General features: G+C 34.9%; 2 protein-coding genes and 1 pseudogene across 5 annotated transcripts; 1 reads left to right on the plus strand and 2 right to left on the minus strand.

The window, feature by feature from the left end:
- Positions 1–2,569: 2,569 nt before the first annotated feature.
- Positions 2,570–73,790, plus strand: SLCO1B3 (solute carrier organic anion transporter family member 1B3). Of its 4 annotated transcripts, XM_030322168.1 has the most exons (16): positions 2,570–2,630; positions 3,399–3,469; positions 7,772–7,902; positions 35,944–36,085; positions 39,591–39,723; positions 42,927–43,048; positions 44,391–44,537; positions 44,698–44,796; positions 45,064–45,306; positions 46,347–46,511; positions 48,104–48,299; positions 52,666–52,831; positions 54,926–55,110; positions 60,848–60,912; positions 63,993–64,110; positions 73,491–73,790. In XM_030322168.1, exons 3-16 carry the CDS (start codon positions 7,816–7,818, stop codon positions 73,696–73,698), a joined length of 2,076 nt encoding a protein of 691 aa, XP_030178028.1. In that variant the 5' UTR covers positions 2,570–2,630; positions 3,399–3,469; positions 7,772–7,815; the 3' UTR covers positions 73,699–73,790. The 4 variants fall into 4 exon arrangements, with proteins under 4 accessions (XP_030178028.1, XP_030178032.1, XP_030178029.1 ...); XM_030322172.1 differs by lacking the exon at positions 45,064–45,306; XM_030322169.1 differs by lacking the exon at positions 3,399–3,469 and having other exon boundaries at positions 2,578–2,630.
- On the minus strand, positions 36,786–39,500 carry LOC115518023 (annotated as a pseudogene).
- Positions 73,791–85,407: 11,617 nt separating the features above from the next.
- On the minus strand, positions 85,408–141,653 carry SLCO1A2 (solute carrier organic anion transporter family member 1A2). The gene is made up of 15 exons (XM_032593726.1): positions 141,469–141,653; positions 141,009–141,128; positions 135,965–136,106; positions 131,238–131,370; positions 127,607–127,713; positions 125,637–125,783; positions 122,574–122,672; positions 121,052–121,273; positions 118,502–118,666; positions 117,109–117,304; positions 107,235–107,400; positions 106,148–106,320; positions 100,236–100,300; positions 99,341–99,458; positions 85,408–86,098 (listed from the first exon to the last, which is right to left on the minus strand). Exons 2-15 carry the CDS (start codon positions 141,066–141,068, stop codon positions 85,879–85,881), a joined length of 2,013 nt encoding a protein of 670 aa, XP_032449617.1. The 5' UTR covers positions 141,069–141,128; positions 141,469–141,653; the 3' UTR covers positions 85,408–85,878.
- Between the last annotated feature and the right edge of the window lie 2,526 nt (positions 141,654–144,179).

A 144,179-nucleotide genomic window follows, 5' to 3' on the forward strand; every position in this document is an offset into this window, starting at 1 on the left:
GGAAGTGGGGTAGACAGGTGGCAGCATGTTTGCTTTGAGCTTGAAGCCTTTCTCTCAAAGCATGCCTGAGAACTCGAGCAATAAAAATTGCCAGAAGAAACTGCTAGGCACATGTCTTAGAGATGTTATTTTTACTAATTTGATGTGAATTAATTGCTGTAAATATTTATAATACACAAACATCATACAATGAATCCTATTAGAAAGTAGATATTGAACTATAATGTCAAGTACTGTGTTTACACACAGCGCTTTATACACATTATTTAATCCTTACTCCAAGTATTGTATTTTACAGATGAGGATATTGATGCTTAGAAATCTTAAATAACCTTAAGCTCATACTGCTAGCAAGTAGCAGAGACAAATTGGCATTGAAGTTTATCAGATTTCAAGGACTATGATATGCCATCAGAACTGTAATGATAATCTCTGAAACAAATATCACTAGAATATTTTTATAAAATTATACAATTCTCCTGACCCATGGATGTTAGCATTATATGGATCTTAAAGGAACTATTGTAACATCTTTCCTCTGACCACCTTACTTCTCTACAAGTTGCACAAGCACGGTCTAATTAGTGATTAAACAGTCCTATGGAAGGAAGAGCACGGAAGATGCTCTTTGACCTATGAAAACACTCCAGGATTTCACCAGAAGGCCTTAGTTTAGGGATTAGGATGGTTCTTAATTTGTACTATTTTACCTTCATTCCACCTTGGTAGAATGGAAATTTGAAGAGAAAATCAACTACCGTAGAAGCCCCTAAACTTATTTCCACTCTGAGTAATAGGGAAGTCCATAATGTCCTGAAAGTATTCTCTAGGTCTGCTCTAGTGGTTCTCAAAATCTAGAGATACATAAATATTAAATGAAGTGCTTATTTAAAAAAAAAAAAAACTTTCATAAATGGAATCAAAATTTCCTGTGGGGAGATTGTTGGGTGGAGGGGTGGGCCTGGACTACTATAGCTTCTGACTCAGCAGAGGGCTATCTGGAAAACCAGATCTTAATTTTCTTTGTCCCAGTTCTACATTTCTCAGTTCCCCTTACTTGGAAAATTGGGGATCTCCCAACTCTTCTATCCCTCCACAATCTCTGGTTCCTCCTGTGATTCCAATGCTTCTAAAAATAAACATGGACAGAGCTAATGTATCAAATAACTGAGATACAGAATTTAAATACATATTGCTGCAGCTATTCCAGTAATTGTCTTATAGAAGTGATTAAGGGGTAATGTTTTCATATACGCAGTCTCACATTGCTATATATGCATGTGTGTGTGTGCACGTATACATACAAGCATATATATACATATATACGTATATATACACATATATATACATATATACACATATATACATATATATATACACATATATATGGTGTTCTCTAAGTAATAGCTATATATATATATGTGTGTGTGTGTGTGTGTGTGTGTATGCAGTATTCATTGACCCTGTATTAGAACTGTACCAAAGTATCAAGCAAAAAAGTATGTTTTATCTTAAATGCTAAAGGAACCAGTAGACACATTTAAAAAACTGCCTTGAATTCTTTTCTAGTTCTAAATATCTTAGACAATCTATGTTTGTATTTTTAAAGAAAAACTATTATGCAACCAACTCAAGCAAATATAAGTTATTCTCAGAAATGAAGTTTAATAATTAAACTTTTACATCAAAATAATTTATAAATTCTGAGAAATTAATGTAATGTAGTGTAAAATCTGACATTTTTTTTTCCTTTTCTGTAACACAAGTGCCTAGGTTAAGCTCTGATTGCCAAAGCATCCATTTCAAAGAGGCAGACACGTCAAAGAGGGCTATCTCAAATAAACAGCTGCCAGACACAGAACAGATAAAGAGCCATCCCCCATCCTCCACCTTTGAGGCATCTTTGTTTTAGAGATCTTGGTTGATTTCAAAAACTGACCATTTGGGGTCACTTTTCTTTTACTTTTCCTGAGCTTTACATTTTCACTCTTATGTTTTAAATTCACCAATAAGAGTGATTTGGTAAAACCCTAGGCCTCAACCTTCACCCCCAATAAAAGCAGAATCCCAGGCATTGCACTCTCTCTCTCTCTACCTATGACCTTGATGTTTGCCTCCACGTGTGCTGTGTAAATCCCAGATCCTATAAGAAATAAACCTGTAGTTTTTCAAAGTTCCCTGATGCTTATTGCTGAGGAGCATCTTGAATAAAAGCAGAACCCCAGGCTTTGCGCTCTCTCCCTCTACCTATGACCTTGCTGTTTGCTCCCATGTGTGTTGTGTAAATCCCCAGTCCTATAAGAAATAAACCTGTATTTTTCCAAAGTTCCCTGATGGTTTATTGCTGAGAGGCATCTTGAAATCATAATAAAAACCACCCGAATGGGTCCAACCACAACATTGGTAATTAATAGACTGAGATGACAAAATATATAACTTTTAAAATGTAGAAGTCTGGAGCAGGCTCTTAGAATAATTAATTTTCTTCTGTTTACTTAGGACAATGACCTAATAATATGGTTAATGATCACTGAACTGATAAAAAAAAAGCCAACTCACTATTTAAAGAGAGATTTTAACAACAGATAAAGGGATGGACTCCTTGCTACTGGTGTAGGATCTAAGTCCAGGTAAGAACCTTTGAGAACCTCTAATTTCAGTGTTTCTTCTATGGGAGAAACTGCCACAGATTACAAGGGAAAAAATGTTTCGATGAACATGATAAATATTACATGTTTTATGCTTTGTCTTCAGCACACTTATATTTCAGCCTATAAAATTTATTAAATATGACTTCTGGAGATAGATGAGCCTCAGGTTTCTATGCTCTGAAAGTTAAAATGTAGAAAATAAGACATTCATAATTTAAAAATAAATTTTGAAACCCTGTTACCATTACTTTCTAGATAAGTGAAACTTCAAGTTAAAAAAAACGGATCTCTGTTTACCTTCTCAAAATATACTACAAGGCATTTATTTTCACTGACTATATGGAACAATTAGATGTATTCCCTACTTTTTTTTATCCCATATTAACTGGATAATATAGGGTGGAGAGTTAGTTGGCAAACATAAAAAAAATGGGACATGTCTCAAAGTCACTTACCCACCTCTACGTTCCTGTTTCAACTCATTTGACTCAAGGTGAGGACAAAGAAAGAAGTTTTCTAGATAATTTTGTCTCTGATCAAATGAGAAAAAAATTTTTCCCAGCATGGTTCCTGGCATAAACTAAGAATTCAATAAATATTAGTTCCCTTCTCCAATTCAGGAAGGTGGCTACTCTTAATAGACCATTGTGACTGCAAAAGTGAGGTAGAAAATGAAGAAAATCCTTCCTAAAAGGTCTAAAAAGTTAATAAATTTGTTTTCTCTTTTTTTCCTCCTCGGTTCCATAGGTATACAGTAGAGACTGGGTCACCTGGCTTGCACTGCTTTTTTATGATCTAACAGTAAAAGCTTGACACAGGTAAGGAGAGGCTAATGAGATTCTGCCCTCCACTCCAGCCCAATCAAAATGAGGCAGAACTGGGCTGTTCTGTTGAAGAAAGAATGGCAGTGCTGTGTCTGAATGCCTGTGGTTCTGTCTTAGAAACATATTGTGTCCCCAAAGTGTATTTAAATGTCAGTTGTTTGGGGCCCTGAGGGGGGAAAAAAAAAAGTGTCCAGAGAAAAGTAAGTTAAATTCTCCAATCAGGTTTAAAATGCCATGATGAAGTAAAAAGTGTGGTGGTAAGAGTCAAACCTAAATTGATACTCCAACTCCGTTATTACTTTGAGGTTACCTATTACAATTCAGTCTTTCTCAGACATGAGGGGGGGAAGTCCTACATTTCCCACTTTTTTGCTATTTTTTCTTGGTATCTAGGAGAGAGGTATGGAATTGTAATCTATCTGAGAAAGTTGTAGAAATAACAGGGAAAAGTAATGACTGTGTTACAAGTTATAAGCAGCAGTGTGAGAAAGGTTTTTTTCAATTGGGAGTAACTGGGAAAATGTCTAACAAGAGTGATTTGGGGCAGAATTACAATGAAAAGATGAGGAAGAACATTACAGGTTAAGAAGAAACATAGGGCAGAGCGTTCTAGGGACACTTGGTTCCATATGGCTGTAGGTGCTAATGGATGTGTTGGGAAATGAGACTAAAAACAAGGGCTGGGTTTAGTTTGTAAAGAATCTCAAATAGGAAGTGTGAATTTTATTCTGTATGATACAGGGGACCTCTGAAAGACTCTGAAGACGGATATGATAGAAATAAAATAAGAAATCATAATTTAATCAAATGCAATAAACAGGGCTAGACTGCAATAAAGAATACTTGTTCACAGGGCTCCTGGGTGACTCAGTTGGTTAAGTGTCCAGCACTTGATTTTGGCTCAGGTCAGGATCTCAGGGTCATTGGGGAGCCTGCCTGAGATTCTCTCTGCCTCTCTTCCCCTCCCCTGCTCACTCGCTCTCTCTAAAAAAAAAATTAAAGAACAAGAAAAAAGAAAAAAGAAAAAGAATACTTGTTCAGTAGCCAAAAAACAAAGCACAACAAACAGAACTAAAGCTATAGGGTGTATATACACCTCATAAATCATTCAAAGAGATTTTCAGGAATAGATTTAAGTGGAAAAAATGACTTCCTAACCATTTAAATTCTGGGGAAAGATACAGAAAAAGGTATTCATGAAAAATATAACAGGAAATTTGTCAAAGGGCTGGTTATGACTTTGGGGTCCCTAACTACTGATTTCTTCCTCATTCTTCTCCACTTAGTAACTGAAAAGGTATAGGCATGTTTGGAGCACATGCAAAAAAAGTGGAATAACTAGGATTTACTTAGATGTACATAGACGTGGGTTTTTGCATTGATGCATATGTTTACATACACATGATAATATCTTCAGATATTTATCACTTCTACAGTTATACATTATCTATTAAATTGGCATTATATATATTCATTGTCTTTATAAGGACTCAATAAGTCCTGATTGAATAAATTAATAAAATACATAGTTGATCCTCATTATTCATGGATTCAGCATTTGTGAACTTGCCTTCTCACTAAAATTTATTTGTAACCCCAAAATCAATACTAATGTTCTTTATGATCATCCATAAACTTGTCCAGAGTGGCAAAAAATCTGAGTTATCCAAAACACACGGTCCCAGCTGAGGTCAGACAAATGTGGCTCTGCCTTCTTTTTTTAGCTCTCATGTTCTAAACAAGTGTTCTTTTCACAGTTTATTTAGAGCCATAATTTTTCACTTTTGTGCATTTTTTTTGATGATTTTGCTGTTTAAACAGCTCCCAAGTATAGTGCTGAAGTGTGGGCCAGTGTTCCTAAGTGCAAGAAGGACGTGATGCACATGATGGAAAGAGTATATGAGTTACATAGGCATCCCTCAGGCATGAGCAAGACAGTGCTATTGGCCACAAACTTAAAATTAATGGATCAACAATATACATTAAATAAGATATCTTTAAACAGAAGCACACATGAAACAAGGTTATAAATTGATTGGTTGATGAAAATGATGTGGCCAGAGATACACGGACATCTAACCCTCTATTAGGAACAATGTTCAGGTCTTGCTGTTTGCATCAACTTTATAGAATACAAGTATGGCAAATAATAAGAATCAACTGCACATATGACATATTTTAAATATATTGTATAATTATAGCCCTATTAATTATCATATATCTATGCTTATGTGTGTTTCTATATATAAATATCTTAGATACATAAGTATGTATTATGCAGATATATATAAACAAGAATACATTTTCTAAACCTCAGCGAAGAACTCACTGTTCCATAAAAAAGAGCAAATCTAAGGAAGTTGACTCATTTTACTAGTCTTTAAAGTAGAGGCTTAATAAAATAAGTCAATCAGAGAAAGATACATACCATATGATTTTACTTATATGGAGAATTTAAGAAACAAAGCAAATGAGGGGCGCCTGGGTGGCGCAGTCGGTTAAGCGTCCGACTTCAGCCAGGTCACGATCTCGCGGTCCGTGTGTTCGAGCCCCGCGTCAGGCTCTGGGCTGATGGCTCGGAGCCTGGAGCCTGTTTCCGATTCTGTGTCTCCCTCTCTCTCTGCCCCTCCCCCGTTCATGCTCTGTCTCTCTCTGTCCCAAAAATAAATAAACGTTGAAAAAAAAAATTTAAAAAAAAAAAAAAGAAACAAAGCAAATGAGCAAAGAGAGAGAGAGAGAGAAACCCAGAAACAGATTTTTTAACTATAGAGAACAAACTGATGGTTACCAGAGGGGAGATGGGCGGGGGGAAAATGGGTTAAATAGGTGATGGGGATTAAGAAGTATACTTATGATGAGCAATGGGTGTTGTATGGAATTATTAAATCACTATGTATTACACCTGAAACTAATTATTACACTGTGCTGACTGGAATTTAAATAAAAACTCAAAAAATTGAAATTAAAATAGAGGTTTAACAATTTACAAAATTATAATTTATCTTGCATTTTGACCTCAAAATTCATAAGAATTTATCTTACACATAAATAAAATGACATATTAAAAAAATTTTCTAGGGGCGCCTGGGTGGCTCAGTCGGTTAAGCGTCTGACTTCAGCTCAGGTCATGATCTCGCGGTCTGTGAGTTCGAGCCCCGCGAGGGGCTCTGTGCTGACAGCTCAGAGCCTGGAGCCTGTTTCAGATTCTGTGTGTGTGTCTCTCTCTCTGACCCTCCCCCGTTCATGCTCTATCTCTCACTGTCTCACAAATTAATCAACGTTAAAATTAAAAAAAAAAAATTCTAGTATGAAATATTTAGACACTGAATGTTTATCAACATGTAACTAGATATATTATGGACAATAGGATAACTACAACCATAAAGAAACTGAAAAAAGTCATTTATTAATATAAAGTAGCATAAAAAGGTAGATTAACGGTATGCCACCATCTGTGTTAAAAAAGGAAGCTATTATGTATTTAATTAAAAATGCAGATCACATTTCTGGATAATATTCACTGAGAACTGGTTAAATTAGTCCTCAGAATAAGAGACTGGATGTTGGGTAGACAAGGGCTACAGAAAGATTCTTTAATATACGTCTTTTTGATGTTTCGTACTTTCAAATACATATATTTTACATACATGCAACTGTATACATTTTATCTTCAAAAGTAAATGAACAAAATAAAAATAAAGTAGGGTTGTGATAGTGGTAAGGTCAAGCATGGCCAGAGTCTCTCTGAGAGGTACTCTTTAACAAGTCCAAACTCGACCTGCATTTCATACCTGGTTCCTGAGGTATTTCTTCCATGAAACATTCTTAGGTCACTCTAATTACAATTCCTTACATTATTTTTCTGTCTACCCATTTTGACTGTCTACTATGTACAAGGCACGGTTTGACCCTTTGTAAAACTATAAAGATGAATTAAATATATATTTGCCTACCTAAAATTTTATAATGGAGATATGTGAAACATTTAAATTTTTCTTTCAGTACTTTAAATTTTTGATCTCATCTAGTGTATGATCTATACTATTCATTTGTTGTTTCAAATTATTTTCAGAAATTTATCTTCCCAATCAAATTATAATCCCTGGAAATTAGGACTCTGTGTGTGCATGTGTTTCCCCCTTCCTTTGGTGTCTAGCATTTGCCTAGTGCTCTGGACATTGAAGACCCCGAATGAGTATTAGTGGGTTTATCTATTGATTAATGTCAGCCTTACAGCATATTTCTGAATTATATATTGTCGAAGTGAAATAAATTATCCTTTTTCTCCCTGAATAGGTGGTCGTTTCAAACCAAGCATCAACTACAATTGAAAACACTCAATGATGGACCCAAATCAACATTTGGAAAAGACAGCAGAGACAACACCTTCAGAGAAAAGGGAAACTAGATGCTGCAATGGATTCAGGGTAGAAAGAATTTCATGTTTCCAAATTAAAACAAGTGAAGGGGGAATTTTTTTAAAAAAACCACAGCCAGTTTTTAAAAAGAATATTTCATTTCAAATTAGCATTTTTAATGAAAGCATACACTAAAATATTAATAGAATGATCTATATCATGATTTAAATGAGTCTTTAAATCTGAAAAAAGGAATTTCTTAGTGATACTACCACTGGCTAAGAGTTTGTTAATGTTAAAAATTTAGAAGTCTTTTGATTTAGAAATCTTCTCTTTGGTACTTGATGGACCAAAAGATATTTATAGATGTCATTAAAATAAGTCACTATATAATGAATAATATATAAATATATTCTTAGAATTGACTTATAAGCAATGGATTATTTAGTCTTGTGAATCACTTTGCGGTCTTGACCTAATAATTTTTTTTTCTTTTAGAGAAAGGCATTTTTCATTCTAATAATTTAAATAACAGAGTATGGTGGAAAAAAGATTTGTAGTAATAATCGAAAGACGTCCAAACACCTAGTTACTAACTACTAACTTAGGACAGCCATTTAATTTTTTCACATGCAAGTTACTGAAAATAATAATCTTGTGTTTTGATTTTGTCTTAAAACTATGAGACATTAAACGGTAGACTGTATTGGGATTTTCATAGAATAAAGTACTCCCTGAGCACAGTGTTGAAGAAACAAAGATTGAGGAAAATTGAGAAGTTTGCCTAAATTCATCTAGCTTGTAAATCAAAAACCTTTAAACCCACGTCAAAGCCTTTAAACTCCTGTAGAGAAGTTTTGAAGAAATAAAAAAAAATATAATAATAATCATGGCTGCCTTTTATCAATATTTTGAATTTTTTTTTGTTTTTTGTTTTTTTGTTTTTTTTTTTACTCACAGATGTAGTCTTAATTGCTGAATAAGGACTACAGAAGTCAGACTCAATTGCAATAATGTTATGTAAGGCCCCTTTTAACTTTGTCCAGAGAACATGTTTTGTTTGTTTTCAGATATTACTGATAAAGTCTGTTCTGATGAAATATTTGAACAGCAGTCACAGGTAAAAGGTAGTGGTAAATGTAAGTCTAAGGGTAATATGGTGTGCTGGGCTGTTTCTGCTTCTTTTTATTTATTTTTATTTTTATTTTTTAATATGAAATTTATTGTCAAATTGGTTTCCATACACCATCAGTGCTCATCCCAACAGGTGCCCTCCTCAATACCCATCACCCACCCTACTCTCCCTCCCACCCCCCATCAACACTCAGTTTATTCTCAGTATTTAAGAGTGTCTTATGGTTTGGCTCCCCCTTCTCTAACCTTTTTTTTGTTTGTTTTTCCCCTCCCCGATGATCTTCTGTTAAGTTTCTCAGTATCCACATAAGAGTGAAGGCATATGGTATCTGTCTTTCTTTGTATGTCTTATGTCACTGAGCATAACACTCTCCAGTTCCATCCACGTTGCTACAAAAGGCCATATTTCATTCTTTCTCATTGCCACATAGTACTCCATTGTGTATATAACCACAATTTCTTTATCCATTCATCAGTTGATGGACATTTAGGCTCTTTCTGTAATTTGGCTATTGTTGAAAGTGCTGCCATAAACATTGGGGTACAAGTGCCCCTATGCATCAGCACTCCTGTATCCCTTGGGTAAATTCCTAGCACTGCTATTGCTGGGTCATAGGGTAGATCTATTTTTAATTTTTTGAGGAACCTCCACACTGTTTTCCAGGGCGGCTGCACCAGTTTGCATTCCCACAAACAGTGCAAGAGAGTTCCCATTTCTCCACATCCTCTCCACCATCTACAGTCTCCAGATTTGTTCATTTTAGCCACTCTGACTGGTGTGAAGTGGTATCTGAGTGTGGTTTTGATTTGTATTTCCCTGATGAGAAGCTATGTTGAGCACCTTTTCATGTGCCTGTTGGCCATCTGGATGTCTTTTTTAGAGAAGTGTCTATTCATGTTTTCTGCCCATTTCTTCACTAGATTATTTGTTTTTTGGGTGTGGAGTTTGGTGAGCTCTTTATAGATTTTGGATACTAGCCCTTTGTCCGATATGTCATTTGCAAAATCTTTTCCCATTCCATTGGTTGCCTTTTAGTTTTGTTGATTATTTCCTTTGCAATGCAGAAGCTTTTTATCTTGATGAGGTCCCAATAGTTCATTTTTGCTTTTAATTCCCTTGCCTTTGGGAATGTGTCAAGTAAGAAATTGCTGCGGCTGAGGTCAGAGAGGTTTTTTTCCTGCTTTCTCCTCTAGGGTTTTGATGGTTTCCTGTCACATTCAGGTCTTTTATCCATTTTGAGTTTATTTTTGTGAATGGTGTAAGAAAGTGGTCTAGTTTCATTCTTCCGCATGTTGCTGTCCAGTTCTCCCAGCACCATTTGTTAAAGTATGTTGAAAACTATAGAAAGCTTATGAAGGAAATTGAAGAAGATATAAAGAAATGGAAAAACATTCTATGCTCATGGATTGGAAGAATAAATATTGTTAAAATGTCAATACTACCCAAAGCTATCTATACATGCAATGCAATCCCAATCAATATTGCACCAGCATTCTTCTCGAAGCTAGAACAAGCAATCCTAAAATTTGTATGGAACCACAAAAGACCCCAAATAGCCAAAGTAATTTTGAAGAAGAAGACCAAAGCAGGAGGCATCACAATCCCAGACTTTAGCCTCTTCTACAAAGCTGTAATCATCAAGAGAGCATGGTATTGGCACAAAAACAGACACATAGACCAATGGAATAGAATAGAGACTTCAGAATTAGACCCAGAAAAGTATGGCCAACTAATCTTTGACAAAGCAGGAAAGAATATCCAATGGAAAAAAAAAAAAAAACAACAATCTCTCTGCTTCTTTTTAACATTAAGGGGTACAGTAATTTCATTTGCATATGCATAGTAAAGTGACAACAATCTGGCTGAAACAATTAAAATTGCTAGAACAGTCCCTTGGAGCATATTTGGAGAGGAGCTAGAAGTTAGAAAGTTTGTGTGTATAATGTATATTAATTGCAGTCTAATAATCTAGACCAGAGAGCAATAATAACAATAGAAGTTAACATTTATTGAGCACATATTATATGCCAGACCCTGTTCTAGTGTTATATTTCTTTTAGTAGGTTTATTCCTTACCAAAATTCCATCAGCCAGATGCTATTATCTCTCTTTTACAGATGAAAAAACTTAGATACAGAGAGGGCAAATGAATACTTCTCAGTCCCAAAGCTGGTAAGTGGTGGAGCCACGGTCTGAACTTAGGCAGTCTGATTCCAAATCCCATGCTCCCAATTCTATTCCACATTTCTGAAGTAACTATAGCTTTCCATAATATTAGACCCCTTACGATGTTCTGGTAGGTAGGGATTTATAAGTAGTCTATTTAATCATCTTCCTCATTTTATATTTTCAAATATTCACCTTCAGACCAACTATTTTCAGTATCAGGCAACCATAGGATTCTTACACTTGTTTATGTGCATGGGCACACACATTTACACATGTTATTATTGGCATGTATATACAAACTCAGAGATGTATAAAAGTGCAAATAGATAATAGGTTTTTAAAAATAAAAACAACATAATTTGATTCTTTCATCCCTCTTTTCCTCAATTTTTGGACTAAACCAACCACATCATGTATATTTTCATCATATATATATACATATATATATATGTATATATTCTTCATCTTTACACTTGATATTTCTGTGTTTCAGATTTCTAATACTTTTATGTTACAATAAAATTTCAAGACAAGAAATAGTAATGCATCATCATCAAAACCCATATATAATAGGACAAAAGTAAAGGTCCCACCTCTTTGCCTTCATTCCTACTCACCCTCCAAAAATAACCAGAGTAACCATCCCTTATGTAATCATCAGTGGTATTCATATCCTGTGTTTCCACTTTTCACATTAGCCTTTAGCCTTATTAGCCTTTTTGCTATTTATCAAAAATGCTGAGCAAACTTCTGACTTGGAGAAGTTTGCACTTGTTTTCCCATCTGAACGTTCTATTTCCAGATACCTTGCTCCTTCATTTTATTCACATTTCTATTTAAACATTACCTCATCCTTGACCACCCTGTATAAAATACCCTTAGTTATTCATAACACTTTGATAAGATTTATTTTTTTCAAAGCATTATCACCACCTGACACTGACACACAAACACACATATGTATATGTGTGTGTGCATACATATGTCCTTAATGGCTCAAAAAAATAAATGTGTTAGAGTTCTCTCATAATCTTAAAGTCCTGACGTTCAGAAGTCTGAAATGAGTCACAATGTACTAAAATCAAGGTGTTAGCAAGGCTGTGTTCGTTTCTGGAGTCTCTAGGGGGAAAAGCCACTTCCTTGCCTTTTCCAACTTCTAGAGGCTGCCCAAAGTTTGTGGCTAGGCTCTCTTTCATATGGAAAGCTCATGGTCAGTCAAGTAATTCTCACACTGCATCACATGAACACTGACTGTTAGGCCTCTCTCTTCCACATTTAAAAGACCCTTGTGATCCCATTGGGTTAACCAGGATAATTTAGGATAATCTCTTTAAGGTCATCTGATTAACAAGTTTAATTACATTTGCAACCTTAATACCTCCTTTCCATGTTACATAATATATTCATAGATAGGCAGAATAACAGCCCTCAAAGAAAGATGTCTAGGTCCTAATCTCCAAAACTTGTGAAAAAAAATATATAGTTTGTGTATGTACTTATTTATTTATATTTATATATGTGTGTGTGTGTGTATATATATATATGCACTGTTTGTATATTATATATGTTTAATATACTTATATATTTAATATATTTATATATTTAGCTTTGGTACATTGTATGTTTCTAGTAATTTATTCATATCCTTTAAGTTACCCAGTTTGTTGGTGTATATCTTTTCATATTAGTTTCTAATGATCCTTTTTATTTCTATGGCATCAATTATAATGTATTTTTTTATCATTTCTGATTTTATTTATTTGAGTGTGCTTTTTTTTCTTAATCTAAGGGTTTGTCAATTTTTTACTCTTTTAAAATAACCAACTTACTGATTTTTCCTATTGTTTTCTTATGTTATTTATTATTTCTGTTCTACCTTTTGTTATTTCCATCCTTCTGCTAACTTTGGTCTTAGTTTGTTCTTTTTCTAGCTCATTGATATGTGAAGTTAGATGGTTTATTTGAGGTCTTTCCTCCTCCTTTTAACTTGGGTGCTTATCACTATGAACATCTCTCAATACTACTTTTGCTGCATTCCATAATTTTTGGTACACTGTGTTTTCGTTTTTGTTTGTTTTGAGGTATTTTCAATTTTTTGTTTGAATTCTTCTTTGACCCATTTTTATTTGAGAACGTGTTGTTTAATTTCACATATTTGTGAATTTTCCAATTTTCTTTCTGCTGTTGATTTCTAGCTTTATTCTATTGTGGGGGGAAAAGATACTCTATATGTTTTCAATCTTTAATTTGTTAAGGATTTTTATGACCTAACATGTGATATATCTTGGAAAAAGATATGTGTACACTTAACACAAATGTATATTTTGTTGTTGTTAGGTAGAATGTCCTATATATGTTGTTCAGGTTCATTTGGTTTATAGAATCATTCAAGTTCTCTATTTCTTTACTGATCTTCTATCCAGATGTTCTATCCATTATGTAAAATGAGGTATTAAAGGCTCCTACTATTACTGTATTGCCATATATTTTCCTGCTGTATTGTATATATTTCTGTTCTATGTTTGCTTTATATATTTAGGCATTCTGATGTTGGAGATATCTATATCTATATCTATATCTATATCTATATCTATATCTATATCTATATCTATATCATCTATATCATCTATATCTATCTATATCTATAGATATAGGTGTATATTATATATAATAATATATATATAAATACATATATATATATATATATATATATATATATATATATAATAGTTATATCTTCCTGGTCATTTGACACCTTTATCATTATATAATGTTTTTTTGTGCTTCTTGTGACATTTTTATTTAAATTCTATTTTGCCTGACATCAGTGCAACCATTCCTGTTTTCCTTTGGTTACCAATTGCGTGAAATCGCTTCTTCCATCACTTCACTTTCAGCCTATATGTGTCCTTAAATCTAAAGTGAGTTTCTTGTAAACAGGGCAGAGTGGAGTCTTGTTTCTCTTTTTTATACATTCATCCACTTTATGTCTTTTGTTTGGGGAGTTTAATCCATTTACATTTAAAGTAATTATTGATAGAAATGATTTACTATTGCTAAAGTTTTGTTTTCTGTTAGTCTTATACAAGTATACGTCAGAGATATTTAGGCTTTGGTTCCAGACCACCCCAATAAAGCAACAATCACAGTAAAGGGAGCCAAGTGATTTTTTTGGTTTCTTAGTGCACACAAGTTAGGTTTATACTACAATGTAGTTTAAGTGTGCAATAGCGTTATGTCAAAAAAACACAACAATAATGTACATATCTTAACTAAAAAAATACTTTATTGCTAAAAAATGTTAACCAGAAATTTATAATCTTTTTGCTTGTGGAGGGTCTTGCCCCAAAGTTCATGGCTGTTGAAAGATCAGGGTGGTAGTTACTAAAGGTTGGGACAGCTATGGCAATTCCTTTTTTAAAAATGCTCATTTATTTATTTTGGGAGAGAGAGAAAGTGACTGAGAGAGAATGAGCAGGGGGAGGGGCAGGGAAAGAGGGGTGGTGGGGAGAGAGAATCCCAACCAGGCTCTGTGCTGACAGCCCCAGTAGGGTTCGAACTCACGAACTGTGGGATCATGACCTGAGCTGAAATCAAGAGTCAGATGCTTAACTGAGTGAGCCACCCAGGTGCCCCATGCTGTGGCAACTTCTTAAAATAAGACACAGCAAAGTTTGCTACATTGATTGACTCTTCCTTTTGCAATTTCTCTGTAGCATGAAATGTTTGATAGCATTTCACCGACAGTAGAACTTCTTTCAGAATCGGAGTTAATCCTCTCAAACCCTGTTCCTGCTTTATCAGCTAAGTTGATGTAATATTCTAAATTGTTCATTGTCATTTCAACAATCTTCATAGCATCTTCACCAGGAGTAGATTCCATCTAAAGAAACTAACTTTCTTTGTTTATCCACAAGAAGCAACTCCTCTTCCATTAAAGTTTGATCAGGAGATTACAACAATTCAGTCAAACCTTCAGGCTCCACTTCCAAGTCCAGTTCTCTTGCTATTTCTACTACATCTGCAATTACTTTCTCCTGAAGTCTTAAACCCTCAAAGTCATCCAAGATGGTTGAAATCAACTTTATCTATACTCCTGTTAATATTGATATTTTGACTCCTTCCCATGAATCGTGAGTATTTCTAATGGCATCAGAATGGTGAATCCTTTCCAGAGGTTTTCAATTAACTTTGCCTAGATCCATCAAAAAAATGACTATCTATGGCAGCTCTAGCCTTATGAAATGTATTTGGTAAATAGTAAGACTTGAAAGTAGAAATTACTCCTTGATCCATGGGCTGCAGAATGGATACTGTGTTAACAGGCTTGAAACAACGTTACAATAATAATATCAAAGGTCACTGATCACAGATCACCTTATTAAATATAGTAATAATGAAAAAAAGTTTGAAATATTGCAAGAATTATCCAAATGTGACACAGAAACATGAAGTGAGAAAATGCTGATGGAAAAATGATGCTAATAAACTTGCTTGCCACAAACCTTCCATTTGTAAAATGCACAACATCTGCAAAGCACAATGAAGTGAAAGCTCAATATAATGAGGTATGCCTATAGTTCTTTTATCTGTTTTTTTCAGTCTTGTCTTTCCTTGTGTTTTGTTATTTTTTAAAATTGATATGCTTTGATTCCTCTCTCTCTCTCTTTTTTAAAAGTTCATTTGTTTTGAGAGCATGCATAAGTGGGGGAGGGTCAAAGAGAAAGGGAAAGAGGGAGAATCTTCCACACTAGCAGTGCAGAACCCAACATGGGTCTCAAACCCAAGAACTGTGAGATCGTGACCTGAGCTGAAATCGGGAGTAGGACACTTAATCGACTGAGCCACCCAGGTGCCCCTCTCTTTTTCTTTTGTGTAAATTCTATAGGAATTGTGTGTGTGTGTGTGTGTGTGTGTGTGGTTAAATTGGTGTTTACATAAAATATCTATAGTTATACCATTATGTTAAACTGATAACAACTTATGTTTAATAGCACACAAAAACTCAACATTTTAACTCCCTCACCTACTTTATGCTATTGTTGTCACATTTTGCATCTATTTATATTGTGTACCTTTTAAATATTTTAGTTACAGTTATTTAAAAATATTTTTGTCTCTTAACTTCTATATTAGAATTACCAGTGAATTTATTCACCACTATTATAGTAATAATTATAGTAATACGGTGTTCTGTATTTGTTAATGTACATACCTTACAGTTTCATATTTTCTTATGCTATCCTGTTGCTGCTTCGCATAATTTAGTTTCAACTAAAAGAATTCTCTTGAGCATTTCTAGTAAGGGAGGTCTAGTCTTGATAAACTCCTTCAGTTTTTGTCTGGGAAAGTCTTTATCTCTCCTGCACTTTTGAAGGAGAGTTTTGCCAGGTATAGTATTCTTAGTTGGCAGGTTTTTTTTTTTCTTTCTGCACTTTAAGCATTTTGTCCCATTCCCGCTGGCCTTCAAGGTCCTCATAAAATCTGATATTCATCTTTTTGGGGTTCCCTTGTATGTAACAAGTTGCTTTTCTCTTGATTCTTTAAAAATTCTCTCTTTATTTTTGACTTTTGACAACTCGATTATCATGTGTCTTGGTGTGAATTTCTTTGAAATTAACTTATTTGTGTTTTTTGGCCTTCCTAAATCTGGATGTTGTGTCCTTCCCCAGTTTGGGAAGTTTTTTATTATTTCTTTGAATAAGCTTTCTGGTCTTTTTTCTCTCTCTTCTCCTTCTGAGACTTTCATACATATATGTATATTGTTCTGCTAGATGGTGCCCTCTAAGTCTCTTAAGCTTTCTTTGCTCCTTTTCATTCTTTTCTATTTTTATTATTCGGACTGAATTGCTTCCAAAGACCTATCTTCAAGTTTGCTGATCCTTTCTTCTGCTTGATCTAGTCTTATACTGAATCCTTGTCATGAATATTTTAGTTTGGTTAGTGTATTCTTCAGCTTTATGATTTCTGTTTGACATTTTATTATAGTTTCTATCTCCAGAATGTTGAAATTCTCACTTTGCTCATACATTGTTTTCTTGACCTCAGTGAGCATCTTCATGAGTCATTTGCATTCACTGTCAGTGAATGATCAAACTCTATTTCATTTTGGTCAGTTTCTGGAGATTTATCTTGCTCCTTTGTTTGGAACATTTTTGCTGGATTCTTCATTTTCATTGATTCTCTGGTTGACTGTATATTAGACAAAGCAGTCATATCTCCTAGTCTTCACATACTGGCTTCACAAAGAGAAGACCCCCACTAATAAGCTCAGCCAGTTTCTGGGGTCCTCTACCAATTTTACCTTTGAGAAGCTGAGAACTGGGGATTTGTTCTTACATGCTTACACTGTGCTGAGCAGGGAAGAGGATCTATTGTGTCTACCAGTCCTTACTGCTGTCTCTGTTCTCCCCCACAGTGGCTAGACTATTCTGGATCTATCAGAGCTCTAAGACTGGTAACACAGAAGCCAGTCCTCTAGAAAAAAAAAAACCCTTGGAAAAAAATGGAATGCTGAATGTTTAAGTCAACTTTCTTTCTCCCCTGGGAGAGGCTCGGGGCTAGGGATCTCATCCTGATCATATGGTGCTATGTCAGTGCAGGGACTCTGGTGAGAGGGTATCCTAAATTTCCCAAGCAGCTTCTGTGAATCTGGTTTCACATTCTCCATGTGTGCAGAAGCTGTTCAACTTGTTTCTGGATTTCTCACAAAGGGAATTTTTCTGTGAAAATCTACTTCACTATCTTGCTGATGTACCCCCTTATTGATTTTTGTTTATATGTTTGGGAGCTATGAAGTACATTATTTTTTAACTGTTTCTCCTTCTCACTCCTCCTTCTCCTTCTCCTCCTCCTCCTCCTTCTCCTCCTCCTCCTCATTCTTTCTTCTATTTAGAGAGAGCATAAGCAAGGGAGAGGGGCAGAAAGAGAGAGAGAGAGAGGATCTTAAGCAGGTATTATGCTCAGCGTGGAGCCCAACAGGGGGCTTGATCCCATGACCTTGGGATCATGACCTGAGCTCAAACCAAGAGTCAGATGCTCAACTGACTGAGCCAGCCAGGCACCCCTTAACTGTTTTACCTTCTAAGTAGATATATACCTATATTAATATGTAGAAACCTCCTCTATCCCTGATAATGTTTCTTTAAGTCTACTTTGGCTAATATTATTATGGCTAAGAGAGTTTTTATTTAGTAACTGTGCCTTCTCTCTCTTTACTATGATCAGAATTTCCTCATGATTTAGGGGCATCTTTTATAAAAAGGGTACAGTTGGATATTGTTTTTAAAAAGCAAAACTAAAATATTTGTGTCCATTTACATGTATTGTATATGTTGATATATTTGGAATGTTTATATTAGCTTATACCAATTTATCCTAATTTATATGCTCCTTTTAATGTTTTCTTATACTTTTTAATTGATATATTATCTTTTTCCATAACAATGCAAACCCAAAGGCATGTTCCCTATCCTTTGATGTGTCTCCTTATCCTCTATCATACTGATATTCTTTGGATCTTAAATATAAAATTTTAATTTTTAGATATCATAACTATTTTTCCTCCTTTCCTATTTTTGGTCTTATTTTTCTAAATACAATAACAAAATTTACCATGTAAATTTATCCACCTTATTTTACAAATTCATGCATCATCTCCTGGTTCTGGTTCTCCTTTTATTTAAGGAAATCTTCCCAAATTTTTTTTCTTTTTTCTTTTTTATAATGTTTATTTTTGAAAGAGAGACAGAGTGAATGGGGGAGAGAGAGAGACATAGAATCTGAAGCTGGCTTCAAGCTCTGAGCTGCCAGCACAGAACCTGATGTGGGGCTCAAACTCATGAACTCTGAGATCATGACCTGAGTTGAAGTTGATGCTTAACTAACCAAGCCACCCAGGCACCTCTTTCCATACTGTTTCCAATGTGGGTCTGTATGTGCCAAAATTTTTGAAAACTTATATGCTTAAGAACATATATCTTTATAGTTGATTGGCCATTTGGACAAATGTAAAATTCTAGGTTCAGGGTTCTTTTATTTCAATACTTAAAAAAATATTATTCTTTGCATCTGTTTTGTGGTTTTGGGTTTTTTTTATTTGTTTATTTGTTTTTATACCCACTCTTGCTATTTAAAAGCGATGTGCTATCTCTCCTGGAAGACCTCAAATTTTTCTTTACTGTTAATATTCTTAAATTTCAATCCACTGTGCCTAGTTTTCTCATATACATGCATGGGTTCTTCCTTATCACCCTTTTTGGATATTCTGTTGTCCCTTTCAACCTAAGTTTTTCATCTTTGCTGAATATTGGTAAAGTTAAATTGTTTCTTTAAATATTCCTCCTCTCCTCTGTATACCTTTTCCCTTTTAAGGCATTTATTATTTAGTTAAGTTCTTTATGAATGAGATCCTCAATTTGGTTTTCCAAATCATCCTTATTTTTATCTCAAATATTATTTTAAAGTATTATACTTTCCATATATCATCTTTTCCACTTATTCTTTTTGTTATTTTATTTTGCCTTCATTTTGCTAATATTTTTCCTCATCCATTTTGTGTATTTATTATGCTTGCTTTAAACTCCTTTGACGTATCTTCTAAAAACATCTACTACTTATGTCTACATCCCAGGCATTTTTTTTTTCTTTTCTTACTTTTGAAGAGCTTTATCTTCCTTACATTCTCACTATTTTGTCCTAAGGTCATATGTCTCTGGTTTTGATGGTTACCCTTTTTAAATTATTTTTTTCTTTTAATTTTATAATGTTCATGTATTCATTTTGAGAGAGAGAGAGACAGCATGAGCAGGGGAGGGGCAGAGAGAAGGGGGGTGGCAAAGAGAGAGGGAGAGAGAGCATATCAAGCAGGCTCCTTGCTGTCAGCACAGAGTCCAATATGGGGCTTGATCTTACAAACAGCGAGATGATGACCTGAGCCAAAATCAAGAGTCGATTGCTTAACCAAATGAGCCACCCAAGGGTCCTGGTGACTACCTCTTTTTGATAATGCAACAGCAGGGAGACTAAACAACAGACCCTTGCTGATGTCAACCCCAACAGCTCAAGAAGAAGGAAGGGAGATAAACCTTAGGGTGAAGAACAGTAGTCACTAGTAAACACATGTCACTTTACTTTTCCAAATTCCTCTGACAATGCTCTTTCAGTCTTCTAAGGAGAAACAGGTCTAGGAATTTTGAGGGAGATATCCACGGAAGAAATTACCTGAGATTAGTCAGGCTTACCTCCTTTGCTTAGCTCCTCTGTTGGTCAGGACTTTTGAGAGACCCTGATTTTACTGTGGGGGGCACTTACTACTGAGGTATGGTCAATAATTACCATTCCCTGCATTGAGGTGGAAGACATTGACTTCCAAGGCTGCCCTGGGTCATACAACTATATTGAATGCAGCCAAAAAAAAATGTAATCCCTGTGTATTATATAATAGGTTGAGTAATTGCTGAGCAGGGAAACTAAGATCAAGACCGAGTCCAAAGTACAAAAGTGAAGTTGAAGATAAACTTGCGAAGATTTCAGAGCAGAGGCCTTTAGTTGCTAGGAGGTTTCTCTTAATTCCTTTTATTTATTTTTTTTTTAATTTTTTTTAACGTTTATTAATTTTTGAGACAGAGAGAGACAGAGCATGAACCGGGAGGGTCAGAGAGAGGGAGACACAGAATCGGAAACAGGCTCCAGGCTCTGAGCTGTCAGCACAGAGCCCGACGCGGGGCTCGAACTCATGGACCGCGAGATCATGACCTGAGCCGAAGTCGGCCGCTCAACCGACTGAGCCACCCAGGCGCCCCCTCTTAATTCCTTTTATTTTATTTTATTTTTTTTAATTTTTTTTTCAACGTTTATTTATTTTTGGGACAGAGAGAGACAGAGCATGAACGGGGGAAGGGCAGAGAGAGAGGGAGACACAGAATCGGAAACAGGCTCCAGGCTCTGAGCCATCAGCCCAGAGCCTGACGCGGGGCTCGAACTCACGGACCGCGAGATCGTGACCTGGCTGAAGTTGGACGCTTAACCGACTGCGCCACCCAGGCGCCCCTCTTAATTCCTTTTAAAGGAAAGTGCCAGTAAATGATTAAGGAATTATGTCAAAGTCTGCCATTTTGAAACTCTAGTACATATTAAAACATTATACTTAAATGATTATATTAAAGACATAATTTATGACACTTTTTTTGAAGTTCACCTTTTAATAAAGCATTTTAAAATTTGTAAGCAATTAAAGGTAATCACATAATCAATGCCAAGATAGCACAAAAAGCTAGGGATTATGACAGTGAATACATAAAACTGACTGAAATGAATTGAGGAAGAAAGATGGAAATGCACGGAAATAAAAATGACAATCTGTAAGGCACCTGGGTGGCTCAGCTGGTTAAGCATCTGATTCTTGATTTCAGCTCAGGTTATGATCTCATGGTTTCTAGGATTGAGCCCCAAGTTAGGCTCTGCACTGACAGCACAGAGCCAGCTTGGAATTCTCTCTCTCCCTTTTGCTCTGCCTTTCTCTCACTTACATGCTTTCTCTCTCTCAAAATAAATAAATGAACTTAAAAAATATTTTAGGGGCACCTGAGTAGCTCAGTCAGTTAAGTGGCTGACTCTTGATTTTGGCTCAGGTCATCTACTCATGGTTTGTGAGATTGAGCCCCACACTGGGCTCTGAGATGACAGCACGGAACCTGCTTGCTATTCTCTCTCTCCCCCTTTCTCTGCCTCTTCCCCACTCATATGCTCTCCCTCCCTCTCTCCCTCTCCCTCTCTCCCTCAAATAAATAAATAAATTTAAAAAGTTTTTTAATGACAAACTGTAAAAACTGCAAGTGGAATTAACTGTAAGATGTTTATTTAGCCAAAGTGACTGATAATGAGAATATAGTTGCTCACAACTAGTTAGTAATAGAAAAAAAGGAAATTTCAAAAAATTAAAAAGTCTCAGTATATTAAAATTATATAAAGCAATATTAAATAAAAGAAATGTAGATTTAAAAAGACAAAGACCAGGGCACCTGGGTGGCTCTCAGTTGGTTAAGCATCCAACTTCGGCTCAGGTCATGATCTCATGGTCTGTGAGTTCGAGCCCCACATCGGGCTCTGTGCTGACAGCTCAGAGCATGGAGCCAGCTTCAGATTCTGTGTCTCCCTCTCTCTCTGACCCTCCCTCATTCATGCTCTGTCTCTCTCTGTCTCAAAAATAAATAAACATGAAAAAAAATAAAAAAAAAATAAAAATAAGACACAGACCTTTTTTTTTTTTAAAGCATAAGGTTGATACTTAATACTGCTTAAATCTTTAGGTATGGGATGCACTGCCCAATTTATGCATCAGACTAGTGCTTTATAATTTTTCAGTCTATAATATACATCTTTCTAACTCAGTTATAGTATATCTTATAGAGCTTGTAGGCAGGGTCTTGGCAGTCAACACTATTCCTATTCTTCTCCCACTGCCAAGAACAATTAATATAAACAGAGAGTGTGAATGGAGCAAAGTTTCAGAAACAGGTCTTATATTCATAAATAGAGAAAAAGGATAAATCAATAAAGGGCTTCCAAATTTCATATATGTTTGGTGTACTGACAAACGTTCACAAACACTTCCATGAATTCAGGAACATAATTTCCTTTCAAACTGAGAGTACTTCTATGAAATAAGTTAAAAGTTATATTATTCTTGTATGTATGAGGCAACTGAAGTTCAGTGTAACATTTCCATCTTTGTTAAGTTATTAAGTGGGAAAAGGGGCATCTGGATCTAGACTTTGTCATTGCAAAGTAGATTTTGTTTTCTTGCATCACATGCACACCAAGTCCATGGATAGTTTTCTTCTTTTGCCAACCAGAAAACAATGCAAAGAGAAAGAGGTATAAGGAAAAAGAAGAGGGAAAATATGAGATATAGAATCCAGATATGAAATAAAATGAGGTGAAGAGAGAAAGAATATATCTGAAGCCTAATTTTTCTGAAACACATCAGTATATTGTCCTCGAATCCTAATTGGAAATAGTGTATTAAATTTATAATATTTACATTCAATTCTAAATTAAATTAAAACTTATGGAAGTTGAGAGCTAACAACAAAGACATCCACAAAGCATCCTAACTAGAAATTCTTTTGCACAGCATGAAGATGAGAGAAAAATAAATTTATTTCACTAAAGCAAATAGCATAATAATTTTACATTATAAATATTTTTGAATTAAGATTAATTTAAAAGCTGTATACCTTGACCTTAAAAGGCAGGAAAAACATTAGATGTAGTTTTCAAGAGATAACTAAAAACAAAAAAAATCAAATAATAATTTGTAGATTTCAACCATGAAAATTTTGGTTTTCAGTAAAACATGCTAAGAGTGCCTTATATCACCATATTAACATGGAAAATAAACAAGTTTTGAAACATAAGAAATCTAAGAATAAAAATGAAAACATTGGGGCGCCTGGGTGGCTCAGTCGGTTGAGTGTCCGACTTCGGCTCAGGTCATGATCTCATGGTTCACAGGTTCCAGCCCCGCGTCGGGCTCTGTGCTGACAGCTTGGAGCCTGCTTCCGATTCTGTGGTCCCTCTCTCTCTGACCCTCCCCCCATTCATGCTCTGTCTCTCTCTGTCTCAAAAATAAATAAACGTTAAAAAAAATTAAAAAAAAAATAAAAATGAAAACATTGAAGGATTAAATTTCAACAAAGATTTAATGAGTGTATACAATCACCCTATTTTCCAATTTTCCACCCCTCCCCCCACCATCCCACCACCTACCTTCTCTGGATCTCTTTATAAGAATCTCCCCCTAACTTTTAGGTGACTGTGGTTAAACTAAACTCTTCTTTCTTATTCTTCAGATTAAAAGGACTATAGGTTTTCTAAAAGAGTTTTAGCTTTGAAGGTACTGTGACCTTACCTCAAAGCCATAAGAATGAGAAACTAACCTTAACCATTTTCTTCTAAGTATCATCTCCCATCCAGAGTCTGACTGCTTTTGTTTGCCCTCCCCTGTGTTCCTCCAGGTGATTTTGTTTTCCCCTTTGACTTTATAATTGTTATTTGTTGGAGGATTAGTTTAGTGGGAATTTACTGAGGTCTTTTAGAAATGGAAATGGTTATACATATTTAAAAATCACCCTGGCTGCAGTGTGAAAAGAATAACAATGAGGAATGAGAAATACTGCTTAGAAAAGGTGGTAATCTGGGTGAAAGATGATGGTCATTTAAGTAGAAATATAAAGTGAAGTATGTTGAAAAGAGATATTTATAAGGTTACGTTTTTAGCTTTGGAATATTGATTGGAGGTAATCAATAAGAGAGTAGCTCTGGCCTGGGCAGCAGGTTGAATGTGGTGATCCAGGAAAAGGAGGTGAAAAATGAGGAAGAAGACAGTGAGATCTGTGCATAACAATGAAGAGCCTGAATGGAGTTCAAATGTAGGCACTTTGGAAAAGCAATCTGAAATTCAGCAAAAGCAATCTTGGCTCAAGATATAGATTTGGTAATCATCAGCATCTAGGTGGTAATAAAAACAATGGCAATTGTGGAGCTTTCCTAGAAAGAGTATGTGGAGTTAAAAAAAAAAAAAAAAAGAGAGCCTGAAACAAAACCCTGAAAAAACAAATTGAAAAGTGAGAATAATATAGCCTGCTAAGGATACTTGAGAAGTGATGCAAAAAATAAGATTTGATTTATGCAAATGTAAACAACTCTCACTTTGTATTGGAAAGGAAAGGAATATTTTTAAAAAGGGTATGAGATTTTTTAATGGAATTGATGAAGTTTTGGGGTGATGTTGGGTGGGGTGGTCTGGAGCCCAGAGACAAGAAAGAATTCTTGAAGACATCTTTGGTGCAAAAAGGTCATTTTATTAAAACATGGGAAAAGGCCCTGTGGGCAAGAAGAGCTGTGCTGGGGTAGTGACAGGTAACTCATTATATACCCTCAGTTTGGGAGGGGGTTAGGGGTAAAGTAAGTCTCTAAGATATTTTGGAAGCAAGGTTTCCAGGACCTTGAGGGGCTAGGTGTTGCTAGGAAAATGCCATTTATTACCTTTTAATAAAACATCAATCATGAGACCCTTCAGATGTATATCAGGGGGTCGTAAGTTTGGAGTATGATTGCCAGCACATACCTTGGGACAGTAGAGATACAGGAAGTAGACTTACAAGATACTCAAGGTTGAGATAATGTTAAACTAAGATTCTCTTTTGCCCCTACCAAAGTGTCATCCTTGAAGCAGCTGAGATCCTAGAGGGAGGTCATTCTGAGGGTTTCAAGGACTTGTCATTGGGTTATAGGCAGTAAGGGAATTTAATTTTTTCATTTTTCTTAGTTTTCCACATTACTGTGGCAAGCACTTAAACCCCTTTCCCTTGTTTTTGGGTAGCCAGAAGTGTCCGAGGAATATCACACACATTCCACCTGGGGGAGAGTGGTAATGTTAGGCTATGTTTTGCCCTCAGCTTGCCGCAGCGTCCCTCATCAGAATAAACTTGAAAATGGATTATATAGCTATTCTCTAGTAAATCTGCAAAGGACCTCCAGACAAAACTCTCTCTTGAGCCCCAAACCTGCCAGATGTGTCTGCTTGATGTATGTTTATTTTTAGGAATCTCAAACTTGATTTGTGACTTCATTGTTTTTAACCCCAAAACCTCTCTTTTTCTCATCCCAAATAGCAATAATAGTTATTTGCTCATAACTATTGCTCATAGCATACAGTTATCCAAACTAGAAACCTAGAAAACAAGATCAGAAAACTCATTTTCTATTATTCGCACATCTTATTGAGTCTCCTCTTAAACTCCAAAGTGTCTGTGATTTTTTGTTTCCTTCTTTCCAACTCATCTTTATTTTCTGAAATCAGCTTTCAAATAAATTTGTCATAAGTCCATCTTCCACAGGGATATCAGAATTGGCCCTCTAAAATTTGATCTCCTTATGTTACATCTAAAAATACAATTTCATCCCCCAGTGTCTGCGTATTTCTAGTGTTCCACCTAACAGATATTCTTTTTGTTTTTCAAATGATCTGTGTTCTTCCACTGCTCAGATTTTTCATGTGTTTCCTTTTTTGTTTTAAATGTGTTTCTTCTTCAATTTCTAAGTTACTATTATCTCTTTTAAAAAAATTAATGTTCGTTTATTTTTGAGAAAGAGAGAGAGCATGAGCAGGGGAGGGGCAGAAAGAGAGGGAGACACAGAATCTGAAGCAGACTCCAGACTCTGAGCTGTCAGCACAGAGCTCAATGCGGGGCTTATACCCATAAACTGAGAGATCATCACCTGAGCTGAAGTCCTACATTTAACTGACTGAACGACCCAGGCACCCCAGTTTCTATTATCTCTTAAAGACTTAGTTCACATGTCACCACACCTATAGAAACTTTAACCATTATAGACAGAATTAATCATCTTTTCTATGTATTCATAACATTATAAGTTTATAGTACTCATTACATTATTATGCTGGAATTATTTATTGTTTTTGTCCCAGGAAATTACTAGTTCATTTGGGACATTGATTTCATCTAGTTTTTTCTGCCCTTCTTACTCTGCACCTGTCTCAACTCCAAGATGTAGCAGAGTAATTGCTGTATTGGAGTTGTTCAATAAATGCTGAGTAAATGAATTGAGGTTCAGATGAGTTAGCAGAGTTAATCTTGGCTGTACTTGTAACCAATTGGAAACTTGGAACTGTCTTCACGCTTCAGTTCCAGAACTCTTGCCAAAAAGCTAAAGGACTGACTTGCCATGATTGCAGGTAAATATCAACTTGATCTCTTATCTGCATGCCAGTTGTCTCTTTCTATCTGTGATACTTTAAACTCTATTTGATAATTGTGAACATTTATATCTCTATTTTGAAATCTTTCAATCTTAAATTCTCTACCAAATGGCACAGGTGTTTACATGTTTTTCACTCAAGATTTCAGCTTTCTTATTCCTTTTGATTTTTTTTTTTTAAGTTCTAAGAAAATCATCGTGTCATTCTTTCTCTGAACCTCAGTTCTGTGTTAGGAATAGGGTTAAAAATGCCCATCTTATAGGGTTATAGATTAAAAGAAAACCCAATTTGGGGCAACTGGGTGGCTCAGTCAGTTAAATGTCCAATTTTGGCTCAGGTCATCATCTCACCATTCATGAGTTCAAGCCCTGTATCAAGCTCTGTGCAAACAGCTCAAAGCCTGGAGCCTGCTTCGGATTTTGTGTCTCCCTGTCTCTCTGCCCCTCCCCTGCTTATGCTCTCTCACTCGCTCTCTCACTCTGTCAAAAATAAATAAACATTAAAAAAATTTTTAAAGCTCATTTATAAATCTATCTATATTAATTCATTTCATATCCTTCTAAAATCCCAGCTCGTTGGAGAGATTCTATGATGGCTATATATTTCCATCTATTACCTTTTTCTTATTTGTAAAAGGAATTTAGAATTATACTGTGAGATTTTTACTTTTTTAGGTACCTCTCTTATCTTGAGCTAATTTTCCTTTTAAGATTGGATACATGGACTATACAAAAGTTTTCTCTGAACTTTTAGAAATTCCTTCTTCTACAGGACAGAGTTTGTATTTAGTTATACTTACATATGCTTTAATGATATGTTCCATTACTTTTCTGAAATTTTCTTCTTTGATTTCACAAATGAGAGCTTGATGGTCAGCATTTAAATGAGAGTTCACTTTTGTATTTCTTAAATAGTCAATAAATCATATTGTCAATATGCTCATTATTGATTCTGCAATGCCTATAATAGTGCATGGCATAAAACTGTATTTAGCTAAATGATCATAAATCCTGTTTTGGTCTAAATGAACTTAAACCTAAAAACTGGTTGATGATAGTTCGTAATGGTAATAAAAACACACTTGTGAGTGCTTTCTGTGTGGCTAGCACTTTCTGCAAGTCAAAAATTTTATGTATGTTTTTTCAATTAATCCTCATTGTTTATTATAATAAACATGTTGTAATAATTGCCATCTAAGAACTGAGGAAACCAAGAAATGAGAGGTTTCACTACATGTTGACTGTGTACCAGATTTATAATCTGAATTGGAGGAATAATAATTTTTTCAACAATCCAAAAACATTTATTGAGTATTTGCTCATTATGTGTCAGGCATCTGAGTTTGATGGAGAGCCTGATGACATTTTTTCTATTTATTCATTAGAAGAGAGCTCTAACTTGAAGCCTTCCAGTTCTTCACAGCAGGCTAAGAATAATAAGGCAGAAGCCACCTCTTCCTCCCTCCAATTTTAATAAATAGTCTAAAAGGTATTAAAAGCAACTCATAACTGTGTTAGAAAACAAGAGATATATTCTGTAAATCAGAAACCATGAGGGTTTTCTGAAAGATAATTAGTAAAAAGAATTAGAAAAAAATCCTAGTCTAAGACTTGTGCAGGAGAAGAAAACTGAAAAGCATGGAAGTGGCTCCAAGGGTGCTTCAAGCCACAACACACTGGTGAGAGGTCCCAGGGAAAACTGACAGGTGGTTAGTTAGGGTATCCCACTCAATACATTAAAACATACATCTTTCCTTGTTTAACATGCCTCTCTTCATCATCAACAGACCCCCACTTAGTAGGTTGCACATTTTAACTTTGGGTAATACGGACCTTTTAACAATATCACATCTTCCAGTCTGCTAGCACAGATGTCCCATTTATTTGATCTTTGATTTCTTTAGCAATGTTTTGTAGTTGTCAGTGCACAAGGCTTTCACCATCTTTGTTGAAGTGTATTCTTAAATATTTTATTACTTTGATGCTATCATAAATGGTATTCTTTTCTCAATTTTCTCTTCAGATTGATTATTTTCAGTGTATAGAAACACACCTGATTTTTGAGTGTTAATTTTTTATCCTGTATCTTTGTTGTACTTGCTTATTAGTGCTAATAGTTTTTTGTGTGTAGAATCTTTATAGATTCTTACATATAAGATCATGTCATCTGTGAGCAAATAGTAGTAACAGTATAAATTACATAAATTATAAATAAGTAGGAAGTATAATTATAAATAAATAATATAGTAAAAATATGATTTTACTTCTTCTCCAGTTTATATGCCTTTAATTTTTTTTTCTTGTCTGATTGGTCTGGCTAGACTTTCCAGTATGGCATTGAATAGTAGTGGCTAGAGTTGGCATTGTTGCCTTGTACCTAATCTCAGAGGAAAAGTTTTCAATATTTCCCCATTGAGTCTGTTAGATATGGGCTTTTTATATACAGCCTTCATTCTGTTGAGTTAGTTTGCTTCTATTCCTAGTTTGTTGAGTGCTTTTATCATAAGAGTGTTGAATTTTGTAAAATGCTTTTTCTGTATCTATTGAGATGATTGTGGTTTTATTCTTCATTTTGTTAATGTGATGTATTACATTGATTGATTTTCATATGTTGAGTCAGACTTGCATTCTAATTGTAAATTCCACTTGTTTATGATGTATGATCCTCTTAATGTGCTGTTGGACACTGTTTACTAGTATTTTGTTGAGAATTTTTATATCAATATTCTTCAGGGATATTGGTCTGTAGTTTTCTTTCCTTGTGATGTCTTTGTCTGACATTGATATCAGGTAATGTGGCCTCATTTAATGAATTTGTGCCCTCTTCAATTCTTTGGAAGAATCTGAGAAGGATTACCATTAATTCTTTAAATGTTTGGTAGAATTCTCCAGTGAAACTGTCCTGGGCTTTCTATGTTGGGAGGTTTTTAATTACAGCTTCAGTCTCATCACTAGATATAGGTCTGTTAAAGATTTTTTTTATTTCTTCATTATTCAATCCTGGTAACTTGTTTCTCTAATAATTTATCCATTTCTTCTAGGCTACTGAATTTGTTGGCATATAACTGTTCATAGCAGTGTCTTATAATTTATTTTATTCCTGTGATACTATTTGTAATGTCTTCTCTTTAATTTCTAATTTTAGTTATTTGAGCCTCCTCTTTTTTTTTTCAGTTAATCTAAGAGTTTGTCAATTTTGGTGATTTCTTCAGAATCCAACTCGTAGTTCCATTGATTTTTTTTCTATTGTTTTTCTATTCCTTTTTTCATTTATCTTTCCTCTAATCCTGATTATTTACTTATTTTTGATAACTTTGGGCTTACTTCTTTTTCTAGACCGTTGAGGTATAAGTATAGGTTGTTGATTTGAGATCTTTCTGTTTTTTTAATGTTATCTTTTATCACTATATACTTATATTTTAGCAGTGCTTTTACTACATCCCATATGTTTTGGTATGTTGTGTTTTCATTTTCATTTGTCTCCAGTTTTTTTCTAAATTCTCTAGTGATTTCTTCTTTGATCTGTTGGTGATGTTGTTTAATTTCTACATATTTATGGATTTTCCTGGTTTCCTTCTGCTATTATTTTTTAATGTCACTCCATGCAGTCAGTGAGAATACATTGTATGATTTCAATTTTATTAAATTTGTTAAGACTGCTTCATTACCTAACATATGGTCTGTCTTGAAAAATGTTTCATGTACACTTGAGGAGAATGTATATTCTGACAGATGGAGTGTTCTATAAATGTCTGGGTGCAATTGAGTCTAATTGGCTTATGGTGTTGTTCACGTCTTCTGTTTCCCTGTTGGTTTTTGTCTGGTTGTACTATTGAAAGTGGGGTATTGAATCTCTTATTCTTAATATGTTTCTGTTTCTTCTATGAGTTCTGTCAGTGTTTATGTATTTGAGTGCCCTACTGTTAGACACATATTTATAATTGTTATATCTTCCTGATGATTGACCCTTTTCTCATTATATTGTCCTTCTTTGTCTCTTGCAATACTTTTTGGCTTAAAGACTATTTTGTCTGCTAAAAGTATGGTCATCCCTGTTTTCTTTAGGTTTTGTTTGCATAAAATATTGTTTCTCACCTGTGGGGGTAACTATAACCAAAAAATCATAGACTGGGTGGCTTAAATAATAATAACTTATTTCTCCTAGTTTTGGAGGTTGGGAAATCCGAGACTGAGGTATTAGCAGATTAGGTTACTGGAGATGGCTTTTTCCTGATTCACAGATGGCTGTTTTCTCATTGTGTCTTCATATCATGGAAAAAGGGCATGAGAGTCCCCCTGGGGTCTCTTTTTTAAGGACAGTAATCCTATTCATGGGGGCTCTGTCCTTATGACATAATAACCTCCCAAAGGCCACACTTCTTTATACCATCACTTTGGAGATTAGATTTTCAATATGAATTTTCAAGGGACAGAAACATCCAGGTTATTACAGACCCTTTCATTTTTAGCCTTTTGGTATCCTGGATTGAAAGTGAATCTCTTATAGACAGTATATGGTTGAATCTTATTTTTTAAATAAATTCAGACAATCTATGTCTTTTAATTGATGCACTTAATCAAGTTACATTTAAAGTAATTGTGGATAGAAAAGAACTATTGCCATTTTGTCAATTGTTTTTCTTCCTTTCTTAAATTTTTTGTTCTCATTTCCTCTTTTGCTGATTTTCTTTCTTTCTCTTTCTTTCTTTCTTTCTTTCTTTCTTTCTTTCTTTCTTTCTTTGTAATGGCATGTTTTGATTCTCTTCTCATTTCCCTTTATGTATATTCTATAGACATGTTCTTTGTGCGTACCATTGCAACTACATAAAACAAGTTAAAGTTATAACCATCTATTTTATTTTTTTAAATTCTTTTTTACATTTACTTATTTTTGAGAGACAGTGAGGCAGAGCATGAACAGAGGAAGGACAGAGAGGGAAGAAGACACAGAATCTGAAGCAGGCTCCAGGCTCTGAGCAATCATTCAGGACAGAGCCCAATGTGGGCTCGAGCCATGAGATCGTGACCTGAGCCAAAGTCGGACACTTAACCAACTGAGCCACCCAGGCACCCCATTTTTAATTTTTTTTTAATGTTTATTCATTTTCGAGAGACAGAGACAGAGCATGAATGGGGCAGGGGCAGGGAGAGAGGGAGACAGAATCCAAAGCAGGCTCCAGGCTCTGAACTATCAGCACAGAGCCTGATGCAGGGCTCAAACTTGCAGATGGCAAGATCATGACCTGAGCTGAAGTTGGTCGCTTAACCGACTGAGTCACCCAGTTCTCTATTTTAAACTGAGAACAACTGAACTTCAACTGTATATGAAAATTATACTTTTATGTATTTGCCTCCATCCCACTTTTTTGTTAATGACACAATTATCCTTTTTATATTGCATGTCCATTAACATAAATTTACATTGACTCTTTATGCTTTTAAAAATCTAAATTAGATTTATAAGTGATTTACTCACCTACATTATAATAATACAGGAATTTATATTTCCTTTATTAGGGAATTTTTCATTTGATATCGTTTTGTGTTGCTATTCATCACCCATTCACTTCAACTTGTAGAACCTTCAGTGTTTCTTGTAGGGCAGATCCAGTGTGATGAATTCCCTCAGCTTTGACTTATCTGGGTAAGTCTTGATTTCTCCTTGCTCTTAAGGGACAATTTCACCAGATATAGTATTCTTGGTTGGCAGTCTTTTACTTTCAATATTTTGAATATTATATTCCTTTCTAGCCTGAAAGGTTGTTTTGCTGAAAAATCTGACAATAATCTAATGGAAATTGCCTTGTGTGTGATGAGTTACTTTTCTCCTATTGCTTTCAAGATTTTCTTTTTGTCTGTGAGTTTTGACAATTTGATTGTGATGTGTCTTGGTGTAGGTCTCATTATATTTTATCCTAGATGAACTTCTTTAAATTCCTAAAATTTCTTCACTCAGATTAGGAAAATTTGGGTCCATTGTCGTCAAATAATTTTTCTGCCTCTTTCTCTTTCTTCTTCTGGCATTCTCATAATGCATATACTGTTCTGCTTCATGATGGTGTACCATAGGTCTTTTATATTCTTCATTTTTATTAATTTTTTCCCCCTTGGGTCAGTCTTTGAATTTGTTGATTCTTTTCTGTTTAATTTTGAATCTCTCTAGTGAAGTTTCCATTCAGGCAATATCTTCTTCAGTTCCAGAACTTCTCTTAGGTTCTTCTTCCTAGTTTCTATTTCTTCATTAATAATTTCACTTTGTTTACGCATTGTTTTTCTGATTTCATTTAGAGGTATATTTATTCTGTATTTTAATCCATTGAATATCCCTTTGATGGTAAATTTGAATTCATTTTCTGGCAATTCATATATCTCCATTTCTTTAGGGACAATTTCTGGAGATTTAATTTCTTCTTTTAAATGTGTTGTGGTCCCCTGTTTCTTTATATGTCTTATTATTTCTTGTTGGAATTTTGGCATTTGAAGAATCAGCCAATTCTCTGTGGTTTTGTACAGGGATAAGTTTCACTACTTAGCCAGACTAGAGATTCTCTAGACCTCTCAACTTTTTTCTGGGTGTGTTTCCTCCCTGGGCTATTTGAAGAAGTTTGCTGGTGCCTACTTAGAAGTTCTTCCTGGTGTCTGAGATACTGCAGCCTCCCTGTGTTAGTAAACTACAGTACTGGTTCTCCACCTAGTGTCTATCCATGGTACTACATGATTCTGGTGCATGGTTTATTGTCTTTGTTCCCAGAGCCTCAAATCTGGCCATCTACTCTTGTCAGTACTTGGATACAAACTGGTCCCTCATGCAGCCCCCTTACAAGTCAGAACATTGGATATAAGTTCTACTGCTTTAAGTCCCCATAGAGAATATAGGAGTTGGGGGTTTTGTCCCATTTGGCAAGAAAGTTGACAGTGTCAGATTTTCCTACTGGGCTTGCATGGTTGGCTTCACACTCTCTAGGATGCAAAAATGTTTTAAGTGGTTTCTGGATTTCTCATAGAGGTATTTGTTCAGTTGTTGTTGTTAAATCTATGTATCCATGGGTGAAGGTGGGTTGGGGGCTCCTATTCTGTCATCTTGCTGACATCATTCCCATCTACATTTCTTAATTTCTGATGTCAGTAACATGATTATTTTTGGGAAATGATTAGAACCTGAAAATTTTAATTTCTCTTTTATAATGTAAAGACAGTAAATAATTCTACAAGAATTCCTAATTGGTGTTCCTTGAAGAAAATATTCATACAATTTTTTTCTAATCCTGCTGGACAAATTTAATATCTTTGTCCTGTGAGTCTTGTTGTTCCCTTCACCAATTTAGTAAAATTGATTTTGATATCATTCCACCCTTTGTGGTTCACTCTTGGATGACTTCCTATCTTATATAAGAACACTTAATTATTTCTAATAAGTGGTAACATTTACAACTTTTCTCAAGTCTTTTCAACTTCATCAAAATTCCATATGCAGAATGAAAGTACACACATCTTTCCAGCCATGGAACGGCTGTATTGGGCCTTTTATCTCTTTTTCCAAGCATGACCTCATGCAAGACACTTACTAGGTTATAGTTAGACAAAAGATCAACACAGTTTCATTGAGCAAAACCCTCAAGGATGTGAGGGAGTGAGTGATAGGGACATAACTATGGGGAAGAGTTTTCCTTGTAGGAATAAAAGCAAGAACAAATAACCTGAGGCAAAATAATAAGCCTGGGGTGCTCAAGGTACAAGAAGAAGACTAGTGTGGATGGAGAGGAATGAGTAAGAAGTAGAGTAACAGAAGATGAGATCAGAAGAGTAAGAGGGAATACTTGTGGGGAACAGATAGTTGGGGTGGGGAGGACAGATCATTTAGGGTCTTGTAGGTCATCGGAAAAACTAGATATTACTAAGAGTGAGATGGGAAAACAGGGAGTAATGGCATGATCCAATTTTTATTTTGAAAGAATTTTTGTAGTTACTGTGTTGAGAGGGAGGATGAGAGCAGAAGCAGAAAGATCTAATAGGCTGAGCATGATGGTGGCTACCCGCAGTGGTGTAGAAGGCAATGAGAAAGACCTGTCTGGATCAGCTTGGGTTACTATAAAGAATATACCACAGACAAGGTGGCTTAAACAACAGAAATTATTTCTCATAGTTCTGGGGGCTGAAAGTCTTAAGATCTGGATACCAGCATTGTTGGGTTCTGGTGGGAACACTCTTCCTCATTTTCAGATAGTACCTTCTTGTGTCCTCACAGAGCAGAAAGAGAAAGTAAGCTCTTATAAGGACACTAATCCTATCATGAGGGCTCTATCTTTATGACTTAATTCCCAAAGAACCCATCTCCAAATATTATCACATTAGGGTTTAGGATTTTAGCATATGAATTTGGTGGTGACACAAACATCCAGTCAATAACAAAATAATATTTTAATGCTAGATTTAAAAGGAATTTGCTTATGGGTAAATCAACAAATTTTGTTAAAATTAATTTGAAAATAAAACACTTATAATCACTAGAGTTAAAGTATTTTTTAGAACATTGAATACTTTGTTGTTTTCATTTTAATTTGTTCTCCAATAATAGTGATGATTTATAAATTAAAAAAAAGTTCCATTTCTAGCTGAATTCCTGGAAGTGCCACGTTTGAGAATGTCTAGCCACTTCCCTCTCAGTTAGTCTATACTGTTCATGAAGGAATAAAGAATAGCTTATCACCATGGCCATCTCAGACATCATCTAGAAATCTTTAATAATATTAAATAAAAAATAACAGCCTTGACTGTCCTGCTCTAATTACCTGATGTTGTAACCAAATTAGAAAATGATGCTTTATCAATGTAGCGATGGTAATGTTAAAGGACTAGGTAATGTTAAAGTACCAATTGGTATAGAGGAAAGGTGGGTATGCTTTTTATGATAAAAATAATGTTTTTAAGTAAATAAGATAAGCCATTTTTAATTCTATGCATATATAAGCATTATAGTCTTTTTATTAATCATTTTAACTTTTCTTTCTGCTTTTTCATAGATGTTCTTAGTAGCCCTGTCACTCAGCTTTATGTGTAAGGCACTGGGTGGAGTTGTTATGAAAAGTTCCATCACTCAGATAGAAAAGAGATTTGACATATCATCTTCTGTTTCTGGCTTAATTGATGGAGGCTTTGAAATGGGTAATTTTTATTTCTATTTTTATTATTACTTAGTAACCAGATTTGTTGAGGTAAAACTGTTCATAAAAGCTCTACACCATTGATTCTTAGGAGTAAATTCTATCCCCCACCCCAGGGGCAATTTGATGATATCTGATGTCACTTTTGGCTGTCATAACTGGGGGGAGGGAGATTGTTATAGACATCTAGTAGTAGAGGGTAAGAGTGCCACTAAAAATCCTACAATGCACAGGACAATCCCCACAAAAAAAGAATTAATCTAACTTAGAATGTCAATAATGTAGAGGTTGAGAAATGCTGATTTATACAAACTCATTGCTTGCAGCTAATACTTTTTAGGGCTGTACTTTTCCTCTATCAAGGTGCCCTAGTGAAAAAAATTTTTTTTTTAAATTTGGAGAGAGGATTATGATTCTGATGATTTAAGGAAGGAGGAACAGCTTTGGAGCAACCTCTATTCTACTGTTTGGGTATAAAATTTGGGGTGAAAGGTTTTTTTTATAGAACATTGAATGTAGTGCTTTGTTTTCTTTAATTCAGATATCTCTAATAACAGGTTTTATATTATTACTGGACAATATTTTCTCTTACTTAATGAATTCATAGCTTATTACCTTTGCCTTCCCCCCCTTCAGAATTTTTTTCATTTTAAATAATATCCAAGCTTATTGAACAAATATTAAAAAGTATTATAAAATGTTTAACTTTCATCAGCTTCAAGGTTTATGTTGCTCTCGAATTTTGCATGTAATTGAATCTGCTAACACCCACTGAATTAATTCCATTCTGGATTTTAAGGCATTAGTTTACTTTTGCAAATTTTTCTTTGCTTCTCCTAACATGTCCTGTGTTTCTTCTTGAGGATGACTGGTGAAAATATCACCAATTTGATAAGATATGATTAAGTGGTCATCACCTTGTAAGCGTGATGTCCTCACAACAACTTGTAAATTTTACAGTTGTATCTTTTTCACGTCTTCTTTCTTCCTTCAGCTCTGTGGTTCTACTTGCATTCTGTGCATGTTTGCTCATCTTTTCATTGGTCTTCAAAAGTAACATTGACATCTTCTGCATCCCCCTTCTTCGTGGTGGCCACCGTTTTGGTCCCTTTTTAGACTTCTTAATGATTTGAGGGGACTCAAAAATTATGTATGCTGTATTAATTACAAATATTTTCTGTATGTTTGCTGTTTATCTTTTAATTTAATTTAAAGTGTATTTAGCTATTGAATATTTTAAAAAATAATTGTATAAAGAAAGACCCATCTATATTTTTATTATGAATTCCGCTTTTTCATGATTAAGAGGTTATCGACACCTTGCATCCTTCACTCTTCACCTCTGAGATTTAATGAAATCATCTAGAATTTTAGTTTTGGATTATTATTAACTTTAAATTGTAATTTTCTGTGTGTCTCTTTTTATTGAGGAATGGATTCTTAATATTTTTGTTAAACTTTGTAGCTATTTGACAGCAATTATGTGGGCATGGTTTTAGGTTTTCCTGGTTTCTTTGCTTACCACTGTTACTTGAATCTTATGACTTCAAATCTCATCTTTAGTTTTTCTGGAGTAGATCTTTAAGTTGTTATATTTTCCCAGAAATAATTGAACACATAACATATTTCCCAAGCTCTTGCTTGTTGGAAAATATATTTACCATTGTATTCAAGTAATAATTTGAGTATGGAATTAAAATTTCAAAATCTTTTCCTTGGTACATTTAAAATATTTACCTACTGCCTTTTAACACCCAATATTACATATAAGACATCATTATAAATATCATTGTCATGCACTGATGAGTACCTCCTCTTTATCTCTGAATTTCAGAAATTTTACTAACATATATCAGGGCTGTTGTTTTTTTTTTTATATTACTTCTGGAGAAATGTATCTGAGGGGTTAACTTTGAAGGTTTCCCTTTAACTCAGGGAATTTATTTTCTATTTTTAGATGTGTATCTTTCTATTATTTATTTTCTTCTGGAACATATATAAGACAAATATTAAATTTCCTCACAGTTTGGTTCCTTTAACTTTTTCTGTCTAAAATTATCTTTGTTTGGAACACCTGGGTGGCTCATTTGGTTAAGCGACCGACTTTAGCATAGGTCATGATATTGCGGTTCATAGGTTGGAGTCCCCATGTCAGGGTCTGCGTTGAGAGCTCAGAGCCTGGAGCCTGCTTTGGTTTCTGTCTCTCTCTCTGTTCATCCCCCACTTGCTCGCGCTTTCTCTCTCTCTCTCTTTCAAAAATAAATAAGCATTAAAATTCTACTTTCATTGACTTTATTTTCCATCAATCTCTGATACTGTCTTCTATCTTATTAGCTCCCAATATGTACATTTCTCTATACTATTTAAAATTTTTTTAATGTTTATTTTTTTGAGGGGGGAGGGGCAGAGAGAGAGAGAGAATCTGAAGCAGGCTCTAGGCTCTGAGCTGTCAGCACAGAGCCCGACTTGGGGCTCAGACTCACTAGCCGTGAGATCATTACCTGAGCTGAAGTTGGACACTTAACCAATGTAGTTACCCAGACATCCCTTACTATTTTTGATTTACAAAAATTCTTATTATTCTCTATTTTTAGTCTGCCAGTTCTTATTTTATGGATGCACCATACCATAGTACCTCTAGAGATACTAACTGGATTTTTTCAGTTCCTCCTCTTTTTAGTTTCCTTATTTAACTGTTTCTCCATAAGTTACTTTATCTACCAGTTCATTTTGGCACTTTTATTGAATTTTTTTCCCTATCAACTGCTTTAGTAATTCTTGATTTGTGTCTATTTGCTGTTATACATGTAGCTCCAGATGGATTAGGTTGGTCATGACTTCCTCTACTTGGAATACTCTTCTTCCCCTTTTTTAATCTAAATAATTTATACTAGACATTAAATCTCAAATGGCCTCTCCTCCAGGAAACTTTCTTGTAACCCCTACTTAATTTAATCTCTTCTTTTCTGTGATCTAATACCACCTCTGTTCATCTATTTATTTTTATCACTGGTATATATGTTCCTGGAGGACAAATACTATCGTTTATTCCTTTTTTTTTTTTAATTTCTAGCTCTTAACACTATGGCAGGTACTTAATAGGAATTTAAAAAATGATAGGAGTGAATCAATAAATCCCTGAATGAACACCTTTCTCTCAGGTCAGGAAGATTTTCTGCATTTTTTTTCCAGCCAAAAACAATTCAAACCAATCTAAATTCTTCAGTAAAATTTTATGTCACTAATATTACCTGGTCATTCAAGTGCTTTCTTTCCTATCTAAAACTCATTCTTCTTATTATTAATAACATATAATTTTACAGTGAGTGATTTAATGTAAGTAGGTTTCACCTTCTCAATTGAATTACATGACCTTTGGGGGAAGGTACTATGTCTTATGCTTTACTTGTATTCATTCTGGGGCTTTCCATTCTACTGGACACACAATTGGACTGTCAATGTTTGCTATGATTAATCATGTCAAAATAATTTTATTCTCTTTCTAGGAAATTTGTTTGTGATTGTATTTGTGAGTTACTTTGGAGCCAAACTACACAGACCAAAGATAATTGGAATTGGTTGCTTCATTATGGGAACTGGAAGTATTTTGACTGCTTTACCACATTTTTTTATGGGCTAGTAAGTGTTAAACAGTTCTGTCCTTAATTATCACTTAACTATAAATTAATGGTAGAATTTCTTCTTTTTTCCTTTTAAACAAGCAGTCATCTTTTAAGAGGAATACCCAGTAAGTATGTGTAGAAATGAAGTATATTTTGTATAAGTAACTTACTGCTTTATCAGCCATGGCTTTCATTGACTTTCAGATATGAATAGCACTAAAGAAGGTATACATTTTCATAGGAAGTAAATGAACTTTTTATGGCCTTTTGATATGACATACACTGCATGTATTTGCTTACAAGTTTTTTTTTTAATGCTCAATAAGAGTTTATCACCTAACCCACTACCATATCCATTGAGAGTATTCTTCTTAAGGTCATTGTATCATGATTAGAGTCAAATACTAATGACAGCAAACCTAAAATAGTGATGGCTTAAATAAGATAGAAACTTATTTTCCACATAAAAAAATTAATGTAGCCAGACTAGGCATAATAGATTCATGCTTCTTTTTTATCATATTTCTCTGCCTTTTTAAAAAAAATGTTTATTTATTTTGAGAGAGGGAGAAAGACAGCATGAGTGGGTAGGGGCAGAGAGAGAGGGAAAGAGAGAATCCAAAGCAGAGTCCGTGCTGTCAGCATAGAGCCTGATGCAGGACTTGATCTCATGAACCATGAGATCTGACCTGAGCCAAAATCAAGAGTCAGACACTTAACCAACTGAGGCACCCAGGTGCCCCAATATTTCTCTGCCTTGCATGGCGTTAACCTCATGCTCCAAACTGGCAACGTTGTTCCAGGCAACAAGATAAAAGAAGGGAAGAAGAACCAGAAGAAACAGTGCATGCTGGCTGGGGCTTAAGAAATATTTTCAGAACTATAACACTTCTCCTAACTTCACATCGGGCAGAACTTTGTTACATTTCACATCCCGATATAAAGACATTGGAAAAAGTACCCTTTATTCCAGGCTACCATGCTCCTAGCTAAAAATCCCACCTACTATTACAATGGAAAGAGAGAAGAATAGATATTGAGAGTTAATGAACAATTTCTGCTAAAGATATTACTTATTCATTGTCAACACAAACAGTCATGTCTTTTGGCATACTAATTCCTTTCCCCACCTTTATTTGACTGTCATAAGAATTTTCTTCTTCCTGGTACTGCTGCTTCTTATTTTCATTATATTTCTGTTTCTTGATTTATTTTCTATATATGTGGTTTCTTCATCATGCCCATACTTCTGTTGCTGACACCATAATGTCAGTATCCCCTAACCTCCCTTTTCAGTCTTCTTCATTTTTCATTCTGGATTTTTTGTATGAAGTGTGTGCATTATACGTATCAATCACATATATACATTAATTTTTTCTTACACTTAGTCTCTATATAGTCAACCACTTTATGGGTATCTCCAGCCTAACATCCGATAAGAATTTCCCATTCATATATTCAAAACTAAATTCATCCTTGTGTCAAAACCAGTTCAGATTTTTCACATTCACTCTCTCAATAATGATTAATTTAACCACAGTGGAACTCAAACCAAAGTCAAGGGGCTCATTCTAGATTCTCTATTTTGACACAGATGACAAGTGGCCACCAAATCTTCCTTATTCTACTTCCAATGTGTCAGATTGTCTCCTTTCATCCCTATTTTTCCTAACCTAACTTAAGCTTCCCACATCTCGGGCCTAGAGTTTTTGCCTTCAGTCTCAACTCCATTATAACTCATATTCCATACTATTCATTTTCAAACACAAATCTAATTATTTTATTCCTGCTTAAAATTCCCAATTTCCTACAGCAGTGTTTTTCAAGCTTCAGATTCTGACCCACTAGGGGACCAATTCAGATTATTGAAACCAACAACTTTTGAGAGGATAGGATAGAATAAAATAGAAGAATATACAGTATGAGAGCAAATATTGTTCTATGAAACTTTTATTTTGATTGTGTATATATATATATATATATATGTGTATGTATTTGTGTGTATGTGTGTGCACGCACGCATATGTATATGTTGTTGTGATGCAAAATGTGTTTCTTACTGTTGGTCATAGTTGAAAATGTTGAATGCCTCTTGCCTATGGATTAATATCCAAACTCATTTACATATAACCTGACTATCTTTCTAGCTTCATCTTACACTGCTCCCCAGAGTGGAGAATCATACTCAAGGCTTGTGGTGTTCCCCCATGTGCCATGCATGATAATGTTATATCTTTGTGCATGGTGTTTCTATAGCCTTGCATAATCTTCCTTCTTTGTCTAACTGTTGAGCTCCTATCCTTTTTTAAGGTTTATCTTGCATGTCCTCTTCATTGTGAATTCTTCTTTAGTTTACCACCTTCCCCACCTCAGAGGAAAGCTGATCATCCCCTTTTCCTTTATGACAACTCAGGACCTATTATATTAAAATTATCATGTCTTTTATTGTATATGTTTATCTAATAGAGAATAAAATGCCCTCGGTACAAAAGCTGTGTGTTTTATTTCTAGTTCCCTGGAGCTGAGCATAAAGCCCGGCCTGCAGTAGGCTGCCCTTGGAGCTCACAGGACACCTCAGTATTTTTGGATCAACACTGTCCCTATACTAGCTCCATCTCTGTTGTTCTTATTAAGTTCTTCCTCACTCAATTGAAATAGACTAGAATTTTTTAAAACTAAGTTTTGTAGTCAGACATTTGAGTGTGTGTGGGGGGAGATGGGGGTATGAATATCTGTGACAGAAGATCAGACAGGTATTGATAAAATATATAGATGAACTGGTATGCATTATAGATTGACTTGTAAAACACTAAAGTTTATTAAATGTTATCAGAAAGTTTATCAGGAGGTTTAGATTGGGACCACTTGAGGATAATTCAAATGGGTGGATAGGTATAGTTAGCAGGGGATTTTTTTGTTTCGTTTTTTAACAAAGCATGAAACCAAGATATTGTACCTCTTGAACAGAATACAAGCACTCCTAGAATGATAATCCTCCTTTCCTGGGGAGTATTGAATAATATTTCTTAGTGGGCATTCCCATTCATTTGTACCCATTTCTTCCCCTAAAATACAAGCTGGGAAATTCACAAAAGGGATTCTGATAACTTAGAGAAAAAAAAACAGTGCAAATAAAGTGGGAAAATTTATCTGTATTTCTGGGAAAGTGAAACTATTCAGTAGATAAGCAAAGCTTTAAATCTGGTGATATTCTTACAGTTACAGGTATTCTAAAGAAAGTCTTGTCAATCCATCAGAAAATTTAACAACAAGCTTTTCAACCTGTTCAATTAGTGAAAATTTGTTACTCAATAGTACATCACCTAAGATAGTAGAAAAAGGTAAGAATTGATAATGTCACTAATTCTATAACTGGTCAATTTAATTATATCTGTGAAAATTATTATGAGATTTATTAGCAAAAGTGGTTAAAAATAGGAAAAGTATTTGCATTATTATGTATATATGACAAAACCATGCTAATATATGTTATATATAAGAAGCTTTTAGAAGTAATAAGAAAAGAAGAATATTTTGGGTCATGTGGGTGACAGTCAGTTGGGCCTCTGACTTCGGCTCAGGTCATGATCTTGCAGTCTGTGAGTTCGAGCCCTACGTCGGGCTCTGTGCTGACAGCTCAGAGCCTGGAGCCTGCTTCGGATTCTGTGTCTCCTTCTCTTTCTGGCCCTCTGCCTCTCATGCTCTGTCTCTGTCTCTTTCTCTCACTCAAAAATAAAAAACATTAAAAAATTTAAAAAAAAGAATATTTCAGTAGGAAATTGGCAAAGAATATATACATTTAAATTAGGAAAGTGGTATAAATATGTTAAAAATGCAACTTTACTCCTTAGGAGAAACACAATTATTACACCAATTAAAGATTATTTTTACCTATTAAGACACAAATTGTAAATTATAGTTAAAATTTTTTTTGCCTATTGGGTGTTTCTACTTATTAGGAAAACATTTCAAAAAATATTTTTCTACCTGTTTTTATTAAAAATAAAAAGAAATGATATAGAGGGAAAAACATTTATGTATTGCTGAGATTTTTGAAAGTTAATTTTCAATATAGTAAAGAACATACATGCTTAAATCAGCAATTCTACTTTTACTGACTTATCTTAAAGAAATAATCTGGAATGTGACCGGATTTATTTACAGTTCTAGCTACGGCATACCTGTTTAACAGAATGAAAACTTCAAAATATTTTGTGAGTAAAAAGTAAGGGATTAATTAATTAATTAATTAAGTTACAAAACTTATTCAGCACACCACCATGCAGTCATTAAACCCTGATATAAAAGAAATCTTAAAAACATGGGGAAATTGACATAACATGGTGTTAAGTGTAAAAGGAGATTATAATATGATCTGGACATTTAAAAATATAATGTACATAAATATTATGCATATTTTTATGTGAACTGAAAATGTGGAAGATACATGCAAACATGAGAAGTAGCTCTCTGCATGTGGTGGGATTATAGATAACTTAGTTTTTACTTGTTTACTTTTTGCTTTCCTATATTGTCAAATTTTGTAAAGTAACTATGAATCAGTCTTATAATTCGAAAAAATAAAAAAAATCTTAAATGGAATAATTAAGGGATTAAAGCAGTTGAGTTTCTTATATAAATGCTAAAATTAATATTTAAAATAAAACACTCTTGTCTGCATAGGTTGTGAAAAGGAATCTGGATCATATCTGTGGATATATGTACTACTGGGTAATATGCTCCGTGGAATTGGGGAAACCCCCATAGTACCCTTGGGGATTTCTTATATTGATGATTTTGCTGAAACAGGTCATTCTTCTTTTTATTTAGGTAATGTACAGAAAATATTAGATTTTACGATTACTTTCCCTGGGTCCACCCTTGAAATAATAGTGTTCCTAAATTCATTTTTTACTTACTAAAAAATTCTTTGGAGACTTGTATAATTTTATTATTGGCATCTGATAAAATTGTTTTATAATATTTTTAGGTACTTTGCATGCAATATCAATGATTGGTCCAATCATTGGCTTTATACAGGGATCTCTGTTTGCTAAAATGTACGTGGATATTGGATATGTAGATCTCAGTAAGTATAATAAGAACAAGGTAACATAATAATACTTTTCAAGTACAGGACATCATCCTTCCAAATACTGAATCCACTTTTTCAGTAGTTCTTTACTGACTATTTGTGTGATGAAGTGTGAACAAAATTAAAAAAATAGTGTCTCAGAATTGATGTAATAGAGTTTAATTTCTGTATCTACGAAGGGCAGCAGTCATTATTATTGCTCAGAATTTATTGCATTTCAAAATGATTTTTTGACTGGCTACTTATAATTCTTTATTCTAGGCAGTATCAGAATTACTCCTAAGGACTCTCGTTGGGTTGGTGCTTGGTGGCTTGGTTTCCTTGTGGCTGGACTATTATCCATTATGTCCTCCATTCCATTCTTTTTCCTGCCCCAAAATCTGGATAAACCACAGAAAGAAAGTAAAGATTTAGGATCTTCGCATTTCCCCAAAACAAATGAGAAAAGGAGTCAAATAGCTAATGTGACCAACCATGGGCAAAATATTAGTGAAAATATAACTGGTAAGTATTTCACATTTATAGTCAATTTGGAATTGTTAATTTCAAATTAAAGTAGACGAAACTATTTCTTAGTTGCCACTGGGCAGAAAGCATAGTTCTGACTCTGTTTGATGGAAACTTTTAGAGACGTATAGAACGAGATGTTTCAAGGTCCACGTCATCCATCTCTAGATAACCATACCTGGTCCTGTCTTGCTAGACTCTAACACTTACTACAATTATTTCTAAGAAAGTCCTTCCACTTTTAACATCCGTTACAATTAGTCACCCCTCTAATTATAGACCCAGACTACAAAATTCATGCCATGGACAGAAGTTATGAATTTTTCACACACTTGTTTGTAGGCACAGATTGTTCTACTATTATTGTAATAATGTCACCTGAGACACAACATCATTATTCTCTTCTCCTTGTACCACAAGAAAGGTGATTTATAATACTATATAGTATTTTAAAGCAGAAAAGTTGCATACCAAGAAACAGATCTGAGTCCTGCATTAAATAGAACTTTATAATTTTTTAACTTTGGTCTTCTCATTTCTGTGAACTTTCTACTTAAAAGTAAAATTCTACTTAATAATTGTATTATTAACATAAAAATTAATACTAAGTGCTAACAAATAAGAGACATTGCATGTCTATTCACTTTTGTTTCTTGAGCACCTAGCATATTGCCTGGGACCCAGTTGAAAACTAAATATTTGTTGAATGAATGAATAAATTAATTAATGATACATGCAGTTGTATGGTAGAGTGCTAAGAATAACCAAATATGAAGTGAACTGAGCAAGTTGCAAAACAGCATGTATGTATGATTTCACTTTGGGGTAAAATAAACTAATTGAATAGATATTAATGAACATATGGAAAAATGAAGGAAAATATAAAAACTGTTGACAGTAGAATTGCAGGGTACTCTGATTTTCTATGTTATATATTTAAGTAATTTTCAATCTTATATAACTTTTATATTTACAAAATTAAGATATTAATGTATACTTAAGCTGCATTGTAATATCTTATCTTTATAATTTTATAGATTTTTTCCAGTCCTTGAAAAGCATCCTTACCAATCCCCTATATGTTATATTACTGTTATCATCATTGCTACTGTCCAGCAGCCATATTGGTGCTATTACTTATATCTTCAAATACATAGAGCAACAGTATGGTCAGTCAGCATCTGAGGCTAACATTTTTCTTGGTAAGACACGTTATTTATGTTTGTTTGATAAGCTATATACTACCAAGTAATTGAGTTTCAAGTGACATTTCGTTGTGAAGGCAATTTTATATTTTAGTAAGTATAATTTCTAATTATTTTTTTGCAAATCTTGTTGAATTTGTCTGTCTCATGGTGTCATCATTGTTCTGCATTTGAAGTCACATATCATGCTATTTTTGAGAAGATGAATTCCTAGAAGAAAAGTTGCACGTGAATGGACTATTTAGATATAGTATCTGTATAATTGAATTTTATAGTTTAGTGTTGAGATCCTGAGACAAATCCTTTTGTAATGTAATCATAATTTCATAATTCGTTGACTTTAAATCAGAACTCAGCTACCTACAAAAAATAGGAAAGAGAAAACAAACACATCATTGATGTCTACATAACTCAAACAAGTATCATATTTTATGAGTTATTTTGCTATAATATCTGTTTCTAGTGACATATTGAGACTTGCTTTTGAAGAAAAGGTTTTCTTATATAATTCTTCCCTCACCACCAGTATAAAATGAGATTACTATTATTTTATTTATTAATTTTTGGAAAGAGAGAGAGAGAGCATGAGTTGGGGAGAGGAGCAGAGAGAGAGGGAGAAAGAGAATCCTAAGCAGTCTTCATGCTCAGTGCAGAGCCCAACACAGGGCTCAATCCCTCGACCTTGGGGTCATGACCTGAGCTGAAATCAAGAGTCAGACCTCAACTGACTGAACCACCCACGTGCCCCAATATGAGATTTTAAGAGCAGTACATTACCTAGTACAGTACTCAGCACATTGTAGAAACTCAGTAAATATTTGATAAATTAAACTGAACGTCTCAAGTGGCATGTGAGTAGGTCATAAGTAAACAAGAAAATGATAATTATGTTCAATACTTTTATTGAACTTAAGGTAAAAGTTTAAATGGTAAAAGTTGAGTTTGACTCCCAGTAAGGTTCCCAGCCTGAATTATGTTGTTGTTGTTGTTGTTGTTTGTTGTTGTTTGTTGTTGTTGTTGTTGTTAGAGGGATCTTTACTTTTAATAACTCTTGCAGGACAATGACATGGAAAAGTTATAATAGGGGTCATTTTTAATACCATATTTAGGCCTATTTATCATTTTAGGGTATATGTGTGTTGGGATGAATAAAGAAGAGATATTAATTCTAGTATTTAATTTTAAAGTGATAGACAAATTTAGAATGAGTTTTTAAGGATTGGAACTCTTCATTTTGAGGAGATGTAAAGGATTTAGATGGTAGAATGCAAGTCTCATAGGCAGGTGATATTTTGTTGCTGTTTTCCAGAAGAAACTCCCTCATAGAAACCATCTGTTCAGATATTCAAACATTCTCAGTCCCCGACTTTTGCTATAGGGGGACCCAAATTCCCAGCACTGGCATCAAGAAGTTATTTTTGTTTCTCCCATGTGCTACACTGGGTCTCCTACCTCCATGCAGGGCTATTGGCTTTCTACTTAAGTCGTAAGATGGGATACATTTGGTTGATGTACTCTGTGTTTCATATTATAACACATTTCGGAATAACCATATTTATATAACAACAATTTTTTTCTCTTATTTCTAGGAACCATAACCTTACCAACTGTTGCAACTGGAATATTTACAGGAGGATATATCATTAAAAAATTCAAACTTAGCTTGCTTGGAATTGCCAAATTATCATTTTATACCAGTGCATTGGCCCTCATATTTCAACAATTCAACTTTGCAGTAATTTGTGAAAGCAAATCAGTTGCTGGCCTAACATTGACCTATGATGGGTTTGTATATGTCAATATATTAATTGCACAATGTATAAATTATACAATGTAAAAGACTATAAGTAAAACAGGGAAGATAACAATCTTAGATAAACTTTTTTTAATTGAACATTTCAATTTACAAATTCTTAAAACCTCCACTTCCTAAAATCTCAAAAAGTTCTCCTTTTATTCCTTCCTAAAAGAAAAACTACATAAGTTGTAATAATAATACTTATCTTTTGGGCTTGTTTATAATGACTGACAGGTACTTTTACCCTCATTTTATAGATAGGGAAAGCAGGGTGTAGAGAGATACACATATTACAAGACTAGCAATGTTAAGATTCTGACTTAAATTGGGGAGTTTTGACTCCAAAACTTTTAGTCTTAACCACTACAATTTTGGATGCATTATAAGAGGAATATAAATAACATTTTCCAAAAGTGACTGAAAAATTCTTATCTACAGTTAACTGTAATGTTTAACAACTATCTATTTTATTTTAAAGTGATAGACAAATTTAGAATGAGTTTTTAAGGATTGGAACTCTTCATTTTGAGGAGGTGTAAAGGATTTAGATGGTAGAATACAAGTCTCATAGGCAGGTGATATTTTGTTGCTGTTTTCCAGAAGAAGAAACTCCCTCATAGAAACCATCTGTTCAGATATTCAAATATTCTCAATCCCCGACTTTTGCTATAGGGGGACCCAAATTCCCAGCACTGGCATCAAGAAGTTATTTTTGTTTCTCCCATGTGGTATACTGGGTCTCCTACCTCCATGCAGGGCTATCGGCTTTCTACTTAAGTCGTAGACTTTCTACTTAAGTCTGCTTCCTTACATTGTATTGAATTCTCCTTTTCTGCAAGCTAATACTGTTTCTTATGATATTATCTTTATTAGCAGTAGAATTAATAAATATCCTATGTATGATTGTATATTAGACCTGGGAAAACCTTTACTTTGTAGTATTATCTGAAGTATTCCCAGTACGCCAGTCTCTACCCCAAATTAGGGGCAGGATTTTGGTGTAGATTTCTTATAATCTCCAGAATATAGCCATGAATTTAAGCTTGGAAAGGTTCACATTCAGACAACAAGGAAAGATCTTTGGATTATGCTTGTATAACTGTGCTACGTAGTGCTGGCTCTGAGCTTCTAAAGTCTCGATCTCATGAGGTGTCAGTTTGAACTTGTCAAATTTCCCCACAACTGCTTACCTAAACACCATCCTATTCTTAGATACTTGTCAATCTGGTCTTGAATTATCTCTCTGCTTCCTCCTAGTCCTGACTGTTGGTAATTACTCCTATCCACCCAGCATTACCCACTCCGGTAAATACAGAGTACTTAGAACATTGAATTTTTTTTATTCCAAGCTAGTTAACATATAGTATAATAATGGTTTCAGGAGTAGAATTTAGTGATTTATCACTTACATGTAGCACCCAATGCTCGTCAGAGTAAGTTGGAACCCCTAATGCCTATTCACCCATTTAGCCCATCCTCCTACCCAACACCCCCTCCAGCAACCCTCAGTTTGTTCTCTGTATTTAAAAGTCTCTTGTGGTTTGCCTCCCTTTCTGTTTGTATCTTATTTTTCCTTCCCTTATCCTATGCTAAACTGTTTTGCTTCTTAAACTTCACATGAGTGAAATCATACGATATTTGTCTTTCTGTGACTGATGTATTTCACTCATCATAATACATTCTAGAACATTGAACTTTTGAGGTAAAAGAACCTTAGAGGGGCACCTGGGAGGCTCAGTCGGTTAAGCGTCCGACTTCAGCCCAGGTCGTGATCCCATGCTTTGTGGGTTTGAGCCCTGCATCGGGCTCTGTGCTGACAGCTCGTAGCCTGGACCCTGGTTTGGATTCTGTGTGTCCCTCTCTCTCTGCCCCCCCCCCTCACCACTCTGTCTCTCAAAATAAATAAACACTTAAAAATATTAAAAAAAAAGAACCTTAGAGATCATGAAGCTCAAACCTCTTAAATCCTCTTAATTTATTAGTTGAGACCCAGAGGAACCATAACTTATTTGAAGTCACACAATGACTCCAGACTGATGCTATATCACATCAGTAGTTCTAAGGGCTCCCAAGTTGTCAGATATGCGTTAGCCTAAAGCCAGTTTCCTAAAAGCATGTATACTATCTGTGCTATCTATTCAAAAGAAAGCAGCTAGAATTGTGTGGGATTATTTTCCTTCTGTAATTTTACTGAGTGCCTCCTTAAAGATCAAGATTTATAGGATACATCGCTGCCTTCATGAAAATCATAGTTTAATCATAGTAAATAATAGAATAGATGTATTCAACATTTATGAAGTGCTAGTAACAGAACTAACTTTTTAAAATATAAATAAGTGCAGAGTTTCTTTGAATGTGGCCTGAGGGTCAATAGGAGTCCCTGAGACCTTATTGAAGTCTCAGCAGATTCTAAACTATTTTTATAATAATACCAGAATGGTATTTGTCTTTCTTATTCTCATTTTCTCATGAGTGTAAAGTGATATTTTCTAAGGCTACAATAATGTAATGATAACATCAGTCTAGTGGCTAATGATGTGTGCTTGTGTATTCTCATGTATTAAACATTTGTAGTATTAATTTCTAATTAGAGTCTATATATACCAGTACCAATACATATAACCCACTTGAACAAAAAACCTTTGGGGTCCTCAACACTATGAAGGGCTACTGAGAATAAAAACTTGAGAACTTCCTTATTAATTTTTTTTTCCAAAAAGTCCCTATGCGATTGATGTTATTATCTCTGACTTACAAATGGCAAAACTGTTTTAGGAAGAGTAGTCACAAGTATCTTATTCAAAGATAATTCATCAATTCTCAAATGTTATCAAGATTTTTATCAAAACCAAAAGCATAATTTTAAAAATCTATAAGCAGAAAATTAAATTATACAAATAATCCATTTTATAATTTTAGCCATGTTATGAAATTATATCTTATACATACAACCATGTTTTATAGTCCATCATTTTTTTTTATATATGAAATTTATTGACAAATTGGTTTCCATTCAACACCCAGTGCTCATCCCAAAAGGTGCCCTCCTCAATACCCATCACCCACCCTCCCCTCCCTCCCACCCCCCATCAACCCTCAGTTTGTTCTCAGTTTTTAACAGTCTCTTATGCTTTGGCTCTCTCCCACTCTAACGTCCTTTTTTTTTTTTTTTTTTTTTTTTTTTCCTTCCCCTCCCCCATGGGTTCCTGTTAAGTTTCTCAGGATCCACATAAGAGTGAAACCATATGGTATCTGTCTTTCTCTGTATGGCTTATTTCACTTAGCATCACACTCTCCAGTTCCATCCACGTTGCTACAAAAGGCCATATTTCATTTTTTCTCATTGCCACGTAGTATTCCATTGTGTATATAAACCACAATTTCTTTATCCATTCATCAGTTGATGGTATAGTCCATCATTTTAAAGCATGTTGTCATTGCATTTAAAAATTATATGGAGTTTTTCTTGTCTTTTTCGAGTGATTTTATTCTTGATTTTTAAAAATTGATCCTGGGGGCGCCTGGGTGGCGCAGTCGGTTAAGCGTCCGACTTCAGCCAGGTCACGATCTCGCGGTCCGTGAGTTCGAGCCCCGCGTCGGGCTCTGGGCTGATGGCTCAGAGCCTGGAGCCTGTTTCCGATTCTGTGTCTCCCTCTCTCTCTGCCCCTCCCCCGTTCATGCTCTGTCTCTCTCTGTCCCAAAAATAAATAAACGTTGAAAAAAAATTTTTTAAAAAAATAAAAATTGATCCTTAGGAGTTCTGCTTTGACCATGTTGAATTATTTTCTTATGTAGTTGAAATATAGATTTTAAAATTCAAACTAAGTAACACTAACAGATTCATGGGACTTTATAGTAAGCTGGGGAGAACTTTAGTTTATCGCCTTACTGAAGAGAAACTGAGTCTCAGAAAAATGAAGTGACTTGTTTAATGAATAATTTCTTGGTAGGATCACAAAGATCGCCTATCTAAGTCTTATTGATCTTTTTTTTTTTCTTTACGTTTTACTTTTTCTAGGTCATAAATTATGTCTGGGTGAAGATGGGGGTATGTGTTAAGTTAATAAGCAGTATTAAAAATGCCATTTTTGCATCATCATTCATCAAATTTCTCTGGTTAAAGCCCAACTGTTTTCCTTGTTTCTCTTCTGCCCTCCTCTGCTTTCTCCTTCCCTGCCCTCCTCATCCTTCTCCCTCTCCCCTCGTGCCCTCCTCTCTTCCTCCCTTCCCTTTGCTTCCCTTTCCTACTCTACCCTTCCTTTCTCTTCTCTCCTCTCTTCCCTCCTTCTCCTATTTCTCCTTCTTCTTTCTCTCTCGCTCTCTTTTTGATATATGTCTACCTTATATTTCCAGAAATAATCCAGTGGCATCTCACATAAATGTACCACTTTCTTATTGCAACTCAGACTGCAATTGTGATGAAAGTCACTGGGAACCTGTCTGTGGAGCCAATGGAGTAACTTACATGTCACCTTGTCTAGCAGGTTGCAAATCTTCAAGTGGCAATAAAAAGTCTATAGTGAGTATTTGTTTTTACTTTCTCTTCTCTCCTTGATCAAAATCACATATTTGGTTTACCTATTACTTATCAAATCTTTCTGAAAGTGAAGTCTCCAGTAAAAAGATAAAAGAAAAAGACTCCCAGTATTGTCTGTCATTGTGATAGCTGTGGGGTTGTGTTTAACCTCCAATAAAATCCTGTTTGAAACACAAATGGGTTTTTCTGTTGCTTGAATTCTCATTGAGATTATTCCTACTTTCCCCCTTGAATTTATGAGAATATGACTGGAATTTAAATGCATTTAAGATCTCTAGGAAGCACTTCATTTGACTAATTAGATTCAATTAGGGTTACTTTATCCTCTACCCTTCAGAAGTTAGGGGAAAGTTCTGACCCAACAATTTGTCAGTACTTTCTGCCTTTCCAGTACAACAATCTATATGCAAAATTGCCTTTAGGCTCACCACCCTTTTGACTTTCCAAAAAATTAATCAAGGCTTCATGCTCACTTGACTATCCAATTCTTGGCTTCCAATTTTCATATCTCCAAGGGCAGCACTTCTATTCAGTATAACTTAGTCATTTGCCTACCTATTCCAGACAACTTCCATAGAAATACCATATCCTTCTTCACTTAAAATATTCCCTTCCATGCAAACTATGGATTCTCCCTAATTCTCTGGGTTAATTTCCAATAGTTGGGGATCAGGTATTCTACTTACAATCTACTGAGTACTCACAAAGTTGGGAGCCATTTTCTTATCACCAACATTAGCAATATAATCAGCTTATGATCAATCATTGCCCTCTTCCACACATTTCTGTCTTTGATTTTCAAACTTTTTCCATCTTTTCCTTGTCCATAACCCTACTAATTGTATTATTGAAGGGTACTGAGAATTTGAAGAATAAAGCACCCAGAGTCTTTGAAGCCAGGCCATAAATTAACATCCAAGGACTATACTTAAAAACCCCTATTTTATATTCATGGCTCTAGTGCTTTTCACTGAGAATGCCCTGTTTAATCCATGGTCCCACTTGGCCCCTTAGTGAAGGCCTGGAAGAGACATGATGTTAGAATCCTAAAGAGAACTCTGTGTACTGTGGAGACATTTTCTTAATACTGGCATGACTATAACATTTGGGGATTACTGGGGAGTTCTTTTACCAAATCCTTAGTAAGAAATCATCCCTTCCTAATTACTCAAAATAACGTCCTTTGTACCTGAGTTTGGTTATATTGGTCAATAGGCTTGATACATAAAGGATTCCTCCATATTATTCCTAGTGAAAAAGTAAAGTTTGATCATCAGATAAGTACTGATTCAAATTCTCTTCCAATTCCTTCTTCAATAAATAGTCTAGAGTACTAAGAAGTTTAAGCTTAAGTGAATTGCTTTTTTTTTTTAGCCTAGCCTTAAAACAGGATTTATTTAAGCCACCTATATAAATAAACTGCCTGCCAAATCAAATCTCTAAAATCATTTGTTCCTAAGATTTCTTCTCCTATGCTCTATTCATTAGGGTATTCTGTTGTGTTGAACCTCCCCTGTGATAACATCATCTATCCTCTAATCTGTCATTATGTTCTTGGATGTTGTGTTTGCTGTACAAAGTAGTTCCAGTATGCCTGCATAGTTCCTATTCCCCTAGATTCTGCCCCAATTCTAATGGGTAGCTCCAGGTTTTGCCCCCCACAAAACTATATTTTCTGGATTCTCTGAGTAGCCTCTCCCCAGAAGATGTTTCTGACACTTAGTAGGATTGTTAAGGAGAGTAACTAGATGTTTTATAGAAAGTAAAAGTGACTGGGAGAAAATTATTTAAAAGAATTTATATTAATGAGAAATTATTTACAGAGTTTCAAACATTAATTTTTCTATTCTTTTCTAATTTTTAAATTAGGAATGAGTTAAATGTTAATAGTGAATAGATTTTTTTCTAGAGTAATAGAGGAAACAATTTTGCCTTTCATCTATTAAACAACTGTATGTTTTAAAAACTAAACATTTTAGCTTGATGGGTGAGACTTCTTTAGCTATAATGAAATGATTTATAACCCAGTCATAATTTACAAATATATTCTGTAATATCTCAACAACTATTTTTTAGGTGTTTTATAACTGTAGTTGTGTGGAAGTAACTGGTGTCCAGAACAAAAATAATTCAGTGAATTTGGGTGAATGCCCAAGAGACAATCATTGTACAAAAAAATTTTATATTTATGTACTGGTGCAAGTCTTGAATTATTTTTTCTCTTCATTGGGAAGCACCCCAACTATCATGCTGGTTTTTAAGTAAGTATGACTTTTTAAAAGCACTTTAATGTATATTTAGACAATAAACACACCTAATAATGTACATATTTTCCATAATATATTAGGAACATGAAGTTATATTTTGTTACATTTTAATTTTCTAAGAATGCATTTTCTTAGGATTATTGTGATACTCCAATGCCATAATGAATGATAAAAAGATTTCATATTTTCTCCTCTTATGAAGAATTTTGTGACATGGAGTGACTGAAAATCACTTCAATTCTGAAAAAAAAATCCATGTTGTGATTCTAAAAGAACTTCTAATTTTGAGATGCCTTACACCAGGATAAGCCTGTCAGAGTGAATCAACCATTGATTTAATTGAAAGAAAACATTTGGGAGCCAGACTGTGTAATGTAAACCATCTACAATATTCTAAAGTTTTCATATACCCTCAAAATTGCTTTTGACTTGGTCTCTCAATTACCCTCATAGATAAGAAAAAAATGTATGAGCAGAATTCATTCCTTTTTTCACTCATTAGACTAATACTTACACCATGCTTGAAGAATATTCAATGGTGAATAAAACAGATACACATTAGAATATTACAGGAAATAATGATGTAAGAAAAATAAGTTTAAAAATAAATACATAATTAGAAACTGTCATTAGTACTAGTAAGGAAAAAGAACAACATTAAAGAAAATAAAGAGGAAAACCTAATTGAGGATTGAAGTGAGGGGCAGTGAGAAGAGGACTCAGAGACTTCTCAAAAAAAGCAACATTGAATCCTAAAGTCTAAAGAATAGGTTAACATTAGCCAAATGAAGAACTTTATAGAAAAAGAGCATCAGTGCCAATTCTTCAAGACCAGAAAGAACTGGAGTGTTTGAGTTGGTTGGAACATACTGGGTGAGAGGGCTATGACATAAGATAAGATTGGAGAGTTAGGAAGGGAGAAGATCACACAGACCATGTTGATGAAGTTAATTGTTCAGTTACCTAAAACTGAAAACATATTAAAACTTGCATGCATATCTCAAAAATATACAGGTGTAAATATGGTAACCTGGGTTAACATCCAAATTATACTTTTAGGACCTAGGTAGTTAACCACAAGTTCACTGTCAGCCAACAACATGACATGGAAGGGAAAGAAAACAAATGTGATAAGTTGTGTTAAAATGAATATACATGAGTAGACAGAATCTATAATTGTTTAAATTTTATTCTTACCCCAAATCTTGTTAAATTATTTATGCTAATTTGTTCTACAGCTATGTCTCCACCTTAATATAAAATGTCTACTCAAAAACAGAACTCTTCCATATTTGCCAAATTACACATTAATTATCAGGAAAAAAAAACTCCCTCAAAATTCTGCATTAGCTTTATCTAAGTCTTAGCTTTTTAAAAAAAATGTTTTAGTGCTTTATTTTTTAATTTTTTTAAATGTTTATTTATTTTGCAGAGAGAGAGAGAGAGCAGGGGGAGGGGCAGAGAGAGAGGAAGACACAGAATCTGAAGCAGGCTCCAGGCGCTGAGCTGTCAGCACAGAGCCTGATGCGGGGCTCTAACCCATGAACCATGAGATCATGACCTGAGCTGAAGTCGGACACTTAACCGACTGAGCCACCCAGGTGCCCCTAAGTCTTAGCTTTTTAATTTAAAATCTTTGCAGAGTGAATAGAGGGTTTTCGAGAACACTGTTTCATCATTGATGACATTTATATTTTACCTTATTAAGTGGTTAAGATAAACATTACCATCAAAAACATTTACTGATCTCTCACCAGCCTTTAATTTTAATGAAAGAAAACTTTTGTGAAGCAGACTGTAGAATAAAAATATGAACTTCAGTCTATTAATGATTTTCCAATGCTTACATCATAAGGCTATTATTAAAACTAGACTAAGCAGGAATGATTATATTCACTCATTCATTATATTCATTTTGTGTGTCAGACACAATTCTAGGAGCTGAGACAGAACTATCAACATAAGTGATAAAGGCTCCTCTTTTACTAGCTTCCAGTGAGGGTGAAAGACTGGTAGGGTATAAAAGAAGAAACAATAAATAAGCAAGTAAATATGTAAAATAGAAGTATTAAGCACTAGGAAGAAAAATAACTCAGACTAAGAATATAGAAGTGGGGCAAATAAATGATAATAATTCAAATATTGTGCATTGGAATTCACTTGATAAGAGAGCACAATAAAAAATGAGGGTATAAGCTATGCTGATCTGGGTACAAGTGAAGAGCATGGTCCAGATAAAACATACCCTGTGGGTCACAGTAACAACTTTTGAGTTTATTCTAATTGTATTAAGAAGCCAGCAGAGCCATTAGGCATTAAAATTATACACCTGACTTATCCAATTGTAAGATGACTCTGGCTGTTGTGTGGAGATCAAGTTTTTGGGACTCAAGGATGGAATCAGGGAGAATGGAAGGCTTTGATAGTTCTTCACAGGATGGGAATTTGATTGAGGATAGTGATGGTAAAGGAATTAGAAAGTGATATCAGTTTGTCTTTGATCTGTTTTTAAAACCAAGTCAATAGTATTTGCTGATGGATTGAATGTGGCATGTAAGAAGAAAAATTTAAGGATGATCTCAAGGTTCTGGCTCAGCTCTGAGAAGATGGTGGTACTTTCAACAAACTGAGGCAGACTAAGGAAGGGTAGTTGAAGATAGTGGATAAGCAAGAATTTGTTCTATCCCTGTAAGTCTGAGATGCCTATTGATGAAATATTGGAGCTGGAGACATTAAATTTGGAATGAATAACACACAGATGTTATTTACAATCTTGGTAATGTTGAGACCTTCTAAAGATTGAATAAAGATAGAAATAAGATTCTAGAACCAAGACCCAGGCACTCTAATCTCATAAACCAAGAATAGGAGGAGAATCCATTGAAGGAAACTAGGAAAGAGATTCCATGAGGTTGGAGAGAAACCAAGAAGGTGTGTCATGGCAGTTAAAGATTAGGAAGTAATTGTTGGATTTCATTATGTACTTGTCACTAGATTTAACAAAAGTAATGCATAAAGATGGGAGGAAAGAAGGGCTGTTTTGCAAAGAACTAAGAGGAAATGCAAGAAGGGGAAGTGCAAATACTCAGGGAAAATCCTTCATATTAGTAATGTTATATAAAGAAGCAGAGAAGAGATGTGGTAAGCTAGCAAGGGTGTGGTGTCAAGATTTCTGTTTATGTTAGATATTATAGCATGCTTGTGTACTGATGAGAATTACCCAGTAGAGTTTAAGGAAATTGATGGTACAGGAAAGAAAGGGAACATGACAGGGGAAGGTGAAAGGGGATATGAACAAGTGCATGGAGTTTATTCTATAACAGAAAGGAATGTCTTCTATGTGAGTAAAAAAAAGTTACATGTTTAGCTTTACTCATACAAGGGTTTTGAAAGTTTGTTCTGATTGCGTCTACTTTTTCTGCTAAATAAAATGCAAGGTAATCAACTAAGAGAGAGGAGGAAAAAGAAGTAGCTTGAAATGAGATCAGAAAGTGGGAACTTGTAATCTTTAAGGTTGGGAGAATAAACTGGGAAAGTGGGCTAGTAAAATACAGTAGGATTGTACCAGAGGCCCTGGGGGGTTGTACTTATGAATTTAAAATGAGCTTAGTCAGAATGTTTGAATGATTTCCTCAACTCAGCACAGCTCTGGAGGGGTCGAATGAAAAAGGTAGGGGTTGGATGAAAGCATTTTTGCTTGCCTGGGACAATAACGGATGAGAGGGACATGAAAGTTTAAGGTATATGAAAGGAAGGATGATAATGAGAGAACATGGTAGGTAAGAAATTAGGCGGTGAAAATGGAGATGGGTGGGTACAAGGTGGAGGGTGGCAAGGTCCTGAAGAGCCCTGTGGATCTGAACTTTGTTGGAGTTGGTTTAGTGGATACAGTGAAGTTAAGAGGTGTTATGAAGAAGGGAGCTCAAAGCTGATAATTAGGGAAGCATGTACTGATTGGCATGACCATGCAGTGGGTGAGATAACCCCAAATGGGTGAAGAGGTCAAGAAACATGTAGGCCAGAGCTTTGAGAGGATGGTTTACATGGATTATTAAAATAACTACAAAGAGTGGCAGATATAGTTTTGGGAAAAAAATCACAGCCTAGTACTAAAATTGCCAAGGAATGATGCAGGGGTGGGGAGTGTTGTGCTAGTCCATAGATATTTCAGCCAGTAAGTTAGAGAATGATATATTAGAGTGGCACAATACTTGAGGGAAGTTAAAGGTCTTTCAGAGGAGGCACTAGGGTCTGCAGGTAGTAAAAAAACAAGGAAAGGAAAAGGCAAGAAGGACATCTATTCTTGAGGCCCAGTGAGACTGCAGGCTGTGAGAGAAAAACAGCCCCCACTTGAAAGAGTTGCATTGAAAGAGAACCATCAGGGGGAAGCCAGGCTTTGTTAGAACAAGAAAGTGAAAAATTTCCTAAGAACATATGATCTAAAGATTTTCCTGGTAACAAGGGATATAATGGAAGAGTTTGAGTGCCGTAAGAACAAGAGACTGGGTGTGATTAAAGAATGAACTAAACCATGTAGGAACCCAGGGACTCAGGAATATGGAAACTGATACTAAGAGAGGTTACATGATTTCTCCAAGTCACTTATTCAATATGAACCACCATTATCTCCTTATTCAAGAATAAGAACTAGCATGGAATGTCATAAGAGACACTTAGACATCTGTTGAATGACTAAGTCTGCTTATCTCTATGAACAAATACAGTCATCCAAACAGTTCAAATAAAAAAAAAAACCTTTGTATTAGTTAATCAAGTATTTCCATAGAAATGTTCCATAGAAACAGTCAACTCCTCCCTATCCTGCCATTACTGCTGGATAATTCATTTCACTTGAAATGTATTAGGCTATCACAGGTATGGTAGTGTCATCATCTCATTGGACACAGAAAAATGGAATGGTGGAAAGAAATTTCTAAATGGAAGAGTGAGTTAATTTCTAAAAGAGAGGATACAAATGTGCTTGCTCCCTTTAAAATGCCATTTACATACATTAGACACTAGAATACACAGGTATCTTTTTTGACCCTCCTGGTTATATTCCATGGCTTATGAATCATATTAGTGAACTTTGCTTTTAGCAGAAATGGCAGAAATAAGATGGTAAAAGAGTTCTTCTCCTCACACCAAGACCTCAATAAAAGCATCTGCTGTATCACGTGGCCTGTGTCAACTGAATGGGTCACAGGAGATCTGTTTCTTTGTAGGCATAATAAAGTCTGTTTCAATCACAAACTGATAGGATTTCAAAGGATCAATTGTGAAAATGCTAAACTGTCTTGAAATCTCAACATATTGAAAAATAAGAGAATAATAATTATTATCACTCATATGTTCCCGTTTTAAAACAACTGAAAGACAACTTGAAATGTCAGCCATTCACTTGAGGGTTTTCATTTGAACATGAAGAAAAATGCCACTGAGTGTTTGTTTGTTTGTTTGTTTGTTTGTTTGTTTGTTTATGAAAGAGTAAATAGGGGCAGAGAGAGAGAGGGAGGGAGGGAGGGGAAGAATCTTAAGCAGGCTCCATGCTCACCATGGAGCCTGATGCGGGGCTTGATCTCATGACCCTGGGGTCACGACCTGAGCTGAAATCAAGAGTCAGATGCTTAACTCACTGAGCCACCCAGGAGCCCCAAGAAATGTTTAAGTATTGAACTTGGTTTGGTATTTTGGAGATGTTTAATGTTTCTTTGCCCTTATTTTATTTCAGAAATGTTCAACCTCAGCTGAAATCCCTTGCAGTGGGTTTCCATTCACTAACTATACGAGCATTAGGTATGCTAAATATAGAGATTAAAAATTTAAGATATAAATTTTCATGCCAAAGCTCACAGACTTAATATAATTAATTTCCAATTATAAGAAATGTTTAGAAGTTACAATTCAAAATAATTTCTATTTTTGTTGTAAATAAAAAATGAGAGGAAAACTAAGTAACTTAAAAGAGAATTTGTTCATTCTAGTTAACGTCAAGGTTTAACTAGAACAAAGAGTCATCATATTTGTTTTACACTCTTTTTCACACAAAGATAAGTGATCCCCCAAGTTTCTCTACTTTTAGAATTAAGAATGTTACTTCCCATAGGCAAAGTGGAGGGCCTTCCTTCTACACAAAGACGTTAATGCCCAAAACAGCTTGGAAGTACTGGGTATCCGGTCAGGCTGAGATTGTGTGAAACAACAGGAGCAGACTTTTTGCTTTCCCTCTTCTCCAAGGCTGGGGACCCTAACCTTTATCAGAAGTTAAAAATGAGAGAGGAAATGGGAACTAAATGGTAGGACTGAACATCTGGGACTAAAGGAGTGTTCTGAACGAAAGAAAGCTCAGGAAGTAGTGTTTTATGTTGTTAAAGAGTAGGGCTGTAGACTCCAGAGGTTAGAGTCCTATTTCTAAATATTCAAATGAGGTGATTAGTACAAGATATAGGATATCGCCCTTTTCCCCTTGTTGTCATTTGCCATTTATACCACACAGATTTCCCTTGCTAGCTCAACAACTCCTAACTTAACTCCTGTGCAAGCCCCTTTGTAAGATGTATTAACATAATATGCTTATTCCTGGGAAGTAGGAAAAGAGCACCATTCCTCTAGGGATTGGGGTAGAAGACTGACCATGGCCTGGAGGCAGCCACTGATGGCAGAAGGAAAAGTAAGCGAGAGGGGCCAGTCCCTGGGATCCGTGCAAGCAAAAGGAAGAAACATAACTCTATGGCTAATTGCATTGGAGAAGTTGTACAGGAAGTATATTTGAGAAGGCCACAGATCCTTAAAGGTAGAAAGAGGAAATACAAAACACATGGAGAGAAGAAGATGGAGGTGCTGCAGGATTCCACTTAGTTCTCGACCCAGCCTTCCTTCTGTTCTTCTCTAATCTCACAGCTCTGTCTGTCCTAGAAGCTTCCTGCCTCCACATATGATGGAGATGCCTCACTCCTAGAAGCTAAGCCATAGAAGCTAGCAGATGAAATAGAATGTGGAAACAAGCACTCCTCCTTAGATTCTGAAATAAGATTGAGACTAGAGGAAATTATTCTAATGCCATAAAACAGAAAGCAAGGAATTTTACCATCCTAATAGAGCACATTATTTTGATGTGTCCAATATATGGTGCAATAGAACCTAACTGCTTTTATGGGGAGAAAAAAAGTGCATCCTGAGTAGTGAACTTTCACAAATAATTTTCTTGAATACAAAATATGTGTAAATTGTGAGGAGTCCATAGAGAATCATTAAACTGAAAAGGATAATAAAAAAATAATTTGAAGTTTTAAAATTCTAGTAATGACTTAAGACCAAGATTGTTACCTAAAACATTTAATGCATTAAGTTTGGTCAGTTTGGTCAGACTGGTGGTATTATATGGGGAAAATAAATTATTGGCATGCATTTTTCATTTTTCAAAGGGTGGCTGTAATTTGTGGAAAGCTGCAAATTTTTCACCCATTTTCTCAGTACCAGTTTTCCTCAGATATGTTTAGCCCAGACACCAGAATTTTGTCATCTCCGATTTTTCACTCTCAGAAAATTGAGACTAATTAAAAGTAAATGGAATTAATAAAATTTGTGAAATATGAATCACTACCACTTTTATGTAACAAAATAAAAATTGTCAGCCACTCATCAAAATACAAAAAGAACAAAGTAAAAACATGGCCACTTCAGTTCCACCATATGCAATATAGATCTCTACTGGCATGTCACTAAAATTTTATTCAAATTACTAGTCCTTTGAACTAGGAGTTTATCTCAGAGTTTATTAAAATAGCAGTAGGAATATATGGGCACTTCTTCTATAAGGCAGCATATGTATTTCTAAAAAGCTTTACATTCTGTAAAACTGTACACTACAAATAAAACCTGGGTTAGGCACAGACCACTAGACACCTAGGCATCATTGTCATCAGAACATTAACAGAAACAAAATTCAGCCACCAGCCCTAACTTGAACAGCCCATGCTCCTTCAGGAGATTTTAAAAATGTGCACAATCAATGGAGAGAAAATGCAGGATTGTGGGCTTTAATGACACCAACAAAGTGGAAGGGGAGCTCTAAGCCAAGAAAGGACAACCTGCCAAGATGCCTAGAATTCTGTGAAGCTGAGCCTGTGCTTGTCTGCGGAAGAAGAGCTAGTGTTGGCATTTACCTTCTAATTTTTTGTTTGTTTATTTAGTTTTGAGAAATTGAGCATGAGCCGTGGAGGTACAGAGAGAGAGAGAGAGAGAGAGAAAGAGAGAGAGAGAAAGAAAGAATCCCAAGCAGGCTCTACACTCTGTGCGGAGCCTGACACAGGGCTTGAATTGTGAGATCATGATCTGAGCAGAAATCAAGAGCTGGATGCTCAACTAATTGAGCCACCCAGGTGCCCCTACCTTCTAATTTTCTTAAAAATAGCGTACAAGACTCTCCTGACTTTGCAGTAATTGAGTTGAGAACATTTACCTTTCCCTGTGAAGTTATAATTCTACTCCCATTCCTCAGCTTTCCTTGCCTAAGAAAAATTATGTACGAACCAACATAACTTTCATATTTTACTCACAACATTCTCCTTTTCACCAGTCAGGCTTAAGTTACTTGGGAATCATAAGAACAGAGTGTACATGCGTTTAATGTTCCATCTTCTCTTCCCTATGTGTGGCGGGTGAGGTAGATAGCAGATATCTATGCTATTATATGTGATTTGAGCCTTTGAGATTCCTAACAGTCTCAATTATTGAGTAAATTTAGGTCAAAACAATGGAAGAGTGCTTTAAAATTTTCAACTTTTACTTAATCTAAAATGTATCAGTGTGGAATATCACATAGTTATGTTTGAAACATGTTCCTTGAATTGACCTTTTCTCATCTCATGTTGCAGGAGGAATTCCAGCTCCTATATATTTTGGGGCTCTGATTGATAAAACATGTATGAAGTGGTCTACCAGCAGCTGTGGGAAACGAGGGTTTTGCAGGTTGTATAACTCCAGATTATATGGGTAAGATGTCATAAATATATTTCTTGAATTGATTTTTTCCTCTGACTATATTAATTCCTAAAAGATGACATGTCATTTTCGGTATAATAATGATTATAAACACCATTTAATGAACTTTGTATTCATGTTGTATCAGGCAGCATGGTATCTCATTTTAATACTCTTAGCAACTGTAGGAGATGGATTTTTTTCCTTTTTCCTTAAATATGAAGAAATAAAGACTCAAAAAGAATAAGTAATTTGTTCAAAATCATACAGTAAATAACAAAAAGATCTGGGATTTGTACTCAGGTTTTTTTTTGTTGTTGTTGTTTCTAAAATCTCTCCTAATACTAAAGTATTAGTAAAAATACTTTATATCTACAAGTATTAGAAAAAAAAACTCTGGTAGAAATTAGTAAAAATTAGTAAAAATACTTTACATCTACAAGTATTAGAAAAAAAAAAAACTCTGGTAGAAATACTTTTAATTATCTAGGAAGCAGGAATGTGTTGCTCAGTATGATCCTAGCCCCTAAAACCACAGTAGAAAAAAAAAACAAAACTCTGTGTCCCAAAACTGAGGCAAAGTTCAAAGACAAAAGGTAAATTGGAAAAAGAAGGTGTAACTTATAACCATCGAATATATAAACCACATCTTTATCCATTCATCAGTTGATGGACATTTAGGCTCTTTCCATAATTTGGTTATTGTTGAGAGTGCTTCTATAAACATTGGGGTACAAGTGCCCCTATGCATCAGCACTCTGTATCCCTTGGGTAAATTCCTAGTAGTGCTATTGCTGGGCCATAGGGTAGATCTATGTTTAATTTTTTGAAGAACCTCCACACTGGTTTCCAGAGCGGCTGCACCAGTTTGCATTCCCACCAACAGTGCAAGAGGGTTCCCGTTTCTCCACATCCTTTCGAGCATCTATAGTCTCCTGATTTGTTCATTTTGGCCACTCTGACTGGCGTGAGGTGATATCTGAGTGTGGTTTTGATTTGTATTTCCCTGATGAGGAGTGACATTGAGCATCTTTTCATGTGTCTGTTGGCCATTTGGATATCTCCTTTGGAAAAGTGTCTATTCATGTCTTTTGCCCATTTCTTCACTGGATTTCTTGTTTTTGGGGTGTTAAGTTTGGTAAGTTCTTTATAGATTTTTGATACTAGCCCTTTACCCGATATGTCATTTGCAAATATCTTTTTCCATTCTGTCGGTTGCCTTATAGTTTTGTTGGTTGTTTCCTTTGCAGTGCAAAAGCTTCTTATCTTGATGAGGTCCCAATAGTTCATTTTTACTAGTAATTTAATTGCCTTGCCTTGAAGATGTGTCAAGTAAGAAATTGCTGCAGCTGAGGTCAAAGAGGTTGTTCCCTGCTTTTTCCTCTAGGGTTTTAATGGTTTCCTGTCTCACATTCAGGTCTTTCATCCATTTGGAGTTTATTTTTGTGTATGGTGTAAGAAGGTGGTCTAGTTTCATTCTTCTGCATGTTGCTGTCCAGTTCTCCCAGCACCATTTGCTAAAGAGACCGTCTTTTTTGCATTGGATGCTCTTTCTTGCCTTGTAAAAGATTAGTTGGCCATACATTTTTTGGTCCAATTCTGGGTTCTCTATTCTATTCCATTGGTTTATGTGTCTGTTTTTGTGCCAATACCATACTGTCTTGATTACACGTTTGTAGTAGAGGGTAAAGTCTGGGATTGTGATACCTCCTGCTTTGGTCTTCTTCTTCAATATTACTTTGGGTATTCAGGGTCTTTTGTGGTTCCATAACAATTTTAAGATCATTTGTTCTAGGTTTGAGAAGAATGCTGGTGCAATTTTGACTGGCATTGCATTGAATGTATAGATTGCTTTGGGTACTATCGACATTTTAACAATGTTTGTTCTTCCAATCCATAAGCAGGAAATCTTTTTCCATTTCTTTGTCTCTTCTTCAAATTCCTTCATAAGCTTTCTATAGTTTTCAGCATATAGGTCTTTTATATCTTTGGTTAGGTTTATTCCTAGGTATTTTATGATTTTTGGTGCAATTGTAAGTGGGATCAGTTTCTTTATTTCTTTTTCTGTTGCTTCATTATTGGTGTACAGAAATGCAACTGATTTCTGTACATTGATTTTGTACCCTGCAGCTTTGCTGAATTCATGTATCAGTTCTAGGAGTCTTTTGGTGAAGTCTTTTTGGGTTTTCCTATGTAGAGTATCACGTGGTCTGTGAAAAGTGAAAGTCTGACTTCTTTGCCGATTTTGATGGATTTTATTTCATTTTGTTGTCTGATTGCTAATGCTAAGACTTCCAACACTATGTTAAACAACAGTGGTGAGAGTGGACATCCCTGTCGTGTTCCTGATCTCAGGGGGAAAGCTCTCAGTTTTTCCCCATTGAGGATGATATTAGCTGAGGGCTTTTCATATATGGATTTTATGATGTTTAAGTATGTTCCTTCTATCCCAACTTTTTTAGGGTTTTTATTAAGAAACCATGCTGTATTTTGTCAAATGCATTTTCTGCATCTATTGACAGGATCATATGGTTCTTATCATTTCTTTTATTAATGTGATATATCACATTGATTGATTTGTGAATATTGAACCAGCCCTGCAGCCCTGGAAAGAATCCCACTTGATCATGGTGAATAATATTTTTTATATGCTGTTGAATTCAGTTTGATAGTATCTTGTTGGGAATTTTTGCATCTATGTTAATCGGGGGTATTGGCCTGTAGTTCTCCTTTTTTGTGGGGTCTCTGTCTGGTTTAGGCATTAAGGTAACAGTGGCTTCACATAATGAGTCCAGAAGTTTTCTTTCTATTTCTATTTTCTGGAACAGCTTGAGAAGGATAGGTATTAACTCTGTTTTAAATGTCTGGTAGAATTCCCTAGGGAATCCATCTGGTCCAGGACTCTTATTTGCTGGGAGATTTTTGATAACTGATTCAATTGCTTCACTAGTTATGGGTCTGTTCAAATTTTATGTTTCTTCCCATATGAGTTTTGGTAGTGTGTGGGTGTCTAGAAAACTGTCCGTTTCTTCCAGGTTTTCCTATTTGTTGGCATATAGCTTTTCATAGTATTCTCTGATAATTCCTCATATTTCTGAGGGATTGGTTGTGATAAATCCATTTTCATTCATGATTTTATCTATTTGGGTCTTCTCTCTTCTCTTTTTAGAACTCTGGCAAGGGGTTTATCAATTTTGCTTATTTTTCTTTTTAAAAAATGTTTAAAATGTTTTTATATTTTTGAGACACAGAGACAGAGCATGAGCAGGGAAGGGGCAGAGAGAGAGGGAGACATAGAATCCGAAGCAGGCTCCAGGCTCTGAGCTGTCAGCACAGAGACTGATGCAGGGCTTGAACTCATGGACTGGTAGATTGTGACCTGAGCTGAAGTTGGACGCTTAACCGACTGAGCCACCCAGGTGCCCCACTTATTTTTTCAAAAAAACAACTCTCTGTTTCATTGATCTGTTCTACAGGTTTTTTTTTTTTTTGGATTCCATATTGTTTATTTCTGCTCTGATATTTATTATTTCTCTTTTTCTATTGGGTTTGGGGTTTCTTTGTTGTTCTGCTTCTAGTTCCTTTAGGTATGCTGTTAGATTTTGTATTTGGGATTTTTCTTGTTTCTTGAGATAGGCCTGGATTGCAATGTATTTTCCTTTTAGGACTGCCTTAGTTGCATCCCAAAGGGTTTGGATTGTTGTGTTTTCATTTTCATTTGTTTCCATATACATTTAAATTTCTTCTTTAATTGCCTTGTTGACCCATTCATTCTTTAGTAAGATGTTGTTTAACCTCCATGCATTTGGAGGTTTTCCAAACTTTTTCCTGTGGTTAATTTCAAGTTTCGTAGCATTGTCATCTGAAAGTGTGCATGGTATGATCTCAATTATTTTATATTTACTGAGGGCTGTTTTGTGACCAAGTATGTAATCTATCTTGGAGAATGTTCCATGTGCACTTGAGAAGAATGTATATTCTGCTGCTTTAGGATGAAAAGTTCTATATATATCCGTCAAGTCCATCTGGTCCAGTATACTAGTCAGGGACACTGTTTATTCACTGATTCTCTGTAAAGATGATCTGCCCATTGTTGTAAATGGAATATTAAAGTCCCTGCAATTACCACATTCTTACCAATAAGGTTTATGTTTGTGATTAATTGTTTTCTATATTTGGGTGCATCCGTATTCCGTGCATAAACATTTATAATTGTTAGCTCTTCTTGATGGATAGACCCTGTAATTATGATATAATGCCCTTCTTCCTCTCTTGTTAGAGTCTTTAGTTTAAAATCTATTTTTTTCAGATATAAGTATGACTATTCTAACTTTCTTTTGACTTGCAATAGCATGATAGATGGTTCTTCATCCCCTCACTTTCAATATGAAGATGTTGTCAGGTCTAAAATGGGTCTCTTGTAGACAGTAAATAGATGGGTCTTTTTTTATCCATTCTGATACCCTGTGTTTTTTGACTAGAGCATTTAGTCCATTTACATTCAGTGTTATTACTGAAATATTGGGTTTAGAGTCCTTGTGTTATCTGTAGGTTTCATGCTTGTAGTGATGTCTCTGGTGCTTTACAGTCTACAACACTCACAGAGCCCCCCTTAAGATCTCTTGTAGGGCTGGTTTAGTGGTGATGAATTCCTTCAGTTTTTGTTTGTTAGGGAAAACCTTTATCTCTCCTTCTATTCGGAATGACAGACTTGCTGAATAAAGGATTCTTGGCTGCATATTTTTCCTATTCAGCACATTGAAAATTTCCTGCCACTCCTTTCTGGCCTGCCAAGTTTCAGTAGATAGGTCTGCTACTACCCTTATGTGTCTATCCTTGTAGGTTAACGCCTGTTTATCCTTAGCTGCTTTCAGAATTCTTTCTTCATCTTTGTATTTTGCCAGTTTCACCATGATATGTCATGCAGAAGATCAATTCAAGTTATGTCTGAAGGTAGTTCTCTGTGCCTCCTGGATTTCAGTGTCTGTTTCCTTCCCCTGATTGGGGAAGTTCTCAGCTATGATTTGTTCAAGCACACCTTTGGCCCCTTTCTCTCTCTTCTTCTTCTGGAACTCCTATGATACATATATTGTTCCATTTCATTGAATCCCTTAGTTCTCTAATTCTCCCCTTGTGATCCAGAATTTTTTTTATATCTCTTTTTCTCAGCTTCATCTTTTTCCATAATTTTATCTTCTATTTCACCAATCTCCCCCTCTGCCTCTTCAATTCTCACTGTCAACCACCTCTAGTTTATTTTGTACCTCATTTACAGCATTTTTAATTCAGCATGACTATTTTTTAGTTCCTTGATCTCTGCACCAATAGGTTCTCTGCTCTCTTCTATGCTTTTTTCAAGTCCAGAGATTAATCTTATGGCTGTTATTCTAAATTATATTCAGTTATACTGTTTATATCTGTTTTGAGCAATTCTTTAGCTGTCCTTTCTTCCTGGAATTTCTTTTGAGGAGAATTCTTCTGTTTCATCATTTTGGCTAGTTTTATGTCCCTTATGTGTTTTAAAAGCTTGTTATGTGTCTTGCGCCTCTGAGAACTACTATATTAAAGAGGGGTAATACACTGTCCAGGGCCTGGCCCTTCAGGAGATGTTTTTTGGAGAGTGTACTTGCTGTCTGTTGTTGTGAGTTTGGTTACTTTATCTCCCTACTCATAGTGATGTTTTGAACCCTTCACTAGGTGTGCTTTGATTTGTTCCTTGAAGTATCCCCAGAAAGGAAAACAAACAAACAAAAAACACACAGAAAATAAAAACACCCAAACACACGCATAAACAAAAAAACAAAAACAAAAAAACCCAAACATAAGCTACAAGTAAATAAAAGGGTGGAGGAGATACTGATGGAAGAGGCCTTATCCCATACAAAGAGAGAAATGACAAGGGAGGGGAAAAATAAAGAATAAAAATTGACCAGAAAAACTATATGGCTTAATCCAGAGAGAAAGAGTAAGAAAAATAAAGAAGGAGTAAGGGAAAAAGAAAAAGAAAATAAAGTTATCCATACAGAGAAACTGTAGGGCTTAATCCAGAGAGAGAGAAAGGAGAATAAAGAAAGAGATGTGGAACATGTATCAAGAGAATGGATTAAATATGTCTGTTTAAACAAGCCAACAACCAGAGTAACCAGACTAGAAGAGGGAAGAGATAAGAAGGAGAAAAGGAAAGAAGAATGTATCTATATAATAAGAATTGTCTGAGAATTAAATCAGGCAATGCAACAGCGCTGGTCTGGAGTAGGGGCCATCTGGTTCATCAGTATCAATCCCACTCCAATAGATACACAGTTATCAGGTGCGGAGGGGCGTGGTATGGTGTGCGCTGGCCTTGCCTCCACTGTGCCCCCCCCGCCCGGCTGTCTGTTGCTGAAGTCCCACCTTGTTGGTGATGAGGAGAAAATGGTGACACCCTAGTCTCTCCTCCATGGGCCAGGTGTCCCAAACCACTCTGTTTGAGCTGTCCTCACTGTGCTGCGGCTGCAAATGAGGCGTTTTGTCTTGCTCCGCCAACTCCTGTGTCCTGGTGCTTGGCTGGAATTCAAACTCCCGCTCTGTGCGCCCAGTACTGGGGAAGCAGCACTCCATGCTGCCCAATAGGTGGTCCCTAACTGGTGGGCACAGGCCAGGCAGCTGACCCCAGTCCCAGTCCGGAGAAAGCCCCTCAGTTAGAGATTGCCTCTTTCTCTGTCCCAGTCTGTGATTTTTTTTTCTTGTCTAGATACAGACCTATGCTTCCCCAGCTGCTCCTTCTCTTCCCTCTGTCTCTCTGCAGAAGGGGATCCCTCCCCTCGGTTCATTTTGTCTCTTCCAGTTCACAGTCACACACCTATGACCCATCAGGTTGTCCTGGTGGGTCCCTGGAAGCCACAGTCTCTTTTCCTCCTGGACTCTTGGAGTTCAAAGTCCTTTAGCTTCAACACTACTTTGTGAGATGAGGGAACTTTGGATCCCCCTACTTCTCCACAATGTTGGCCCCTCCTCCTAGAAAGGATCTTAAATACACATTGCCAAGTGAAAGAAGGCAGTCTAAGAAAACTACTACTTTCTGCCATGAAGTTTGCAATATTGCAGCCAGCTGGAGATAACTAACCCTCTTTAGAACTCTTAACACTTTGAAGCTCACTCAAGGCCCTTATCACTTTCCTTTTGGTCAGTTGTGTTCATTGCCTAAAGTACTTTGAAAAGTACTGCCTAGACATTGTCTAAAGTGGAATTTTAAAAAAGAGCAGTGTGTTCTCCAGTGAAGAAACAGCAAAACCTAGTCACCTTATGATTTTTTGGATTTAATATCTGAGGTAACCAGACAATTGTTCATTCATTTTATCTAGCATAAAAATAATGTAAACAATTCCTACTCCAAGAAGTAGAAATCTACATTATGATATCAATCCCTAACCTAAACCCAGTTTACTCAAGTTTTCTTAGCAACAGTTACATAATCAGAAACACATACTAATTTTTCTCAGTAACAATAGAAATTCTGAAAAGTTTAACATTGTTGTAGAACTACTTGACATAACCCAAGGATGAGACAAATATATTTGAAGGTTTAAAATATTTCTTTTATTATATGTGGGACACCACAACATTCTATTGTAATTTTAATAAATTTAAGCTTATATGGCTCAAAATTCTATAAATCCATTCAGCTTCAATTAAGCCTAATAATTGTTCAAATATTTTTTGTGTGTAAAGCTTGTCAATTAGTTAACAATGTCATGAGGCCAGTGAGTGTTTCCTAACCTACTAGGTCAGTGACAATCAGTCTTTCTTGTTCATTATAATCACATGAGGAGCTTTAAAAACTGCAAATATCTGTGTCCCATCTTCAGAAATTTTTATTTAATTGTTCAGGGACTGTGGCATGGGCATGGGATTTAAAAAAATCTCCTGGTATAATTCTAATGTGCAACCAAAGCTGAGAATCATAAGAATCGACCATATGTGCAAGATAATTTAATGTAGCTTTGTTAAAAACTTCCAGTAGGTGGGCTAGATTCCAAAATCTATAAATAACTCACTAAACTCCACATCCAAAAAACAAATAATCCAGTGAAGAAATGGGCAGAAAACACAAATAGACAGTTCTCTTAAGAAGATATCCAGATGGCCAACAGGCACATGAGAAGATGCTCCACATCACTCCTCATCAGGGAAATACAAATCAAAACCATAATGAAATGTCACCTCATGCCAGTCAGAGTGGCCAAATGAACAAGTCAGGAAACTATAGATACTGGAGAGGATGTGGAGAAACGGGAACCCTCTTGCACTGTTAGTGGGAATGCAAACTGGTGTAGCCACTCTGGAAAGCAGTGTGGAGGTTCCTCAAAAAATTAAAAATAGGTCTACCCTGTGACCCAGCAATAGCACTGCTAGGAACTTACCCAAGGGATACAGGAGTGCTGATGCATAGGGGCATTTGTACCCCAATGTTTATAGAAGCACTTTCAACAATAGCAAAATTACGGAAAGAGCCTAAATGTCCATCAACTGATGAATGGATGAAGAAACTGTGGTTCATATACACAATGGAATACTACTTGGCAATGAGAAAGAATGAAATCTGACCATTTGTATCAACATGGATGGAACTGGAGAGTGTGATGCTAAGTGAAATAAGCCATACAGAGAAAGACAGATACCATATGTTTTCACTCTTATGTGGATCCTGAGAAATGTAACAGAAGACCATGGGGGAGGGGAAGGCAAAAAAAAAAGAGAGAGGGATAGAGCCAAACCATAAGAGTCTCTTAAAAACTGGGAATAAACTGAGGGTTGATGTGGGAGGGAGGGGAAAGTAGGTGATGGGTATTGAGGAGGGCACCTGTTGGGATGAGCACTGGCATTGTATGGAAACCAATTTGACAACAAATTTCAAAAAAATAAATAAATAAAACTAAAAAAAAAAAAACAAAAAAAAAAAAAAACACTTCCACTAGGCCATACAGCATGGGCTGTGGATTGCATTTAGCCTATAAACTAAACTTTGGCTCCTGGTTCAATCTAAATGAATTCAATTTGATGATCTGTTAGTTAATTCATTTCCTTCATAGTCTCTTTCCATTACACATGAACTAATCCATCTTTGAGAAAGCTAAACATTCCAAGTATACCTTACTTTTATGGAAAGCATTTAGGTAGATCATTAATCATGCTTAGTTTCTGTGGCTTATATATTCCTTTTAAAATAATTTTAAAAACCCTCCTATGTATCAGTAAAAATAACCACTAGAATTGCTGACTGAATATTCTTATGTATAATTTCAAGTCCCATTTTTTTTTTCCTCTTAAGGTCTTCTGCATACTGGAGAACAACACTGTAAATTGTTTTAAATGACTGAAAATGGAAATTTAATTTCTTTCTCTTTTAACAGACATACCTACTTGGGCTTGATTGTGAGCTTAAGATTTTCAGCACTTATTCTGCTTGTTGTATTAATTTTCACTATGAAGAAAATATATCAAGGAAAAAATACCAAGGCATCAGAAAATGGAAGAAAAGATATGAATGAAGCAAACTTAGAACCCTTAAATAATGATGGATATTTTGTACCTTCTTCAGACAATGAAGCACATATGTAAGGAGAAGAAAAGAATATGTTGCTGTGTTTTACACTAACATTGTATTAAAGTAGTAGGATGTTATTTTGACCAGTTCTTGGTCTTTTCACTGAGAGTCCTCGCACTCTTCATTTATGAAGGTACAGAAAATCACCTATGAATTTGTCATAATGAACCAGACTATATATAAAAAGGAATGAGAGTACTCTTTGTTCAGGGTATGACTATGCATTTTAGGTGAACATTAATGCAGATGATCCATACAAATTTATAGTGAGAGGTATGGTTAATATGTAATAAAAAATTTTTGCCCAGGTAATTGTAACTCAATAAAACCAGTGACTAGAAAATAGAAGTAAAAAGGAAGGAGAAAAATAAATAACCTTAAAAAAAAGCCTAATACTTTTTTTTTTAAATCAGTTTGGCCCATGTTACTCAAACATGAAGTTAATGTGATGGAGGCTTTATACTATGATGACATCTGTCATTCATGTATTAAGTCATGTATTTCACAGACCTCATTAATTTATAATTTGAAATTGCATTTGACCATGAACCCCTGATGTATCCTCTTCCAACTTTCCATTAAAATACTAGTGAAGAAGTAGACATAATTGAGAATTTGCAAGCTATGATTGCCAGACAGCATATTACAGAATGTGTTAAGTTTCTTTCAGGCCCATGGAAGTGGATTAAGAAAACTGACATTAACTTGAGAAACCAAAGCCCATTACAAGGTGTATCGTCATTCCATTTGCCCCCTGGAAGACACGGAGTTTGTACCAGATAACTTACCAGCTGTTTCTCAATTACGTGTGTGTGTGTTTGTGTGTGTGTGTGTGTCTGTGTGTGTTTGTTTGTTTTTGGTGCACCAAGAGACAGCTTTCACAAATAAGATAAGGGTGGATGAGAACAAATGTTTGAATATTGTGTTTGTTAAGTGACAACAGCTTTATACTGACTGCTAAAAATTTGTAGTTTTTATACTCAATAAGGTTAAAGGACAATTTTTGGCATTGGAATAACCTGTAAAACTTTTTTTTAAAAGGAACCAGTTATGTACCCACCCCTAGAGATTCTGATTCAAAACAATTTTTCATGTATCCTAGACATCTCCTTTAAAAAAAAAAGTCTAAGGGCGCCTGGGTGGCTCAGTCGGTTAAGCGTCCGACTTCGGCTCAGGTCATGATCTCGCGGTCCATGAGTTCGAGCTCTGCGTCGGGCTCTGTGCTGACAGCTCAGAGCCTGGGGCCTGTTTCAGATTCTGTGCCTCCCTCTCTCTGACCCTCCCCCGTTCATGCTCTGTCTCTCTCTGTCTCAAAAAAAAAAAATAAACGTTAAAAAAATTAAAAACAATATTAAAAAAAAATTCTATATAGAGTCCCTGATAAAGAGATACAGAAAACCACAGGATAGGAGAAGGTATTCCCGAGTATGACAAAGTCACATAATATGATGCTTGCTAGAATCTGAGAATTAGCCTACCAGTTATGTATATTCAACTATTCTCAAACTGTAGCCCTGAGAAGATTTATTACTCCCACAAACAGAGATTTGGAAAAACCACCAACATGCTCAGTTACTATGTTACAAGTCTGGTGTGACCTTGTCTCAAAAAAAAGAGAAAATTATGAAGCTGTTTTTTAAAGCATTATAAAAAAAATAAAGGCAACATCTTGAATATTTATTCGACAATTTTTGAGTGTCAAATATATTTCAAGTATAAAATATCTGTCAAGCAAAATGAAATATAATAGTAAGCAAAACAAAACAAAACAAAGGACCCTATCTTGTGGAGCTTATACTTTAAAGGAAACAAACATTACCAATGTTATAAAATTAACTGTTATAAAATTATAAAATGATATAAATTAAAAGAATAAATTTATATTTATAAATGTGATATGTGCAGTGAAGGAAAAGAACATTAAAATATGCCTCAGATTATTTGATCTAGTTCAGAATCCAAGAATCCAGAATATTAATCCTTAATTCAATGACATTTATTAAACAGGAATACAAATCCTAGGGGAAAGCAGAGGGGAGTGGGAATTCTACAAAAATATGAATAAGGAAAGTTTGCAAGGGCACAAAATAATGCAAGGGTGTAATTAAGACACACATTGGATAAGGTTAAAAGAAGACAATGGCCAAAAAACCTTATCAATGATGAAATTGAATTTGAAAATTTGTGAAAATGTGGAGGAAAAAGATAAAAAAGCAAATTATGGAAAAAAGGTAGGTGATTTAGAAGTCAGATGGCAATTTAGAGGACAAACTAAAGCACCAACCTAGGAAATTAGATATATTTGAAGAGGAAATCAGATCTAGAAAAGAAACATTAAAAATTTAGTGGCAGAATGCCTTTCTGCTGTGAAGAGAGACTAAGACTTTTTATTTGCACCCTGTCTTTACATTCCCATCCATTTTCATGCAGGGGGAACTTTGACTATGATATTTCTTCCTTCTGAATTTTTTTCCACTTAATTAACTGCGTCTCAGCATTCAGATCTAGGCTCAATCACCATTCCTTCAGTGTCTCTGACTTCTCTGCTTAAAAGTCCTCCAATTATATTTGTAGCAACATAGGACTTAAAAAAATAGTGATTTTACATCTATTTATGATTTGTTAACTGTCTCCCTCACAGTCATATGCTCTAGGAAGGTAGAAATTGAACTCATTTTACCTATTTTATTTCCAGCATTCAGCTCAGTGTCCTACACATAGCTGGTGCTTTATCAATTATTTTTGAATGAAGGAATAAGTGAATGAATAAATGAACTCCAAAAATGCCACTCATAAAAACAATATGCAAACATTTTAAAGTTCCATTAAGGTCATTGGATAGGGAGTGGGGACTCTAGATGTTTTGAAATTTTTCTTTAATATTTTTAAATGAAAAAATAAAATTTTAAAACATTTATTTTCTTATTTTGAAAGAGAGAGAGAGAGAGAGAATGATCAGGGGAGGGGCAGAGAGAGAGAGGTTGAGAGAGAATCCCAAACAGGCTCTGCACTCTCATCACAGAGCCTGACATGGGGCTCAATCCCACAAACCATGGGATCATGATCTGAGCTGAAATCAAGAGTTGGACACTTAACCAACTGAGCCACCCAGGTGTCCCTAAGAAATACTTTTCAAAATGTTAAAAACATCTTTTGACTGCCATCTACATGCTAAGCACAGGTAACAAAAACATTTATGAAACAGAGTCTTTGCCCTATGGGAACCCACAAAAGAGTTGGAGAAACAGGCATGTAAACATATGATAATATACACTATAATAAATACTATTCTAGAATAAACATGTCCTTGTCTCTCATTCACGGGGACCATTCTCATCTCTGTTTCAATTTCAACATAGGCATTTTTGGATATTTTACCAAAAATTGAGAATTAATAATAAAAAAATTCCAGTGAGAAGATCACTATGCAAGTGGTGCATTTTCAGCAACACTGTGGAGCACTCCTGCCCCTAAGTCATAGATGGATCTTTGACCCCAAACCAATCTCCATTATTAAACCTGATGTTGCCCCAAGTTCCATCATTAGAAGTTTATTCTTTTGAATTAACACTTGGTCTTCACTTAAATTGGAAGGGATCATGTATTATTAGTCATGTAATAGTGTGAGTGAGATTCCAATCTTTTCTCTAGAAGCAGGTTTGTGATAATGGGAATGGAGAACATGAGGATATTCCGAAAATAAGAGAAAAGGTCACAGAAAAGTGAGATTATAAACACCAAAATATCCTTTGTCTATTTTTAGGATTGATATTAATGATACAGTCCTATACATTTTAAATCTGCAAAAAAATGTTCCATTGAGTCACATTCACTTAAATAAATGTCTTCATTTGTCTAATGAATTTGTCTAATCATTTGTCTCATAATCTGTTTAATATCTGAGCTTGATTCTGATGGTTTGTCTATTCAGACAGTGTGTTTTATTGTTTTTTGTGTGTCTTATACTTTTTTGTTGAAGTCCATAAATGTATTATAGGACAGTCAATACTGAGGTGAATATCTTCTTTATTTGTAGATGAGTCCATCTTTCCTTCGGCTAGGACTGTATTGTGGGGTTTGTTGCAGAAGTAGAGCTGGGTTTGGAGTTTGTTTTTGCTATAGATACCCTCAGTGTACCTAGGGCTTCAGATTCCTCCAGGGAAACCTTGTGTTTAGAGTTCTACTCCCTATATGGATTTGGTTCTCCCTTTTGTTTTGTTACCCAGAAATAATCTGTGTCTTCTAGCTCTCCCACTGTATTCCACTCTTATTCTTACTAGATGCTTGCTACTATGGTGGGGTTTACAGGTATAGAGGAAGGAGACTGAAACAAACTCTGTGAACCTAGGTCTTGGGAGTGAAACTTTTCTTTCTTGCTTCCCTTCCCAATTGTAGTAGTTTTCACCAGTAACCCTGAGCTACAGTTTTTGTTGCCATTCCGCACTGGAAAGAAAGGCTGTTGTTACTTAGTGGAAAGAGGGGGGTACTAGTCTGTGTAGAATTTGAGCAGTGCCTGCTGTTTTCTCTCCCCCAGCCAACATTAATAGTGCTTTTACAAGATTCTCTCTAATGTTCCCTGAGGATGCCTGGTTGGGCTCATGGAGGAATCACCTGCAAGAGGTGTAAAACCCTTCTCTTTGCCACCTTCAGGACCTTCACATGCCAACCCACATATGGTCTTTACGTACTCATTAAAAATTTCTAGCTGAATCGTTTTACTAACTTATACGGCATTGAGTGGTTTCTGCCCTAAGCGAGTAAATGTTCAAATTCTGTTTCTCCCTGCAGAAGCCTCTCCTTCTTCAGCTTTCTAGTTAGCTGCTTGCACACTAATATCAATTCACTGATGGGTTTGAGAAAAGTTATAATTTGCATTTTCTTAGCGTAAAGTTGTAGGTGCAACAATCCTTCCTGCTCTGTGCTTGCCTGAACTGAAACAGGAAGTCTCACTCTTATTCCTTTAATGAAAAAGAAAATGTGTTTCAATTAACTATGAATTTGCAAGACCATTTTAGATAACTAGAGAGTAGTTCTCTTCCTTTCCCTCACTTGATTCTAGTCAGTAGATTCTCCAATAACTAGTATCTTATCTATTTGGTAAACAGATCTTAGTACACATATCATTTCTAAAGTAACTCATTCTATAGGCTCAAGTTATCAGGCAAGAAGGCTTTTAATTTTTTTTTATTGAGTTCCATCTATCTTCTTAGTTAATTTTTTCTTTTAAAGATTGGATTTTTTAAATTAGAGTCTATTTTTATTAACTCAAAAAATTATCCCTGGCAACTGTGCATAAAGAGTTCTAGTGATGTTCTTCTAGCAATATTTCCCATACTCTTAATATGATCTTTTCATTAATATGAAGTCTCTAAACAAACTGATAAGGAAAAGAACAAATAATGCCATTAAGGATGAAGGTAGAAGAAAAGGCGTAATCTTGCAAATACATCTGATATTTGGAATGCCTGCACAAACATATCCAATGTGGTGAACTTGTTAGAAGTCATTAGGTGTATATTACACCAGGTCTATATGTTATTTTTCTCACATGTTTCAGGAAAATATACAGAATTATGAAAACAACGAGGTTTTCCCATCATGTGAAAGCCAACTAAATATCTTTTCTGTATATTAGCCTATTCTAAGAAACTTGGCACATTAGGTATATATGTACTGTTTGGAAGAATGTATCTCTTTCTCTCTCCCCAGCAACATCCTTTCCTCCCTTTCAAGTAACTTACACTACTGTCATTTACTTATAAAAAATGATATTGGTGAAAGATGTCTTTTGAATTTACCAAGTTGACATATCATTGGAACCAATCAAATTATAATCTTATTTGGAAATTGACTGCAACAAGAATTATATCCCTCTCAGTGCTACTGTGATTTTCTTTTCTTTTAAGTAACATTTGTTTAAATTTTTATTAAGACCAAATGTAAAAAAGAACATCACTGTTTCTAACAAAGTTCTGGGCACTATTGTCCGGTATGAGTTGTATATATACATGTATTAACCAGGCTATAACACTGAGAAAAAGTAAAAGTAAAGTAAACTTATTGTTTAACAACATAAAAAAAATCTACTGAGATAGTTGTTTGTTGGATCCACAAATCTCTTGAGCAATAAATTTAAGAAGTAGATACATGAGTCATAAATTTTAAAATCACTTCCAGGATTTCCTATGCTCACTGTATGGTTCAACAAACTGAAAAACATTTTAAATATTTAGTCAATAAAACTCTTTGTTTCTATTCTAGAGCAGGAGATAATATGAAATCAACTTAAGTTTCAAGACCAGAGTATTGTGTAGTGGCATTTATTAATCTAACCCTGGATGTAAGTGAGCTTAGTGTGAAAATATAATTGGCAACATGCATCTACTTTCTAGATATTTATCAATTTTTATAAAATTTATCAATATTTTAATTGTGTTTTTCCCCTTCTCCTCTCTCTCTCTCCTTTTTTCTTTCCTTTCCTTAGTCTTGTCTTTCTTTTCCCTAAACTGAATAATTCAATCCTGAGCCATTAGATGGAGTCAAAAAAGTAGGCATGTAGGTAGATAGGAAATGTTAGCTATTGAGGGAACTACAGGGAACTGAGTGGCATGTAAAAGCTCAAGGGTTCAAGCAATGCTAGGAGAGTGTCCATAAGAGGGATGGACCAACATGGGTGCCAGAACCCGAGGAAGTGAATATTGGTCAGGGTTTTCTAGAGGAACAAAATCAATAATATAGATAGATATAGATAGATATAGATAGATATAGATATTAGGCAAGCAATTTTGAGACATAGGGAAGAGTTTATGTTGCACTTTGAGTCCAGAGACAGTCTGCTGGCAGAATTTCCTCTTCTTCAGGAGATGGTAGTCTTTTTTTTGATTAAGGCCTTCAACTGTTAGGTTGAGGCTCACCCTCACTATGGAAAGTAATCTACTTTAGTCAAAGTCTACTGGTTTAGATGTTAATCTCATCTAAAAAAAATACCTTCATAGAAACATCTAGAATAATGCTTGGCTTACTATGTGGGTGTTATGACCTTGCGAAGTTGACATATAACACTAACCATCACAGGAGTAAAGAGGACAATAACACATGGGCATTCTGGTATGGGTGACAAAACCTAAATAGAGGTAGACATCCCTGTAGGAGGAAGCAGGACAGAGGTATGATGTGAGGTGTTGGAACTTCAGTAGAGTGAGAAAGATTTCCAGGTAGGAGAGCAATTACAGTACATAGTGTTGGACTCTGAGTGGAGTGAAGAGGGCCTCTGCAAGGGAGAGAGAGTGGCACCAGAAGTGGAAGATTGGGTGGCACCCAGGATGGGGGATTGTTTGCCAATGCCACATTGCCTTAATTATTTTAGTTTTATAGGTTTTAGTATCTGGTAGTGGGCTTCTCCAACTTCATTCTTCTTCAAGATTGCATTGACCCTTTATATTTCCATGTAAAAGCCAAATAATCTTGTCAGTGTCTGCATTTCAAAAAGTGCTGGGATTTTGTTTAAGATTTCACTGAATCTGTAGATAAATTTTGGAACGACTGACATCCTTACAGTATTAAATGTTTTAACCAATAAATATGATATAGATATTCATTTTTCTGGATACTCTCTTGTAGCTTTGAGGGTAGAGGTCTTGGATAGCTGCTATGAGATTTATCCCTAAGATTTCAATGTGATGGGGTTTTTTTTGATACTATACTACATAGTATGCTTTACTAATATCATTTCCTAATTGCTATTGATACTTGAAAATCTGTGTTTGATTTTGTGTATCCAGATTTGTTACAGTTCACTTATTTGGACAGTTTATGTCTAGTAACTTTTGGATTTTCTGCTTACACAACATGTCACTGATGATTTTATTTTTTCTTTTCCTGTCCTTACAAATTTTCATTCATTCTTTTCCCCTCCTGTTTCTCTGGCTGGGACATTGGGCATAATGTTAAATGGAAATGATGACAGCAAGTGTTTTCTTCTCACACTCATCCTCAGCAGGAAAGCTTTTAATATTTCTTATTAAACTGTAATATTTGCAGTAAGTTTTTTTGTTGCCATTTTTTATCATGATTGTGTCCTGAAGCATATTACATGGAATTTGTTGTGGGTTTTTTCTCATCTTAAATATTCACTTTTAACCTTATTTTGTATTCATTTAATTTTTTCTTATATAGGCTCTCCTCTCTATAAGCTTATATTATAAGCTTTCTTATATAGGCTCTCTTCTATATAAACTCTACATTATAACCTTAACATTCCACAAAACTTAGCCCTGACCCTGCTGGTGCAGATTTTCAGCACTACATCAGGTGGCCAGGCTCTGGCTGTCTTCCTGCTCCACCTTCCTCAAATGTTGGTCTCCATTCTTATGCCTGTTGTCTGGTTGCAAGGTGGCTCTTGCTCCTCAAGGTCTAATATCCACAGTTCAGGTAGGAAGGAAGAAAGAGCACAAAATATATTCTCAGAAAGTTTTGTCTTTTTATTTTGGAAAAAAAATTACCAATTAGCAAGTTTCTGCCAATAACTCATATCTGTAGTTAAAGGAGATATTCTTCATTCACTTCAATTATTCCTTCAATTAGGACTGGATTTTTTTTCTTTCTCTATCAATCTGGAGTCATCATTTCCCACCAAGACCTGAATGGCGAGCCTATGCAAAAACTCCGATTACTCAGTGACCCGTTACACATTCACAGTGTTGGAAATTACATTGTTCCCATCACTGTCATAGTTCCCATCACTGTCAGGACCTCTAGGACCATATATCCTCTAGGAGCAACAAATGCAAAAGTAGTTGTTCAATAAACACCCATTGAAGAACCTCAACAACTCTTCAAACTGGAAGACTCAGTTTTTCCCTTTCTGTAAAATGCATCATCTTATTTTTTAATATTATTATTGTTTTTGCTGATGTGTTATTATTCTTCATGAAGTACTATTTTTTAACCATGATTTATATGCACAGGGGGAAAATTCAGAGTGCAAAATGAACTAAAATGAAGGACATATATATTATTTTTTCTTCTCCTCCTGATAGTCCAGTGTTGCAGAGGCAACCATTTTAAGCAGTTCTAATAATATGTGTATGCTAATTTTATGTTAATTTATCAAGTTTAAAATATTTGTTAACTTCGTGTTATGAAATATGAAGAATAGTTATTCCCTCTCTTTCCCTTTACATATATATTCCCAACTTTTATGTTTTCTTAAGTTCTTATTTTTTGGTTCTTGTAAACATTGATTATAGTCAGAATTATAAATAACACATTAAATTACTATTTCTAGTTCCATTAAGTTAGACTCTCCACAATATTAATTAAGAAAGTAAGTGATCCTAGGCTTCCCTCTATCTATCTTCTCCTTTTCTCTTCTCCACTTTTATCTGCTATGACATTACGTCTACCCTATCATGAAGAAGTTTAAGTGTTCAGAGCAAGAACTCACCTCCACAGATCTCCTAGATCATAAAGCACTCCAACAACTACTTTCTCCAATTTTCTTTCCTCCACCAAGAAATGTCAAGAGAGAATCCTATGCTCTCAGGGTAAAATGCCATCTGCCAGGAGGAGATAAGAATGAGCCCAAAGCAATGGGTCCAAAGCCATGTCTCTTTTTTTCTAGGTAGTCAAATTTGTTGGCATATATTTTTCATACTATTCTCTTATAATTGTTTGTATTTCTGTGGTGTTGGTTGTTATTTCTACTCTCTCATTTGTGATTTTATTTATTTGGGTCCTTTGTCTTTTCTGTTTGATAAATATGGCTGGAAGTTTATCAATTTTATTATTTTTTTTCAAAGAGAACCAGTTTCTGATTTCATTGATCTGTTCTATTGTTGGGTTTTTTTGTTGTTTTCTTTTTGCTTGTCTTTTGTTGTTTTTTGTTTTTTATATTGTTTGTTTTAGTTTCTACATCATTAATTTCTGCTCTAATCTTTATTATTTCCTTTCTTCTGCTGGCTTTAGGATTCATTTGTTGTTCTTTTTCTAGCTCCTTTAGATTTAAGGCTAGGTTGTTTATTTGAGATTTTTCTTGCTTCTTGAGATAGGCCTATACTGCCCTTTACTTCTCTTTTTAGAGTGCTTTTGCCTCATCCCAAAGGTTTTGGAGTGTTATCTTTTCATTTTCATTTGTTTCCATGTATTTTTTACCTTTATTCTTTGATTTCCTGGTTGACCCACTTGTTGTTTAGTAGCTTGTTGTTTAGCCTCAATGTACTTGGGGTCTTTCCAAGTTTTTTTTGTTTTTTGTTTTTTGTGTTTTTTTTTTTTTTTTTGTGCTTGACTTCTAGTTTCATAGCTTGCAGTCAGAAAATGTGCATAGTTTGATTTCAATTCTTTACAAAAATTTTTAAGGCCTGATTTGTGGCCTAATATAAGTTCTATTCTCAGAATGTTCCATGTGCACTTGAAAACAATGTGAATTCTGCTCTTTTAGGAGGAAATGTTCTGAATATATCTTTTAAGTCAATCTGCTCTAGTATGTCATTCAAAGCCATTGTTTCCTTGTTGATTTTCTGTTTAGATGTTCTGTCCATTGATGTCAGTGGAACGTTATAAAATTCCCTTCTATAGTTGCATAGATAATTGGATAGAATATACATGGCTGCAGATTTTTCTCATTCAGCATGTTGAATATACCATGCCATTCCCTTCTGGCTTACCAAGTTTCTGTTGAGAAATATCCAGCTATCCTATAAGTCTTCCCTTGTAAGTTAAAGACTTCATTTTTCTTGCTTCTTTTAAGAGTGTTTCTTTATCACTATATTTTGCAAATTTAATTATAATATGTCTTATTGTTGGCCTGCTTTTGTTGATTTTTGTGGGACTTCTCTGTGCCTCCTGGACCTGGATATCTGTTTTCTTCCCAAGATTAGGAAAGTTTTAAGCTATTACTTCTTCAAATAAAATTTCTGCCCCCCTTTACTCTTTCCTCTTCTTCTGAAACTTCTATAATATGAATGGCAATAAATTTGAAGGAGCCACTGAGTTCTTTAAGTCTATTCTTGGGTTGTATAATTCTTTCTTGTGTTCACTTTCATTATTTTCCATTATTTTGTCTTCTAGGTCACTAATTCATCCCTCTGCTTCTTCCAGCCTGCTGTTCATTACATCAAGCTTGCTTCCAATATCATTTATTGATTCTTCATCTCTGATTGATACTTTTTTTTAACTCTTTCATCTCTTTTGTAAGGGTCTCACTGATGTCTTCTTTTCTCAAGCCCAGTGGCTATCCTTATGATCATTGCTTTAAGTTCTCCATTAGGAAGGTTATTTATATTTGTTTTGCTTAGCTCTCTGGCTGTGGCCTTAGCTTGTTTTTTTTATTTGTGATAAATCCCTCTGTCTTCTGGGAAAATGTTCCTCTGACAATATCTGACACTATAACTTTTAAGGATTATTTTTTTCTAATATTATACTTTCATCCTTTGACACAGATACTTGTTTTTCAGAGAGAATTTAGTCACCAGGTTTGAACTGCTAAAAAAAAAAATTCCAACAATCTTTGTTACATGATTTTTAATAAACTGACTCAGTTTTTCAGTATTCTGAACAAAATGAGCAAATATGTTACTTGAGTAATAAAGCAGAAAACAAATTGATAGTAGGTGATGGCATAGTAATGAGTAATCTATTTTTAAAACAATCATGTCTGGAATGAATAGGAAAAGTTAAAGAACAGTTAAAGAAAAGAAAAATTCTTTAAGGAAAAGTTAAATAATTAGAAGACTTCAGCTTCTTTCACATAAAAATGATGAACTTGAATAAAGTATTTAAATAGTCATGTAAGCAGGATAAGAATTTCAGTCTCTAACCCCAATAACAAAGCAGAAATTCAATGAAATTAAACAGATTTTCCTAATAGGAAATTTTTAAGATCAATTGGAAAAGGAGATGTGGGATATATACCCTTATTTCACATGAGTTAAAAGAGAAATTGCTATTTTAACATAAAAAATAAAACTGGGTCTAATATCCTGTTTTGAAGGTTGTTATAAATGTCCTCTGAGGAAAATTTCAAGTGCCGTGGATGCCTCAGAAATACCATCAGTGAACATTTTTTTATCTTGGGTAAAAAAAAAATTGAGGTTCATAAAGAAAAGAAAAAGTTACACACTTACCCCTATTGATTTTAAAAGCAGTTTGGTTATAAGTGTATTCCACAACTCTGGGAAGCATGATATAATAGGGCATTACAATTTAGTTTTCAACTCATTATCATTCAAAACTTTGGAATTTTGGTCCATATCTTTACACTCATTTTCCTTCTTTGTAGTTTTTGCCTCTGTAAGCATAGTTCCTGAAGAGGCATTTTCACCAGGTAGATGACGATTCTTCAAAATATTTAGGATTAAAAAGGCTGGGATATAGCTTAATCCTCTTAGAGCTGCTGGCAAACCAAGGTAGATGTATCTATAAAAAAAATGTTTTTAAATATTAAGCTTACATACTGTGGTGAGTACAAGCTAGTTTTGAATATCTTTAATTATTAATATTTCATTCCCATGAGGACAATAGCAGCTGTTTTGCATGTCAATCTTATATAAGCAACTTTGCTGAACTCACTTATTAATTGTTTGTTAAATGTTTTTTTGCAAATTTTCATCTAGAAAATTCACACTTATTTTCTTTTCTTATCTTTGGGTTTTTTAAATCTTCTTACAACAAATTGAACCTCTGGTTTGAATGCAATACTGATAATGGCAGCAGTTGTATTCTAGTATTTAATAAGAATGCTTCCAAAGAATAACCATCAATTGTATTATATTATATATTCTGTGGGGGTCTTTTTCATGGCTTTTTTAAAAAGGTTTATTTATTTTAAGAGAGGGAGAGAGGTAGAGAGAGAATCGCAAGCAGGCTCCATGCTCAGTATGAAGTCTGACACGGTGTTCAATCTCACAACTATGAAATCATGACCTGAGCCAAAATCAAGAGTTGAACACTTAATCAGCTGAGGCACACAGGCGCCCCTGGATGATTTTACTCAGATTAAGAAAGTTCCTCTTCTATTCTGAATTTGCTCAGAGTTTCAATTATGAATGCGTAAAGTATCACCAGATTATTTTTGTTCCTATAGTTAGCAGAACATCAAGGATTTTGTCCCCTTAATTGTGTTAATAGAGTATATTAGGTTAATAGATTTTTCTGATGTTGAACCATCCTTGCATGACTAAACTCTATTAGTGAGGTTTTATACATTATTACATTTGATTTATTAATTTTTAGAATTTTTGCATGTGTATTTATACATGTGTATTTACACATTTATACATGTGTATTTATACATGTGTATTTATAAGTTAAGTCAGCCTATACTTTTTTCCTTATGCTGAACTTGTCCAATCTGAATATCAAGACTGGACACTTGTATTGTTTGACTTTTTTTCTGTTATCAACAATACTGCAGTAAACCTCCTTTTACAGGTCTCCCTGTGTATGTTAGCAAGATTTTCTCTAAAATGTCTCAGGGTCTTAGAGTACCCAACTTAGCAATTGTCCAGACGTTTTCTTCAATAGGTTTTATTTACTATCAACATTCTTTATAGTCTATAGTGTCTTCTGTCATAAAGAAAATTTTTAGATTTATATTTAGTGATATTGGCTCCTTTCTTGCTCTTTGGTTTGTGTGTGTGTGTTTTTTTTTTCAACTCAAACCCAAAGCAATAAGGATCAGAGATATGTGGCTGTGTTGTTGCTGTAAACAACCAATCTAATATTGGTTTAATTGTTATTTCTTTGTAAGTCACCTATTTATTTTTCTGGCAATTTTTATATTAATTTTTCTTTATCTTGAATGTTTATAATTTTACTCTGATATGCTCATTTATATATTTTTTGACTATGCCTTTAAAATGTATTTTGAAGTGAAAATTCATGCCTCATTATAGAAAATTCTAAGCCATTAATTTTTTTAAATTTATATCTGCCATTTCCTCTATTCTTTTTCTAGAAATTTTTTTTGAGGTGTATGTTTTAATTGTTAACTGGTCTTTAATATTACATAGGTGTTTATTTTTGTTGAATCAGTTCACATTGTTGATCTACATTCTAGATAAATTCTTCTGTACTCTCTCCCAGTTCACCAATTCTCAACTGTATTGCCTTCAAATTTATTATATACTTAGGATTCCTTTTATTATCTCAATAACATGCATTTAATCTATAATGTTCCTGAGTTCTTCTTAATATTCTTATTTCTGCTTGATTTTTCCTATCATTTCTTGTTAACTTTTAATGGATATTATGCCATTTATTAATTTTAATCCTATTGAGCTGGTTAAGCATACTTATTTTAAAGTCTTTGTCAAATTCCTACATTATATGAAATTTAATCAGGAATGAAGTCATGTTTCATTGGGAATTTATGTGCTTATCTTTTTTACCATTAGATTTGTTCATGTTTTTTTTTCAGAATTTTTAATTTTTTTTTTAAATTTACATCCAAGTTAGTTAGCATATAGTGCAACAATGATTTCAGGAGTAGATTCCTTAATGCCCCTTACCCATTTATCCCATCCCCCCTCTCACAACCCCTCCAGTAACCCTCTGTTTGTTCTCCATATTTAAAAGTCCCTTCTGCTAAGTGAAATAAGCCATACAGAGAAAGACAGATACCATATGGTTTCACTCTTATGTGGATCCTGAGAAACTTAACAGGAACCCATGGGGGAGGGGAAGGAAAAAAAAAAAAAAGAGGTTAGAGTGGGAGAGAGCCAAAGCATAAGAGACTGTTAAAAACTGAGAACAAACTGAGGGTTGATGGGGGGTGGGAGGGAGGGGAGGGTGGGTGATGGGTATTGAGGAGGGCACCTTTTGGGATGAGCACTGGGTGTTGTATGGAAACCAATTTGTCAATAAATTTCATATATATAAAAAAAAATAAAATAAAAAAAATAAAATAAAAGTCCCTTCTGTTTTGTCCCCCTCCCTGTTTTTATATTATATGTTTCCCTTCCCTTATGTTAATCTGTTTTGTCTCTTAAAGTCTTCATATGAGTGAAGTCATAGGATTTTTGTCTTTCTCTGACTGATCAATTTCACTTTGCATAAGTGTTGCAAATGGCAACAGTAGTTGCAAATGGTAAGATTTCATTCTTTTTGATTGCCTAGTAATACTCCATTGTATATACCTACCACCACTTCTTTATCCATTCATCCATCGATGGGCATTTGGGCTCTTTCCATACTTTGGCTATTGTTGGTAGTGCTGCTATAAATATTGGGGTGCATATGTCCCTTTGAAACAGCACACCTCTATCCTTTGGATAAATACCTAGTAGTGCAATTGCTGGGTCGTAGGGTAGTCCTATTTTTAATTTTTTGAGGAACCTCCATGCTGTTTTCCAGGGTGGCTGCCCCAGCTTGCATTCCCACCAACAATGCAAAAGAGATCCTCTTTTCTGCATCCTTGACAGCATCTATTGTTGCCTGAGTTGTTCATGTTAGCCATTCTGACAGGTGTCAGGTGGTATCTCATTGTGGTTTTGATTTGTATTTACCTGATGATGAATGATGTTGAGCATTTTTTCATATGTTTGTTGGCCAATTGGATGTCTTCTTTGGAGAAGTGTCTATTCATGTCTTTTGTCCATTTCTTTACTGGATTATTTGTTTTGTGGGTGTTGAGTTTGATAAGTTCTTTATAGATTTTGGATACTAGCCCTTTATCTGATATGTCATTTGCAAATATCTTCTCCCATTCTGTCGGTTGCCTTTTAGTTTTGCTGATTGTTTCCTTCACTGTGCAGAAGCTTTTTATTTTGATGAGGTCCCAGTAGTTCATTTTTGCTTTTGTTTCCCTTGCCTCTGGAGACGTATTGAGAGAAGTTGCTGCGGCCAAGATCAAAGAGGTTTTTGCTTGCTTTCTCCTGAAGGATTGAGGCTTCCTGTCTTATATTGAAGTCTTTCATCCATTTTGAGTTTATTTTTGTGTATGGTGTAAGAAAGTAGTCTGGGTTCATTCTTCTGCATGTAGCTGTTCAGTTTTCCTAGTACCACTTGCTGAAGTGACTGTGTTTATTCCATTGGATATTCTTTCCTGCTTTGTCAAAGATCAGTTGGCCATACATTTGTGGGTCCATTTCTGGGTTCTCTATTCCATTCCATTGACTTGAGTGTCTGCTCTTATGCCAGTACCATACTGTCTTGATGATTACAGCTTTGTAGTATAGATTAAAGTCTGAGATTGTGATGCCTCCTGCTTTGGTTTTCTTTTTCAAGATTGCTTTGGCTATTTGGAGTCTCTTCTGGTTCCATAAAATTTTAGGATTATTTCTTCTAGCTCTGTGAAGAATGCTGGTGTTACTTTGGTAGGGATTTCATTGAATATGTAGATTGCTTTGGGTAGTATCAACATTTTAACAATATTTGTTCTTCCTATCCAGGAGCATGGAATTTTTTCAATTTTTTTTTGTATCTTCTTCAATTTATTTCCTAAGCTTTCTATAGCTTTCAGTGTATAGATTTTTCACCTCTTTGGTTAAATTTATTCCTAGGTATTTTATGGGTTCTGGTGCAAATGTAAATGGGATTGATTCCTTGATTTCTCTTTCTGTTGCTTCATTGTTGGTGAATAGGAATGCAACCGATTTCTGTGCATTGATTTTATATCCTACAAGTGCTGAATTCATGAAACAGTTGTAGCAGCTTTTTGGTGGAATCTTTTGGATTTTCCATATAGATTGTCATGTCATCTGTGAAGAGTAAAAGTTTGACCTCCTCCTGGACAATTTGGATGCCTTTTATTTCTTTGTATTGTCTGATTGCAGAGGTTAAGACTTCCAATACTATGTTGAATAACAGTGGCGAGAGTGGACATCCCTGTCTCATTATGGAAAGCGCTCAGTTTTTCCCCATTGAGGATGATAATAGCATTGGGTCGTTCGTATATGGCATTTATGATCTCGAGGTATGATCCTTCTATCCCTACTTTCTTGAGAGTTTTTATCAAGAAAGGATGCTGTTTTTGTCAAATGCTTTATCTGCATCTATTGAGAGGATCTTATGGTTCTTGTCCTTTCTTTTGTTGATGTGATGAATCACGTTAATTGTTTTGTGGATATTGAAGAAGCCCTCTATCCCAGGTATAAATCCAACTTGGTCATGGTGAATAATTTTTTTTAATGTATTGTTGGATCCGGTTGGCTAATATTTTGTTAAGGATTTTTGCATCCATGTTCATCAGGGAAATTGGTCTATAGTTCTCCTTTTTAGTGGGGTCTCTGCCTGGTTTTGGAATCAAGGTAATGCTGGTTTCATAGAAAGAGTTTGGAAGTTTTCCTTCCATTTCTATTTTTTGGAACAGCTTCAAAGGAATAGGCATTAATTCTTCCTTAAATGTTTGGTTGATTTCCCCTGGAAAACAATCTGGCCCTGGACTCTTGTGTTTTTGGGAGATTTTTGATTACTAATTCAATTTCTTTACTGGTTATGGGTTTGCTCAAATTTTCTATTTCTTCCTGTTTCAGTTTTGGTAGTGTATATGTTTCTAGGAATTTGTCCAATTCTTCCAGATTTCCCTTTTTATTGGCATATAATTGCTCATAATATCCTCATTATTGTTTCTATTTCAGCTGTGTTGGTTGTGATCTCTCTTTTTTCATTCTTGATTTTATTTATTTGGGTCCTTTCCTTTTTCTTTTTGATCAAACTGACTAGTGTTTTATCAATTTTGTTAATTCTTTCAAAGAACCAGCTTCTGGTTTCATTGATCTGTTCTGCTGTTTTTTTGCTTTTTTTTGATAGCATTAATTTCTGCTCTAATCTTTATTATTTCCTGTCTTCTGCTGTTTTTGGGTTTTATTTGCTGTTCTTTCTCCATCTCTTTAAGGTGTAATGTTAGACCTTTCTTCCTTTTTTAGGAAGGCCTGGATTCTATATACTTTCCTCTTATGACCGCCTTTGCTGTGTCCCAGAGGTTTAGGGTTGTGGTGTTATCATTTTCATTGGTTTCCTTATAATTTTTAATTTCCTCTTTAACTTCTTGGTTGGCCCATTCATTTTTAGTAGGATGTTCTTCAGTCTCCAAGTATTTGTTACCTTTCCAAATTTTTTCTTGTGGTTGATTTTGAGTTTCATGGTATTGTGGTCTGAAAACATGCACGGTATGATCTCGATCTTTTTGTAGTTGCTGAGGACTGATTTGTATCCCAATATGTGGTCTATTCTGGGTAACGTTCCATGTTCACTGGAGAAGAATGTATATTCTGCTGCTTTAGGATGAAATGTTCTGAATATATCTGTTAAGTCCATCTGGCCCAAGTGTAATTCAAAGCATTGTTTCCTTGTTGGTTTTTTGATTAGATGATGTGTCCATTGCTGTGAGTGAGGTGTTGAAGTCTCCTACTATTATGGTATTACTACCAATGAGTTTCTTTATGTTTGTGATTGATTTATATATTTGGGTGCTTCTTCATTTGGCACATAAATGTTTACAGTTTTTAGGTCTTCTTGGTTGATAGACCCCTTAATTATGATATAATGCCCTTCCTCATCTCTTGATACAGTCTCTATTTTAAAGTCTAGATTGTCTGATATCAGTATGGCTACTCTGGCTTTCTTTTTTTGACCATTAGCATGATATATGGTTCTCTGTCCCGTTCCTTTCAATCTGAAGTTGTCTTTAGGTCTAAAGTGGGTCTCTTGTAAATAGCATATAGATGGTTCCTCTTTTCTTATCCATTCTGTTACCCTGTGTCTTTTTATTGGAGCATTTAGTCCATTGACATTTAGAGTGAGTACTGAAAGATATGAATTTATTGCCATTATGCTGTTTGTAGAGTTGGAGTTTCTGGTGGTGTTCTCTGGTCCTTTCTAATATTTGTTGTTTTTGGTATGTATGTATGTATGTATGTATTTTTCATCTTTTCTCCCCTCAGAGAGTCCCCCTTAATATTTCTTGCAGGACTGGTTTAGTGGTCACAGACTCCTTTAAGTTTTGTTTTGGAAACTTTTTATCTCTGCCTCTATTTTGAATGACAGCCTAGCTGGATAAAGAATTCGTACCTGCATATTTTTCTGATTCAGCACATTGAATGTATCCTGCCACTCCTTTCTGGCCTGCCAAGTTTCTGTGCATAGGTCTGCTGCAAACCTGATCCATCTTCCCTTGTATGTTAGGGACTTTTTTTCCCTTGCTGCTTTCATGATTCTCTCCTTGCCTGTGTATTTTGTGAATTTGACTATGATATGCCTTGTTGATGGTTAGTTTTTGTTGAATCTAATGGGAGTCCTCTGTGCTTCTTGGATTTTGATGTCTCTGTCTTTCCCTAGGGTAGGAAAGTTTTCCACTATGATTTGCTCACATAACCTTTCTACCCCTTTTTCTCTCTCTTCATCTCTGGGACCACTATGATTCTGATGTGAGTCACTGATTTCTCTAATTCTTAAATCGTGCTCTTTTGTCTTAATCTCCCTGTTTTTTTTCTGCTTCATTATTCTCCATAAGTTTGTCCTGTATCACTGATTCTCTGTTCTCCCTCATCCATCCTTGCCGCCACAGCATCCATTTGAGATTGCAGCTCAGTTATAGTATTTTTTATTTCATCCTGACTAGCTTTTACTTCTTTTATCTCTGCAGAAAGGGATTCTAATCTATTTTCCACTCCAGCTAGTCTTCTTATTATCGTGATTCTAAATTCTGGTTCAGACATCTTGCTTGTATCTGTGCCGGTTAAGTCCCTGGCTGTCATTTCTTCCTGCTCTTTCTTTTGGGGTGAATTCCTTCATTTAGTCATTTTGAAGGGAGAAAAGGAATTAATGAGGTAGAAAAAATTAAAATTAAAAAAAATATTAAAATTAAGACATTAAAAACAAAGAACACACACACACATACAAATCGAATAAATGATGCTAGATCCTAAGTGTGTTTTGGTCTTGGTGTTGAAAGTAGCTTGATAGATTAGAGAAAAAAGGGGAGAAAAAAAGAAATCATTTGAAAATTTGAAAAAATGAATACGTTGAAGTAGACTAAAATGAAATGACCAAAGTAAAATAAAATTTGAAAAAAAATTAAGCAAAGTAAAAAATATAGTAGAAAAAAATTAAAGAAAAATATTTTTAATAAAAATTGAAAATAAAAATGATTTTTTTCTCTTTCTGTATTCAAGAAAAAAGAATCAAAAAAGAGAAAAAAGAAAGAAAATTGAATAGTTTGACTGTCTAACAGACTGAAATACAACTGAAATTACTTCGTTTCCCCCTAGAAGTCAAACTATGAAGCATTTTATAGTCCATAAACTAAGCAGGCGGTGAGGCTTGTGTTCTTAAAGACAGAGGTTGGCCCAGTTGGGCAGGGCTTAGTGTACTGGCTCCATTCTCCACTAGATGGCGCTGTTAGCCTACTGGGGTCGATTGTTGTGGTGCTTGTAGGTGCGTATGCACATACATGAAAGCGGTGAAAATGGTGTCACCCAGCTACCCAGTCTCTAGTATTGGAACTCTGTTTTCTGCAACTAGCAATCATGCATCTGTCCTCTGTCTTCAGCTTTTCTCCATTTTCTGCTTTTTCACTGTCTGTGACCAAGCCCCAGGCAGTACCTCTCTCCTGAGTTTTATCTCAGATGCAACTGTTTTCCCAGGCCCCTTACTTCTGTGCAGCTTTGACCCATTCAGCCTCTCTGTGGGAGGATCTCACCGAGCAATGGCCAAATGTTGGCTGCACCCAGGAATGCTTGCTGGACCCTGCTGCTGCTGGTGCCCTGAGACTGTGGCCAGATGCCAGCCCACCCCAGAAAAAGTTCACAAGATAGTGTAGCAGCAGCATTTCAGGGATTATGGAAAATCACAACACACATCTGGCACCAGGCTTCACCCTTAAAGACGTTGTTCCAACACCAGCGAATGTGGCCGCCTTCTGGGGCCTGCTGAGCCCAGGTGGCCTCACAGCCTCTACCAAATGTCCTTCCAGCAGTGGAACTGCTTCTCCCCATGTGGCCTGAGAACCTCCTGGACCCCACTCTGCTCCTTGGGATTTGCTCTTTCCACCAGAGCACCGTCAGGTATCAAGCTGCAGAGTTCAGACTCTGTGCTCCTCCTGTTTACAGTCTTAATGGAATTTAAACCCTCTCCTTACTCGTTTCTTTTTACTTCAGTCCCTGTGGCTATTTCCAATTTTCCTCTTTTCCTCCAGCTGCTTTTGGGGAGGGGCGCTTTTCCCATATTTTCCTCCTGTCTCTGTCTTCTCTCCACACACAAAAGCAGCTTCCTGCCCTCTGTGGCTTCTGTCTTCCCAAGTTCACCACTCCATGTCACATACCTGCTGAATTCTGTGGTTCAGGTTGTGCAGATTGTGTGTTAATCCTCAGATCAGTTTTCTAGGTGTGCAGGATGGTTTAGTGTTTGTCTGCCTGTATTTCATGGATGCAAGACACTCAAAAAACTTCCATGCTCTTCTGCCATCTTGGCTCCTCTTGTTCATGTGTTTTTAAGTTTTAGCTTGCAAAACTAAACAATTTTGAATGTTTTGTTGTTTTTGTTGACTGTTTGTTCTGGTTTTCTTCCTGTGTATTTATTCTTCCAAATTTGTTCTGTTTGCTCTTTCTCTGTATTTATTCTTCTAAATCTAATAGCTTTCCCTTTGTTCCTGAGGTCAGACTGAGTTTTTATAAAGGTGATTTTTTTATAGTGATACTGGGATTAATCACAAGGAGAACAGATTGTTTGGTCTGGTTCTTGGATATATCTATGTCTTAGTTCCTCCTTAGTAACATAACAATGATGTGTTAAAGAGATTCTTTTAAAACCTCTTTTACAAAGAGGTTTGTATTTGTTTCCTAGGACCTCTATAACAAAGCACCACAAACTTGATGGCTTAAAACAAAGTAAATTTATTCCCTCACAGTTCTGGAGGCTAGAAATCTGAAGCCAAAGTTTGCTTCCTCAGTAGACTCCAGGAAAGAATCCTTCCTTGACTCTTCCTACCTACTGGCAGCAATCCATAGCATTCCTTGTTTTGTAGATGCAACAATGCAATCTCTACCTCTGCCTTCACACAGGATTTGTCCCGTATATATGTGTCTCTATGCCTCTTTTCCTCTTCTTATAAGGACACTGGTGATTTGATTTAGGGCCCACTCTAATCCAGAAGGACCTCATCTTAATTTCACTAATTTAAAGACTTATTTACAAACAACTTATTTCCAAATAAAGTCATATACTGAGGTTATGAGTGGACATGAAATTTTGAAGGACACTACTCAACCCAGTTCATGGGTGTTCAACACCACCTCATGGATTAAGCACTGAATCTGGATCTAATCTATTGACTCCTTGGAAGTACTTTATTTTTTCTTTGGAAACTGATCACCCAGAAACCACTTCCTGTTTCTAGGCTTAGAGGCTTTGCATTAGCCTTTGTATTCAGCTTTTATTTATTCCTTTATGTTGCTGTTCAATTTCTACTTCAGGAAAACTGGATGTCCAGAATGATGTTTATATTATCTTTTTTTTTTTTTAATTTTTATTTTAGAGAAAGAGAGAGCACAAATGGGGGAGGGGCAGAGAGAGCCAGAGACAGAATCTGAAGCAGGCTGCAGGCTCTGAGCAGTCAGCACAGAGCCTGACGTGGGGCTCGAACCCACAAACCATGAGATCACGACCTGAGCTGAAGTCGGACACTTAACCGACTGAGCCACCCAGGCGCCCGATATATTATCTTTGAACCCAGATATATCCCTTTCAAATTTAAAATTATATCTATTGTTCTTATTTGAAATAAGAAATATATCAATACATAACTTATTGAGCTACTTATCAGGCTTTTCTACCTTATTTGAAATTACATTGTTGTCCTTTTTATAAATAATGAGTTCATTAATTTTTAGTCTTAAAAAAATATGTATATATACATATAAAGTTCTAAATATACCTTTGAGTATTGTTTTAGCTTTGTCCCACAAATTTTCCTCTGCAGTGCTTTCACTGATATAGAGTTTTAGTTATTTCATTATTTTTATTATAATTTATGCTTTTTTTTTAAATTTTTTTAATGTTTATTTTTTTTATTTTTTTATTTTTTTATTTTTTTTATTTTTTTTTTAAATATATGAAATTTATTGACAAATTGGTTTCCATACAACACCTAGTGCTCATCCCAAAAGGTGCCCTCCTCAATACCCATCACCCACCCTCCCCTCCCTCCCACCCCCCATCAACCCTCAGTTTGTTCTCAGTTTTTAACATTCTCTTATGCTTTGGCTCTCTCCCACTCTAACCTCTTTTTTCATAATTTATGCTTTGACCTGTAAGTAATTTCAAATGTGAGGTTTTGGGAACATTTTATCATAGATTTCTAATTGCATTGTATTATGGACAGAAAACAATGGTTGTAAGGTATCAAACTTTTTTTTTTAACTTTGTGACATTAGACTTAGTTGTAATGTTTTTTATAGGCTTGAGAAAAAATATATATTCTATTGGTTGGGGTTTTTTAAATTGCTGTATATCTATTAGATAACTCTTGTACAATTTGGTGATTCAAATTTTTCTGTATCCTCAGTAACTTTTTGCCTATATTTTATATTTCCTTTTGGAAAAGTGTGTTGAAATTTTCTACTCTGTAGATTTCTTCTTGTAATTTTGTAAATTTTTTGTTTTATATATTTGAGATTAGGTTGATAAATATATATGGGTTGATGACTGTTACATATTATTGATAAAGTGTTTTTTTATTACTAAGTAATATCCTTATTTAACTGTTAATCCTTTTCACCTTAAATTCTATTTTGTATTACAGTCATTAATATAATCACAAAAGCTTGATTTAATATCTGCCTGGTATTTTTTTTCCTGACCTTTATCTTCAATCTTTCTTCACATATATGTTGTAAGCTATGTATTGTAAGCAACATATAGCTGGAATTTTGAAAACACTGAAACTCACATGGAAGTATCTTTTAAGCAAGTTCAGTTGGTTCACATTTATTATGAAACCTGACGTATTTAGGCTTATTTTTTCAACTTATTTTGTGTGCTTTTATTTTCCTATTTCTTACTTCCCTTGAATTTTCCTTAATCCTTTTATTCCTTTCTACTAGCTTGGAATAAATGTAAGTGGCCATCCTTATATCTTTACATTTTGGGCATAATTTAAAGTTAGTCAGTATTTCTATTCTTCGAACTGTAAAAGAGTCCTAGATTTTCCCTGGATTTTAAACTGACAGTTTAGCCTGACATAGTTGCATGGATGCTGGCTGGAGATACGAGACTTCCAGGCCAGAGACAAAGGACATTTTTACTCACAGTACAACAATCATCACAAGCTTCATGTTCAGGTTGGTTTTCCTTAACCTTTAAGCCCCAAAGAAATCACACCATGGGAAACCTATGTGAATTTTGTGCATACAATGGGTTTTGTTCACAGCTAAGAAAGCCTGAAATTAGGAAATCCCATTCTTTTAAACGGGTTGGAAGAAAACCTGCCAGTCTTAGAGAGAGTTATTACTTTTATCATCCTAGACAGCAAACTCTGCTCCATAGGAAAACATCATCTACATACTCCAAGATCATTTACTATTCAAACATCCTTGAAAAGATAGTCCAAAACAAAATCCTCTGCTAATAAGATATGCAGAAATGTAAGAGACTCATGGAGAACTGTTTACCAACAATATCCACCTCCTGTTTCTACTCTACACCATCTGGTAAATTTTCTCACGAGTACACTTTATCAGCCACTCTAATTAATCTGACTGATAGAGGATGCTAACAAATAAAATCATCTTGTCTAAAATAGCATTTAATTAAGGCTACTATCAACAGGAATCTTGGCAGCAGGATGAGGCCAATCTATACCAGTGATCCTCAGTGTTTCTCAACTGTGAAGGTATGTACGCGGGCCCACCTTCACATTACCTCTGAAGAGCTTTTGGGGAACAGAGCACTGATGAAAACATGAATCTCATGCTGTCTGCTCTCTTCACAGTACTTGCCATATATCCTTTTACTAATCAAAATAAGACCTTAGAATGTTTTAAACAATGCTAAATTGTTTTTTAATAAATGAAAGAATTTTTGTACTTTCAATTTTGTACGATCAAGAGAAATTGATACAGATCTAAACAAAATTCAGGTCTCCAGATAAAAAAGAACATGGAAATAGAGCAAATGGAAGTATTTTGTTCAAAAACACATTATGTTGAGTTTTGTTTAAAATCAGATTTATACTAACAAAAGAATAAGACTTTATGAGACATGAAGAATTTTGTGTCAGCAAAATTTAACGAAGAAGAAAAAATATTTCAAAAAGTAGAGGTAATGTAAAAAGAAGTAAAGATTCAGGCTAGTAAGATGCTGAAATGATGTAGGATGTAATGAGGATACTTTAAAGAGTAATATAATTTTTAAAGGTAGTTTATGTATAGCTATTACCTTCAATAATGCGTTGATTGCAAACAATTTAACAAAGATTATTTTGAAAGGCTAGGTTAAGGGAGTTATCCATGCTTATATTTACCAAGTAGTTTGAAAATATTGAGGAAATAAAATTCTGGTATATAAATAAGGAATAGAGATGTAATATTAGCATATGTTCTGGAAGCACAGCCAAAAGTAGTCTAGTAACTGAAAAAGAAAGTGTTATACTTGAATGTTGTCATTTTATGTAAAGTCTGTGCTTAGAAAGCAATTCTTTAAAAAAAAGGTTATTATATTTACCTGAAATTGGCTGAATCATATATCCTGCATGCTCCTGACTCACCACATTTCAAAGTTCCCCAGTGTAAACATGTGGAATCCACTAAAGCTCCAAAATATATAGGTGCAGGAATTCCAGCTACAGTTAAAGAGGGGAGAAAAAAAAACATCAACAAGGTAAGAATTAAGGTACATTATTTTGTTTGTAAACATTTCCGTTTTCTCTGTAGAATAAAGTATGAATAGAATGCTTTACATTTTATTTTTACATATCAGAAGTTGTTACTTTTACTGTAACATTTCTAAGTTATAAAGGATAAGTAATGTGATGGATAAATGCAACATAAAAATCACTGATATTGAAAATCATTGAGGGGCGCCTGGGTGGCGCAGTCGGTTAAGCGTCCGACTTCAGCCAGGTCACGATCTCGCGGTCTGTGAGTTCGAGCCCCGCGTCGGGCTCTGGGCTGATGGCTCAGAGCCTGGAGCCTGTTTCCGATTCTGTGTCTCCCTCTCTCTCTGCCCCTCCCCCGTTCATGCTCTGTCTCTCTCTGTCCCAAAAATAAAAAAAAAAAAATTAAAAAAAAAAAAAAAAAGAAAATCATTGAATTAATGATTCTCTATATTTTTTCTGCAATTTTTTGTACCAATCATGTATACATTTTACTTTAACAAAGTATTTTTTGTTCATTTGCTTTTCAAATCTTCTAACAGCTGAAAAGCAAAATTAAGTTCAGATAGGTCTTTTTCAAGAAAAAGGGGAAATTCTCCATTTCTTCTTGTACCTTATTCTCATACAAATTACTAAGTGCTGCAAACAGAAGGGATATTTGCTAGACTTGGAGAGAATGATTTCATTTACTTGGTAGTTAATAGTGGTCTGATATGATGCTGGAAAAAAAATAACAATTTTTACCAAATACTCTTGTGCAAAATGTATGTAACCCCACACCAAGAGACTTCTCTTCAGGCTTGATACACCTAAAAAATAAGTAAATTCATAAATAAAATGCAAATAGAGATTTAAACGCTGTTGTAGTTTCTTTAAAAAATTGTTTGTAAATGCTGGTAACACACTGGGCACTAGAACATTTTTTTTGCATGCTCAGATCTTGGTTATCCAAGGCCTGATTATCCAGTTTGTAGTCTACACACGAGCCCTACTTTTGATTCTTGGCATTTTACCTATCATTTTTTTGCTCATTATTATCAGAAAATTATCAAAGAAGAAAATATTTCATATCAGTTTCTACCCCAGTATCCATTTATTGAAGCAGTAGTTCTTGATTAAACCTTCAGCCTAAAACAAGAATAATGCAACCGTAGCTGTATTTAAATTATTTGTATTAACAAAATACAGAAAAGCCAAGAATTATATAAATAAATGAAAGGCAGAAAGAAAACAAGGATAGAAATTTTCAAAGGAATGTGATGAAGAAATCCAAGGCAAACATATTTTAAGTGATTTGGTATCATTTCAAGAGTCACAAAGATCTCTCCATTCTCTCCAAAATCCCCACTCTTTTGCACTGTTGCCTGAAATTCCTATATGCAGAAATAGAGACTATAATTCTGCAATGGACTTTCATGTGTCCCACTCACTCCAGCATCACCATGAGTAGCTCCTCAAAGAATTCACATTGAGAGTTCTACTGTATTCCCTTTTCTTCCCTGACTAACTCAAAGCTGAGAAAATAAAAGTAGCTTTCTTCACAAAAGCATACATTTTTAGCAAAAATGTCATCTTATTAGCATTTTCTTAACATAAATGTTTTACTGAATTTTCAGAAACCTTATAGATTGATCTAGACATTATCTACCTGACACATAGGTTATTTAGACAACATCAATGATTTTACTTGGAAGGAAGTAAGAGAAGCCAAGAGACTCAGCATGACCCTCTAGGTCCCATGGTTTCCATTTAATACAGAAAATAAGGCATTTAAGTTTTACTGAAGAATTTTTCTTTCCTCTCTATATCTAATATACTACTTAATGATCTCACAGAAATGTGAAATACTAATTTAAACTTATTATTTAAACTGTTGAAACAGTTTAAACTATTCTACAAACTCTATCATTGATTGGCATTGATAATAACAATTTCTAGAATCCAGGAATCAGAAAAGTTAGCATGCACATCATGGGAAAATGCTGAGAGAAATTCAAATTTTTCTTTAAATTGGCAGAATAACAATGATGTTGCATCCCTTTGCCATCGTGGTAGGAAATCCAGGGAGTTCCCGCAAAAATAGAGACAACACAAGCATATTAACAAAAATCCAGGTATTAAATTCTACAATATGACCCTGGAAAGAGGTGGGGGAAGAGAGGAGGGACATGAAGAGATCATGATTAAGTACTTGTTTTATTAGGAGGTAGATATTAATACTGAAAAGTTTTAAAATTGATGAGCAAAACATAAGTATAATTAAGAATATCAATAATCAGTCTAACCATTTCAATAATCAAAGTAGCAGAAGAAAATCCAATATATACCATAGTTTCCTCTTATCTGTGGTTTCACTTTCCACAGTTTCAGTTACCCACATTGAACTGTGGTGTGGAAGCAGATATTTCTCCTTCTGACATATCAGATCAATAGCAGCTGAATGCTATAGTCTGTGTATCACAAGAGCTCCATCATTCACCTCATTTCATCTCATCATGTATTTTATCATCTCACATCATCTCAAGGAGAAAAAGGGTGAGTACAGCACAATGTGATATGTTGATAGAGACCAGATGCACTTAACTTTCATTATAGTATATTGTTATAATTGTCCTATTTTATTATTAGTTATTGTTCTTAATCTCTACTGTGCCTAATTTATAAATTAGACTTTATCACAGTTATGTATCTTTAGGAAAAAAATATCAAATATTTAGGGTTTGTTACTATCCATGGCTTCAGGCATCTGCTAGGGATCTTAAAATATGTCCCTTGCAGATAAAGGGGTACCACTGTAAAATGGAAAGCAAAAAAAAGAAAAAAAAGAAGTAAAAAGAAAGTCAAATAAATAGAGTATATTAAATAAAATAGCAAAAAGAGTCTTATCACAATAATTATAAGAAATCTAAGTGAGGGGTGCCTGGGTTGCTGAGTAGTTGTGTCCAACTCTTGCTTTTGGCTCATGCCTTGATTTCACAGTTCATAAGTTTGAGCCCTGCACTGGGATCTGTGCTGTCAATGCAGAGCCTGCTTGGGATTCTCTGTCTCTCCTTCTCTCCCCCGCTTATACTCTCTCTCTCTCTCTCTCTCTCTCTCTCTCTCTCTCTCAAAATAAATTTTTAAAAATAAATAAATAAATAAATATAAATGAGCTAAATGTACCTATCTCAGATTATAAAATGATACCTAGCAAATTGCCTAGGAAGCAAAATGAAAGACTGAAGATTGAAAATAAAGGAAAGGGAAAAGATATAACAAGTAACAACGAACCAAAAGAAAGCTAGAACTTCCATTTTAATGAAAAACAAAATACAATTCCCTAAAAGAAATAACTAAAAGATAAAGAAAATTAAGTGATGCTAACAATAGAAATATAATGATCAAAGACACATTTTCATCATATAATATAGCCTCCAATATATATGAATTAAAAAACTGAGAGATTTATAGGGAGAAATACACCAGCAATATTTATAGATTTGAACATCTCTGAAAAACTGATGAATTAATGCAGACAAAAACAAGAATACATTTACAAAATTTAGATAACACAATGCTTTATTTCAATCCAAGAGATATGGAACTATATACCCAAAATTCAGTTACACATTGTTTTCAAAAAGACATGAAATACTAAAAAAAAATGCACTAGGCCCCAAATACAACCTTGATATTCCATCTCCCCAACCTGTAATCTTTCAGATTAAGTTGTCTGAACATAAAAATAGAATAATAATAATAAATTATAACTATAGAAAGTTCTTAAAGATATGGAAATTATATAACACATTAATAAATAATCTTTGGTCTGGTGGGGCAAACCACTATGAAGTAGAAATAAACTCCACAGAAAATACTAGTTGAAGCATTGCTAAATTAATATTTGGAAAGAAATGTATAGATTTATGTACAGTAGTCAGAATGAACAAATGATCTAAGTATTAAACTGAAACAGTTGGATAAAGAAAAACAGAGCAAGCCTAAAAGAAAAAAAAATCAAGAAGAGCAGGATTACATGAAATAAAGATTAACAAAACCAAAACTCATTCTTTAAAAAGAGAAAAATAAAATAGACAAGCCTCTGACAACCATGATCAAGAGAAAGTAAAGAGGAGGCAAATAAAAAAATACGTAAGAAGAAAAGAGAAATCCTTTCAGATACATCAGAGAATATCAGATAAGGAATATTATAAACACCTACATACAACAGGTTTAAGTAGAAATTGAAAATATGAATAGGCACTAATACTAAATAAATGAAAATAATAAATAGCATCACTGTCCCAACAAGCCCAAAGTATAAATACTTTCACAGATGGATTTATATAGCTTTCAACAAATATTTAATGTAAGTAGTGCCAGAAATTAAAAAATAGAAAATTTATTAATTCATTTTGTGGGGCCTATGATGATTCCAAAACAAAAAAAGAATAAAAAGTAATATGTCTATTTTATTTATCAACATAGATGTAACAGTTTTAAATAAAGTATTATTTAAACAAACCAAATCATATATAAAAATATAAATAAGTATGGTTTTTTTCATCCATGCAAACAGTTCAACATGAAAATATCTACCAATTTATTTTACTACACCAAAAATACTGAGTAGAAAAATTATAGAATCATAGATGCAGAAAAATACATCTAATAGCATTTAATACCTATTTCATTATTAAAAACTTAGAAACTACATGAAAACTATACACTGAAAAATCTACAGCAAATATCATCATGGAAAAATGTGTATGTTTTCCATTAAGATTAGAAAAGTACAAGAATACTCGCTATCATCACTATCATTTCACATAGCTTTGGAGGTCCACGTTGATGCTTTAAGAAAAATTTAAAAGCCTAAGATGTGTAAGGTTTAGAAGTGAAGAGACAGGGGCACCTGGGTGGCTCAGTTGGTTAAGCGTCCAACTCTTGACTTTGGCTCAGGCAATGATTTCACGATTCGTGAATTCAAGTGCCATGTTGAGCTCTGTGCTGACAGCACGGAGCCTGCTTAGGATTCTCTCTCTCCCCCTCTCTCTCTGCCCCTCCCTGCTCATGCTCTGTCTCTGTCTCTCAAAAATAAATAAATGTTAAAAAAAAAAACAAACCACAAGACCATATGTAAAAGGTAAAGTTATAAAGCTATTAGGATAAAATTTAGGTGAATATTTGTATAGATTAGGAACATAAAAACATTTTTAAAATGTGACTCCCCAACACACAAACCCTAAGGGAAGAAAATTGTAAGATTTCAGTACAACAGTATTTAGGATTTAATTTCATAAAAGAGAGTATGGAGAAATTAAAAGAAAGATGAGAGATTAGGAGATAATTGTATCATGTAAGCAATATTACATTAACATTTATAATTTAGACAATAATCAGCAAAATCACCAAGAAAAATATATGACATATAATAGAAAATGAGCAAAAAAAATCAATAAGCATCTTGAATCAGAAGCCTAAATAGCTAAAAAATAAATTTTGAAGATGTCTAAACACACTGGATCAGGAAATCACATATTGAAACATCAGTGAACTACCATTTTACAGTCATTGGACTAGCCTAAGTCAGAATGTTAGATAATGTCAAGTGTTAGTGAGGCTGTAAGAAGGCAGGAACTCTCAAGTGGGGAAGGTGTGAGAACTCATACATATACATACTAAGCAGTATTTGGTGAATGTATATACTCGTGAGTCTTATGAACCAAAGCAAGATTTAAAGCACAACACCACACATGTGAATATAGGAACACATACTCACAAAAAGATGTTAGTATTTTACAAAAGAAAATACATATTTAAGTTCGTGTAGCTATCATATTAATATGGGTGGCTATGGTGAGAGGAGGTGAAAAATAGAATGAAAAAAAGCAAAATCAAGAAAGAGTGAAAACTTATCCCAGCCTATGAGGATAATGTGCTGTGAACTGAGAATCACAATGAACTTAACTTTGCTTCTAAGTTCCAATGAAATATGTTGAAAAAAAGGGAGAAATGCAAATTTTATTTACTAAGGATGTTTACAATCGTTTACTAGACATGAAGAATGTTGGAATAACAAGAACACATATATGCCACACCTAAGTCTGAATTTCAGCTCTACAATTTCCTAGTGTTGCAAAGCCCTTCATCATTTGTATCTAACAATAGCTTTGTAAAAGACTCAAGCATTTATTATTATGCCTATTGTTTATTTAAAATGAAGCTCAAATAAATCGAGGGACCTGTTTAAGTCCCTGTAGATAGGAATTGGTGACACAGGCTCTGACAGCTTTGCACTCTGCTGCCCAGTAGTTTGAACCATCTGAAATGACTGCAAGGCAACCACTCTTTACCCATCAAAATGACCATTTCATATGGTTTACACTAAAATATAAATGTGTCTCCTCTTGTGTGAAACAATGAGAGAGTCACTAATTTAACTGCAAAATATAAGGAAGGAAAGATAGGGAGGAAAATGGCAAAATATGAATATTTATATTCCTATACTTTTAAAATTTTGTAAAGTCTGACAATGCCTAGTGTTAAACTCTTAATAAATGATATATATGAGCACAGGATTCTTACATAATGTGGGCTCCAGGGGGATTTCTTAGAAAAAGGCTTTTTAATAAAGGATCCAAAAGGAATATAAATAAAGAAAATATTTTCTGTACCTTAGGAGAACCATATATCCAGGTATGGCAGATAAAGAATAAATGAAACTGCCAATTGCTGACAAGATTAAAAAGTACTGGAGCATCATGGAACAGTCATGTCCTTTGTCACACAGCCCAAGAACTGCAGATGAATTTCCTGATGTTTGAATGCAGCTACAATTTTGGAATACCTATTTAAAGAAAGTAAAATTTTGAACACAAATCACAAATATTTTGTACATAGGCAACTGGATCAAGGCAGAGACCATTTATTCTCTTTATTCTCATCTCCTTTGTGGTGCCTCTCAGGATTATAGCAAAACAAACTACTGAATGATGGTTTTAGAAAAATGGTATTTATTTCTAAATAAATAGAGTAAATTTGCAGTAACTCAGCTACCTTAAAGACAAGCCTTTTAAAAACACATATTCTTTTGTTACAAAATGAAGTATGACAAAATTGTTTTGGAAGTCAGTTAAAATATTTAGATACTTACTAATAAAACTTTGTTTCAAAAATACAGTTTATTTCAAAAACAGAGTAAAGTAAGTCCTTTTAAAGTTTTTATGTTTCCAGGTTTTAATTGGAATTAAAAGTTATATTTTACTTTATAACCAACCAACATTTAAATGTTGTAATATGTTTTTAGGCAAACAAAACCGAGTTACATTTTCTTAAAAGAGCTGTCAGAATGTGAAAAACACAGAAAGCACATGCAAGCATACATACGGGGGAAAAAAGGGAAAAAAAAGCAATTAGGTAAATAATTGATATCAAAACCACCAACTTTATCTCCATGATAAAAATATTTCAATCCAGAGTATTTTTAAAGCAAATTACCTGAGTAATAATGCCAACAGCTATGAAATTAAATTTCAGTGATCGATGTCTGGTATACTCAAAAATTTTTTTTTGATTAAAAATAAGATCAGTGGTCAGAGGTTTAAAATAAGATTTATGAAATAAAAGGTAAATCAAGTGAACATACAGAAAAATTTTACTTTTACTTTTATCAAATGTGGCCCCAGTTCATGTGGGAATGTTCTAGTGCAATACATAAAAACAAAGTTTTGTGGGAAAAAGAAAGCCAACAGAATGTGTTACCATGTTTATTCCTGCTCCAACGGATGTCTCACAACCAGCAAGACAAGCTGACATATATGAAACACCATTGTTTCCACACACAGGATCCCATGTTTTAGTTGGACAGTTGCAATCCCTATTACAGTCAGCAAGAATGGTGTTTTCCATATATAAATCTTGTTGCATTCTGAAATAATTTAAAATAATTCATGGCTATTGAGAGATCATTTTCTTTTTCTTTTCATCTTAATCCAAAATTATATTTCCTCTCCTTCCCAAAACAGAAACAGAAATCTTCCAACCATCAATGTGTGGCCTCAATACTATATCTCTGGCATAAAATATACCTGCTTTGGTGATCACATAGCCACTTTATCAATGATTTATTTCAGATAAAAAAATAGCTGATAAACAAGTATTAATTGAGTGTCTACCATATGGAAGGTATTTTTCCAGGTATTATTAGCACTCAAAAACGAAGATGACCTAATCCCTGTGGCTGATCCATATGGTAGCATTTAACAAGAGATCATATGTTATGAAAGCAAGCTTGAAGATCAAAATCTATAAATTCAGTTTATAATGCAGATATTAATTACATTTAGCTTCAGAAATCTAACTACTTGAGTAAATAAAGACATTCTTCTAGTATGAAGAGTGTCCAGGGGTTATCAAAATGGCAACACAGTTTGTTTTTGATGAATCTCCCTCATAAGAAGACCAATTAGCAGCTATCTATAGACAAGATACCATTGTGAAAATCCCAGAATCTGGGAATGAGGCTAACGCACCTTCCTGGAGCACAAAGACCTAGAAGGACCACATTGGAAGAGTAAGAAGAACAGTTAGACTCTGATCAAATTATGCATCCCCCAGGTCAGCACAACACCACACTGAGAAGACCTCCTTGGGTCTACAATTTCTCCAGTGGGAAAAGAGAGCCCAAGGTAGACATCAAGTACCTTCAGCATTGTGGGATGTTACCCAGGAGGCCCATTCAGGTCTCACTTCATGAGGATGACTAGAAGAATCTGCAGGCTTCACTTATTAGGGATTAGATAGAGAAGGGGGACAGCGATTACAACAACCAGCACTCAGATCTTGATAGACAGTATCCTTACTTGCAGCACTATCCAAGTACAGATCCCAGCCAGTAGTTCTACTGATCTACAGAGCTGAATGATGGCTCCTTTTATCCAAGAAACTCAGTTGGCAGTTCTGCTTTATTTACAGTCAACAGACTATACTGGCTGTGGAGCCCATTCAGCTGCCACATCTGGGCAGGGGAGCAAATTCACAGGCTTCCCTAACTGCTGAGCATAGCTTCATGTTCCACCCACCCAGAAAGCATGGCCAACGAACCTAGGGAGTCATAGAGTCCATCCTACAGCCTGCTCAGTCTGGAAGCCAAGCAAATAGCCCTGCCCCATTGTTAAACATAACCTCTGGCCCCACATAACCAAGGAGCCTGAACAGTAACCCTGGGAAGCCTCAGAGCCCAGACTACAGCCCCACCCAGCAACAGAGCCCAGTCCTTGGCCTTACCCAATTGCTAAACACAGCCTGAAGCCTTGATCAGGCAGGGAACCTATCCAGTGACTTTGTCAAATCATGGAACAAACTTAAAGCCTCACCTGATGAGAGAACCTGGAGAGCAATTCTGCCCAACCAGAAGATGCAGTTTCTAGTACCACCCTATTCTGGGGTACAACTAGAAGCCTCTCTCCTCTAGAGATTCTGGCCAGCAACTTTGTCCAACAGCAGAGCACAGTCAGCAGCTTACCTGATTATGAAGCCCAGTCTATGGCCCACCCAACTTCAGGGCACACCTTGTGGCCCTTTCTGATTACAGAACACAGCCGGAGACTCAAGCTGACCAGGAGCAATTGCAAGCCCAGCCCATTGCTCTGACCAGTGGTAAAGTCCAACCAGTGGCATCATCCTGCCAGGGAATATAGCCTACAACCTTGTCCAACCAGAGGTGATTGCAAAGATCTATCAGTGGTCCCACTGAACTGCAGAGCACAGTCAGCAGCCCTTCCCAATCAAAACGCCCACCGGTAGCCTCATTTGAATGTGTAACCCAGCCAAGAATCCCAAATAGTTTGAATTCAAAACTAAAGTACACAAAAACATGTAGTAATTAAACTGACAAAAGTCAGAGATGAAGAGAGAATTTTGAACACAGCAAGAGAAAAATTATTTGTCACTTCATGTGCATTCGCATAAGACTATAAGCAGATTTCTTAACAGAAACTTTGCAGATCAGAAGAGTGGGATAATATATTCAACATATAGAAAAACAAAACTCTCAATCAAGAATACTATACCTGGCAAAGCTGTCCTTCAGAAATGAAGGAAAGATAAAAATTTTCCCAAACAAAAGTTGAGGGAGTGCATCGCTACTAGACCTGATTTACAAGAAATGCTAAGGGACATTCTTTAAACTGGAATAAAATGATGAAAATTAACATTATAGAAACATGTGAATGTGTAAAGCTCACTGGTACTGGTAAATATATAGTCAAAGTCAAATTCTCTAACATCATGATTATGGTGTATAATTAATTCACTAGTTTTAAAGTTAAAAAAAAATAAATAACCATAATTACAATAATACATTATTAGATACACCATGTAATAATGATGTAAATTTTAATGTTAACCTAAAATGTGAGTGGGGAGAAATGCAAATATATTTTCCATATGCTATCAAAGTCAAGTTGTTAACATAAAATAGGATGCTATAAATATACTTTAGTGTAAGCCTCATACAAAGGAAAGAACTATGGTAATACATAAAAGATTATGCTAAAGTTGTGAAGGCATACTGCCACAAAAAGTTATCAAATCACGAAGGAAATTCATTCATCAAGAAGATATAACAATTGTAAATACTTATGTACCCAATACTGCAGTACCCAAGTATATAAAACAAATATTAACATAACTAAAAGGTGAAATAAACAGCAATACAACAATAGAGGCTTTGATACCATACTATCAACAATGGATAGATCACCTAGATGAGAATCAATTAGGAAATAGCAGATTTGAACGATACAATAGACACCTACAAGACATATACAAATCCAACATATTCCATCCAATAGCAACAGAATGCACATTCTTTTTAAAAGCACACAAACATTTTCTCGGATATATCATGTGTTAGTCCACAAAACAATTTTCAAGAAATTCAAGAAAATAGAAATTATATCAAGTATTTGTTCTGACCACAATGATAGGAAACTAGAAATCAATTAAAAGAAGGAAATCTGGAAAATTCACAAATATATGGAAATTAAACAACACACTCCTAAATGACCACTGGATCATAGAAGAAATCAAAAGGGAATAAAAAAATATTCTGACACAAATAAATGGAACCATAACATACCAAAATTTCTAGGATGCAACAAAAGGAATTCTAAAAAGAATGTTTATAGTATGAACACATAAATTAAGAAGAAAAAAAGACCCCAAATGAACAACCTAACTTTACATATCAAGGAAATAGAAAAACACAAAGAGAGTAAAACTAGATAAATAAAATTATAAATTAAGGAGGAAATATTACAACCAACACCACGTAAATATGAACGATCATAAGACAAAAGTGTTAATTATACAACAATAAATTGGACAACTTAGAAGAAATGAGTAAATTTCTAGAACACATATCATACCAAGATCAATCATGAAGAAATAGAAAATCTGAATAGATCAATTACTGGCAAGGAGATTAAATCATAATCACAAACCTCCCAACTAAGAAAAGCCCAGCATTAGTTGGTTTCACTAGTGAATTCTATCAAACATCTGAAGAATTAACACCAATTCTTCTGAAATTCTTCCAAAAATTGAAGAGGAGAAACATCCCCAAACTCATTTATGAGGCCAGAATCATATTAATACTAAAGCCAGATGCAGCCACTACAAGAAAACTATGGGACAATATCCCTGATGAATATAAATGCAAAAAATTATCAATAAAATACTGGTAAAATGAATTCAACAACACATTCTAAAGATCTTATGCCATGATCAAGTGGGTTTTATTCCAGGGATACAAGAATGTTTCTACATACATAAACCAATCAATGTGATACATCACATTAACAAATTGAAGGATAAAAATCATATGATCATCTCAATAGATGCAGAAAAAGCATCTATTTTGTTGACAAAATTCAACATCCGTTCATGATAAAAACTCTTAACAAATTACATATGGAAGAAATTTAACAACATAGCAAAGGCCATTTATGACAAGTCCATAGCTAACAACATACTCAATGATGGGAAGCTGGGAGCTTTCCTTTAAGATCAGGAACAACATAAGAATGTCCATCCTGTCCACATTTATTCAAGAAATTCTAGTCAGAGCTATTAGGTGAGATAAAGAAATAAAAAGCATTCAAATCAGAAATGAAGAAGTGAAATTATCTCTATTTGTAGGTGACATGATATATATAGAAAACCCTAAGAACTCCATCAAAATATGGCAAGAACTAATAAATTAATTTAGTAAAGTTAAAGGATGGGAAATCAGTATACAAAAATCAGTTCTGTTTCTATACAGTAACAACAAACTATTAAAAGAAAAAAGAAAACAATCCAATAATTGAATGAAAAGAATAAAATACTTAAGGAATAAATTTAACCAAGGATGTGAGAATCTCTACATTGAAAACTATAAGACACTGTTAAAGACAAAATAGGCCATAAATAAATAGAAAGATATTTATTCCATGCCCATGCATTGGAAGAATTATTATTGCTAAAATGTTCATACTACCCAAAGTAATCTACAGATTTAGTGCAGTCCCTATACAGATTCCAGTGGCATTTTCATACACATAGAAAATGATTCTAAAACTTGTATGGAATCACAAAAAAATAGCCAAAGCAATCTTGAGAAAGAGCAAAGCTGGAGATATCACACTTCCTGATTTCAAACTATTTTACAAAGTAATAGTAATAAAAACAGTTTGGTATTAACATAAAAAAGGGTCACAAAGATTAAGGAACAGAATAAAGAATGTAGAAATAAACCATGCATATATGGTGAATTAATTTACAACAAACAAGCTAAGAATTTACTGTGGGGAAAGGATACTCGCTTCAGAAATGATGTTGGGATAGATCATCTAGACACACGGTCAATAAAGAAACAAGGGCCCTGAATGAGACATTGGATCAGATGGACTTGACAGATATATTTAGAACTCTGCATCCCAAAGCAACAGAATATACTTTCTTCTCGAGTGCACATGGAACATTCTCCAAGATAGATCATATACTGGGTCACAAAACAGCCCTTCATAAGTTTACAAGAATTGAAATTATACCATGCATACTTTCAGACCACAATGCTATGAAGCTTGAAATCAACCACAGGAAAAAGTCTGGAAAACCTCCAAAAGCATGGAGGTTAAAGAACACCCTACTAACGAATGAGTGGGTCAACTAGGCAATTAGAGAAGAAATTAAAAATATATATGGAAACAAACGAAAAGGAAAATACAACAATCCAAACGCTTTGGGACGCAGCAAAGGCAGTCCTGAGAGGAAAATACATTGCAATCCAGGCCTATCTCAAGAAACAAGAAAAATCCCAAATACAAAATCTAACAGCACACCTAAAGGAACTAGAAGCAGAACAGCAAAGGCAGCCTAAACCCAGCAGAAGAAGAGAAATAATAAAGATCAGAGCAGAAATAAACAATATAGAATCTAAAAAAACTGTAGAGCAGATCAACGAAACCAAGAGTTGGTTTTTTGAAAAAATAAACAAAATTGACAAACCGCTAGCCAGGCTTCTCAAAAAGAAAAGGGAGATGACCTAAATAGATAAAATCATGAATGAAAATGGAATGATTACAACCAATCCCTCAGAGATATAAACAATTATCAGGGAATACTATGAAAAATTATATGCCAACAAATTGGACAACCTGGAAGAAATGGACACATTCCTGAACACCCACACGCTTCCAAAACTCAATCAGGAGGAAATAGAAAGCTTGAACAGACCCATAACCAGCGAAGAAATTGAATCAGTTATCAAAAATCTCCCAACAAATAAGAGTCCAGGACCAGATGGCTTCCCAGGGGAGTTCTACCAGACGTTTAAAGCAGAGATAATACCTATCCTTCTCAAGCTATTCCAAGAAATAGAAAGGGAAGGAAAACTTCCAGACTCATTCTATGAAGCCAGTATTACTTTGATTCCTAAACCAGACAGAGACCCAGTAAACAAAGAGAACTACAGGCCAATATCCCTGATGAATATGGATGCAAAAATTCTCAATAAGATACTAGCAAATCGAATTCAACAGCATATAAAAAGAATTATTCACCATGATCAAGTGGGATTCATTCCTGGGATGCAGGGCTGGTTCAACATTCGCAAATCAATCAACGTGATCCATCACATTAACAAAAAAAAAGAGAAGAACCATATGATCCTGTCAATCGATGCAGAAAAGGCCTTTGACAAAATCCAGCACCCTTTCTTAATAAAAACCCTTGAGAAAGTCGGGATAGAAGGAACATACTTAAAGATCATAAAAGCCATTTATGAAAAGCCCACAGCTAACATCATCCTCAACGGGGAAAAACTGACAGCTTTTTCCCTGAGATCAGGAACACGACAGGGATGCCCACTCTCACCGCTGTTGTTTAACATAGTGCTGGAAGTTCTAGCATCAGCAATCAGACAACAAAAGGAAATCAAAGGCATCAAAATTGGCAAAGATGAAGTCAAGCTTTCGCTTTTTGCAGATGACATGATATTATACATGGAAAATCTGATAGACTCCACCAAAAGTCTGCTAGAACTGATACATGAATTCAGCAAAGTTGCAGGATACAAAATCAATGTACAGAAATCAGTTGCATTCTTATACACTAACAACGAAGCAACAGAAAGACAAATAAAGAAACTGATCCCATTCACAATTTCACCAAGAAGCATAAAATACCTAGGAATAAACCTAACCAAAGATGTAAAGGATCTGTATGCTGAAAACTATAGAAAACTTATGAAGGTAATTGAAGAAGATTTAAAGAAATGGAAAGACATTCCCTGCTCATGGATTGGAAAAATAAATATTGTCAAAATGTCAATACTACCCAAAGCTATCTACACATTCAATGCAATCCCAATCACAATTGCACCAGCATTCTTCTTGAAACTAGAACAAGCAATCCTAAAATTCATATGGAACCACAAAAGGCCCCGAATAGCCAAAGGAATTTTGAAGAAGAAGACCAAAGCAGGAGGCATCACAATCCCAGACTTTAGCCTCTACTACAAAGCTGTCATCATCAAGACAGCATGGTATTGGCACAAAAACAGACACACAGACCAATGGAATAGAATAGAAACCCCAGAACTAGACCCACAAACGTATGGCCAACTCATCTTTGACAAAGCAGGAAAGAACATCCAATGGAAAAAAGACAGCCTCTTTAACAAATGGTGCTGGGAGAACTGGACAGCAACATGCAGAAGGTTGAAACTAGACCACTTTCTCACACCATTTACAAAAATAGACTCAAAATGGATAAAGGACCTAAATGTGAGACAGGAAACCATCAAAACCTTAGAGGAGAAAGCAGGAAAAGACCTCTCTGACCTCAGCCGTAGCAATCTCTTACTCGACACATCCCCAAAGGCAAGGGAATTAAAAGCAAAAGTGAATTACTGGGACCTTATGAAGATAAAAAGCTTCTGCACAGCAAAGGAAACAACCAACAAAACTAAAAGGCAACCAACGGAATGGGAAAAGATATTTGCAAATGACATATCGGACAAAGGGCTAGTATCTAAAATCTATAAAGAGCTCACCAAACTCCACACCCGAAAAACAAATAACCCAGTGAAGAAATGGGCAGAGAACATGAGTAGACACTTCTCTAAAGAAGACATCCAGATGGCCAACAGGCACATGAAAAGATGTTCAGCGTCGCTCCTTATCAGGGAAATACAAATCAAAACCACACTCAGGTATCACCTCACGCCAGTCAGAGTGGCCAAAATGAACAAATCAGGAGACTATAGATGCTGGAGAGGATGTGGAGAAACGGGAACCCTCTGGCACTGTTGGTGGGAATGCAAATTGGTGCAGCCACTCTGGAAAGCAGTGTGGAGGTTCCTCAGAAAATTAAAAATAGACCTACCCTATGACCCAGCAATAGCACTGCTAGGAATTTATCCAAGGGATACAGGAGTACTGATGCATAGGGGCACTTGTACCCCAATGTTCATAGCAGCACTGTCAACAATAGCCAAATTATGGAAAGAGCCTAAATGTCCATCAACTGATGAATGGATAAAGAAACTGTGGTTTATATACACAATGGAATACTACGTGGCAATGAGAAAAAATGAAATATGGCCTTTTGTAGCAACGTGGATGGAACTGGAGAGTGTGATGCTAAGTGAAATAAGCCATACAGAGAAAGACAGATACCATATGGTTTCACTCTTATGTGGATCCTGAGAAACTTAACAGGAACCCATGGGGGAGGGGAAGGAAAAAAAAAAAAAGAGGTTAGAGTGGGAGAGAGCCAAAGCATAAGAGACTGTTAAAAACTGAGAACAAACTGAGGGTTGATGGGGGGTGGGAGGGAGGGGAGGGTGGGTGATGGGTATTGAGGAGGGCACCTTTTGGGATGAGCACTGGGTGTTGTATAGAAACCAATTTGTCAATAAATTTCATATATATATAAAAAAAAAAGAAATGATGTTGGGAAACTAGGCAGCCATATGCAAAAGAATTAAAGCAGATCCCTAACTTATATACACAAAAATAAACTCAAATGGATTAAAGACTTAAATTTAAGACCCAGAACCATAAAATTCCTAGAATAAAACATTGTGGGTGAACTCCTTGACAGTGATTTTTTGGATTGGACACCAAAAAGCACAAGTAACAAAAACAAAAATGAACAAGCGGAACTACATCACACTAAAAAGCTTCTGGACAGTAAGGAAATCATGAACAATGTGAAAAGGCAGCCTATGGAATGCGAGTAAATATTTACAAATCATATATCTGATAGGGATTAATATCCAAAATATATAAAAACTAATAAAACTCAATAACAACAATAACAAAAAACACCAATCTGATTTTAAAATAGGCAGAAGATTGCTTCTTGGTCTTTTGGATAAGATGAAGTGTTAAAATGGGCAGAGGAATTAAATAGAAAATTTTTCAGGGAAGACATACAAATGGCCAATAAGTAAATGAAAAGATGCTTAATATCACCAGTTATAAGAGAAATAGAAATGAAAGCCACAATGAGATATCACCTCACACCTGTTAGGATATGTATTTTCAAAATACAAGAGATGATATCAGTATGCATAACCTTCCTATAAATTCAGACTATCCTCAAATATAAATCTAAAACTATTCAATGATAGAGACATAATTACACAAATGTATGAATTTACATATGAATTAAAATATCATGTATTCGGATTCAGTTATGCTGGATTTAAGCCCATTGTGGAAACATATAAAGGTGATTAAAATTGTATAATTAATTCTTAATTTTACCCATTTATGAGAGTATAAAATATATGAACAACATACCCTAATGCAACCTAAAACTAATGGCAGTTTCTTTGATATCCACTTTAATGTCTACCAGGATATCCAAAAACAAGCCCACACACATACATATGCACTCATAAACTAACTAACCCTGTTAGCCTGGAGGGATAGGCTTATAACTGACAGATGGAGGAAAGAGAAAGACCATAGATTATTGCTATCAATTCCAATTAGCAAATGATCTGGTCATTGGGTAATCATTGAATAAAATATGTCATTAACTGTTCTAAAAGTATGACATTCATTAGAAAACAACATACCCATTATAAGTGGTGGTTATGCCAGCAACTGAAGAATTATCACAGATCATGAGAAAACACAAAAAATGAAGAAGATATTCAGTTAAAGATAACCAACATGCTATGTGGGCAGCTTGTTTGACAGTAATCTTGAATTTCTTCATAATTAAACCACCAGCTATATATCCAATGCATATTGGAGGTAAGTTATAAATACCTATAAATGTAAGTAAAATGTTGTTTACAAAGTGATTTAGCAAAAGAACAAATATGGTATCTAATATGTCTTACATAAGAAACCATCTAGGTCCAACTCACAGTGAAGAAAGCTGATTGATTATTATCTCCACTTATTTACATATTACATACAGAGAGATTTTTAAATGCTCCACATTGTCAAAGTATATTAAGACTCTTATCACTGTCCTTCATTTAATTTATTGTAGTAGGTTGTAAATTTCTTATATGCAGGGATCATGATCTATATCTCTTTTCTAATGATTTAGGCAGGAGTGGCAATTCAAAGTTAACCAGTAGTTTATGATTAATATGATTTTGCCATTGTTTGTACCGACTCTAGTTGTTAAGAATTTGACTTCATTCAAGGTACCTTAGAAGGTTACTTTGCTGAGCCTGTGATTGTCAAGTGTATTTACATTTCATGTCCCTCTCCCTAAAAAAAGAAAAGAAAAAAAACAAGAAAAAGACAGGCCTTGATGGCATTCTTAATGTCAGGGTCTCTCACAGAAGCACATCACATCTACTTGGGAGAGTGTTTAAAAATCCATTCCAGAGTCCCACACCAGATTGTCTAATTTAGTATGTCTGAGGTGGGTGCCAGGTATCTGAACTTCTAACAAGCACTCTATGTGATGTGGATCCAGGTAGTCTAAGAAATTCACTTTTCAGATCAATCAAAAGATATCAGGAGAAACCCAAGGTGGAGGAATACCACCGAAGTTAATCTAGTCACAGGAAAATAAGAATGCCTGTGCTGCAAAGACACCACCAGAGGGCCAGGGAACTAAGAAGAGACAGAATTCATAAACTGGAGTTAAAAAAGTAAAACAGACTCCTGATGAATTAGCATTGGTTTCCTTTGTATATTAATGGCTTGCCTACCTAAAAACTGTCTCTAATTTGTACATTCCCCAAGAATTCCACAAATATTTTGAATTTGCATTCTGATTGGAGAGAGAGCAGAAGAAAAAAAGCCAGGATTTCCTGGCTTCTTTCCTTCCTTCCCTTTGTTGATTTCCCAGAAGAATGGAAGGGGGAAATGTACCAGAGACAGAAACATCTCAGTGTATTTCAATGTAGGAGTCTCCTAGACACATCATCACATTGTTCACCATTTCATGGTTAAAAAAAAAAAAACAAGTGGGGCTACTAATACAGAGGAGAATAAACATACCAATTAGAAAGATTACATCTGAAGCTGATTTTCCATGTTGCTGTTCCAGATATTTGGGCATGAAGGTGAACATATTAACAAATGCATTGAACTGTATAATACTTATTAGTAGGAAAAGCATGTAAACTGGGTTGCATAAAAGACTTTTCATGAATGGCAAAAAATCTGAAATGAAAGAATGACAGCAGTATTATACTAGCTTGGCGTTGCATTTTAAGATTTACTTTTTCTAAAACATCAACTTCCCTTCCAAATTACATTTTTCTATTTATAATGCTCATACTGTTTTTTAAATGTGTGTTTTGTTTTGTTTGTACCTCTTGAAAGCTAAAGCTATATCATTTTGGTACCTTCTGCAAGTCAATAATGCAGTTGGCTGGGTAAGGCTCAGAACACAACGGTTTTGCCATCATTAAGTTACTATTGTGTCTTGGGGAAAATATTGTCTGCATTCACACCATTTCCTTTTTTTTCCTTCTCTTTTTCCTTCTCTGAATATCCTCTCTTCTCTAGAGATCATCTAGAATGAAGGATGCTTGTTCTGTTCTTTAAAGTTTAGAAGGAGGTCAACTTGATAAAGTTGACACTCAAATATTGATATTATCATTCCTCAACATTCAAAATGAAGATATATGTGGGTATTCATGGGATATAATTTTATCAAGTACCGGGTATTTTTCTTCTTCCTCAGAACAACAGTTTTGGTCCTGCCAGTGGTTCATACTGGGTACGCAATGAAATCACCTGGGGATCTTTTAAGATACAAACGCCCAGGTCCCACTCTCTGAGATCTTGATTCATTTGGAACAACATACTAAGGGTTATGTAAATGATATAACCCAAACTTTCCCCTGTCGGTGTGGACTGACACAGCTCGAAGCCAAATTTGTGGCCCATCTCTTGCAAATATTCTGGGTTTCCCTGCCACCTTTTTGGGATCAAAGTCTCATGTACAGTTACTTTTCACTTTTCCTATCTTCATGTTTTTTTGTCTTGATTTCCTTCCTTATTGTGTATTTTTTTCTCAATAAACTGTCAAAATCCAAAGAACAAATAAATTGGGAGAGAAGGAAGAACAACTCGATGCAAAGAAAACTATTTTAGCTGTAGAATTCATATCACAAATATGAATAAAGTACATGGTGGGTGAGAGAGTTGTGTTCAGAGCACTTTGGAGCTTTTTAAGTTGTATGTGTTTGTTGACATCTCTGTCCTAGTAAATAAGTCTCAGTAGTTCAAATTTCCTTTCTATATCTCTCATACTAAGCTCACCTCTTTCCTAGTTTTGAAAATGGACCTTGCAGATCACAAACAATATTCTATGTTAAAAACCTCTATGAGTCCACATCAACCTTTCAAAAAGAATTGTTAATCATGATCACTCTGAAAATTTAAAGGTTCTGAAATGACTCCTAATGATCTAAGAAGTATTATGTTTAATACTAGCTTAAGTTAATGTGTAATTGTTAATAAAAGTTCTGTGCAAATTGGTATTATAATTTATGGGTGATAGTAGAAGTAGCAACATCAACAGTAATGACACTAATACTATTAGCAGTAATAACAGTAATATGTGCCAGAACTCCTTTTACCCTCACACAACAACTCTATATTAAAAGTACTATTATTACCTCATTTTACATATAAGTAAACTGAGTCTCTCTTCATCTTGTAAATGAACAATCTTTAAGAATTCCAAGGCCCAGGTGATAACTCATACTAATTAAATCACACCTGGGAATACTACAGAATTTTAGGCATCAATATTTTTTTCTAATTTCCCAAGTAATTCCAATATATGGCCAAGTTTGAGAATCAGTGTTGTTGAACACTAAATACTTAGACTACCTTAGCTTAGTTTCCCACAGAAACACTTTCTGTAAATTATTCCTTGAGTTTTTATTGAAGATTATCCAAAAATAAAAAAAAAAAACCTGTTCTATGAAACATGCACTTGCACTTGCTGGAAAAGAACTACTATGTGGTTCAGTATTACTGTATCATACATCGTATGAGAATGTTTTTCTTTAATTGCAATGTGTTACTTGAGAACAGTTTCTCTTTAAGAACTATTATTCCTCTCTGTATCAAATATAGAGAATTATATGACCTTTCATGTATTCTTTTTATGCTTTAACTTCCAGGAAGCTCAAGTTAAGCTAACAGTTTTTGTTTCAGAAGTATACTCTTTGAAATAGTGTATATTTTTTCCTCCTTTTGTTCTCAGTTTGAATTTCTTTTTTTTTTAAATTAGACTTATGTTCTGTATAAAATAGATTTTTTTAAAGGCAAATGGGGATTTATTTATTTATTTAGTGCCTGAATTGATATAAAATTTTATATAAATGCTGACCACAGATAATTTGTCTTGAAATTATATCACTTATTTCCATGTAGTAGCACAGGAAGACTCAGACTAGTTAGACATTATTGACTACTCACTATTAATGAAAAATTGTCTTAATGCAGCCTGGCATGTTATAGTGTTAGACTGAAATACAGACACATATGTATAAAATAAAAAATAAATTATATAGTATTTATATTTACCTTTAGTGATTCCATCCTTTTTCTTCTTGACCTCTTCTCTTTGTTTCTCTTCTTTGTCATTTTTAATGATGTCTGCATTACTCTTTAGTCCTTCCTTTGGAAGCCATTTGGGCAAAAAGAAAAACGGAATGGCAGTGAGCACATTCACTCCTGCACAAATCAAAAAGCCAAACCACCATGCACCAACCCAACGAGTATCAGTGGGAGTTATGGTCAGATCATCTGTAAAGAAATACACACATTTTTGTTAGCTTGTCACTATTTCCTTCATGAACTGTACAAAATTCTTAATATTACAGTTCTCAGGTTTTATTCAAGTTCAGAATTTGTATACAATTTAGACATTCATAACATTTGTCTGACAATATGTGGTATTACAGTATTGTCTAGCAATAAATTATTTTGCTTATCTGGCCTATCCTATAAGGAACTTATTAGTAGATACTTATTAAATAACTACAAGCTCTATTTAATTATAAACAAATGATTATTTGATTAAAAGAAATTCAGACCTATATCTTTATTTTTTTATTTTTTTTATGAATATATAAACAGTAAATTTTTATTTTTTTTTCAATATGTGAAATTTATTGTCAAATTGGTTTCCATACAACACCCAGTGCTCATCCCAAAAGGTGCCCTCCTCAATACCCATCACTCACCCTCCTCTCCCTCCCACCCCCCATCAACCCTCAGTTTGTTCTCAGTTTTTAACAGTCTCTTATGCTTTGGCTCTCTCCCACTCTAACCTCTTTTTTTTTTTTCCTTCCCCTCATCCATGGGTTTCTGTTAAGTTTCTCAGGATCCACATAAGAGTGAAACCATATGGTATCTGTCTTTCTCTGTGTGGCTTATTTCACTTAGCATCACACTCTCCAGTTCCATCCACGTTGCTACAAAGGGCCATATTTCTTTCTTTCTCATTGCCATGTAGTACTCCATTGTGTATATAAACCACAATTTCTTTATCCATTCATCAGTTGATGGACATTTAGGCTTTTTCCATAATTCGGCTATTGTTGAGAGTGCTGCTATAAACATTGGGGTACAAGTGCCCCTATGCATCAGTACTCCTGTATTCCATGGGTAAATTCCTAGCAGTGCTATTGCTGGGTCATAGGGTAGGTCTATTTTTAATTTTCTGAGGAACCTCCACACTGCTTTCCAGAGTGGCTGCACCAATTTGCATTCCCACCAACAGTGCAAGAGGGTCCCGTTCTCCACATCCTCTCCAGCATCTCAGACCTATATCTTTAAATCTCTTGAAAATAAGAAACGTGATTGTGGTGCCATAGAAAGAGCACTGGATTTTGAGTCTGAAGTTCAGCATTTTAACTTATTTTCCTGATCACTGGTTTGAAATATTTCAAAAATTCTTTAAACACTTTCACTTCAATTTGTGAACCTGAAAAGTGGAATCAATTTACCTAACCAAGGGTCAAATAAGGCAACAACTAACTGTGATAACAACTGACGTTACTTTCTGTTACTATTGATACTATAAATAATCCTATTGAATTACCTGTGTTCACAGATCCAGTGTCAACATAAACATTGGCACAGAATGATGCTAATGAAAGTCCAAACAAAGGACCAATGATAGCTCCTGTTTCTACAAACCCTAAAAATAAATGAAAATATAAAGTTATAATATAGTTATATACCCCCATAAGGAGTCCTAATTCCATAAGTCTAGAGCCTGACTTGTTTTTGCCTCAGATATGTTTGCCTTAAACTTCCAGTTTGTAAGAAAATGAAGCTTAGTGTACATATAAGTAACAAGTTTGTTCTGTAAATGTGGAAAAAAAGAGCCTCAAAATGTAAAACTGCATCTCTCTAGGCCTCTAAATTCTCTTTCATGATGAATTGCAGGTAAAATCTGCTGTGGCAGCATAGGCTGGGATCGTGCTGTTGACAAAGCCACAATACAGAGCAAGATTCTTTTACTGCTTTCTATAGGCACATTTTTGGAGGAATTCTAAAGTAACACCCTGTAAATTTCTTGTGGCATATTCCTCAGGAAAGCTTTACTCTCACGTCTCCAACTTGAAGCCTCCTCTGGCTGTGTCCTCACTGTCACTGATCCTTCTCTTCACTTTCATCATGATCTCCTTTCTTACTCTCCACATTATCTTCCATACTCATCAGTCCCCTCTTTCCTCACGACTGCTTACTCATCTGGAATTTCATCATCAGTTAGCTCTTAGCATATCTACAATTCAGAATCAAGGCTGAGCTCTCGAAGCTCCTGAAAACCAAGACATGACCTTCTTCAACTTTGTTCCTCCTTACTTCAAAATATGTCTCCACCAGTGTCTCTGCCTTCTCCACCGTTCCATAGGCTAGCCCACCCAGTATACACACCACATTTCTTGACATCATCCCCTTCTATCTTCTCAGAGATCTTGTTCAATTAAACATGTCTTTATTTGTGTTTGTTCAATCTCTCCTACCCTCTGGTTATACTATCTCACATCTACCCTGCTTTCTTTCCTTTCACTACACTCTACACTTATGGCCTCACCACTCATTGAATCTACCCAAATCCTTCCACATTCTTCTCAAAGCACTTGCAGGCAAGACCAGTGTTATTTCTGTCACTAATTCAGTGTCCTTTTCTGGTCTCCATCCTCCTAGTATTCATGTTATTTGACATTGCTTGCTAGCTCCTCTTTTGACATTTCCTCCTAATACTTTCATAAAACTATGCCTTTATTGTTTTACTTTCTCCCCATGTGACCACTCCTTTGCTTTTTCTTCTTTTTTTTTTTTTATTAAAAATTTTTAATGTTTATTTATATGAGAGAGAGAGAGAGAGAGGCAGAGTGTGAGCAGGAGAGGGTCAGAGAGAGAGGGAGACACAGAATCCAGAGGAGGCTCCAGGCTCTGAGCTGTCAGCAAAGAGCCTGATGCGGAGCTTGAACTCATGGACCCTGAGATGATTACCTAAGCTGAAGTCGGACACTTAGCCAACTGAGCCACCCAAGTGCCCCTGCTTTTTCTTCTTTATATTCTACTCACTAAATAAAAGTTTTCTCTAGTATTTTAATGTAGGATTTCTCACTATATATATGGCTTCCTTTGGAAAACTCATTTCTCCCTCTTAATTTATTTTCTCTATATATGATTCTCAAAATTCATTTCTAGATTTTATGTTCTCTTCTAAACTTCAGAGCCATACATGGAAGTATTTTCCTCAATTGTATAGCTAACTGATTTATAGTTATTTAATTACATGCACACACACACATTTATTTAATTTTTAAGTCTATTTAAAAAAAATTAACTACACAGAGATATTTATCAAATTTGATTGATTTATAATTATGTAGCTATTTATATACTAAACCTTATATGGACTGTCTTATTGATCTTAGAACATATAGATATTATCGCAGTTATTTCTATATAATATACATCCTAGTATTTATTGAATAAAGAAATACATATAAAAAGGTATTCATTAATTTATTACAGGCAAGCATTTGTATTCTTTCAAGATAAGTATGTGAAGGGATTTGAAAGTACCAAAAAGAAAAACATTGAAAAAAGTTATTGCAAAATCAGTGCATCATCAAAAAGTGCCAAAGGTTCGTTGGGGTAAAGGATCTGTAAATATTTTGATTTTTTCCAATTATGTGTAGCTCTGTTCCTGTCTTCTTTGACCTTCTTTGACATTGCCAGTTCTTAAAAGATATGTCTACAGTAATGGCAAAATTGTTCCTGTACTAAAAGTTATGCTTTTATGCTAACAACAGATGGAATAACTAAAAAATATAAATAAGTTATTCATAATAAGTGAAGAATATTTAGGAGATTGGAAGACAACCTAAGAGGGTAGATCTTAAATTGGTTATTGTCGGAGATGACACTGATCAATTTTAGAAAAGAAAATTTTCAGAAACACAACCAAGAATATGAACCAGAGATTTGTGAAGAATCTGAAAAATCTGACTATCATGGAGAGACTGTGATGAAGAGAAACTATACAAAAAACTAAATAAACTAAATAGAGTACAGAGCTGTAATAAGTGGAGAGATCAGAGATAGTAAATAAAAAGCCAGTATGTTATATAAACTGGTAGAGAAGACATAATCAAAACAATGTTTGAGAAAATTGTACTCCAAAAACATTGATAATAAATTGATATTAAAAATCCTAGCAATAAAATGACCAATGGAGATGTTATAATAATCTACAGATGGAGTAATGAAGACCTGAACAAAAAAATAGAGGTAATGAAAATTGTAAGAAAGGTTTTGAATAATAAGGGACATTTTAAAGAAAATATTGGTAAATCACTTAATATATTTGATGTAGAATGGTGCCAAAGAAATGGACGAATCAAAGAGAACTCCTGGGGCACTAGATTAGTAGTATTTTCAATAGAAAGAAGCAGAATTAGCAAAGTGGCTTATTTGGAGTTAGCATGTAATGGCTCCATTCAGCAAACTTTCACTGATAGCCAGGTGTGCCGAGGTACTTTGCTCGTCATTCTGGAAATCACTGACTCCAAATAACTGATATACACCCTTAAGAAACTTACTTTCCTGAAAGGAGGCTAAGGCAGGTTTTCAAACTCACCAATATATAAAGGAGAGTTTTCAGATTTGGCAAAATCTTCTATGTAGGAAATACCCAAAGGCATGATGGGAGTTTCACCAATTCCACGTATAATATTGCCTACTAGTACATACATCCACATTAATGATTTAACTTCTTTCACACACTCTGTATTAAAAGAAAAAAGATACATTGTATTCATGGTTTGGTAGTAAAGTATTAGTAATACTTAATTCTAAATTTTTGTTAAAGATTTCATATTCTTATGTGACATGGCATCTTCTCAATTACTTGTATTACTATGTCAGCAGTGAATCATTGGGCCATTCCAGTTGCATTTTCTGACAGTGTACTTAGGTATGGCAAATATAAATGGTATGTTGGAGCCAGTTACTACTAGGTTGGGAGAGATGAGTAGTATACACATCTCTCTTCAGTTTAGTATTTAGTGACAACATATTGGCAGTTTGATGGCAGTATTTGACAGAAATTGACAAACACTAAAAACCAGAACTATTTTTCCCTCCAAAGAAACAGTTTGCCACTAGCTACTAGACCCAGTTAGCTACTATGAGAGCTGTCTGATTTCTACACTAACTTTGGGAAGAGAAAATAAACCTACAAATATCTCTCCCTAGAACTGATACTATATGATTTAAATAATAATCTCACTGAAGTTTTAATTCTCTACAGCTCTAACCACCTCACAGAAACTAAAAATATTTAACTGGTAGTTATCACATTTTCTCTATAGAACCTACTGTTTACTGTAACCTCCAAATAATCTTTTAACAAAGAAATCCACCCCAATCCTTGGAGCAGCACTGCTTAGTAGAATAATAAAGATTAGGCCGAAGGTTATTGAAAGGGATGAAGATAAGCACATGTCTGAAAACAGCCAATTCTTTTCTAAGCCAAAATAGCTACCAAGCCAGGAGGACACTCTGTAGGGTCATGTTCAGGAAAGTGAATGACAACTTATTTTCATCTTCTATAATCTGGCTGGATACCCAAAGAAGTGAGGGTCCTGAGCACAGCTGGGCCTGGAAATATCTATCTATATATCTATATGTCTATCTCTCAGTCATTCCTAGTCCAGAAAATCATAATGTCAATTTCTGCGTATTCATAATTTTTTTCTGTGGTGAGAATAGCAAGTTGTATCTAGAGGTCATGGTCAAACTCTAGGCCTATCACAGGGCAAAATATAAAATGTCTGGTGATCAAAGAATTTTTATTTATCCACTACAATGCGTATTTAAAGAAAAAAATAGAAAATAGGACCTAGTCAGTCTTTGGCAAAAGAAGAGTATATAGGCCACTCTTGATGTCACTGTTTAGGTTTTGTTTGTTTGTTTGTCTCTTAGCATATGAAGGAGCAGAAGCTGGCATGTTGGTGCCTGGGATTGCAGGAAGCCAGAAGAAGCACCACTATTGTGTCAGACTGTAAAGTAGTATCTCTGGTAGGGAGGAAGAAGTAGGGCAGAAAGACAAGTTCCTAGTTCAGCAGAAAGAGAATAGAGTAAATCAGAGTTAGAGCATACTTGCTTCCTTTCCCTGCTATAGAAGATCAGTGATATAACACAAATCTTTTTGTTTCTATCTCTATTATTCATTTACAAATCATCAGCATAAATCCATCTTTCTAACGTGTTTTCCTCTGTGGAATTAACTCTAAGTGGTCCTCGAATGGATGTCTTTGGCTTATTTTTAAATAACCATTTCAAAGAATAGATAAGGCATTGTTATTAAATATATTCAAGTATAAGAGGAATAACATTTTATAATGTTATTGGATGGATATAAGCCAATGGATATAAGCCATTCCTAATCCCCTCCACGATCTCCTCCAAAATCCCTGAAAAAAATAAAATATGTTTTGTTCATTTACTTGTTTACTTAACCAAACTTAATAACATTCAAAGCCCCCCAGCGGAAAGTGTTCAGTTACAAATTCACTGAACAGAAAGCAATACAATGAAGTGGACAACCTGATGGATCTTCTGTTGGTCTGATAATCTGGGTTCCATTTTCCATACACAAGAAACTGTTTGAGGACAAATTGCCTGAAACTGAAACTGTAGATTCATATTCATATCTGTATGAACACAGGGAAAACATGTTGATGTTAAGGAGCCAACGATGACAATGTGAGCATTGTGCAGATTATTAACTCCTGCTTCACTTAAGACACAACATCCAAATCCAGAAAAGAAAGTATCTTTTTGTCTTTGCCACCTAATCATCATAAATTAATATTATTGAAAAGAACTTGCCACTCACTCTCAATGTACAATCCCTTGATAGCTAGCTTTCAATTATCTGTATGTGGATGATCTACCTTCTAAATCATCTGACATCGACCTTTGGTGGTTTTTAGGTGATCATTTCCTGGAACTAATTACTGTGTGATAATAAACAAGAACCAAGAAAAATAATAGACTCAACAAAGCATAATTAAGAAGATAAAGGCTTTGGGGAGAGAAAAAAACAGCACAATAAAGCAGTTCTCTAACTTTGGATTCTCTAAGGTTTCCTAATAAGAAATATACTCTCACTTTCTGAGAATCCAAACAATAATTCTTTCACCTGTTCATTAACCCTCTAAAAGAAACAAAGCATTTACCCATCATGAGAGACCTTAGAAGAATCTTAAACACTGTGACAGCACAATTTAATGACTTTTTCTCTTCTCATGAAAACAAAAGTGTTAATAAACTGTGACCATTTATCTTAGGCATATTACCAGAAGATCCACATACCCTTTCTCAGAAAGTAAATTATATGCTGCAGCAATGGAGGAAATATGTCCAGCTAAGTCTCTCTTTGTTAAAAATTACACTGGATTGGTTTCTATATTTCTATTAGATAAGAGAAAGCCAAAAGAAAACTTGCCTTTCTGAGTTTCAAATGAGCTCAAGAGTGTTATACTTGGATGTCACCAAGAGTCCTAATTAATATGTTACAGAACATAATAAAAATGGTTAAAATACCTTCCCCTTAGAAACACTGCCCAGTCATACCCATAGAGTTTGGCTGTGAACTGTGGACTAAGGCTTCTGTTTCCACACCCATGGTCCCATGAGACATGGAAGCTTCAGACAAAATAAATAATAATACCTTTGGCAGAGTATAGAAAGAAATGACAAAATTGCTGAATATTACTCAACATTGTCTTGAACAGGATAGGATATGATAGGAAATAAAAGAACAGTAGATATTCTTTGTCTTGATGCCTTTGATCCCTTCAGAAATATCTGAGAGCTAAAATATCTTTTTTCATTTATTGACTTAAAACCCAATAACATATCACATGTCTGTTCATTCCCAAAACATCAGCAAAATGGCAGTAACTGGATTTTAAAATAGAAAAGGAAAAGACATAATGCCATGAGGATAAAGAAAAGGGAAGATCTGACAAGAAGAGAGAGTTTAGTAGGATTTTGAAAATGGAAAAGTAGATAAATGAATGATCACTGAATTAGTAGATACGAGAAACATAAAACTGAGTAATTGCCTGTATGAGAGCAACTGAACACATGCCACACATCCCTGGAAAGCTTCAGTCAAGAAAGAAGATACTTCTAAAGGTGAGAGGATGCATGGTCCAAAAAGGGGATTGCTTTCAAGTATGTATAAGGAGCAGTTAAGCCTTTTTAGACATCCTCTGTCATTTCAACTGAATATGGCTTTTGACTCTAGAGTCTGAATAAACACACCGAGGATAGGGAAGATATACTAAAAACTGGGGATATTAGGTTTAAAAAATCCATATACTGAAAAGTGAGATTTCCACTCCCATGTGCTGGTAACCAAGCTTCTACCTCCTGGAAAACAGATTGGAGAATCCCTGCCTAAGATAGTTTATGGGCAGTTATGAGTCACTTAATACACAGCCAGGCCATGTACAATCACCCTACAAAGAAATTTTCCATTAATTAAGTCTTACACACATACACAGAAGTTCCACGTAGCTTGTGTTATTCCTCTCTCTTAAATATGTATAGATAACCAAGAACCACCAGATATATGAGGAAAGCCTATAATAGTAAAGACAGAGACAAATAAAAATTATACACTCAGAGAAGGCAGAGACAAAGAAGATAGATGAACAAATTTAGTTGGAAAAAGACATCATATTCTTGAAAGAAGAACAAAATATTCCTTCAAAAGATACAAAGAACAAAAGAGTCCTTGGGAATTAAAAATGGGAGAGCAAAAGTTAGAAATTAATTCAGTGCTTTAGAAGATAAAGTTAAAGAAATCTCCCAAAAAGTAACAAAAAGACAAGAAGATAGAAAAATGGAGAAAATAATGAGAAATATATAATAGGATATGCAGAATTCAAGCAGAAGTTCTAGAAAGAGAAAATGGGGAGGGGGCATATTATCAAAGAAACAATACAAATTCTCCAAATGCCCAGATTGAATACACATAGCATGATGGAGGAAAAGGATTTATACTAAGACAATTATCATGAATCCAGACTCTGTAGCTTAAAAGAAAATCCCAATAGCTCCCAGAGAAAAGGAACTGGTCATGGGGATTACAGTGGCACAAGATTCTCAACAGTACTACTGTAAACTAGAAAACATTGGAACAATGTCTTCAAAATCCGTAGGAAAATATTTCCAAGCTAGAATTTTGTATCAGCCAGAATATTGATCAGGTGTGAGAGTAGAATTCCATAAATTAAAATTTTTATGTCTCTTACACATTTTCTCAGAAACCTATTAGATTATGTTTTCCAAAAAAAGGAGTGAGTAAAAAGTAGAAGATATGATATCCAGGATCTAAGTTAACTGAATACAGGAAAGAGGCAAAGCAAATTCCCAAGGATAATGGTGAGGAAAAATTTCCAGGAAGGAGCCATGCACCAAGCCTAAGGAGATTCCAGTTCAGACTGAAAATGGAGAATTGGTGACATAGAGGTATCTCTAAGGCAAAAATGAAAACTTGTGATATGTATGAGTATTTTGAGATGTTGCCCTGCCAGTGGAGAGTTTGCTGATGATTAGTGAGAGATAAAAAGAAAATTAATCAAATAAAAAAGGAGCAATTATGAAGTCCAATAAAAATGAAAAATATTAAAAGAAAGTAATAGCATGGTTCATTGGTGAAAGATACTTACATAATTGTCCATATGGAAATAGTGAATATAATTTTATAGTAAGATATCAACATATATGACATAACATGAAAGTATTAAAAACTGAAAGGTTAAATATTTACTTAGAACTATGGAGGCAAATTGAAGAAGAAAGAACTGAAAGAATTGCAAGTAGCTTTTCTTCAAAACCAGTAATATGGACAATGGTGAAGGGGCAGGGGACAACTCTTTGAGCAATATGATAATTTTGCCTGTTCCTAAAAATCATTTCATCAGACTTCACTCCATAAAATCCCAAATCTCTATTTCATATATGGACAAAATATGATTATATAAATGAAGTGAGGCAGCCAAGAGCACAGTGGACCAGTGGAATGGAATCTGCATCTTCCAGTTCCCATTGCAGCATTCTGTGCTTTTAGGAAATTTTACTCCTAGAAAGGAAATTTCAAGTTTCATTCCATACAGTCCAAAGTTGAATCTATGAAATAATCAGAAACTTGAGTACTTACCGCTCCATGAGGAAATGAGGTAGAGATTGTAAGAAACACCCTAGACCCATAACCACACATCCAACACCAATCAGTATAGGTCTATGTAATTTGGTTCCAAAATAACTCACAAAGATAATCAACAAAAGATTTCCTAGGAAAAAATTGATATTGAAATGAATATTTCAATTAAGCATGAACAATATCTTCATTCAATCATTTACTATCTAGCATTTCTTTTAGAAAACCTATTCCAAATACTAGAACTGGTACTAGGGATGCATGAAACAATAAATGAATAAGACGCAATTCTTGCCTTGAAGAAGGATTCTGTTTTACAATGTCGACAAATACACAAACAGGTATCTGTGGAACCCCAACGGTTAAAGAGAACGGCAGAAGAGAAGTGAGTAGAAGGGATTGAAGGATAGTTCTGAGAGATGTTAAAGACTCTGTGTGTTATTATCTAGTCTTAGATGTGTCACCTCTGGTCTTTCCCTCCATTCCCGCTCCAGAGAATATTATAATGTTTTCCTATGTCAGAAAAGAGAAGCAAAAGTCAAATTCAGATATATATATGTTTTATAACTCATTGTTTAGATGTAACTTTGTATTGGTCAATATAATCAAGCCAGAGATCTGTTTGTTTTTCTCTCCTTAGAAGTAAAAAAGAGTAGATACCCACTTCTCCACTGAGTTTTAGAAATAACACTTGCTTTGAGGGGTAAATAATTCAATGAAAAATTTATCCACATGTCTTAGAATGAAGTTTAAGGATAAAGAAACTAATTGGGGAGGCCTCGTTCTGATGAACAGGTCCTTGACAAGTATGGTATAAAGGGTCAAAAGAACCAAACACATGAGGAAGTTCTCATATCATACATCTTAAATTCAGTAATCAATATTTTCCCTGATTTTATTATGCATAAGGAAAACCTCTATGATGAGCTCAAGAATTATAAAAGTTTTAAAAGCTTTCCCTCAATTTGTTAATAGTTTTCTATGTAGTAATGTATATTTTGAAAATGTTTCTTTCCATATCTGTTTCTCTCTAGTCTGCCTTGTAAGTAGAAGAAATGTCAGTGCCTACATTATTTTATATGGACAGTGCCTCACCAAGTGCAACCACCTTGTCCTACCTAAGTCTCTAAAATTCCCATCATCAAAGCCATCCATGTTGACAGTATCATCTCTAGAAAGCCACAGTTTGAAATCCATATCCATTTTTGAAAGGAGAAGAAAGGAAGAGACTTCACTCCACATAAGGGTAAGCTGATATTTCAAATTGCATTTCTCTGCCAATAAAATAATTACCATGAAAGGGAATAGGAAAGGACAGATAAGATTTTGTCAAGGGTATGGAGAACGCTATCTATAAACATTACTGAGGAAAGGTAAGCAAAGTAATACATTTATTGGCATCTGTAAATTACCTCTCCTTTTCTCTTCAGCGATTATTTCAGATCTGCATCATTGCTCTCAAGCCACCTATCACCACTCACTTTCCATAGTTAATACTTTCTACTTTGTCAAGAAATTTGGGGCAGTCCAGTTCCCAGGTTATGGCCTTACCACTTTCCTTCTGTTTCAGAGGTTGTGGTGCACATCCTACCATCCACAGACTAACACACAACCTGGGCACTTCTATTCCCTCCAACAACTTACTCCACTAATTATAATCTCTCTTGTATATGTTAAGTGTCTCCCTCTCTGATGCATTTTAATTACAGATGTTCTCTAGTTTCTCTCCAAACTGATGCAGATTCCACTTCTTTCCCTCTTGTTCTTTCCTAAAGTCACTGCTCTCTCTCTCTCTGCCTCCTAGCTTGTATATCCACTATTCAGCTAAACATGCCCTGGCAAAGATCATCAATTATCTCATAAAACCCAGGGAATATTTTTCTAACCTTATCTAGTGGGATATTTTTTAATGCTTTTGATACTTGAGAAATTTTTATTTTGGGAACTTGTACTCCCTTGGTATCTATACCTTCTCTCCTGTTTCCCCTCTTAATTCTCTATTTCTTCTCTTAACACTTTCGTGGGTTACTTTCTTCCACCTGTTGATGAAATATTGGTGTACCTCAAGGATGCACTCTGCCCATGGTATTTGTCACCGTATACCCTCTTCTTTTTTTAAAGAATTTTTTTTTCAACGTTTATTTATTTTTGGGACAGAGAGAGACAGAGCACGAACGGGGGAGGGGCAGAGAGAGAGGGAGACACAGCATCGGAAACAGGCTCCAGGCTCCGAGCCATCAGCCCAGAGCCTGACGCGGGGCTCGAACTCACGGACCGCGAGATCGTGACCTGGCTGAAGTCAGACGCTTAACCGACTGCGCCACCCAGGCGCCCCTACCCTCTTCTTAAATAGCCTCATCTGTTCTCTAGTTTTAACAACCACCTGTTTACTCACTAATCAGTTCCTCCAGCTCAGACAGTTCCTCCAATGCTTCCAACTCCTATAACTGCAACATGGACATCACTACTCAAAATCTCACTGCTACTACCACAATTTTCCTAAACAGAACTCGTCATCATTCCCATAGCCACTACCACAATCTTGTCCCCCTTCCCCATTATCCACTCTACTACCCAAGCTGTAAATCTGGGGATGCCTACTTTTCTCATCCACCACATCCAATCTGTCACTAAGTTCTCAGGAATTTAACTCCTAAATATTTCTTAGGTCACTCTCTTCTTTCTATTCCTACCAGCATGATCCGTGACTCAGATCCAGATAGCTCTCTCTTGTGCTTTTGCCATGCTAGAATCCTCTCTGGCTGGCTGGCCACCTTCAAATCTATCTCCAACACAGCCACAAGCATGGCCCTGCTAGAAAGCAAATTTGACCTTTGTTTTAATTTTTTTAAATATTTTATTTATCTTAGAGAGAGCTCGAGTAGGAGTGGAGGAGGGACAGGGGGTAGAGAGGACAGAAGATCTGAAGCAAGTTCTGTGCTGATAGCAGCAAGTCCAATGTGGGGCTCAAACTCACAAACTGCAAGATCATGACTTGAGCCCAAGTCAGAGGCTCAACTGGCTGAGCCATCCAGGCACCCCATCTGACCTTTGTTTTAAATAGGCCCGCCTAACGTGCCATATATAAACAAACACCCATGGAGTCCATGGATAGAAATCAGGGGTTCTATGATCTTGAGTGAGAAAAAAAATGCATCTTTATTTTCACTAACTTATAATTAAAGTTATATTAGCATTTTCTTTGATACTGAGAGTAGACGCAAACTATGGTAGCCTTAACAGTACCTACGATTTTGTCACAGATTGTCACCAATAAAAGTTATAGATATTTGCATATGACATTACATTGTTGTAGATACCTCAAAATATTGACACTACTCATTACTTCAAAATTAGGGTAGATATTATATTTAGTGTGTTGGCAAGCACAAATATTATTATATGGCAGGTTGTTTTAATATTTTGGTAACTTTATTCAAATAAAACTGGGTTTATTTTTACCTTTTTTTTCCTTTTTACTGTTATAGTTTTTATTTCATGCAAGTGCCGTAATAAGCACAGAAGACCAACCATATTCCATTTCTCACCCCTGCCCATTTCTCCAGACTCATATCTTAATAATTCTCACATAAGCTTTGTGAGTCAACAATATTGGGCTGAGTGTTACTCCCCACACAAATTACTACTCTTACTCACCCTTATGCTTCTTTTTCTATTGGAATTCCCTTCACACTCATCTAACCCTGTTTCTTCACCTAGACAACTTTTTACTCATCTGTCAAGATCTTCCCTCAGTAAGGCTATGTCCCTGCTGTATGTTTCTATAGGACCTTGCATCTATCTATGTCACCAAATGTACTGTATTCAATTAAAATTATTATTGTGTCTCTATGCCCTCCATTTGACTGTGAGCACAGTCTAGGCAGGGCTATATAAAGAGTTGTATCTAACTCCATCACCAGGATCCAGCACACAGGTGGTGCCGAGTTTAGTTTCAGGGAGTTAAGTGCTAGAATATACAATCAAGCATCACCTGTTTCAGTTTTGCCTCCCCTCAATCCTGATTTTTCTTCCAGATATTAAGTATATTGAAAGCAAAATTCACCTTGGAGGAAATAGAAGTCACTCTAAAGCTGTAAAAGAATGGCATTCGTATTTCTATGTAGCTTTGTTTACAAGAGAAATCTTTCTCTTCCTCAGTCCTCCCCTATGTTCACATCTTCCCAGTCCTCCACAAAATTCAGAGAGTAAGAACAGACTTTATTCCTTCCTAGAGTCTGTTTCTGAAATAAATTTAGGGAGATGCGAAAAACAGTTTCTTCTTCCTTCTGCACTTAGAAGAATTGTTAACCTCCCAGAAACAGCAGGAAAATAAAAATATTCATGTTTCCTTTGGAAAACAGATTCTTTTGTTTTCCATGACATATGTCTTCTGAATAGGAAGATAGAGCTTTTAAGAATTCTCAAATGATATATTAAATTTAAAAAATGTAAATACTCTGCTACTTATCCTAGCTAACCAAAAAACTATTAGAATAAAAAGTCCAGTGGTGGGATATGTGGCAATACTTAGGTGTTATTTGGGAGATAATATTTAAATGAATTGTTTCTAAGCATAATCCCAAGTTAGCAAGGCTATTTATCCATTTTGGAAAACATATTATTCAGTCAAATTAGATGGCCTAAAATTGCAAATGAGGAGAATAAAATTCAGACTAGCTTTATAGATAAAATATAAAAAGGAGTAATACAAAAATAATTCATACCAATCTCAAAGCTCCCGTTAATAAATCCAACTAGAGATGTAGGAATGTTGAATTGTCTCTCTATTTGTGTGAGCATGGAATTCATATAAGATCCAGATAGTGTTTTGGATACAAATGCACATGTTATTGCCAACAGAAACATCTAGGGAGAAAAGAATATAAGAAAACATAGAAAAAATTATTTTTAAATTGTATATTTGCCATTTGTTGACAAAATTTCTTCTAACACAAGACTGATCATCTCCAACATAAGTAACCCTTAAATTTGCAAGAAACTTTTAATGCAGTCTTTTCATCTGGTCTTTCATGCCATGTTGTCTCTGAAAACTCAAAGTAGGACTGATTAGTAATATTGAATTTTGTGGGTAATTGTAGCCTCATTATTTTATAGGTACCTCTTTTACATATGCAGAAACAGTCATTATAAATAAGAGATAGCTTTTAAATAGATCTTCAACACTACACTGCCATCTGTAGTGCAAGAAATACATATATGATAAAAAAGGAACACAGCATTACACAAAGACATTATTTCTGTAGCAAATTTGTTCAAGGTGTCTCCAAAGTAATATGCAAATTATGCAACATTAGGTTGCTGCTCACTACCAGTTTATTTATTTAAAACAATATTATATATATTATAGTAAAATATATTATAAAGTAATTATAAACCATTATAAAAATGTTTCTAAATGGAACAGGCATTTGCTATAAGAAACAATAAATTTCTATATATTGAATCACATTTCCTACTTACTGATACAGTTTTAGAGGACAGTCAGGTTGATGTGATCCATAACAAAAACCAAGGACAACTTAACAAACAGAACCATTGTGATCACCAAAAGCTAGTATGGTTTTACTGAAAATGTGGAAAAGTCACAATTTTGACAGTTTTACTAAATTAGGAAGAAGCAGACTTAGATTTTAGTAGAAGATTTGGCAAAGGAGTATTGTATACTGAGTGATAGCATAGTTAAGTAAATACACAATAGAGATAAATAGATTTAGGTCATCCTGAATGGTGGTTTTACAACCCTAGGCCAAAGGACTTTTTCCTTGGTCTTACTTAAAGATGTTTCCTGATGAAACTTCCATCCTGGAGACCATTCAATCTACTCTCTAGCCAGCAGACTCAAATCTGTAAAATCCTCACCCCTTCATCTTCCAAATTCTCAATCTTAAACCAGCCACACAATTTATATTGTACCTTGTACATTCCCTTCACAGTTATTCACAATCTTTTCTATTTCTCAGTCTTCGAACCAGTCATGTGGTCTTCATGACCAGCAAATGATCTCAGCAACATCACCATCAAACTTTCCCCCATCTCTGCCTCTCTAATTCCCTTCCTACCTTAGAAGGATAGGTGTCCCTTCTCCAGTACAATAAAATCCCTCTACCCATGCTTTTGAATCCATTCTCCCCATTTGAGATCTTGATTCATCAACTACTACTCTCTCCTCTATTTTCAACCTCACACTCTTTACCACCTCTCTACTAATTTATAAATGTATTTAAAATACTTCTGTTTTCATATGTGTGTGTGTGTGTGTGTGTGTGTGTGTGTATGTGTGTGTGTGTGTGATATACGTGTATATATATATGGTATTTTTCCCTACCCCCTGATGGTTGCAATTCCAGCTACCAACAGGATGTTTCGAAGAACAGTCTAAGTTTATTGCCTAGACTGTTTAACTTTCCATTCACCCTTTACTTTCCTACTGTTTAGCCTCTCCTGAAGCTACTCCATTAAAGGTCAAAAACAACTTCCTGAGTTCGAAATTCAATAGATACATCTCAGTTCTCAGCTTTTCTGATGTCTCTGAGTCATTTGACTCCATTAATCTCTCTTTTCTTCCTGAGGTTCCCACCCTCCACCCCTCCACCCCCCACACACCTATATGTCCACTTACCTGCTAGCATCTTTCTATTCAGTCTTGTCTTTGGCCAGCTCGTTCAGGATTTGTCTTGCACCCTCTACTCTGTGCTATCTATGCTCTCTTTAGGAAATCTTATTTATTCCCATAGCTTTCCCTATCACCCAAATGCTGAAATCCCTCAAATGTACAAACAGTTTAGATGAGACAATTGTCAGCATTCCTTAGTTGCCTGTAGTCTTGTCCACACCTAAACTCCCTCCACCTGCCACCATAACTGGCATGTGATTTCACTTCTTAAAATGTTTTAATGACTTCTCAAAAACAAACATTTATACTTTTTTAGATGGCAAACCATGTTTCATCTATATGTCAGTAACATTCCTGCTGCTTATCCCTATACATAATGTTCTACTTAAAGTTTCTTTAATTCACCATGCCATTTTACATCTCAGTGTATTTTACAGGATGGTATTCCACTTGTAATACTTTTCTTCCTCTTGTGTATATGATAAATATATACTCAATTTTTAAAAGTCAACTCTATCATCATTTCTATCGTGGGGACTTGTTGTTCTGCTCCCCAAGTAGCCTTGACCACTCACTCTACCTTCTCATCCTGCTGTGTACTGCCTCTATTATAGCCCTTATCGCCGTGCACATTACGTATGTACTTGGATGCCTCCTTCACTGTACTGTGAACAATTCAAATATGGGATACATATATTATTTATCTTTAGATCATTGGTGTCTAGGCACTTAATACAGGTTTGCTGAATTAATAACAGAATAAGTATTCAAAAACATCTTGAAGAAGTGGTCAGAGCTGAAAGTAAGCTGAATATAAGATGAAATGTAATAGAATTAAATACAACTGAGATGAATTGGCTGTACCAATTCATTTGGAAAAATCTGAATAGATATTTATGTGGAAAAAGTCCTGAGAAATTTAAATATGAAGCTCAATATGAGCTAAACCATTATATGGCTATATCTCTGTTTATTCTTTTATAGTAAATGCCATTTGTAGAAACTGTCTCCACACTATAAATCTTTGCAGAGCACATTATTGAGAATAAAAAAAAATTCACATGGTTTTATATTTAATTTTAATTTTAAGTGTTTATATCTGAAAGAGAGAGAGAGAAAGAGAGAGAGAGAGAGAGAGATCATGAGGAGGGGCAGAGAGAGGGAGGCACAGAATCCCAAGCAGGCTCCAGGCTCTGAGCTGTTTGCACAGAGCCCGATGTGGGTCTCGAACCCACAAACCACGAGATCATGACCTGAGCTGAAGCCAGACACTTAACCGACAGAGCCACGTAGGTGCCCCTTCAGGTTTTATATTTAAAAGCAAGGTCTACCAAATAACGTACAAATTATATTTGGGGGTATAATTTATTTTATTTAATATTTTAAGAACAGACACTAGAAGAATCATGGCCCCAGTGTTCTTTCCTAAAACACCTAGATGGGTTACCTAAACTGTTTGGTTCTAGTCACAAATTAAAAGCAATCAGTGGCTATTCTGACTAATGTCTAGTACGAAATAACCTCTATACTTGTGAAGCTAGTTCTACTAGCTGTTAACAATAATGTCACAGAGTTTGAAGCAAACTTACTGAGGACAGTCCACTGATGCTTTTTTAAGAATTTTGCTTAAAATTTACTACCATAAGGACGCAAGTTAAAAGTTTAGGAGCTACTGAGCTTTGAGAAATAATAAAAAATGAAGAGTATCCAGTTATCCTCAAGTTTAAATAAACCATGTGATTATCTACTGGAAAAAAAAAAGAATTTTGCTTAACATGCATATTTTTTAGTTCAGAGAAGCCAAAAAAAAAAATCTGGCTATTAAGCAGTTGCTTCCCAATTTACCTGATAAATTTGTCCTTGCAACATTTTACCATAACGTGAACATCAATATCTAATCTTGTCAAACCCCTAAGTAAGCAAATATTACATTAAAACCTTTTTTTAAATAAATGACACTTGACTTTTATACACAAATGTTATTAATACTAATTTTTTACTTCCAAGTTTTTATTTAAATTCCAGTTAGTGAAAATATAGTGCTATTAATAATAATAGCTAATATTTATAGAATGTATATAATATTCTAGTCATTTTCCAAGTATGTAAAAAGGAAAAAATCCTATGAAATAGGAGTTTTGTTATTACCTTTTTCAAATCAGAAAGCTGAAGCAATCACAAAGAACAACTTGTCCAAGGTCATATGGCAAGAAAGCAGTTGAACCTAGGCATGAATACGGCAAGCCTGAGCCTAGATCCTTATTTTTAACCATTCAGTTTTAGGATAAGGGCTTGAGAATTGAGGGATAGTTTAAGGGGAATTTTTTTTTGTGAGGGGAATTTTTTAAATAAATAATTAATACAGCATTTCAGGCAAATGTAGCTTGCTAGATCTAAATCATCATTCTCCACTTTTATGCACATGTATAGATTTTCCCTACACATGTATGAAGAGAAAACAAACTTTGATAAGGAGAATATTGGTGACATTAGTCTAAAAACCACTTGCAGTCACTAGCTTTAGAATCAAGACAAATATCCAGATCCCTTGGTTTAAAACAAATTAAAATTTTCTTTGAAGGCAAATGGCTTTGAAGCTATACAAAAAGAATTTGTTCTGAAATGGTCAAGAGTACCAGAAACAGCTAACAAAATGGGCATTATTCTTACAGACAATGGTTGATATGTTGCCAAAGCTTGAAGTAAATATTTGTTTTACTAGGTCATTGTGAATTAATCGTTACAAACAGACCAACAAAGCATTTCTGTACAATGAACCATTTTCTAGGTGAGACCCCCACACTCCTCTGGACTAAAAACCCCAAAAGAGTGAACATTAAATTTGCTGTTTTATCCAGAAAATCAAATCCTATTGTAACATATTATCGCCTGAAAACTTTTAAGAACTTGTCTTCCATTTAAGTTCCTCAAAATCATTTCTGATTAAATTACCTGAATCAATAGCCCTGTTTAACCCTCAGTTATAAAACCAACTTAATTAAAGCAAGAAATTATCAATATATTAGGTAATGTGACATTAACATTAAAGCACTTCATGTGAGCAACTTTACAAACTCTAAACTAAAAAAAAAAAAAGTACACATACATATATCCATATACACAAAAGTCCATACCTTCATCTTGGAAAGACATCTTATTCTATGGGTTTTAATTCTTTTCTCATATTCTGCCATGTTGTTCTTCTGAGTGTTCCAAATATCTATGTTTCAAAGCTTGAAATTTCTTAGTTCATCCTTTTAAGAAGACAAAAATCTGTTAACTGGCAAAATCATAAGTCGTCATTCTTTTGAAGAAAATATAGAATCTGAGTAACAATCAGATTCTACTGTATTACAAAAATACCTTAGAAGCTTTTATTCAGATCTAGAAAATAATGATGTTAGAGAAGATTTAGTTGCTAATTTTCCACTGAGAAAGTTACATCAAATAACTTTAGTTAGTCTTTAGCTAGATTAAAAATATTATAATAATTTGCTATGGTCCCCGTGCAAAATAATGACCACGTGGTTAAAACAAAGGTTTTCATTTCTTTAGCCAAAACAAATAGAACCAAAGTGAGCTTTTTGGACTTACACGAAAATGCTGCTTTTAAGAACACAAAGACTTTGATTTGTTTTTGTGCTAAAAATCTGCTTCAGCAAGCCTACCCAGGCTCAAAAATCTCTATTTGGCCAGGCTCCCTCTTCAAGTTCTTTGCGTTCCAAGACTTCCCTGGAGTCTCAGGAAGGGAAACACTTTCTGGGGCACTGCTGATTCAAGGAAACCTGGGGAGATATGGAATTTTAATCATGGAAATAGTCTAAGTAAAAATAACAAATAATTCTGTGATCTGGAAAAGAATCCTACAGTTGCAAGTTAGAATGTGAGGTGTATAAGAAGACCAAATATATAAGTGGAGAGCAATATGCCTACATATGTAATAAATACAGATATATGTGTACTTGTATATAATACATAGGCACACATTTTTATATGTAAAACAAGAAGATGAGTTAAACTCTATTAAATTCTACTAACCCCTTCTCAAAGATTTTGTCTATTTGTGTCTTGAAACTAGGGCATTATTTTGCCCCAAAACTAAAGTGTTTCACTCTGACAATATTTATTTTCATAAATCCACTTCAGGTTGCCAGAATGATATTTTAGTAGTATCTTCAATGTTCAATTATTAAAATCCTCTGAACAAAATCCATTTAACAAGTGATCCTCAATGATTCCCATTTTCCAAAACTTAATTGTCTTACCTCTATACATTTGCTGAATCCCACTTCCCTACATGCATGAAGGCAACAGTCTAAACAATTATGTATGAACTTAGTTTTCTCTACTCATTCTCTCACAGACAACAAATATGTCTGCTATGTACCAGACGTAGTGCTAATCACAAGATTTCAGCAGTGTTTAAGACAGATAGGCTGTCTTATAGACAACAGAAACTAGTTATAACCTAGTTAATGAGTCTCTGTGGAAAGTACTTGGACCCAGATCCCAAGGAAATTCTATTTTTATTGAAAAACATAAAACTTTTAAATAAAACACAGTGGAATAGAACTGAATAGCATCAGATCAAATACAAATTGTTTGGTATGTAAGAGGTGAGAAATTCATAGATCATACATGAAAATTATTAGAGACAATCTTGGCAAATCTGAATGGCATACACATGAACTCATGCCGAAATCCCCCACCTAAAATGCCAAATCACCTTAACTATAGAACAAGTACATGGCCCTAGTTTTGGAAAAACCAATAGATAGGGTTAATTTTTTGAAAGAATGGGAACTGCTATTCTTTGGTTCTCATTTGTATTATACCTGCTTTTTTATTTTATACCTGTATTATAAACCTCTCAGCTGCTCTCGTTCCTTTCTTCTCATGATTTAGAATCTGGTCTTTCCTCTGTCTTTTTTCCTTCTGTTCTCCTTGCTAATATCTGAACCTAATTATGGTCACCCAATGAAACAGTACAAGAGGGAGAAAACTTATTCCTCTTCCATGTCAAAGTTGGCTTTACTCTTTAGTGGCTAAAATCATGACTATTCTAAATGCCTATTTTCCTATGCAGCCACAGGACATAGAAGGTGGAGTTAGTGACACAGAAAGTCACTACAAAGGGGAATTCTGTAGTTCTTTCTATGTGTTGTGATACTATGTAACCATCTTGAGCAGGTTTTATCACCATGCCTCAAAGATTTGTTTGAAATGTGTTTACTATCTTGCGAGAAGTTCTATAAACAGTTGTCTTGACTGGGGTAAGAGGTAGTGTGTGAAGTTAAGCACTTGGAAGAAATTAAATGTGATTGAGTTAATAGTAAACTTTCCCTAAAATTTTTTTGGCTTTTCAGATATGTTTAAAACTTTTAGTGAAGGAAAATAAATAAAGGAATGAATAAAATTTATTCTGTTTGTTTAACAAAATTCATGAAATCCAATGGTTAATGTCACCATCACTTTTGAGCACCGTGGCTCCGAATCAGGGAATGCACGTGTTGTTTCTTCATATCTCATGGCCCTGCAAGTGCCAGCCATGTGAACAGTCCCTTTTTGTTAGCACAGTGTTGTTTACATGGTGACTTCTGCTCCTGGGACTACAGTGTCACCAATAAATCCCCATCAATCATTACTGTTAATGAAAACAACTTGCTTGAGTTTTATTACGTGGAGAAGCATTTTCTTTCACTAACTCCTTCTCAGCATTCAAATGAAAGCAGGTAATTCTTTAGTATGTGTTCTCATACAAATGTGGTTGAGTGTCTTCCATGCCTAGTGGTCATGACTCTGGGGGTTTTTGTTTTTGTATTGTTTTTTAGTTGTGGTAAAGGCACATTATAGAATTAACTAAATGCACATTTTTGGTATTTGGATCTCTAGAACTTTTTCATCTTGCATGACTGAAATTGTATAACCATTGAATAGCAACACCCTGGGGGTTTTGGCACCCCTTGGTTGTCAGCCCTTAATGATATGTTTCAGTCACAAAAGAGTGCAATTTTTACAAAATGAATAAATGGTCCTCTTTGTGCTTTCCCCCCAATGTTAAGTATCTAGACACAGTTTTTTATTACTATAAATCACTGAAGAAACATGTATACATTTAATTTTACATTATTCTATACTATTAAGAAAATAAAGGCTTTCCTTTATCATGACAAAACTAGCAATACATACATGAAGAAGACTTAGGAGAACATCCTTTCCCCGGGGGAAAAAAAAAGAGAGGGCTGCACCAGCAAAAATCTTATGAAAGTTGTTTATTTCCAGAATCTTCAAATGGTTCCTACTAG

This window comes from Lynx canadensis, chromosome B4 (assembly GCF_007474595.2).
Source record: "Lynx canadensis isolate LIC74 chromosome B4, mLynCan4.pri.v2, whole genome shotgun sequence".
In the NCBI taxonomy this organism is placed as follows: domain Eukaryota; kingdom Metazoa; phylum Chordata; class Mammalia; order Carnivora; family Felidae; genus Lynx; species Lynx canadensis.

Excerpts from the sequence above, each read along its gene's own strand:
- SLCO1B3 (XM_030322168.1), top strand. The coding sequence starts at position 7,816 with ATGATGGACCCAAATCAACATTTGGAAAAGACAGCAGAGACAACACCT. Across the intron at positions 39,724-42,926 it reads CCACATTTTTTTATGGGCTA|TTACAGGTATTCTAAAGAAA; the intron begins GTAAGTGTTAAA and ends ATATTCTTACAG. Across the intron at positions 43,049-44,390 it reads ACCTAAGATAGTAGAAAAAG|GTTGTGAAAAGGAATCTGGA; the intron begins GTAAGAATTGAT and ends TTGTCTGCATAG.
- SLCO1A2 (XM_032593726.1), bottom strand. The coding sequence starts at position 141,068 with ATGGCAGAATATGAGAAAAGAATTAAAACCCATAGAATAAGATGTCTT. Across the intron at positions 125,784-127,606 it reads ACCAACAGAAGATCCATCAG|AGTGTGTGAAAGAAGTTAAA; the intron begins GTTGTCCACTTC and ends CTTTTAATACAG. Across the intron at positions 99,459-100,235 it reads ATTTTGCACAAGAGTATTTG|CTGGAATTCCTGCACCTATA; the intron begins GTAAAAATTGTT and ends CTTTAACTGTAG.